Source organism: Hylobates moloch, unplaced genomic scaffold (genome assembly GCF_009828535.3).
Source record: "Hylobates moloch isolate HMO894 unplaced genomic scaffold, HMol_V3 SCAFFOLD_24, whole genome shotgun sequence".
Lineage (NCBI taxonomy): Eukaryota > Metazoa > Chordata > Mammalia > Primates > Hylobatidae > Hylobates > Hylobates moloch.
In genome coordinates this window covers 27,965,447-28,109,625 of record NW_026652299.1, presented here as the reverse complement: position 1 = coordinate 28,109,625, position 144,179 = coordinate 27,965,447, and the positions used below count along the sequence as shown (strand labels likewise).

Below are 144,179 nucleotides of genomic sequence, written 5' to 3'. Positions count from 1 at the left end.
CTGCTTCTCAAATTATTTTGGCCACACCCTCAATAACAAAAACTTACTCTGTGACCTACTACACACATTTTACAAAACAAATTAATTACTCTTACTACTTGCAATGTATTTTAAGATTTCCTTTTTATTATAATTGATGCTATTTCATTAAGAAAATATACTGGTCTGGATATCTAATTCCATGGCCCTAATGGATTTAAAACCCCTGTGTGTAACTCCCAGCTCTAAAGCAGAAACCTCCATAGGATTTCCCTACTTAGCCTTCATTAGGTCCCTATTGCCTTCATGATAAAATTCAAATTCCTTAGCAGGGCTTATAAGGCCTCGATCTGGCCCTCGTCCTCCTCTTATAGATCAACCTCTTTATTTCTAGCCTCATCAGTTCTATTCCCATCATCTTGAATGGCTTGCAGTTTCTCAATCCTGCCTCTTGGTGACTCCGAATGTGCTGTCCTTTCTCTCCTTTAGGTAACCCCAACCCACCATCACTACCACTTCACCAATCCCTGTTCCTGGGCCTCCTGGCCTATCTATACTCATATTTCAAGCTTATTTGAAGTCACATGGAATTCCTGGAGAAAAAACAAAACATCTTCCTCCATGTCTGCTATCTGGGTTTGGTTTCCAGCCCTTATCCTTCCATATTCCTGAGCGTACTTCCAAGGATACCTTCATTCTATCGCATTATAAATTCATTTCTTTTCCTGTAAATCCCTATAGCAGAGGCAAGGTCTGAGTTTTTAACCTCTGTCTCTTTAAATCCTGGATCCCCATAGGCATTCAAAAAATGTTTGCTTATTAAATAAATAAATGCTTCAATTAATGGGCAAACATTATAAACTCCTCCCAAGGAACCTATGAACTCTATATGTCCAGAAAATTTTTCCTAGTTAATTGTGAGTCATCTAGAGATTTTGTTTCTCTTCATCTTTTCTCTGCTTCCTGAAAGCTGACATTGTCACTCATGTGCATAAAGGATTTGTCAATCAATGTGTCTTAGCTGAGCACATTCTTTGATTCTATGATTGAGTGATAAGGTTCTGGAAGCTCTTATCTCCTAACAATCTCAGAGATTGGAGAATCCATGTTGCCTTCTGAAGTGTTAAATAATGAAGTAAGGTTAACTTGAATGTCCTCGTTTTAAAAGATTTTAGGGAGTTTAATGTCAATGACAATAGCCAGCAGAGTATGGTTTTCAAGACCTTCATGCACTTAACAGTTAGGCTTATTTCCTGCACATTTAATAAGGGAAGGGAGACAATCTGCAAGATTTTTTAATAGGCAGTTCTGAGGGAAGGAACGTTGGGTAATGACAGTAGGGCACAAGGGTTTGTCAGATTTTCAGTATTCTGGAAATATGTATGCCAAATTTTTCTAAGCACACATAAAATTCAGCATGTTTATATAAAAATGCAAGTCACTGCTCTCTCAGGAAACAAGACTATACAAAATATCACATTTATTTTCAAGAGTGTGCATTCATACTAGTATGCTAATTCATAGATGAAATTGTTGCTTTCTTTTATTATAAACCAAGTGGGAATTCTGCTAGTCACTTTTCGAGGTGATGAGAAGAATAAAGTGGTGATGAGACACATTCTAAATTGTTTGCCTACAAACTGTGGAAAGTAGAGGAATTTCAGTCTTTGTGCTTTGAGATTGGTTTACCCAGGAGCATTGAAAAAGAGACCTACATAATGCAGAAAGAAATCAATCCTCTTTTCAGGAATAAAATAACAATAAAAATAAAAATCTGGAAATGAGAATGATTCTAAGCTAAGATCCACTTTTTCTCATCAAAGCTGACAGATACAACAGTACATCTTTCCATCACTCATCTGTCAGCAGCAGCTTAGCTTGGCGAGTTGACTCACCAGGCCCTTTGACACAGGGACTATTGTCCCGCCAGCAAATAACCCTCAGCAACCATGAAAGCGAAAGGAAGAAGTGAGCATTCATGAGAAAAAAAATTGGGAAAAGTGATACATTTCCTTATGTTATCTCTCCTCTATTTCTATTATAACTTTAAAACACATACACACTCACAAACCAATATGTGCACCTTCACAAATCTAGGTTATCCCCACCACAAAAATCATTTGAGAATCTTTTTAGATTATCAAACAGTTATAGCATCAGTAGAATAGAAATCTTATTAGCTTTAAATTTATAGATCCACACCAAATGCATTTCTGTACACCAGAAGGGGAAATAGGGGAAATGTCAAGGTTTTTGCCTCTTTTTCCATGAAAGGAAGCTACTTCAGCATCAATAAAACCACACTTAGAGTCTGCTTGCATTTCCCTTGTAGAACCCAGGGCAACTCAAGTAATCAGAAAGCATTTTGATGCTATAGATTGTGGTGGATGCTGTAAGGTGTTGTGCCTCAATACTCCTTCAGAGGCCCACAACCAACGATAGATTGATGTAAAGGAATAAAGTCTTGCTGAGAGCCACCAGAGTGCCAAGCTTCTGGTGAGATCAGCTGAGGCCATCAGTGGGCCTCCATTACAGCTCATTCCTCTTCTACCTATTCCCCCTTCTCTTCCCTCGTTTTCACAGGGGTTGATCCCAAAGGCCTCTCCGAGAATCCAACTTGCGACATGAAAATATAACATGCTTGTTGGGTGGAGGTAACATGGCAAAACAATGACTAAATAGATTTCCTCAGTTGAATTCAAATGTACTTTCTGGTAGCTGAGAAAGTGTGAAGGCTTCTTACCAGTTATCTTAGTCCACATGGGCTAAGTCCGTACAGCATTTGGGCTGCTATAACAAAATACCATAAATTGGATGGCTCACAGACTACAGAAATTTCATACAGCCCTGGATGCTGGGAAGTCCCAGATCAAAGCACTGGCAGATTCCATGCCTCACCAGGGCTCACTTTCTTGTTCACTGATGGCACCTTCTTGCTGTGCCCTCACATGGTGGAAGAGGTGAGCAGGAGTCTTTTTTAGGCCTCTTTTAAAAGGGCACTAATCTCACTCATGAGGATTCTGCCCAATGACTTCATCACCTCCCCAAATTCCCCAGCTCCTAATACCATAACTTTGGGGGTTAGCAGTATAACATTAATTTGAGGGGAATGGAAATTTTCAGACCATAGCAAGAATTAAGTGTTTGCACAGCAGCAGAAGTTTGAATTGCACATCTACATCATTTCAGGTAATTTGACATTACAAAATCAAATAGAAGCCATTCATCTTGGACTCAGGATAATGCTATGATCAAACAGACAGGTGTCAGAAAGCCTAGATACAGTTCTCATCATTTACCATCTATGTGACCTTGGGTGAGTGAATCGACTTCTTTAGGACTATACATGCTTGTTAATAAAATATAGATATTGATATACTATTTTATACATAGGGTTCTTATGAAGACTAACCAAAAAAATCACAGAGAAATATCAATAAAGCGCTTACCTCAGTGCATCGTATAACGGGAACATTCAATGAGCATTCTTTCTTAAATACACTCAGTTATGCTGCATGAAGCCCAAAGTCCTCAACATCTTAAATGCCCTGGCCTCCCACCCAGTTCCTCTCATACCCTCCCCTCACTTGCTATGTCTGTTGCCCTGGATTCCTTGATGTCTTCAAACACACGAGTACAATTCTTCCTTATGACTTTTGTGTTGCTTGTTCCATCACCTATAATGGCTATCTCCCTCACCTTTTGCAAGTGTTTGCTCAAATGCCATCTGCTAAATGACATTCATGTTTACCATCCTGTTTAAAATCACAACCTGTTCCGCAAGTCCCACACCAATGTTCTTAATATCCTTTACTGGGACCTATGGTTTCTTTTCCTCACTGCATGAATCACCTTCTAACAAATTATATACATATATATATGCACACATATATGTGTGTACATATACATATGAGTATGTGTGTGTATATGCATATGGTTTATTTTTGTATTGTTTTTGCTCACCTATGAGGGCCAAGATTTTTGCCTATTTTGTACACTGTCTCATTTTACCTACCTACAAGAGGACAGGTACATCATAAAGGCTTGATAATTGTTGAATACAAGCCTAGTAACTAGGACCATAAAACAAATACTGCTATTGTATATCATACATGTTATTAATAAAGAAAAGGTGTTTTAACCAGGTGAGTTTATCAAAGCACGTACAGAATCCCTTCTTGTCTGCAGGAGATGTGTTCCAAGACCCCCAGTGGATGCCTGAAACAGCAGAAAGTATCAAATCCTATGTAAACTGTGTTTTCTCTATCTCATAACTGACAGAACTACTAAGTGATAGGCAGAGAGTGTACACAGTGTGGATATGCTGGACAAAGACATGATTCATGATGGCATGGGGACATTGTGAAATTTTACCATGCTGCTTAGAACGGCAAGCAATTTAAAACTTATGAATCATTTATTTCTGGAATTTTTCATTTTATGTTTTCAGACCACAGTTGACCAAAAACTAAAAACTAAAAATTTTATTCTGGTTTGAAATGCAAGAGGCTCCTTTCCTGGCTATTTATCATTGCCACATTGCTTGTGATTTATTGCTATTGTTATATTTCCTTCTGTCCTTTCAATGGGATTTTTGGATGAAGGAGAGGTAAACACATATGTTTAGTCGGGCTTCTTGAACAATAAACTGTATTTTTTACATAGTTAAGGTTACTCTCCTCTGTATGTATTACTTGAACATTTCAAAATTTAACACAGCATTTCCTATGTTATTTTTTTAAATCTCCTTAAATATGGTTTTGATGGTTGTACGCTGTTTCATAATACAGTTTCACTTCAATTTACATAACTTCTCATAGAATATTTGTTTCCTTTATCTAGCTATATATAAACTTCCTTATTTGCTTCTATATATAAAACTGTAACTCATGGGTAAGCATTGCAGAATGAAACAATCATAGAATCTCTTCCCAATATAAAATGCATTTTAGAAAAAGGTCACTGTAAAAAATTAACTAGGAAAATGTCTAAAATATTATTTTTAAAACTTTGTAATTTTATGCACAAATTAAGAGACACCAGGAGGGAGTGCGGCTTAGTACAGAGCTCAGTTCTGTCTCTACTTCTGAAAAATTGACTGTAGGAAGAAGAGACATCTGACAAAGCCTGAGGAATCTAACCAAAATCTCCAATTTGAAGAGAACTAAACTGAAGGATTAGAAAACAACTCAGAAAAAAAGTTGAATTTTTTTTCTTAATACTAAACTCCCCCTATAATGGGCCCATCTTATCAAAAATGGAGAAAATGACAGTAGGAATTTTTTAAATTTTTTCAGTGTCCCAGAATGGACTGGGAGAACCAAGCAAAGTCCAGGGTATACCTTTATAGCATACTCACTGACACAGACACACACATACACACACACACACACACACACACACACACACACACACACACACACAACACACACACACACACACACACACACACACACACACACACACACACATTCAACCCTGGGAAGAATAAACTCTGATGTAGGACAGTTAGCAAAACAGGTGGACAGAGCCCACGTCTCCAACCAGTGTTGGATAGAGCAGCAGCTATGTTCTCTCTACCCTTCCTACACTCCAACAACCCAAGGCATCTACAATAAAATGTGCATAGGATGAAATATGGATTATAGCTCAGAAGGAAAGATGAATGAGTTGCATTATCAGAGCTTCTAGAAGGTAAAACTGCTCATATGAAGCATCAGTGAAATAAAAAAAATAAAAAACAATGCAAGCCTAATACAGAAAAAAAAGGATTCAAAAAAGAGGAAAAAAAGGAATATCAGACATAAAATAAATAACACATCCAACCTAGACAAAAAAAAAAAAATGCAATGAACTAAGAAAAATTCCCAATTAGGGCTTTAAGCTATATATAAATATTTTTTAAAATAGTTAAGTAGAATAAGATCTAAAATATTAAATAACAAATAGTAATTTCTACTATGGCTTTGTATAATGCTATCCTAATTTCTTCATTACTAACAATAAACTGTTTATAACCTAACAAACTACAACAAAATAACTGTATAAACACAGTATATAACATAAGCAAAAGAGAAAAGAAATGCTTTTCTCGAAATGTCTCAAAAGAACAAAATTCCAAACATATATACTACTGATTAAATCACATCCTACAATTATTACCAAATGGAACACTTTCGTAGCTTAGAACATCTGCATTCTGGTTAATAGTGACTTTTGAGCTTTTCTTGAGTAAAATAGTATTTTCCTCTTCTTTCTAAAAGAAAGAAAAAATTCTTTCTGCAACTCTCATACAGCAAAGACACAATAGGAATTTTAAAGCTTCCTACCTCCAGGAAAATGAAACTGCTTGAAGTTACCAATAGTGACTTTTTTCATGTTGTTCACGGTATCATGATTCATGGGGCCAATTTTGGGAATGGCTCCCCTTTGCAGGTCTATTATGCGACTTAAGATGAACAGTATGAAACAGAGATTAAAACCCCATATTATCCTTGACAAAACTGAGATATGTAAAAGATAAGCAACTTGCACAAGATTAAGTAGTAAATAAGGACAAAGCTAAGACGTGAAACCAGGTCTGTCTGACTCTCAAATCTACATTCTTTCCAATCAAGGAAGTCAACTTCATTTACCTGTCTCTCTTGGTCTTCTGAAGACACACAGATGGGTTTGGGGTAGCATTTCTGGCATTGATGATTGCTCCCAGGCAGCTCACAGCTGTCCTAAGGCAGTTTATATATAACTGTCAGCCACGCTGAGGGTCCACACCTTAACCCAACTGCTAGCTCTAGGGAAAAGTTCCACGTGGTCAACATTTCCTTCCTTGGACTAGGATGTAGAAAACAACAGTCTGTTTTCATTCCTAAACTAGCAAAACACAGAAGGGAACGGGACCAGGATTCTTGCAAAACTTAGATAAATATCCATTTTTATTCCCCCCACTCCCGCCATGCATAGGGCTCTGAACCAAAGCAATTCAAATTGGTCTGGCACTCACAGAAACCCAAAGAGCCCTCCATTGTTTCTGACTGTGACCCTGATCACATTCCATCATCTATTCGTTTGTGTCCGAAATTGCTCTCTTTTGTTTGACTGTAATCTCCTCAGCACTTTGACTGTAAGCTTCTGTGCCTTACTTATCCCCCAAAGTCCCTGGCTCAAGAATAAATGGTGATTTATCACTAATCAGATTAGTGAATGGGCTTCAGCTTAGTTCTAATGTAGAAGTGAGAACACTCCTAGTTATAGACCGTACAAAAGAGGACTCACAGGTGAGCCAGCCGCTCCTCCTCAGTTCTAACCAACTGCATGTATTTAGAGCAGCCGGTTACTCCAGCCTCTTCCATTCTAACATGTACAAAACTTTGTGTTCAAAACTTTTTAATTATTGCTCCAAATCCTTTTCCACTTAGAATTCAATAAAGGAACTTGGAATAAGGAAGGCCCCTGCCAGCTTCTCTGAAATTTCCTTCAGCTTTCGGTGTTTACTACCTCAGAGAACACAGAGCTATTCCTGTTAACATGTCAACCACATCAAACAAAGAGCTTCCTAAGTAGACACTTAGGGGAGATTTCCAGTGAAGGGAAAATTGCCATAATGCTGGTAAGTGGATGAGCTGCCATTGTTGGGAGGGAATTATGGGTGGGAGGATATGCCTGACTAAATGTAAAATCCATTAAGGCACACTGCAATTAAAGACGATTCCTTAAAGAGCTCCCTTCAAAAATGAGCTTCTAGGGAGATGGAACCAAGAGCCCTATGTTGTCGCTGGATGGCTATGAAGGACCACTGCCAGATGAGGATGAAATTGGAGGAGAGGCTGCCTGACTTTGCAGATAGGAGATGAGTGAGGTTCTGGGCCCTGGCTTCTCTTTCTTTTCCTTTAGGGCCTCTTTGTCCCACTCTGCCTACTTCGGGCCACACAATCATTTCCAATACTCAACCACCTCATAATATATAATATATATATATATATATATATATACACACACACATAAAAATTATATATATATATAAATTTTATAGATATATATATTCTGATTCTGTTCACTTCACCTGAAATAGATTCATAACTTTAAAGCATCCTACTTGTGTATGGTTGGTTTACGTTCCCTTCCAGTTTCTGGGTCCAAATCTGTGCTCTTAAAGGGAAATCAGGGTGGGGTAAAATGGTGTTTGTTGATCAGTTTTGCTATGTGACCAATTTGAAGCTAAATGCCTAAATGCTTTACATGCTATTACATTTAATTCCAACAAAAAAGGAAAAAAAAAGAAAAAGAAAATAAATCTCCCTCCTTCAGAGGAAGTAAAGCTATTGATTTTAGGCTTTCTATTTTTCTACCATTTGTTCCCAAATACATTCCTTACTGGAATTTCCTATAAACTGGTTATTTTTTTTCTGCAGGATCTTTCCCGTAGTCTCCCCTACTATTCATCTACTATTCAGTACCCTGCAATATTTGCTGTACCTCCACCCACCTCCGTTTTTAACAGGGTTTTCCTTCTCCATTGTTCTGTGTCTTTGACCTCCAAGTTAGAGCATCTTCTGTATGCTCTCCCAAGCTTTCCTCTCTCTTTCTAGCTCCTTTTCTGTTCTTTGTTTGTTTGTTGTTTGTTTGTTTGTTTTTGAGACACAGTCTCGCTCTGTCACCCAGGCTGAAGTGCAGTGGCGTGGTCTTGGCTCACTGAAACCTCTGCCTCCCAGGTTTGAGCGATTCTCCGGCCTCAGTCTCCCGAGTAGCTGGAATTACAGGTACCTGCCACCACGCCCAGCTAATTTTTGTAGTTTTAGTAGAGATGAGGTTTCACAGTGTTGGCCAGGCTGATCTTAAACTCCTGACCTCAAGTAATCTCCCCTCTTCGGCCTCCCAAAGTGCTGGGATTACAGGTGTGAGCCACCGCGCCATGCTTCTTTTCTGTTTTTATATAATGTTTCACATTCTCTCTCCAATCCTGGCTTAATGCCTAATAATCTTTAATATTTGCTGGACCTGGTTATATATTTCAAGCCCTGAATAAAAAACTTTCATGGAATATGTTATTTTATTTTTGCTTATAACTCATTGATACCAGTATCATTTTCAACCAAAATTACATATGAGAAAACTGAGGCACCAAGGGTTCTGTAAGAGACAGAACCAAGGTTCGTCTCTATACCCCCTCAAGTACATCACTTTTCTAGAGAGTGTATCTAAAATATGTTAATTATAATAAAAAATACATACTTGCATATTCAGTCATCCTATTCTTATAACCAAAATCAACATCTTCTTGTCAATGGAAATCAACATCTAACTGGGAGCAAACCTATAATAGTGTATACTAGTATACAGCCACGTCTAAGGAAGAGGCATTTTGCCACAGAGCAATTTTAAGGTACTTAGATTCATTGTTCTGGAGACAAAAATGTCCCCTGGATTGGAAATTAGAGACATCTTGTATTAATCTTTTGTGTGTGTGGTTGTTCCTTCCCCCATTTCAAACTTGCTCCCATAAGAGTTACCATTTAACTACAACATTTTGCACAGAATACAAGATGCATATATATTAAAGGAAACAAGTATTAAGGGCATAGTCCTTGCCCTCCAGAGAAGGTGTTACCTTGGGACGGTCTTTCGTCATCTATCTCCACTAGATCCCCTGGTCGCAGGTTTAAAAATGGCTTAGCAGGGCAGATTTAGTTCTTAGGTAAGGTTGCCAAACTTAGGAAATACAGAATATCCAGTTAAATTTCAATTTTAGATAATTTTTTTAGTATGAATATGTCCCATGAAATATAAGGGACACATTTACAATTAAAAATTGTTAATTGTTTATCTGAAATTCAAATTTAACTGGGGTCCTACCTAAGTAGAAAGACGGGATCTTTCGCCTATCCCATAAGTCTCTTACTCTAAGAATATAGAAAGAACTTAATTAGTACATCACACATGCCATGTATGAGCATCAGGCTTATATAATTGTACCTGGTAAGTACAGATTTCTCTGCTTACTAGAGAGGGCAGCCAGGGAATGGCTTGCGAGAGCTGTTTCTGATATCCTTTCATATCTTCCTACCTGAGCGTGCTGCTCCTCTAAAAGTTGTCCTGGTTCAGGTATTCACAGTGTGAGTCTCCAGCTCTCCCACTCTGCCCCCAGTGATGCTGCTTGTTATCTCTATGAACACATAGTGCAAACCGCACTTAGGTGTTCTGGGAGGCATCAAATATGACCCAAACACAAACGCTGGGCCAGATTCCCAAGGCTTGAAAACAGCTGGCAACTAGGAGGGTCCACACCTTCTCCAACCCAGTCCTCTACCTACAGGGAAACTTCTTTCTTGGGCATCTCTTTCCAATGGAGGCGCACGGATGTCCAGGTTTGCAGAGGCTCTGTGGTGGCATTTTCCCCCTTCATGACTGCCAAATATGCTTCTATTCCTGATTTTCAATGCTGCAAAGTCGAAATGGGGTCTCAGAAGTGTCTGGGTCTTTCGGGAGGAAAAATACCACTTCAGGTCTTGATGTTGCCTTAGGGTTTCTATCTGAGGCATAGCATCACCAGTCTCCACTTTCTTTGCAATAGCCATCAATTAGACTTCAATGAACAACAATATATTGAACAACTGCTAGCTTTTACTACGTTAGGTGCTGGGGATATTAGATAGAAATAATTAGATTTTCATCCTTGACACCCGGGAGGCAACAGAGATGTGTAATCAAGTAAAAGATGACACAATATATCAAGTGCAATGAAAGAAGCAAAGGCAGATGCAGGATTTGTAGAGCCAGAAGCTTAACAATTTGGAGTGCACCCTTGAAGAAAAAAGAATACATAATCCCCAAATATAAAATTAGTTGGAATGTTAATGGTAAAATTCCAAACACAATACAAATTATTAAAACATAAAAAATTTCATAAACATTATAAAATCCAGAAAAAGAACATAGTGTTTTGATTAATTAACAAACTGACATATCTCTATAATACCTTTTTTGTACAATTTTGGCTGCAAATTCTTTGTCTATTTGTATGGCATCAATTTTGTAGCACAATTATCTATAAAGGGGACAGAAAAACAATCCAATATTGCTTCTAGCAAGTTGATCCAAGTTATTTTTTCTTAGTTTTTCATCATATAAAAAAGTTTATTTTAGCTGCACAAATTGTTATTGGTAATACCACAAACATTTTTGGGATTGCTTTCAAGTTTGGGGAATAATATATCAAGCTTATTTGTTGTATGAACCATGAGACTTAGAAGAATTTCCTTAGAGTAGCTTCCAACTACTCAATGTATCAAACCTTGTTTCCCCTTGGCTACATACACATTTCTTTTTTGGCACTCAATGACCCCTTCATTTTGTGACATACTTCGGTCTCTGTGTCTTTTTGTCATGCCAGTTGATCTGATGTGGTGAGTGGTGGGGCCATGTCTAGAAGCTTTTCCTACACTGTCTACTGAAGCGACAACTAAACAACTATAAATACACCAAACTAATTGTGCTTCTGACTTAACCGTCTTTTAGTTGGATTCTGAAAATATCAGTGCCCCTCTTGCACCACTCAATTAGTGGGTAAGAATGTCAGGAGAAGTTGGAATAGGAAGAGGTGCAAGATTGTGGTTAAAATGTCAATTTATGTTCATTTAAAAAAAAGCATTCTTGATCATAGTAATCACTTTCACTAAGTATGTGTATATCAAAAATCACCTTGTACACACGTTACATACAATTTTTTAAGTTTAAAACAATAAATAAATAAATAAATAAATAAATAAATAAATAAATAACCATTCTTTGTTGTATACAGTGCTGGGCTCCTGACTGGGTAGGGCCACTACTTCTCCGCTCCCAGCGGACTGTCCAAGGACAAGGGCGGCATCTAGCAGAGCAGAGGAGGGCGCCCTCCTCAGGCACGTGCGACAACTGCATTGGCAGCGGGCTGCTGCGAGAGGAGGAGGATGCTGCCAGATGCAGGCTGGGGAGGGATTAAAGCTCAGACCCAGTTCTAAGAGACTTTGCTGTTCATCTCAGCTCTCTCCTCGTCTTCCCAACCATTTGTTCTGCAGGCTGTAATTTCTTGTTTTGATCTCTTGGGAAGTTTTCAAAGAACACACTCCAGGCTTGTGTGTCCAACAAAAAAAAACGCACGGTCCCCCGGCTCCCTCCTGCTGTCCCGCTATGTTTCTTTCTTATTTTTGCAGCATTTTCTAATATTGCTCTTTGATTTGTGGCTCCGATCTGGCTTCCCCCTGAGGATTACTGCTGCTTTTGCTAGTTTTCTCAGTTTGAGTTTTAATTCTTACTGTATTGGGAGGAATTTCTCTGAGGATAGTTTCTGCTGCCAGTTTGGAGAATTGGCCTCTTTTTCAGATGCTGTTCTTTCTTAATGTTAACAAGGAGTCCAGGAATCTCATTATCTCCGTGTTCCTAGCCAGGCAGGCCCACTGGTTGTATTCTTAGACCACTCCCCTCCTACCCTAGGCACCAGTTCCACCGTGGGCAAATAGCTGTTTCCCATTGGAAATTCTAATTCAAATTCAGTACAATAATGAAAAGAAGACCAGGAAAGTGGGGAAAAAAAAAAGGAATAAAATGATCTTTTTGAAATCAATAAAAAGAAAAAGTCACAGACATAAAGATTCAGCTCATAGAATTCCTCTTTGTTGCTTTCCTGACCTCTTAACCTCAAACTGTTTTCCTCTCTTCTTGCCCCAGGCCTCTCTCCTGTGTAGCGTTCTCAAATTAGACAGGTGATGCTGTGAGGTATGTTAGAACATTGTCATTTTTCAGCTTATACCATCACTAAAATAAGGGCAAGAATTCTCACTTTCAGTTCTATCATATGTGGAAAAAGGAAGTCACTGTATCTGTTTAGATCTGTAGGACAGGAATAAGGCCAGCCAATAAACTAATAGAATATCCTCTGGGTTATCTCTTCTAGTGATAGGCTCCTGGTCACCAGAAGCCAACAAGCAGTGCCTGGATGCCACATTTCAAAAATAGTGTGGAGGAAATTTCTGTGGATAGAAGTCTGGATTAGATGATAGATTACAGTTCATTTTAATGAAGAAATATAATTATTTTTAAGTAACTTGCAATCAAATAGAACTATGAATTAAAACTTTAAATGAATTGTTCAGATTTGCTGAATTCCAACATATACATTTTATTCAACAATGAAAATCTCTCTTTTTTTTTTTTTTTTTTTTAAGACAGAGTCTCACTCTGTCGCCCAGGCTGGAGTGCAATGGTAGGATTTCGGCTCACTGCAACCTCCACCTCCCAGGCTCAAGCGATCCTCCTGCCTCAGCCTCCCAAGTAGCTGGGATTACAGGCACCCGCCATGCCTGGCTAATTTTTTGTATTTTTAGTAGAGACGGGGTTTCGCCATGTTGGCCAGACTGGTCTCGAACTCCTGACCTCAGGTGATCCACCCACCTCGGCCTCCCAAAATGCTGGGATTACAGGTGTGAGCCACCACGCCCAGCTCTAACTATGAAAATCTTTGATGTTAAAAGCACACCCATAGATAAACTAAAAAGTCATTTTGGATTGGAATAAAAACTTCATCATTTCTTAAATGATAAAATACAATAAAAATATTGATAGTCACTAAATTAAATCTGAATTAAACCAATATCCTCCTTATTTTGATTGTTTTCTTGGTTGTAAGAAAATAACATTAAAACCTATGTAACATTGTTGTACTTATTAAATGGGATAAAGTACTGACGATGCTGAGAATCTTTTCATGTGTTTGTTGGCCATTTGTGTATCTTCTTAGGAGAAATATCTAACCAAAAGTTTTGCTCTTTTTTAAATTAGGTTATTTGTCTTTTTATTATTGAGTTGTATGAGTTTTTATATATTCTGAATATCAAACTCATTAGATATATGATTTGAAAAATTTAGTTATGTTCAAATATCAATGGGGGGTGGTAAGAGAAGTAGTATTTGCCAATATCAAAATATTTCAAATAATATGACTTGAAAAATAATGAAGAAAGGCATGTAAAGAGTCTGACAAAGAAACAGGCCCAAGGAAAGGGCACAATAAAAATTATTTCCACCCCCCTTTCCCTTCCTTGATTGTTTTCTTGGGATATGAGGTCTTTTGGGTGACTTCAGTCAATGAGTAGAATATATCTGTAGCTCAATGTATTCATCTGGTTTACACTGAAATGGTATTTCTTCTATATACAGATAATGTTTCTTCAGAGATATGAACTATTTGATATAAAAATTATCCTGAAAATGCTAAGTATTCTTTGAAAGAGATGGCTTCTACACTCATCCTACATATATTCAGAATGTGGGAGCATATTTGGCTGGCTTTCATGTAGCTCACATATGTGGAAGTCTGCCGAGACCATGTTGAGGGAGAGAGTTGTTTGGGCAGAAATGAGTGAGTTATAAAACATAAATGGTTGGACAAAGGGGGGAAATAAATCTCTGTACAGACAAACCTAAAACAACCACAAACGAGTTTAGGCAACATTTTGCAGTCCTTACTGCCTTTTAAGTCACGCGGACTTCATGCGGTGCACTGACTTGGCTGCCTGGGTCTCCCCTACTGAGGGGGAAGTGGTGGTCTGTGCCCTCTTTCAGCCCAGGCTTTGGGGGAGCCCCAGGATGATCGGCATTACAGAAGACAGAGCATGCTGTAGTTGGCACCTCATTCACTCAGCCTAGTTGTCAAGGCTACTGCCGCAGCGTGGGGTGGTGGTATGAGGAGTAGTTAGTATGTGCCAGGCACAGTGCTCAGCTCCTCGCCCACGTCTTTCAGTCATGCTGGCCCCATTTTTGTCCCATTTACAGATGAGCTCCCTGAGTCTGACACTGCAGGAGATTTGCCTGAACACAGCCATAAATAGCAGCACCAGGAATCAAATTCGGGTCACTGTGACTCAAAACTTGTGCTCTATTCTGTTAGACCAAGTTCTCCATGGCAAAATTAAAAGGGTATAGAGGGTACAGTGATCCAGTCCCCAGCATTGAGGGTCCCTAACTGAAACTCTCTCACATTGATTTACTTCTGGTTATCTTTTCCCCACACTGGAACTCACGTTATTTGTGTATATCACAAACTATCCTAAAATTACATTTAAAAAGACTACTATGTCACCCAGTTAATTCTCCCTTAGGAAGGTATCTCTCTTCTACAGAGCAACAGGACTTGGGCAATTTGCTTAGATGCAGATAACTACTAAAAACCTTTTCATTTTTTCTCATTCTTCTCTCAAATGTTCTATGTAAAATTATTGTATAAGAAAATTATTGAAACAGCAGTAGAGGTAATTTTTAAATGTTTCTTGGAATTAAGTTTTAGTAAATAATTATAATAATACTATCAGCTAAGCCAACACAATGAATGCTTGCTAAATGGAAATTTGTTACGGGATAAACATTAATTGTATTGGAATATGACAATGTCATTTTACAAAATACATTGTTTTTACAGTTTTGTTTTAGTAAGTGAAAATTAATATAAAGTTCAAGACTTTGATGACTTCATCTCCAGCTTCTTTCTCCTGTCCCTGTTTTGCCAACCACAAATTTATCCCACCACAAATATCCACAAGTACATAAATAATCATATAACCCCAGATAGGGGGACAGGAAGCCTGGACTACATCTTGACTCTACTATTTACTTAGATTTTTGAACTATTGAAATTACTTAACTTTTCTGTGACATGGTTACTCTTTTGCACAATGAAGATACATTTCCTGTCCTAACTCGACCAGGGTTATTTATGAGGATCAACTGGAATGAAAGTGATCTTACAATTTAAAAGAATTATACTGATAGGAGGTATTGTTCTTTTTTTTTTTTTTTTTTTGAGACAAAGTCTTGCTCTGTCACCCAGGCTGGAGTGCAGTGGCACAATCTCGGCTCACAGCAAGCTCCGCCTCCCAGGTTCATGCCATTCTCCTGCCTCAGCCTCCCAAGTAGCTGGGACTACAGGCACCCACTACCACACCTGGCTAATTTTTTGTATTTTTAGTAGAGATGGGGTTTCACCGTGTTAGCCAGGATGGTCTCGATCTCCTGACCTTGTGATCCACCCGCCTCGGCCTCCCAAAGTGCTGGGATTACAGGCGTAAGCCACCACGCCCGGCCAATATGAGGTATTGCTCTTAAGCAAAGTGAATGAGCAAAGACAAAGGACATGGTCATATATTTCTAACCTCTACTCTCCAGCTATACTTAATGGTTATCAGTAATTCAACTGGGTCAGAATTGCTATATTCCTTACTTCAATTGTAATAGGGTGTTGAATACAACTAAGGTCATCTTTCATTTGTTCTTGTAAATACATGGAGTTCGTGGTTCCAGTGATTATTCTAGATGTGTGTTCCATTAAATGTCTACAGGCCCACAAATTCATTCAGACATTAAAGCAGTAAGACAGATTTATAGCTTTGAAAATAATCTCATTTACACAACTAGAAACCATATGGAAGGTTAACATCAAGGCTTAAAGATTTCTTTCCTAACAGTGAGACTGTCAGTTGTTTAAAAGCCCTTTCATCATTCAACATAGATGGGAATCTACTATATGTGATGCCTTGGACACATAGTAGGGGCAACAGTGTTGAGTAAAAATTGGCCATGACCTCAAGGGGCTTATGGTCTCCTGGACAACCTAGACATTAACGATGTAGTCTTACAAATTAAGGTAAATATTACAACAGAACATTTACTATAGAGGGAGGTACACAGTATGATGAGAAAGACCTTTTAATTAAAAGACTTAGGAAGATACTGGAATGGATCTCTGAAGAAATCACAACTGATTCAAGCTCTGAGGAGAGGGTCAGGGTTACCTGGGCATACAAGGAGGAGGGATACAGCATATGCAAAGCTCGGGTAACAGGTGAGATTCTGAAAATTTCCAGAAACTAAAAATCAATGTTCCTTTTGAAGGTTGTGAGGGAAAAATCTGGAATAAGGAGATTGAGAGAGACAAATGCATAAAATAAGTCTGGAGAAAAAGAGGGAGATCCAATGATGCAGGGCCTTGCTAGCATGGGCTAGCAATATCTATCAAGTTTGGACTTGATTCTAAACACAATAGAAAGTTATTGAGATCAGTAAAGCGTTATCATCTGAGGGACGGCATGATCAGATTTGAATTTTTAAGACAACATACCTGGCAGTAGGATTACTGCATCGGAAGAGAGTAAGTGTGTTTGAGGAAGACCAATTTAGAGACTATTGTAGATCTCTGATCCGAAGATGATGGCACCTTGGAGTGGGGTGGGGTACCAGTTAGGATAGGTTTACACTGAAGTAACAAACAACCCTAAAATTTCAGTGGAATAAAACAAACAAACAAACAAATGTGTATCTGCTATTTATTCTGTGTCTGCTGTGAGCCCAGCTGACCATCCAGCATAGCTGTCCTCCAAGCACAGTCTCTCAGGTTGCTTTGACCTCATGGGCACTCCATTTCAAGTGCTTACACAAATCCCAAGCAGGAGAGAGAGACTGAAAAACAGTACACTGATTTTAAGTAATTTCTTTTTTTTTTTTTTTTTTGAGATGGAGTCTCACTCTGTCACCCAGGCTGGAGTGCAGTGGCACAATCTTGGCTCACTGCAGGCTCTGCCCCCTTGGTTCACTCCATTCTCCTGCCTCAGCCTCCCAAGTAGCTGGGACTACAGGCGCCTGCCACCATGCCTGGCTAATTTTTTTTTTTTGGTATTGTTTTAGTAGAGACGGGGTTTCACCGTGTTAGCCAAGATGGTCTCGATCTCCTGACCTTGTGATCTGTCCGCTTCAGCCTCCCAAAGTGCTGGGATTACAGGTGTGAGCCACTGCGCCCGGCCTTAAGTACTTTTTTAAGGAAGTGACCACATAACCTTTGCTCATATTTCACTGGAAAAAATAAAAAGTCACTTGTGCCATGCTTTCTTACTTCAAGGGGTGGGGAATGCACCTATGTTGGCAGAAACAAAGCTAATGGCTCATATGTAGCCTTTATTCTAACCCAGTAGTTCTCAGTTGGGTACAATTTTGCCCAAGGTGACATTTTACAATGTCTGGAAACCGTTTTGGTTGTTACAACTGGAGTGGTTCCTCTTGGTGTCTAATGGGCAGAGGCCAAAGATGCTGTTAAACATCCTAAAATGCACAGGACACTCCCCCCACAGCAAAGAACCACAACAAAACATTATCTGGGCCAAATATCAATAGTGCTGAGGTTGAGAAACCCTGCTCTAGGCCCATGAACAACGGAAAACTTGATGGATGGTTGTATTTTCAATGCAGTTCAGACTCAAGTAATGTATAGCCGTATATGGTATCTTGCTGAGCTGGCTAAGCACTAAGCCAAGCAGCTGTATCCAAGAAGTTTACTGAGTAACCCATACTTGATCATCTGTAGCTGCACTGGGGCATGTGTACTAGTCACTTAGGCCTAACAGAGCTGTGTGCTTTGCAAGGAATAAAATGTAATAGTAAGTAATATGAAAGATGCCATAGTTGATGCTTCCCTGAACTGAAGGCACCCACACCCTCTCAGCATCATCTTTCATGCCAAGCGTACAGCAATGCTGGAAAGTTGGAAGCTATGCCTGGAGGTTATAATCCGCAATACTGTATTGTTACCTGTGTATATCCTTTCTTAATGCTGCACACATTTTGTGCAAATGAAGCCTATTATATCTTGTAGGTGTGGTGATCAGTACCACTGCAAGAGAACCCAAACTGTTAGTCAGTAGCAGTAATGTCTATCGCAAGTGTTTGAAATTGGGATAAAAAGAATGATCAGTTTTGGGAGATATTTAGAAAGTGATGCAAATACTATTGCTCTTTCTCAACTCTATTTTGCGTTATCTTCTTTGCCAATAATGAGTGGATTTTGTTCAGGTGCTTTCCCTCCTCTGCGCTTCAGGGTAAACTGGTTCCAGTTCCCTTGCCAGTAATTGATTTAGGCATGGGCATGTAATACAATTCAGGCAAATGATATGTAAGGGAGAGGCCACTGGGAGCCTTCTGGAAAAATGTTTCTGCATTCCTAAAAGGAGATACTTAAGAAGAGATGCCTTTTTATCCGCTGGGCGTTGTTGAAATTGTGTGTGAAACTGAAGTATGCTGCAGTCATCTTGCTACTGTAATAGAAATAGTCTCAGAACAAGGCAGACTTGTTAATGATAACAGAGAGAAAAGTAGAGAAGAATGCTGATTCTGACTCAATTAACCCTGGATATCTCTTATACTAGGACTTCTTATTACTTGACATTAAAAAAAAACTTAAATAAATTTAAATCGACAAATATTTATATTACACGTAGCTAAACCATCTTCAATGATACATAATTTAAAATATACTGGATTGTGATGGAATACATATAGGGGAAGAACAGGAGACTTAGATTTCTGGGTTGGTAACGGGTGGGATTTGGTGGCCTTAATGGACACATGAACACTAGAAGAATACAAGGTTTAATTAGGAACAGCAAAATTTGCTTCTTGGATATTTTTGAGTTTTAGGTGCCTTGAATAATATACAGAGAGATTTCAAGTGGGCAGTTGGATATACATGTCTGCAGTTCAGAGAAGGTGTCTGGAGTGGAGATATCTATTTGCAAGTTATGGGGGCAAAGGTGATGATTTGTGGCCATAGATTGGCTAGCCTAGTGGAAATGCACAGAGACGATAGCCTAAGGCCAAGCCTGGAAAACTTCAATGTTTAATATTAATGTTTACATAGAGGAAAACGAGCCTATGAATGTAGCCAAGAACAGTAGTCAAAGATGCAGAAGGAAACCAGGAGCATACTGTGCCACAGAAATCCAGAGGAGAGAGAGTTACAAGGAGAGAGAGATTGACAATGCAAGAGAGTTACAAAAACAAAAGAGGTTGACAATGTCAAATTTGGTAAGTCAAAAAGAGTAAGAATCAAACATTTCTTTTCAGTTTAAAAACATTGAAAATTATAATTATAGAAAAATTGTCATATTTATATTGCATACACTTTTTTGTGTGCATTATCTCTTTTGAGTCCTACCCAATGTTAGAAATGGATTCAACAGCTATTGTTGATCAATTTTGCACAGGGACCATGAGGCTTAGATATGCGAAGTGAGTCACCCATCCAGCAACGGAGTAGCCACACTAGAGCTCAGACTCACTGCTGACAACCTCCTGGTGCAGGGTTTTTTCCATGTTTCCCACAAACAATTTACAATTTACTCTCTTGCCAGCGACAGTGAATTAACTGTGAGTCTAGTAGAAAAAAAGGGAGTGAGAGCCAGATATACAGACAGACCAAGTAGACATAGATAATATAGTCCAGACCCTGTAGGACCTGCATTACATGAAGAACAGTGTAACAGTGTCCCTAAGGCTTCTTTCAACCAGACACCTGCCACATATTCAGCCAGGTATTGACAGGGTCAGCCTCCTGACAGGGTAAGACTTCCAGTCACGGAGCAGCGAGAACACAGGCAGATGTAATGAGATGTGCCCACCATTTGGTGGTGGGAGGACGGGCTTTAGTGGTTTAGTGAGTGGAGCACATTGCCCCCTTTGAAAACATGAGTTCCATATGCTCAAAACAATGGTGTCAAATAGGTATTGATAAATGGGACTGCTATAGAAAGTTCCACAAGCTAGGTGGCTTAAACAACAGAAATGTATTTTCTCAGAGTTCTCACATTTCCAGGGGCTAAGGTGGCTTCCTTTGGAAAGCTGTGAGGGAAGATCTGTTTCATGTGTCTCTACTGGGGATGGTTCTGGTGGTTTTCTAGCAATCTGTGGAATTACTTGACTTGCAGACACAGCACTCTGATGTCTGTCTTCATCTTCTCATGGTTTTCCTGCCTGTGTGTCTCTATGTCTAAATTTCCCCCTTTGTATAAGAACACCAGTCATGGTGGATTAGAGCACATCCTAATGACCTCATCTTAACTAATTACATTGGCAATAACTGTTTATAAACAGGGTCCCATTCTAAAATACTGCAGTTTAAAACTTTAGCCTATGATTTCAGGGAAGACACAATTTAACTCATAACAATTAGCTTCTCTTAACAATGAGTAAAGCTGAAATATATGATTGGCTGATGATATAAATATAAACACCTGTATACGTATATAAACATACACTGACACACACATGGGCACTTGTGTGAGACCTCAAGATTCCTGGGTCAGAGACGCACAGAAGCCCATGTTTGTTTTCACACAAGAAACAGCAGCCAGAGCGGCATCTTGCCCAGGTTCCCCAGTCCTCATCCCCACAGGATGACACAATGAGGGCAGGATGTTAGCTGCACACAAAGGGGTGCATATAACTCAGGAGAAGAACCACCAAGTTAGGAGACTGAGTGATGAGGGTTCTGCTTGAATATCTGCCCATTCTACCCTCTGGAGAGAAAGATTTCAAAATACCCCAAAATGCCAGTAATTCTCCTCTAAAAGGCATCCCTTGACTCCTAACACTGAACTGTAAGCAAATGCCTCTAGAGAGAGGGAGACGAGGGCTTTATCTTTACTACCCTGGGACTTCTCCAGGGAGAAAAAGTTGCCACATATCTCAGGAAGGATACGTTATCTGTAGCCTCCAATGCTATTGACTATGCAAACATGCCTTTGGGTCAGAAAGGCTGCACTATGCAGAAACACAAGAAATCCAATGAGAATTTGTCTCCCAACAGTTTATCAGAAGGTCAATTATAAAGTTGATCATATTGATAACTAGGATAATGTCGCTATTGAATTTTAGATACAATCTTTAAATATGTTTAAGAATTTTATTTATTGTACTTTAGTAGCTTATTTGTATATCTGTCTCTTCACTAGGTGATAAACTTCATGAGATTCTAGACTGGGAATTCTATTTTAACATTGTCAATGTTTAGCAGAGCACTTGGTAGCTCATAAGCATTCAGTAAATTATTGTTTCATTAATATATAAAACAAAACTCCTCATATATTTTGCTCTATAGCTTATGTGCATTTATTGTCATCTTTTGACTTTTTCTAACTTGGGATGTTAAAATGTAATAATTTATCCATCACTTGTCTTCCTTCAATGGCTTTATCTCTGCACTGATTCAAATATCCCTAAGACTTTTTAATCTTCAGGTTTCTTTATTTTTCTTCATACATTGGCTTTGTCTCTTTATCTTCTTTTTATTCCTCTTTAATCTCCTAAACCATTCATGTTATTATTACAAAGCTTCCATGTGTTTAAAATTAAGTGAATTATTTTTTATTGGAGAAATGCTATTTTTCAAAATCCAATTAACCTGCTCATTTAAATAGCTTCTGCATAGGAAGAGATTTTTTTTCCAAATTAGAAAAAAATTGAACCTTTATTTCAACTCTTTCACAAGTTTTAAATAACACCTTGAGATGAATTTTGAGATAATCTCATTTTTATTCATATTTTGGCCGTTAAAGTATCCCTGAATTATAATCTCAAATAATATTTCATGTACATGGAAGTCTATGTGGAAGTGACTGTCCCTTGTTGACAAAATAAATAGTTGTTGGACTCAGCTGCCTGGGCTGACCACCTACCCCTTTTCCAGATGACAGCCTGCCCTCGCTGACTTTCTTCATACTGCCAAGGTGTACTGCATGGAGCCACAAGGAATAGAGAGACCACACTCACCTCCTTCAGATACAACTCCAAAGTGCTAAGGCTCTAATATCTGTAATAATGTTCTCTCTTTATTTCAGGTTTTGGACTTGGAGCCTTTAAAAGACCTAAACATTTTTCATTTTAATATAATGCCCTGTGTTTCTAACAAACCTTAAAACAAAACTGAAGCCACTGATGGCACATAGAGTGATTTATAAGCTAACCAAAAGATAAATAAAAGTAAAAGTGAGAGGCTTACAAGAGATAATATAGTTGCGGATTTTTTGCCAATTGCCTCAAATTCAAGGCATATATATGAAGGAAGAAATAAATTAAAAGGATACATTTAATTGTTTTGGGTTCAATTTAATAAGCTTTTGATTTACAGTTATTCACTTAGTTTTCTTGAAAACGTTGTATTAGTTTAAGCATTGAACAGATTTTTATCTCCAGCCTGTAGTCAGAGAAGGACAAAGTAGACTCTCTCCTGTACATGGTTGAAAATCTTATGTTTTAATTTTTAATTGATATATAATAATTGTACGTATTTATGGAGCACATGTGATATTTAGATATATGTATATTCTGTGTAATGATTAAATCAGGGTAATTGGGATATCCATCGCCTGAAACATTTATCATTTCTTTGTGTTAGGGCATTAAAAATCCTCTCCTCTAGCTATTTTGAAATATATAATACATTATTGTTAAAAATGGTCATCCTATTGTGCTATAGAAGGAACCTATTCCTCCTATCTAACTGTAATTTTATACCCATTAACCAACCCCTCCCTATTGTTACAGTCTCGCCAATGCACCACAATGTAGCAGTCTCTCATTGCCTGGGTTAGTACCCAGAGTTCTTTGTCTCACGACCAAGAAAGTTAAGGAGCACAAACACCAAGGGTGAAGTTGGAGTAAAAGTTTAACAAGGAAAAAAAGAAAGTTTTCTGCTGCTAAGAGGGGACCCAGAAGAGGGTTACCATTTTTACAGTTCAATGCAAAGGCTTTTATAAGAAATTGATGAGGCCTGGACATCTCATTTGCATAAGGTGTGAACTTCTGATAGCTCCACCCTGTCCTCTTAATACTCATGGGGACCACTAGCTTGAGTTACTGCATATTGCTTTGTTCCTTATACTCTTATACTGCATATGTGTCAGGGGATGGAATTTTCCATTGCAGGCATGTCTGGGCAAGTTACCTGTGTAACCTTTCTTATCTGTGCAACTGTGGGCATGTCTTAGGCAAGACCCCCTCTGCAAGCTCCCTTATCTGTGCCTGCAGGTTTTTCTTTTATTTGAAAGAATTCAACCAAGGACCCACCTTACCTGCCTGCCTGACCTGTTTCTTCCTTTCTCCTCTCTCATATTCACCCCTCCTCACTATCTTTTCCAGCCTCTGGTTACCACTATTCTACTCTCTACTTCTATGGGAAAAGTTGACCATTTTAGCTCTGATTCTAAGACAAAGTTATAGAAAAAACCTGGCTTCAACTCTTAAGTATTCCTTGGAAAGGGCCCATGGAATATTGCACTTAACATTAAGAGTCAAATATGCTTCAGTCAAATGGGGAGTTATGATCCCTACCTTTGAGATTCGTTATGGACTTACAGGTAATGTATGTGGCTTAGTACCTACCTACTGCAGTTCCATATATTTGGTAGTTACTGCTAGTTGACCTGGAGGGGGAGTGCACTCCAAGGTTATACCAATCCCTTGCTCCCTTGTCTTCTAAATAAAATGAGCATGATCAACCTGGTCATTCTCATGCACAGGCAGATAAAGCAGAATAAACTTCACATGCTGTAGAAACGTATGCTGCATGCTACATGCAGGAATGCCCTTTTCCGTCCTAAATTTATCCCCCTGGTTAGTGAAGTCTCAGTTAAAGAAAAGACTGACTTTCATTTTGTAGAGACAAGACTTAGAATATGCCCTCCCTAAGAATACAATAAGTCAAAGGAGAGTTTGAAATTGGGAGATAGAAGAAAAAAATGGTTATTAGGCAGAGAAAGCCTCAAGCCACTAGTTTACTGAACTTGATAGTTAGTAGGTCATGTGGAGATCATGTAAAATGCTTCCACAATGAGCAATCAATAGAAAGGGAAACTGATTTTTTAAAGACCATTAAAGCTCTCCTAAAATGTTGTTTCTTCTAAGCCAGAAATTTGAAAAAACTGGAATTTTTAAACAAATTAGAGTAAAATAGATTCAAAGTTATTAGATTTTAGCGCCTAGAATATATTTTATGTTGGCCTATATATATAAACACAAATCCATATATATGTGTGTATACATATATGTATACACACACAATCACACACAAACACACACACACATATAGCTGTATCATGATCTAAAGGGCTTATCTTAACCAAGAGGAGAAGTTTTTGAATAATTTGAAATTAGTTTTGGTTGCTGTTGTTTGTTTTGCTTTAAAATACATGAAACTTCAGGAACTGGAGCTACTTTGAAATATGACCTTAAAATGCTGTATAAGTTTGTAAAGAGATGATTAACTCTTTCAAAAAAGCTTAAATCCCTCTATTGAGAACATTGGTCCCTTCAGCAAGAACTACTGGTTCCTTCTGAAGGCAGGTACCTTCTTTCCACATCACTAATGACATGCAGCTAAGTTCACCCATGAGAAAGCGGCATTGATTGGCTGTGGAGTAACTGACTGCTTGACCGAAACCACACAGATGGATCAACCTGCAGCTGCACTGATTTACCTGAAGGAACCCTGGGCTACAGGAAACACACTTGGAAATATTTTTATCTTCTTTCTTAACATTTCTTCAGAGGTGGATTTTTCATGCGGTTAATCAGCTTAATCTTCATTGCACCTCACTTGATGGGCTCTTCTCAAGGCTTTGAATTTAACGTTGAGTTTATCATTTTGGTATGATTTTTGTTAAAAGGAGCTCCCAAATTTGAACAAGCTTCAGATCTCACAAAAACTGGGTCTACCCCTGCATTAATCATAGACTAATCAGTATTTAGTTTAATAGTTCCAAGTATTAAATTTAAAAGACCTTCTCTTACACTTATTTGAAAGTCTATCTATTTACAGTACTCAGCGTTATGTGAGTGTACACAAAGGATGAGAGTTTTGGAAATTGATCACATTTGTTGATCTTGAGCAAGTCATTGATTTCTCTGAAAATCTATCTTCTCAAGAGCAAAACTGAAATATCATGGGATAATTTTGAGGATTAAATGTAACTTCCCACAAAGATGAAAGTGACTAAATGTTAAAAATTTCTACCCAACTTCCAGTTGAAAATAGGTTCATTGTAGAACTGAATTGACTTACTCCTTCTCAACCTGCTTCTGGTGAAGTTCCCAAGAGAAAACTGAGGGGCAGCAGTGGGGGAGGCGTGCAGAAAAACATGAGAGCAAAAGAATATAAATCACACTGACCCCCACCCCCTCACTTCCAGGTCATGAGGTTCCTAATCAAGCATTCTATTTCTCTGTTATTATGAAGGCATCAGTAAATTTTGATAACTCTGATTCACAGGTATGTAGGGCACTATTGTGCTTAAAATTAAAAATATATTCCACTGGCTTTGTCCACTCCACCAACACATCTGACATTTCAATCAGTCCAGAAGACAAAGCAGATGACGTACCATGCCATTATACAAAACGAATCCTTGAACCATAAGGCTCAAACCACCGGAGTGACTGAAGTTAACTCTTGTCACATGTTTGTTTTGCCATCAGGCTGATAATAACCTTAAAAGCCATCTTTATATTACCGAAATTAAAAAAGGTGTCTTCAGAAACGTTGGAGTATCTCTTCATGCAAAGTCGGATTCAGAATGCTAAGATAATAGAAAATGAAAAGAAAATGATTATTGTGGTAGATTCTGTGAGTCAGGCTTTGTTCTCTCCCATAACTCCAAACTCATTTCAAAAAGCATGAAATGCTATCAGTTAAGGGAGGAAAGTTAAAGATGGCCATATTATAACTGATGAAGGGCTGCTAAATGTTTAGATAGTAGTCATCAATTTGCCATCATTGGCAGACATCTTCCCTGACAGTCCTTTCATAAATTCTCCAGCTCAATGCACCCAGAAGAAATCTACTCCTAGACAGCATTACAGATTGCCAGCTGTGAAGAGCCTGCCCCACCCCTTGTCACAGCTCAGAGTTTGCATGACAAAAGAATAATTGAATTGGTAATGCAACAGTACATGACATAGATCACCATTTTGCAACAGGAATGTTCAAGTCATGAATAATGAAGTGATTTCCTCCAGAGTAATTTATGGAACAGGTACATTAGCAAAGCAAGCTCCTGTAGGTGTGAAAATGCACCCACCTCTGACCCAGGGGAGCTCAGTGAGGTCTCTCAGCTCATTTGAATCACTTTCATTGTGACTTCCACTTAGAGTAGGTAGCAGGGCAGCAGGTATGAGAAAGGGGGGATATTTTTGTTTCATTACATTTTTTTTTAATGCCCTGTGGTATCTTGTCACAAAAGTAAGCTTAACATTGAACATCGAGCGGCTGCCAAGGAATCATAACTTCTGATCATTTCTGGCCTCTATTGAATATGAGTCATTACTTCTGGTCACATTACTGAATGCAAACCACTCAACAGTTAGTGCTTCCAACAGGTTAGCTGCCAGGAAGCTGGTATGTGGGGAAAAAAAGACTCCATGTTTAGACATTGAAAAAATTATCTTTTCTCATTTACAAAATCTCTAAATTATTTATAACAAAGATTTGATTTGAAGAATAAAAGAGTTTGTACTTGTGACGAAAAAGGTCCTGAGGAATTGCCATTTACTCTTAGATCAATAGAGAAACCATCTTAGCAGAGAGTTACAACACTACGGAAGAAAAGGGGAGAGAATGAGGGAAATGGCATTGTTTTAGGAAGATTTGATTCAACTATTGGAATCAGCAGAGAAGGATACTTCAAAGTATGGAACTTTGGCATGATAAGTGCTTTAAATTAAAAGAAATTGGGAGGCCTTAGAAGCTGCCTCAGAACCAAAAATTTTCTAACCTTCTCTTGTTTCTCACCCACCTCCCAACCCCTAAGCACACAGAGGGACTTTCTCTGGAATTCCCTAATCTGATTAAGGAAACTTTTGTCCCCAAAGAAATGCAATTGCCTTTGCCCCACTGCCTAGGAATCTCATCAAATAACAACGAAAGATTTATCACCAGAGAAGAGAAGAGGCTAAAAATCGTCACCATACCCAGACAGATTTTTTGTCTGTTTTTCTGAGGGCAGCTCTGAGAGATTACCTGAAATACTTCATTTGCATAATAAGACAAGCTTTGTTCACAGTGAAGTTCTTACATTCCCACGAGATCTCCCAGAGCTCAGAGAAACTTTGTTCCAAGCCATCATTCTTTGAGCTCATTCATTTACCCCCCATATTATTTAAACCCCTCTAAATATTGCCTACAGACCTCACATTTAAGCCTCAACCATCTAGCCCCTCTTTGAGTCTCCTTTCTGTGGGACTCCCAAGTGTATATACACATTAATAAATTTGTTGTGACGTTTTCCCCTATTAATCTGTCTATTGTTAGTCATTTCAGTGAAACTTCAGTGGGCAGAGAGGAAGCATTCCCTCTACACTTACATAAGCAAGAAGGTCTAAGAGAAAGCCCATTGGATTCTCTTGCCAACTAGACTGTATTGTTATCAATAATTAGAGAAGACAAAAGTGGATTAAATACAAGAATCATGATCATTACCACAATAATAATAACAACAGCTACTATTTATTCAGTTTTTACTGTTTATCAGATACTATGCCGAGCATTTTCTATACATTTTCTTATTTCATTTTACCAGTAGCGCCATAGCATTGGTAATATGTGTGTTCTCATTTTGTAGATAAGAAATCAGAATATCAGAAATGTTGAGTAACTTGATGAAAATCAACAAATGACTGAACTAGAAAGCAAGCCTAGCTTTATTTTTTCCCAAAGGATCAAATTATTATTTTTACCCAGCCACATGAAAATCAAATTAAACAAACCAAGGAGAACATAAATTATTCTTATAAAAAGCCTGAATACAGCCCTTTTTTGCACCAAGCACTATGTGAAGCACTAGCAGTACAAAAATGAAGAAAAAGTCTCTGCCTTCAGGTTGCCCACAGTCTAGTAGGGAAGCAAAGTCATAAACAAATATTTGTATGTGTTTTAATTTTGGTACATAATGGATAGTATCTCAATCTAGGTGCTTTATGTACAAGGCAAATAAATGAACTCTGGGCAACTAAAGCAGGAAATGATCTGAACAGAAAAATAGAGAATAGTCGTATAAGGACAACACACTTAAGTCACAGTGGATGAACTCAGCAGAGGCTTGATTATTGTTGATGTCATAATCTGATACAGTGGGGTATCTGCCAAACAGTGACCCAGGGAATTAGGCTGCTTCCACATTGCAGTTCGGCCTCCAAGTGGTTTTGAAGGAAGAGAATGATAGAGGAGGCATATTGGTTTTTATCTACTTGGGTCCAGAAGCTAACATGTCATACCTTCTCACAGTCTACTGGCCAGAACCAGTCACATGCCCCAAATTAACTTCAAAGAAGGATGAGATGACTGGTGGGCAGGAGCACTCTGGTTTGCAGAACTAACAGTAAGATGACAGCAGCGGATATGAGGCAAGAATGCAACCAGGACACCCTAGGGAACTTGACCATCTCATCAAGACCCCTCCTGCTGGAGTGAACGAACACCATTTTTCTTTCTTTACGTCTCTTCACTTGAGAGATGTCACATGTTGCCCAGATGAAGACAGAGCATCTTGATTTATAGCCCACCAATACCACATGCAAGAGAAAGAGAAACTAATCTCCAAAAGGGAAATAAGGAGAAACAGGCATTAAAAGGTGAATGAGAATTTTTAGGTAAAAAGAGGGAAGGAGAAAAACATTAAGGAAAACCCACAGAAAACAGTAATGGCATGCCGACCCAGGAAGCTTCTCGCTGTTTTTGATGACTGGTACTGAGTCCACAGGACAGAAGAGATGACACTGGAGATGCTGAGCAGTGGCAGTCATACAGAGTGTTGTTTGATCATTTAATTCTATCAGCTGCAACCCACCCCAGGTCAGTGGACTGCCCTCTGCACCCTGAAAGTCATTCTGTTGTTCCCAAAATCTGAACATTGAGAAGAAATCACAAGTAAAGTAACACCTCTGCCTCTTCTTCGCAAATAGACTTGCCCACACATTCACATACATGTGCCCCCACATACACACATACATATGTCTATACACGCATGCACACGTATAAACTCATATATGCCTACACACATCCACATACTCACGCACTTATGTGTCTCCACATACAAAAAGGCTTTCACGGAAAGGTGAAAGCAAAATAGACACAAAAATCTCTAAGCTATCCCTAGTTTCAAAATTTGACATTGTCAGTTGTGGAGAGTCCTTGCAAAGATTTAAACGGAGATGCACATGATCAAGTAAGCTCAAAATAAAATTACTGGGGATTTAATGACACACTAGAGATGATGGAAAGTCCTAGACTAGAAACTATATTGATTCTTCTATCACTGCCTAGTGATATGACCTCTGATGACTTGCTGGAATTTTCCTAGACTCAGTTTCTTCATTATTATCACTATGGGACAATTTTGTTTTCTTACTGGGGGTTCCAAATAAGAGCACGTGAAAGTGATTTAAAATTAACGTGCATTCTATAGAAGTTCACATTTCAAGGGGAAGCCCTCATCCATTTGTTCTGAAACCTAAAATACTTTTGGGCATAGACTCTAATAGACATAGTTCTGAAAGACAAGACATGGGAGGGAAGGGAGAATCCAGGGTTTGAGAAGACATAAAGTTCTTGCCTCTCCTTCAGGCTGCACTGGGTTACTACCTAACACTGCTGATCACATAAGGTGCCAGTAATTGGCATTATGTACTCAGACTGATCAGTAATAATCCACTGAAACTAGAGAAAATCCATTTGTAAGCATTTAATTTTTGAAATGAAATTTCAAAGTGCAATTTTGGTCCTCACTAATGGCAAACGCATAGTTAATTCAAGCTAGTTTCCACCAGATATAGAGAAATAGAAAAATAGATCAGTCTGTTCAGTCCAAGAAAAATAATACAAAGTGTCAATTAAATAATTATCCCTAGGTAAAAGACCTATCTCTGTTCTGAGGGAAGAACAAAAATAAATAAAAACAGTGATTTGCTTTACCTACAAAAAATTCAAGTTATACATAAGGAGGAAGCTTAAACAATAGCTAATCCAGACAAATCATTAAGCAGAAAGAAGGCATAAAGTGAAACATACTGTGAACTAGGAGAAAGAAAGTTATATTCTTGTCTCGCTGGTAAAAAATGTGCCTTGGGATGTCATTTAATTATTTTGGTCTCAAAGCCCTAAGTAATAAAGCATAAGTAATATACAAAAAAAGTCTCTTTTCTCAAAAACTACCCTTTATCCAGCACCTCTAGTTTTAATTAGTTGCACATTATCCTCCTGGTCAGCCAGAATCAGACTCCAGAGCTATCCTTAATTCCTATCTCCCCCTCACGCTGGCCACCTATGGATTATCTATCTCTTGGTTATTCTACTTTCCTGATTTTCACCTCCACTCGAAGTCCTCACAACTCCTTGCCTGGGCTGTAGTCAAGGTCCTAGGTGATCTCTCGGCCTTGTGTGGCTCCACAGTTCAGGCCACTGGCTCACTGCCAGCTGGCAGGTTAATCTTGTACTGAGCTGTGGCTGTGTTCGCTAACTTGAGAGAAGCTTTCCCTGACTCCATTAAGTGAAATGTTGTTGTTTCTTATGATAACTTTAGGGCTATTTGAAAGTTTGCTCCAAAATATCTTTGTGAAAGTATACCTCAATTCAACTTTTTTTCTTGAAATTCCCTATGATCCAACCAAATTATCTGTAGATTTATTCTAAATACTTCTTTTAGATGTCCACTTCTAGAAAGATGGAGCAACAGGGATTAGAGTCATTCTCCTGCCAGAACAACTAAGACACTGGATGCAATGGTTTTAGAGGCAATGGACAGTAGGCAACAAAAAGCCATCATCTTTGAAAAACAAATAAGGTAGGCCAGCACATGTACCAATTTTCCCCTTGGAGACAATTTCTAGATCACAAAGACAAGATAGGGAACCCAGGTGATGCTTGGAAGTGCCCCTGAATTGAGGAGATGGAACTGGGAGGCTACAGAGGACCAGGCAGCTAGAATTTACATGTCCAAATTCCAGAAAGGAGAGAGCTGCCCCCAGAGAGTGTTCCAGAAGTATGCAAATGGTCTCACTCAAATCTTGAGCTGTCTACTGATCAGGACATGTGTGTAGAGAAACTACTGAGGCCAAGGAAATAGCCATGCCCCCCAAATTAGAGGAAATGATACCTGGAACTCACACAGGTATAGAAATAATTCCCCTTCTCACCACCCAGAGTAGAAAGACTTATAACTCAAAGAGCAGCGGGTAAAGTACTCAGAAAGATTCTGCTTCATTCGTGGGTAAAACTCGTGCTAAACTAAACATTGTTCTGATTTTGCCCAACAAAACATACAAGAAAAATGAGAAAGGGTAAAACTGTTTCCAAGTAGCATAACTGCATGCCAGAACAGAACTGAAGAATGCTGTATTTATAGATACACAAAATATTCAGCACCAAACAAAGTAAATTTTACAGTGACAAGCATTCAATTAAAAAATCATGGCTGGGTGCCGTGGCTCACGCCTGTAATCCCAGCACTTTGGGAGTTTGAGGCAGGCAGATCATGAGGTTAAGAGATCGAGACCATCCTGGCCAATATGGTGAAACCCCATCTCAACTAAAAATACAAAAATTAGCGGGGCATGGTGGCACGCACCTGTAGTCCCAGCTACTTGGGAAGCTGAGGCAGGAGAATCACTTGAACCTGGGATGCAGAGGTTGCAGTGAGCCGAGATTGTGCCCCTGCATTCCAGCCCGGGTGACAGAGTGAGACTCTGTCTCAAAAAAAAAAAAAAAAAAAAAAAATTCACTAGGCATGCACAGAATCAGGAACCAATGATCCAAAATTATGAGAAAAATAAATCAATCCAAACTAATCTAGAAATGACATAGATGACAGAATTAACAGACAAAGACAATAAAAATCATTATAACTATACTGCATATAATCAGGAAGCTAGAGAAAAGCCTAAGTATGTTAAGAAAACACAGAAAGATAAAAAGTAGATGAAAGTTTGACTTCTAGAGGTGCAAACTACAACATCTGTGGTTAAAAATACACTTAATAAGATCACCAGCAGATTAGACCTTGCAAAAGGAAAGATTAGTAAACTTGAAGACATGGCAATAGAAACTGTCCAAAATGAAACAGAAAGAAAAAAAGAGCAGGAGAACAAAACGGGATAGAGCATCAGTGAACTGTGGGGTAATTTCAAGCAGCCTAATATAATTGGAGTACTCAGAAGAGAAGAGAGGGAAAGGGCAAAAAAACAGTATTTGGAGAAACAATGACTGAAACGTCTCCAAATTTAATGAAAACTTTAAGCTCATAGATCTTAGACTCTCAATGAATTCTAAGCAAAAATCAAACAAAACTACACTAAGGTATGTTATAAGCAATTTGCTGAAAACTGATAGTAGAGAAAAAAATCTTAAAAGCAGCCAGAAAAAAGTTATATATTATATATAAAGAACAAATATAAGAATGATTCTAAATCATTCTTATATTGGGGTCCTATTCCCCTTCAGACCCTAAAAGATGAAGAATAGAAACTACCATCTCATTGTGGAGTTTGAATGAAGTCCAGACTGGTTTTCAAATAGAGGTTCGTGACTAAAGGGATACAACTGATTCCAAGAATGGGATCTTGCTTTGTAATGTCCTTCCTGCCAATCTGGGCATTTCTTTTTACTAGTGGTCTGTTTTCTCATGGTGACATTTGAATCAATAGATGTTTTATGAGTGCCTACTATGTTCAAAAGATTCACTTATCTAGAGCCTACTGCAATTTGCAGCTTAACCTGAAGCAAAATCAAGACAAGAGGACAACAGCCTGGGTGCTAGGTCTCAGCTTGACACTTGGTTCTGCCAGTCACTTAGAACACACTTTCCACCTACATGGTCAATGAGAAAAGCGGAGCTGGGTGGTATTTAAGGTGCCCCTGGTTATTATATAAATATTTTAAATATACTGACACTCCTAGTTGCTCTCCTGTTTGCTTTCCATGTATCAGAAGTTTATGAGTATAAGCTCAATGTACATAAAAGAACAGTGGCAATAACTTTTAAAATTTTGACCAAAAATTACTGAGTACTACATACATCAAATAGGATTCTGAACACTGGAATTAGGTCTTTCTCCTTAAGGAGCTCAGAGTTTGGAGAAAGTGATTTGTCAACGTAAAGAAAGAAAGAAAGAAAGCTACTAGAACTTTGAGGAAATTTGGAAAGACCGAAATGAAAGGTAATTTTGGATTTAATCAAAAGAGACATGTGCTCATATTTGCAAAAAAATAGGTTTACACTTAAATAGCATATCTTTGCTGCGGTGACCCTGAAGCAAAATAAAAGATTATCCATACATGAGCCCCTGACTTAAAGTAGCAGATTTAAGAGACAGTAAAAGCAAAAGTTCAAAATATGATGTTTGTCAATCCAGATGGTGTGATCATCTAGAAATACAGTAAATTACATAAGTCTATGAGAATTTTACATCCTTCAACACTGCTGCTAAGTAACATTACAAATCTCAAATTTGGCTGGAGTTCAACCTTCAAAGAAAAAAAAATGTGTCCAAGCTAGTGATGAGCATACCCTGAAATGTTACCACAGGATGATCTCTGGGGATCCACAGGCTAAGAAATGGGGTCCCATGATTCATCTGCTTGTACCTGCTATTGACATTCCAGTGCCTAATTCTTCTGTCACGTACAGCAGGCCACAGCAATCATTAATTGAACATCTGTTATGTACAAGGTACTGGGGAGACAAAGGTGTCTGCTTTCAAAAAGCTCAGAGTCTGGCAAAGGTGGCATACAAGCATTGCAATGTTCTTTGCCTAAGACAGTACTCAATAAGCAAATACATTAATGTTTCTTCAGGGAGTTGATTAATAACCTCACATCTGTTCAGCTCATATTTGTTCCCAAATAAGTTAAGGTTAGCTCTGGTCTCACCATTAAATCAGTTAGAAAATTCTGGAAATTGTAGAATACAGGATAAAATATGTAAATATGCAGACCTGAATAAGAAAGTAGAGTAGAAGGAACTGATTAACTTCACTTAGGAATATTAAAGATTTTGGCTTCTGGAAACTTCTGTTTCATTTGTAACTTTATCTGTTCATTTGCTTTGCAAATTCAGAACTCCATAATTCTTGACTTCTGTTCTTCTTGTACCTTTCTCAGAATATAGATTGGTTTGGAATACACTGGACGCTTAATACTCTCTTTTTTGAGACCAAGTTTCACTCTCTTTGCCCAGGCTGGAGTGCAGTGGTGCGATCTCAGTTCACTGCAACCTCCACCTCCAAGGCTCAAGCAATCCCCCTGTCTCAGCCCCTCAAGTAGCTGGTACTACAGGCATGTGCCACCATGCTCAGCTAACTTTTCAATTCCTTCTTGGTAGAGATGGGGTTTCACCAGGTTGCCCAGTCTGGTCTCAAACTCCTGAGCTCAAGCAATCCACATGCCTAAGCCCCCCACAGTGCTGGAATTATAGGCATGAACCCCCGTACCCAGCCTTAATATCCTCTTAATTAAAACAAACTAACTGTATATATATATATAAAACAGCTCACAGTTCCATGAATAAATCCTTGTGACAAATGCTTATTATATTAAGTAAAAAAAGCTGGAAACAATTACATATTTTACAGTACATTTAATACAACTTGAAAGTGCATTAAAATATTCTGGAAACAAGTTCACAAAAACGCAACTGTGATTGCATTTGAATGACGGAACTATAAAAGTTTCTTCCAATTTCTACACTTTTGTAGCTTTCCTTCCAATTTCTTTAACAAACATACATTTAAAAATAAACCTAAAAAAATTCTGGAATCCTGAACTGAACTTTGAAAAGACTTTACTTTTGTATATTTCCACCACGATTTTCTTAAGACTTACTTGGTACTAGGAATTTGTTTTCAAACCTTTCATATTTTTAATAAAATGATTCACAGTTTCTAAATTCCCATGCAAAATTCCTAGCTTCAGCATTAACTAGGTTTCTCATGTGGTATTTTTGGCAATGGGAAGCATGTTTCCCACGTATCATATGGGAGAATAACTCATGCTGCTTCTGATAAGGCTGAAATGTGTGTCAACATCCAAATTTCCTCATCCTATGTATTTCTTTAAGTGAAAGAGATAAAGGAATACCTGTTGATTGCTTATTATGCTTGCTACTCTAGCCTTCAATTTGGTACAAAATAAATGTACATCTTAACATGGTCAAAGGATTTAGTTCAGCCACGTGTTTTAAACTCTTGTCTTATCACCTAAAGGTTTTCTGTGATTATTTTTTGTATTATTTTTTATTGTGGTAAAAGACACATAATATAAAACCTACCATCCTAACCATGCTTAAGTGCGCAGTGGTATTAAGCATATTCACATTGTTGTACAACCATCACTATCATTCATCTCCAGAACAGTTTTCATATTGCAAAACTGAGACGCTGTACTCATTAAATAATAACTTCCCATATTTGTATTCTTTATTACGGCAAAATACACACGACATGAAATTTATCATCTTAACCATTTTTAAGCGTACAGCTTAGTGGCGTTATGTACATTCATGTTGCTGTGCAGCCATGAAAACCACCCATCTCCAGAACTCTTCATCTTATAAAACTGAAACTCTGTACCCATTAACACAAACTCCCCATTCCTTCCTGTCTTCAGTCCCTGGCAACCACCACTATACTTTCATTCTCTCTGAATTTGAATTTGACTACTCTAGCTGTCTCACGTAAGTGCAATCATTGCAGTATCTGTCTTTATTATAATTGGCTTATTTCATTTTGCATAATGTTCTCAAGGTTCATTCAGGTTATAGCACAAATCAGAATATACTTACTTTAAAAGGCTAAATAGTATTTCATTGTATGTATATAACACATTTTCTTCTTTTTAACTTTTATTTTAGGTTCAGGGATACATGTGCAGGTTTGCTATATAGGCAAACTCATGTCACTGGGTTTTGTACAGATTATTTAATCACCCAGGTACTAAACCTAATACACAATAGTTATTTTTACTGCTCCTCCCCCTCTTCCCAACCTCCACCCTCAAGTAGGCCCCAGTGTCAGTTGTTTCCTTCTTTGTGTCCATTAAGTTATCATCATTAAGCTCCCACTTATAAGTGAGAACATGTCATATTTGGTTTCCTGTTCCTGCATTAGTTTGCTAAGGATAATGTTCCCCAGCCCCATTCATGTTTCTCCAAAGGACGTGATCTCATTTTTTTGTATGGCTGCATAGTATTCCATGTATATGTACCACATTTCTTTATCCAATCTGTCATTGATGAGCATAGGTTGATTCCATGTCTTTGCTATTGTGAATAGTGCTGCAATGAATATTTATGTGCATGTGTCTTTATAATGGAATGATTTATACTCTTCTGGGTATATACTCTGTAATGGGATTGCCAGAAGAAATGGTAGTTCTGTTTAGCTTTTCAAGAAATTGCCACCCTGCTCTCCAAAATGGTTGAACTAATTTACACTCCCACCAACAGTGTATAAGTGTTCCCTTTTCTCCATGGCCTTGCCAGTATATGCAAATTTTTGACTTTTAAATAATACTTATTCTGACTGGTGTGAGATGGTATCTTTTTGTGGTTTTGATTTGCGTTTTGGTAATGATCAGTGATATTGAGCTTTCTTTTTCATATGCTTGTTGGCTCTTTGTATGTCTTCTTTTGCAAGGTGTCTGTTCATGTTCTTTGGCCCTTTTCAATGGGATTGTTTTTTCCTTTATTTTTAAATGGGTTTTTTTTTCTTATAAATTTAAGTTCCTAATGGATGCTAGGTATTAAACCTTTGTCAGATGCATAGTTTGCAAAATTTCCCTTGCATTTACTGTCTTTACTCTCTTGATGGTTTCTTTTGCTGTGCAGAGGCTCTTTAGTTTAATTAGATCCTGTTGGTCAATCTTTTATTTTGTTGCAATTGTTTTTGGTGTCTTTATCATGAAATTTTTGCCTGTTCCTATATACAGAAAAGTATTGCCTAAGTCTTCTTCCAGAGTTCTTATAGTTTAGGGTTTTATATTTGATCTTTAATCCATTTTGAGTTAATTTTTGTATATGGTGTAAGGAAGGGGTCCAGTTTCAATCTTCTGCATATGGCTAGCTGGTTACCTCAGCACCATTTATTGAATAGAGAGACTTTCTCCCATTGCTTGTTTTTGTCACCTTTGTAGAAGATCAGATGGTCATAGGTGTGCAGTATTATTTCTGGGCTCTCTATTCTATTCCATTGGTCTATGTGTCTGTTTTTGTACCAGCACCATGCTCTTTTGGTTACTGTAGCCCTGTAGTATAATTTGAAGTCAGGTAACGTGATACATCCAGCTTTGTTCTTTTTGCTTAGGATTGCCTTGGGGCTATCTGGGCTCTTTTTTGGTTCCATATAAATTTTTAAATCATTTTTTCTAGTCTCTGAAGAATGTCATTTATAGTTTAATAGGAATTGCACTAAATCTATCAATTGCTTTGGGCAGTATGGCCATTTTAATGATACTGATTCTTTCTATCCATGAGCATGGAATTTTTTTCCATTTGTTTGTTTCATCTCTGATTTCTTTGAGCAGTGTTTTGAAATTCTTCCTATAGAGGTCTCTCACCACCCTGGTTAGCTGTATTCCTGGGTACTTTATTGTTTTTGTGTCAGTTGTGAATGAGATTGCATTCCCGATTTGGCTCTCAGTTTGAGTACTGTTTGTGTATAGGAATGCCACTTATTTGTGTAAATTGATTTTGTATCCTAAAAGTTTGCTAAAGCTGCTTTTTAGGTCGAGGAGCTTTTGGGAAGAGACTATGGGGCATTTTAGATGTAGATTCATGTCACCTGCTAACAGGGATAGTTTGACTTACTCTCTTCCTATTCAAATGCCCTTTATTTCTTTCTCTTGCCTTACTACCCTGGCCAGGACTTCCCATATTATGTTAAATAGGAGTGGTGAGCAAAGTCATCCTTGTCTTGTGCTGGTTTTCAAGGGATATGTTTTCAGCTTTCCCCCATTCAGTATGATGTTGGCTGTGGGTTTGTCATAGATGACTCTAATTATTTTGAGATGTTTCTTCAATACCTAGTTTATTGAGAGTTTGTAACATGAAGGGATATTGAATTTTATCAAAAACCTTTTCTGCATCTATTGAGATAATTATGTGCTTTTGGTCTTTAGTTCTGTTTATGTGATGAATCATTTATTTGCATATTATTTGCATATGTTGAATCAATGATTTGCATATGTTGAACCAACCTTGCAACCTTGCATCCCAGGGACAAAGCCTACTTGATCATGGTGTATTAGCTTTTTCATGTACTGCTGGATTCAATTTGCAAGCATTTTGTTGAGGATTTTTGAATCAATGTTCATCATGGTTATTGGTCTGAAGTTTTCTTTTTTGTTGTGTCTCTTCCAGGTTTTGGTATCAGGATGATACTGGCCTCATAGATTGAGCTGAGGAGGAGTCCCTCCTAGCCAATTTTTTGGAATAGTTTCAGTATGACTAGTACTAGCTCTTCTTTGTACATCTGGTAGGATTTAGCTGTGAGTCCATCTGGTCTTGGGCTCTTTTTGTTGGTAGGCTCTTTAGTACTGATTCAACTTTGGAGCTAGTTATTGTTCTCTTCAGGGAATCAATTTCCTCCTCCCTTGTCTTGGGAGAGTGTATATGTCCAGAAATTCATTCATCTCTTCTAGATTTTCTAGTTTGTGTGCATAGAGGTGTTCATACTAGCCCCCCATTCCTCCCTGTCTTTAGTTTCTGACAATCACTTTCATTCTGTATGAATTTGACTATTCTGGCTAACTATAAATAGCATCATGTAGTATTTGTCCTTGTTGTAATTGGCTTATTTCATTTTCCATAATGTTCTCAAGGTTGATTCAGATTATACTATGTATCAGAATATACTTCCTTTTAAAGGCTAAATAGTATTTTATTGTGTGTATATGTATATATTTTATTTTCCATTCATTGTCAATTTCACATTTTCTTATCCATTCATTAAATAATTGTGTGTTTTGTAGCTTTGGGCTATGTGAATAAAGCTACTAGGAACATTTGTACAAATGTCTCTTTGAGATTCTGCTTTCAATGTTTTTGGGTATATACCTAGAGATAAAATAGCTAGATTATAGGGTAATTCTATTTCTAATTTTCTGAGGAACACCACACTGGCTGCACCATACTAGCTGCACAATTTTACATTTGTACTAGCAGTGTGCAACATTCCAATGCTTTCACCAACTGGACATCACCAATGTTTTGTTTTTTGATAGTAGCCATCCAAATAGAGTGGTATCTCCTTGTGGTTTTTATATGCATTTCCTTAGTAATTAGTGATGTTGAGAATGTTTTCATGTGCTTAATGACCATTTGTATATCTTACTTGAAGAAATGTCTATTTAAGTCCATTGTCCATTGTTTTCATCTGCTTAATGGTCTTTTATATATCTTACTTGGAGAAATGTCTATTTAAGTCCATTATCCATTTTTTAATTGTATTTTTTTTGTTTCAAGTTTCAGGGGTTTTCTATATATTCTTGATATTAATACCTTAGCAGATGTATTATTTACAGGTATATTCTCCCATTTTGTGGGTTGTTGCTTTACCCTAGTGACAGTGTATTTTGATGTATAAAGTGTTTAATTTTCATGAAGCACATTTTTGGTCTATATTTTTCTTTTGTTTCCTGTGCCTTTGTTGTCATGTCTAAGAAATCATTACTAAATATAATGTTGTGAATATTTTGCCTGTGTTTTCTTCTAGGGGTTGTGTAGTTTTAACTCTGATATTTAGGTTTTTGATCCATTTGGAGTTAATTTTTGTATATGATATTAGGCAAGAGTTCATTCTTTTATATGTAATATCCAGTTTTTCCAGTAGCATTTGTTGAAAAGACTATACTTTCCACTATTGAATGTTTTTGACTCTCTTCTTAAAAATTATTTGACCATATACACAAGGGTTTACTTCTGGGCTCTTTATTCTATTCCACAGTTCTACATGTCTATCTTAATGCCAACACTACACATTTTACATATTGCTGTAGCTTTATAGTTAGTTTTGAAACTATGAAGTGTGAGACCTTGACCTATTTTCTTCTTTTATAAGATTATTTTGGCAATTATGGATCAATTGAAATTCCATTCAAATTTTAAGATGTATTTTTCTTTCTGCAAGGAAAATTGTTGGATTTTGAAAGAGATTGAATTAAAACTGTAGATCACTTTAAATAAACCCACTGTGCTCAGCCTCTTCTTTAATTCTTTTGAAAAGGTTTGAGAAGGATTGGTGTTAATTTTTATTTAAATATTTTATAAAATCCAACAATGAAGCTATCAGGTATAGAGCTTTTCTATGTCAGGAGATATGTATTTATTAGTGATTCAATCTCCTTACCAGTTATAGATCTATTCAGATTTTCTGTTCTTTGTAATTCAATTCTGGCAGGTGTTTTGTATCTAGGAATCTGTCTATTTTATCTAGGTTATCCAATGTGTTGGTGTATAATTGTTTATAGTATTTTCCTATATATTTTTTAATATCTATAACATCTGTAGCAATGTTTTCACTTCGATTTCTGATTTTAGTTATTTGAGTCTTTTCTCTTTTACCCTTGTTCAATCTAACTAAAAATTTGTCAATTTTGTTATCTTTTTAAAGATATCTTTTATTTCATCGATTTTTTTAAAAAATTTCTATTCTCTATTTTGTTTACCTCTGCTTTAGTCTTTAGTTTTTTCTTCTGCTAATTTTCATTTAGTTTGTTCTTTCTTTTCTAGTTCCTTAAGTTTTAAAGGTAGGTGTTGATTTGAGATCTTTTTTTTAAATGTGTTTATGGATATAAATTTCTTTTTTTACACTTCTTTGCTGTGTCTCATGAATTTCAATTTACTGTGTATCTTCTCATTCGTATCTATTTTATATTTTCTTTTATTTTTTTAACCATTGGTTACTTAGGAGTGTGTTGTTTAATATCCACCAATTTGTGAATTTTTTACTGTCCCGTCTATTACTTATATCTAACTTCATCCTGTTGTGGTCAGGAAAGATACTTTGCATAATACACATATTTTTAAATCTAGTGAGCATTGGCCTAATATATTATCCTGGAGAATAGTCCTTGTGCACTTGAGAATAATGTATATTCTGTTGGTCTATAGAATTCTCCAAGTTCTCTATTTTCTTACTTATCTTTTGTTTGGTTTTTGATCCATTATTTACAGTGGGACATAAAAGTTTCTGACTATTATTATAGAATTATCTGTTTCTTTCTATAATTCTATCAATTTTTACTTCGTATTTTGTGATGGTCTGTTATTAGGTAGATTAATGTTTATAAGTGTTAGTTTTTTTGCTGTCTTAAAACTTGTATTAATATATAAGGTGTTTTTTGGTCTATTATAATTTTTTTATATAAATTTGATTTTGTCCCATATTAGTATTGCCACCCTGATCTATTTTGGTTCCTACTTGCATGTAATATATTTTTCCACTCTTTCACTTTCAACCTGATATGTCTTTGGATTAAAAGTGGCCTCTTATAGATAGCATAGAGTTCCATCAAGTTTTTCTTATCCATTATGTCAATCTCTGTTTTTTATTGGATAATTTAATTCATTGACATTTAGAGCCATTTTATTATTTATTTTGTATATTGAAGCATTTTGTCCCTCATTTTCTGCATTACTGTCTCCTTTTGTATTTGGTTTTGGTGGTGGTGGTGGTGGTGGTGGTGTGTTTGTGTGTGTGTGTGTGTGTGTGTGTGTATGTGTGAAATATCTTAATCTCTCTCTCATTTGTTTTTGTGTATATTCTGCAGCCATTTTCTTTGTGATTTCTGTGGGGATTATATTTATCATCCTAAAATTATAACACCCTAATTTGAATGTACAAGAGCTTGAATTTAATAACATGCAAAACTGTTTCTATACAGTTCATTACCCACCACATTTCAGTTTTTGGTGTTACAAAATTACTTTTTTATGCTTTGTGTGTTCAAAACTGTAGACTAATAATTGAGTTTCTACAAATTAGTCTCTAAAATCATATAAAAAAAGTAGAATTTCAAACCAAAGTTACAATAATTCTGGCTTTTAGACTAACAGATTTTCATTCTATTGTCTTTTAAGTCACATATAAAATAACATGAAATTACAAATCAAAGTCACAATAATACTAGATTTTATAATTGCCCATGTATTTACTTTATCAAGATTTTTATGTCTTCATATGGCCTCAAGTTACTGTCTAGTGTCCTTTCCTTTCAACCTAAAGTACTCCCTCTAGCAATTTTTGCAGGACAGGTTAGTGGTAACAAACTTCCTCTGATTATATTTATCTACATCTGTCTTAATTTTCCTGTTACTACCAATGGAGAGTTTCGCTGGATATAGGATTCTTGACTATTTTTTCAAAAAATATTGGCACTTTGAATATATCAGCTCACTGCCCTCTGGCCTCTAAATGAAAAATTGACTGATGAGCTTATTTAGGTCTCTGGTATATGACCAGCCACTTCTCATTTGCTGCCTTCAAGATTCTGTCTTTGTCTCTGTCCATTGACAGTTTAATTACAATGTGTCTTACTGTAGATCTTTTGAGTTTATTCTACTTGAAGTTCATTGAAATTCCTAGATCTTTATATTCATGTCTTTCATCACATTAAGGAAATTTTCAACCATTATTTGTTCCAAATAACTTATAGATCCCTTTCTCATTCTTTTCTATTTCTGGAAGTCTTAAAATACATATGTGATCTGCTTGATGTAGTCAAACAGGTCTCTTAGGCTCGATTTACTTTTCTTCAATCTTTTTTTCTTTGCCTTCTTCAGACTTAATAATTTCAGTTGTCTGATATTCAAGTTCTCCAATTCTTTTTTTCTGCTCAAATTTGTTTTTGTGTCCCTCTAGTGAATCTTTTATTTGTAACTGTAATTTTCAACTACAGAATTCCTTGGTTCCTTTTTATGGTTTTGGTATCTTTATTGATATTCCTATTTTGTGCACACATTATCATCGACTTTCTCCATTTCTTTCTTTAGTTATTCGAATATCTTTAAGACAGTGGTTTTAAATTCTTGTCTGGTAGGCATACTATCTGGTCTTTCTCAGGAATAGTTTCCGTTTATTTTTTTTTCCTTTTAATGGATCACATGTTCCTGGTTCTTTGTACGCCTTATGATTTTGTTGTTGTTGTAAAAAAACTGAACATTTAAATTTAATGATATATTAACTCTAGAAATCAGATTCTCCCTCATCTACAGGGTTTGTTGTTTTAAATTATTATAGGCTATCTTCGTGCTAAGGATCAGCCTAAAGTATAAAGTTAAGGTCTTCTTAGGCCTTTTCTGAATCTCCATCCTTCCGTTGGTATGCACAGTGACTTTCTAAATCCTTCAGTAGATGCAGTTACTTTTGAATGTCTTAGTTCTTAGCTGTCTGGCTCTTAAATAGTGTATAAGAGAAAAATAAAGGAGGAAAAAAAATATTTCTGTTTAAATACTCTAGAAAATGCTTCAACATAATGAGGTGGGGTTTGTAGGTATGCAACAACAAGAAGGGGTTGCAATGATGGCTACCTGCATTTGTATCTGAAGTTGTGCTATCAGAAGTACAAATCAGCCAAGTGAAAACTCCTGATATTTGGGGGCAGCGTTCTTATTGCTCACCATGATTACTGCAGACTTAGTGCAGGCTGCTCCTGGAACATGTGCACAGCTGCCTATCATGAAGGTAAAGTGTGGGAGATGAATAGCCACTGCTGAACTAAAAACAGAAATTAACCACAATTTACAGTCTAAGCTTTGGCCTGGATCTTGCAAGCATTATAATAGACTCTGGAGTACCAAAATAGTTACATCAGACAAATTCTGTCCCTGCAATTATTGTCTAGGTGGAAAGATGGATTATTGCTGCTTCTTACTTTGCCATCCGCTCAGAATATTCTTTATGTTTTGATTTTGGCAAAGCAGATTTTATCTTCCAATAACTTTATAGGATTATTTAAATACAATGATTCTGCAGATTATGCTAATAAAGTGAGATACATATTTCCAAATTTATTTTGTAAGATGCACATTGTGTTAACTATTTGTGATAAAGATTTTTGAAACGTAAGTCAAGGGCTTTTCCCTAAGAGCTTAGAATCTACTCATTACAGCAGTTCTCACTACAGACAAACTATAAAATCATATGTTCTTACAACAAAGCATTAGTAGGACTGAAGTAATATCATTAAAAAATGAAATACATACATATTAAAGGGCACCAATTGTATCCCAGTTCAAGATGCCTGACTAAAGACATTAGACACTTGCCCTCTCTAGAAAGAAGAACCAAAATTATGAACAAACAATCATACCTCAAACAGAATATCTAGGACAGAACACTAGAGTCCAACAGAGAAGTCATGGGAAACATCTGAGGAATAGAAAAGAAGGAAGCAAATGACCAGCTTGGCCAAGGTTTGCTGGGAGCGTGGAGGGGCTTGGTAGTGTGGAGAAAGGGTAAGTGAGAGAACTTTAGTGGTCCACGTCTGTATTATTGCAATCTGAACCACAGGAGAGCTCTTCTACCCACAGAAACCCTGACACTAGTGTGGGCAGTGGTTTGGACACCCTACAAGGGTATGGAAACTCATGTAGGGCCACATATTCCCCTGGGATGTAAGTGGCTGAAGTGTCACTGTGAGAGCACAGCAGTACTGGGAATGCACCCTGCACTAGAACCATAAGCTCCATCCCTGAATGAACAAAAATTTTGATATATGGACCAACGCAAAGTGGCCAAATATACAAATTATCACTATCCCTGAAAGTGAGGATAAAACCAAAGGATTCAAAACCTAATTAACAAAATAATACATGCAAACTTTCAAAGTTTACCTAGAGATTTAGAAATTCAGATATGGGAGGCCCAGTGATCTTCAATCATATACCAAGGAAAAATGACTTCTTCACCATACATTATAATCAAACTATCTAAAGTCAATAACAAAGAGAAAATTCTAAAAACAGCAAGAAAAAACGGTATAGACATTTATAAGAGAGTTTTCATCAGACTAGCAGTGGACTTCTCAACAGAAACCTTACAGGCCAGGAGAGAATGGGAGCACTTTAAATAAGTGCTGAAATTGTTTTTTAAAAAAGTCTGCCACCCAAGGATATTACACTCAGCAAAATTATCTTTCATAAATGAAGGAAAAATAAAGTCTTTCCCAGATAAGCAAATATTGAGGGAATTCACTACCACTAGACCTGCCTTACAAGAAATGCTTAGGGGAGTCCTAAACCTGGAAGTGAAACGGCAACAGTTACCATTGTGAAAACATATCCAAATATAAAACTGACTGGTAAAGCAAACACACAAATGAGGAAGAAGGTGACTCAAGTGCTACCACCACAGAAAATTCACAAACCACAAAGGCAATCAAGAGAAAAAGAAAAGAACAAAGAATATACAAAAGAACCAGAAAACAATTAAATATATACCAGGAACAAAGCCTCTTATATTAAAAATACCTTAAGGGTAAATGAATTAAACTCTCCACTTAAAGGATAGAGACTGCCTGCATGGTTTAAAAAAATGGTCCAACTATATGTTGCTACATGAAATGAGCTTTACCTGTAAAGACACATATAGAGTAAAAGTAAGGGGATGGAAAATAATATTCCACACAAATGAAAACTAAATGTAAGCAGGAGTAGTTATATCAGATAAAACAGATTTTAAGTAAAAAAAAAATACAAAAAAGAAAAAGAAGGTCATTGCATAATGAGAAATAATCAATTCAACAAGTGAGTATAACAATTTTTAAATATATATGCACCCAATGCTGGAGTACCCAGATACATAAAACAAATATTACTAGATCTAAAGCAAGAGATAGACTATAATACAATAATAGTGGGGGATTTCAACACCCCACTCTCCACATTAGACAGATCACCTGGACATAAAATAAACAAATAAACATGCACTTAAATTGGACTTTTGACCAAATAGACTTAATAGACATTTACAGAACATTTTATCTAACAACTGCAGAATACACATTCCTCTCATCAGTGCCCGAAACATTCTCCAGGGAAGACCATATGTTAGGATAAAAAACAAGTCTCAACAAAATTTTAAAAATTGAAATTGTATCAAGTATCTTCTGAAATGATAATGGATAAAAACTAGAAATCAATACCAAGAGGAACTTTTAAAACTACACAAACACGCAGAGAAACGGTGAGTGAATGTGCAACCACAGTTATCTCATGGATCTTTGCAACCCTCTGGCCAGGAGATCCCCTTGTGAACCCAATCCACCAGGACCTTTGGTCTGACACATAGAGCTGCATGAAGTCTCAGCAGAGCAGCTGCTTAGGCACACACAAAGTCCCAGGAGCTTTACAAACTCTGACTCTGGGATCCCCAGCAAAGCTGACTACAACTCAGGCAAGGAGGGAAGTTGGAACTGCATATATACCCACAGGAAGTTGAATCCAGAAGGCTGAGCAGTGTCAGTCTGCAGGCCCTCCTTCCATGGTGCCTCAAAGGATAAGACTCAGTGGCTTGGAATTCCAGCCAGCCCCTGGCAACAGTGTTGAACTTTCCTGGGATGGGACAAAGTTCCCCAGGGGAGGGGCAGGCTGCCATCTTAACTAGATGACTCAACCATTCCAGCCTGGAGGCTCTTTCCTGTCATTTATAGGAGCCAAGGCTTTTGGTTGTAAGGATGCCATTAAGATAATAAAGGCCATATATGACAAACACACAACATTATACTGAATGGAGAAATATTAAAAGCCTTTCCTGTAAGAACCAAGAGGAGACAAGGATGCTCACTTTCACCACTCTTTTTCAACATAGTACTGGAAGTCCTAGCCAGAAAAATCAGGCAAGAAAAAAAATAAAAGGCGTTCAAATTGGAAAAGAGGAAGTCAATTTATCTTCTTTACAGATGACATGATCATATATCTAGAAAAATCAAAAGTCTCCACAGTAAACTCTTTGAACTGGTAAACAGATTCAGTAAAGTTACAGGTTATAAAATCAACATACAAAAAAATCACTAATGGTTCTATACATCAAAAATGTAACAGCAATACAAGGAAACAACGAAGGCAATCCCATTTAGCAAAAATCAAAAATTAAAATACTTAGAAATAAATTTAATGAAGGAAGTAAAAGATCTGTACAGGGGAAACTACAAATGCTGGACCGTGCCCAGCCCCAAACAATTCTTTACTAAAAGATAAAGAATAAAGTATGTGGAATCCAGTTTTCAAGATTTGGGGAAATTGGGGCTCTCCTCTACTATTGGTGATAATATAACTGATAAAATATTTTTGAGAATATCAAGCAAAATGCAAAATACCCATAATGTTTCATCCTTGAAACTTCACTCATAAGTTTCTCTGAATCCTTGTCAGCATTTGGTGTTAGTAATTTTGATTTTTTTAGCCTTTTAGCCAAGTGTGTAGTGATACCTTATTGTGGTTTTAATTTGCATTTCTCTAATGGCTAATAGTGTTGAACAGCTTTTCATGTGCTTACTTGGCATCTGTGTATCTCTTTTGGTGAAATAGCAGCTCATGTCTTTTGTCCATTTCTAACAGGGTTATTTGTGTTTTTACTAGATTTGAAAGTTCTTTATACATTATGAGTATAGTGTCTGCAGCTTTTCCAGGCACACGGTGCAAGCTGCTGGTGGATCTACTATTCTGGTTTCTGGAGGATGGTGGCCCTCTTCTCACAGCTCCACTAGGCAGTGCCCCAGTAGGGACTCTGTGTGGGGGCTCCAATCCCACATTTCCCTTCTACACTGCACTAGCAGAGGTTTTCCATGAGGACCCTGCCCATGCAGCAAACTTTTGCCTGAACATCCATGCATTTCCATACATCTTTTGAAATCTAGGTGGAGGTTCCCAAACCTCAATTCTTGACATCTGTGAACCCATAGGCTCAACACCATGTGGAAGCTGCCAAGGCTTGGGCCTTCCACCCTCTGAAGCCACAGCCTGAGCTCTACATTGGCCCCAATTAGCCACAGCTAGAGTGGCTGGGACACATGGCACCAAGTCCTAGACAGCATGGGGATGCTGGGCCTCTCTCATGATAACATTTTTTCCTCCTGGGCCTCTGGGCCTGTGATGGGAGGGACTGCTATGAAGGTCACTGACATGGCCTGGAGACATTTTCCCTATGGTCTTGGGGATTAACATTATATTCCTTGCTACTTATGCAAATTTCTGCAGCTGGCTGAATTTCTCCACAGATAATGGGTTTTTCTTTTCTATCTCATAGTCAGGCTGTAAATTTTCCAAACTTTTATGCTCTGCTTCCCTTATAAAACTGAATGCCTTTAATAGCACCCAAGTCTCCTCTTGAATGCTTTGCTGCTTAGAAATTTCTTCCACCAGGTACCCTAAATCATCTTTCTTAAGCTCAAAGTTCCACAAATCTCTAGGGTAGGCGCAAAATGCCATAAGTCTCTTTGCTAAAACATAACAAGAGTTACCTTTACTTCAGTTCCCAACAAGTTCCTCATCTCCATCTGAGACCACCTCAGCCTGGACCTTATTGCCCATATCACTATTGGCATTTTGGGCAAAGCCATTCAACAACTCTCTAGGAAGTTCCAAATTTTCCCACATTTTCCTGTCTTCTTCTGAGCCTTCCAAACTGTTCCAACTTCTGCCTGTTACCCAGTTCCAAAGTCGCTTTCAGATTTTTGGGTATCTTTTCAGCAACACCCCACTCTACTAGTAACAATTTACTGTATTAGTTCATTTTCATGCTGCTGATAAAGACATACCCGAAACTGGGAATAAAAAGTTGTTTAATTGGACTTACAGTTCCACAAGACTGGGGAGGCCTCAGAATCATGGCAGGAGGTGAAAGGCACTTCTTACATGGCAGCAGCAAGAGAAAAATAGAAAAGAAGCAAAAGCAGAAACCCTTGATAATAAACCCATCAGATCTTGTGAGACTTAATGAGACCACCACAAGAATAGCACAAGAAAGACCGGCCACCATGATTCAATTACCTCCATCTGGGTCCCTCCCAGCACAGCATTTGGAATTTCTGGGAGATACAATTCAAGTTAAGATTTGGGTGGGGACACAGCCAAACTATATGTATAGATTATAGATAGATAGATGATAGATAGATGATAGATAGATAGATAGATAGATAGATAGATAGATAGATAGATGATAGATTTTTTTTTTTTTTTTGAGATGGAGTCTCGCTCTGTCACCCAGGCTGGAGTGCAGTGGCGTGATCTCGGCTCACTGCAACCTCTGCCTCCCGGGTTCATGCCTTTCTCCTGCTTCAGCCTCCTGAGTAGCTGGGACTACAGGCACCCACCACCACGCCTGGCTAATTTTTTGTATTTTTAGTAGAGATGGGGTTTCACAGTGTTAGCCAGGATGGTCTCGATCTCCTGACCTCGTGATCCACCCGCCTCGGCCTCCCAAAGTGCTGGGATTACAGGTGTGAGCCATTGCACCCAGCCAGCCAAACTATATTAACTGGTATGCAGCAATAAATAAGTGACAGAATTTATGTCTTTATTTCTTTAGACAGTGTTTATTAACACCATAGTTAGAGGGAAAAAGAAATTAGTATAAATCTTTTCCTATCCCTCTCCTTTCTCCTCACCAACAAAAGCTAATCATTTTCATTTTCTTAGTTTTTCCTGTTAACATCAAATATACATAAACCTCTGTTACTGTTATTGTGTACCTGAGTCTTTACTTAGGCCTTTTTTTCTGATTTATTTGAACCAAATAAGTACAGGAGAGCTCTGGCCAGATGACCCTATAGGTTTTTTGAGATCAATTTGCATTGGTGAATACAATATATAATGAAGACAGAATAGTGTTGGTCCTTCCACCTCCACTTATGTGCAGTTCTGCCTGATCAGCAGTGCTTTTATTTCATAATTCTTCCATCTGCGTTATAGTTTGATATCTTCAGCTTTCTTACAGTTTAAGAAAATCATTTGAATTTTTTTAGTTTTTATTTTTAATTATAAGTGGACAGATTATAGCTGTATATATAAATTTATGGGCTACAAAGTGGTTTATGATTTATGAATATAGTGTGGAATAATTGAAGCCAATTAACATATCCATGGCCTCAAATAATTATTTTTTGTCATGAAACATTTGAAATTCACTCTCTTTGTGATTTTGAAATGCATAATACGTTTTTATATACTAGAGTTTAAATTTGTGTTTGTCGTTTCTATTTTGCTTTTGGATGTGTTACTAATCATGTTTTTGAGAGTTTTAAATGGTTTTGAAAAAGTAGGAGTGAATAACTTCTGAAGAATTTGAGGAAAAAACAAAATTTTTACATCAATCTGAAATATAAAATATTAACTATTGTAGGCCAGGCATGGTGGCTCACGCCTGTAATCCCAGCACTTTGGGAGGCCGAGGAAGGCAGATCATGAGGTCAGGGGATCGAGACCATCCTGGTTAACACGGTAAAACCCTGTCTCTACTAAAAATACAAAAAAATTAGCCAGGCGTGGTGGCAGATGCCTGTAGTCCCAGCTACTCGGGAGGCTGAGGCAGGGGAATGGCGTGAACCTGGGAGGCGGAGCTTGCAGTGAGCCTAGATCACACCACTGCACTCCAGCCTGGGCAACAGAGAGAGACCCTGTCTCAAAAAAAAAAAAAATTAACTATTGTATATAAAGAAAAAAATACTCTTGCTTTATATGGTAGCCTTCTTTGTTTTTTTTACTTTGTACTTTGATGGTGTGTGGCTCCTTTTAGTTGTGAAAGTGAATTTAGTTCTTCATACTTAGCTACATGCCTTTGTTTTTCTTCCACATTTTACCTTTTTTCCCTGACAAAGTTTTTTGAGGTTTCCTCTGCCTCTAAGCAGGTCTCACCAGTGTAGCTGGCCTAACTCTATTTTTCTTTTGTTGTGTGATGAAAAATAAATTTCTTGAAAATATATAGCAATATGTAAAAGACTCCAATCTATTTTCATAAAAATGATATTCACTCCCCAAATAATAAAGCGATTTATACACATGTAAAAACATGCTCAAGTATACTGACAACTAAATAAACAGAAATGAATGAATAAATCATTTTTCACAGATGAAACTGTGAAAGATCAAAATTTTTATATATCTTTGAAAAGGTACATAAAAATCTATGTGCCAATGCCCTGTTATTAAGTAATGTGACCTGAAATACATAAAACTTTTCCCAAGGAAATGTTATGACATCTACCATTTCAATTACATATTCCCAGTAAACTAGTTATTCAATTTATAGAAATTTATGCTAAAGATACACGGGCACAAAAGTCTAAATGCAAAGATTTTTTCACATTCTCTGTAATTAAAACAATCAAGATAAATCTAGATATCTAGCAATATGCATTAAAGAAATTATAAACATAAGTAAAATGGTATTTATAATAAAATCAAGCTACAGGTACATAACGTGTGTGTGTATGTGTACATATGATTTTTGTAATGATGAATGAGAAATTCTGAAAGATACCTCAGTATTGGGTCATTTCTAGGGCACTGCAGTGGGACCATATTGTCACTGTGTAACTATTTGCATTGTTTGAAAATTTTAATTCAAAAATGCTTAGCCAAAAACATTTTAGTTTTCACAACTGAGATTATTCTCTATCAACCATTTTAGTTTTTGTACCACAATTATTGTCAACATTTAATGGTAAAATTTTAGGGTTTCTATTATTTGTTATTCATAATTATTATCATCAATGTAGCTGGTATAACTCTATTTCTTTAAAGGGTGATACAAAACATCTTGCACTATTACTATTTATGTTTCAGAGTTCCCACTAGCTTGACCTTGCTTTTCATCTTCACATACCAGACATAGCCACGCTTTTTTTTTTCTCACATTCCAAACACACAGTCATGACAGTGATGAGAGTAATATTCCCCTAGAGGGGTTGAGGTGCTGGCATCCTTACAACCAAAAGCCTTGGCTCCCGTAAATGACAGGAAAGAGCAATTTTCAAGTCATTAGTTAGAGTCTTGTTTGTGATTCTGTTGGATGGTAAGTTTTTATACCTAGTCACAATCTTAAAGTTTTTTGAAAATTGAAATAAAATTGAAAATAAAGTTTTTTGAAATTAAAACAAGCAGGAAATGTAAACACATAAGGGCACTGTAGGCATAAATGGGATTGTGTTTATACAAACAAACAGAAGATTTGTGTTGGCAACACAAATTAGAGGGCATTTAGTCCGTGGATGTGCTGATTCCTATTTACTAAGTGGCTTTGGATTTAGTCTGAAGTTGGTTTTTCCATGTGGTTTCGATGCATAAGGCAATCATTTGACCTCTATGATGAGCTGAATTCCTCCTCATCACAGTGAAGCAATGTTTATTAAGCACCCATCAAGTGAGGTACTAGGTATACTAGTTTCTTCTCACAATAAGATCATAATATTTGAAGTAAGATAGTTTTGTTTTACTTTTAACTAAACACGATTTTTCTGGTTCTGATGCTTTTTAAATGGGTGCAGCCCCACACAGGCACTCTTCTAGGCACTGAATCACAGTCCTGAATCAACAGACATTATCTCTGCCCTCATGATGTTTATAGTCTCTGAGAAAGCAACCTCTGAACATACAATTACATGTGTAAGTAACAAATGTTATACAATAAAATGTATGTGATGTTAGATCACAATTTCTAAAGTAATCTGAGTTACCCTATCTTTCCCTACTCACACCACTATTCTATCTTTTCTACTTTATTTTTGTCATCTCCGATTTTGTCTCAATATCTTATGCCTCAGTCTTCTCCATTTGATTGACTACTGATTTGACTTTGCATTTTTTAATCAAAGGGTACTCCTTCAAGCTTTTCTTGTCTGATCTTCCTCTTACCACAACACTTGCCCCCCGCCCAGCATAATCACTCAGATCACAGGCTCCCCACCATAAGTTATGAGAGCATATGATGCCAGTGATCAGCTTTAGAATGGCCATAAGAAATTTTGGGAACTGAAATAAGAACGATGTCACAATGAATTAGAGTTAGAATGCTGTGGAAAAGTTTCTGAGAAGGGAGGGAAATGGAGGGAAGTGAGACATGGCTAAGATGCAAGTAAAAAGGAATAAAGGTGTTCCCTGCTCAAAACTCTCATGAAGAAATTAATGGAGAAGGAAAGCACAAAGCATGCTGGAAAGAAAGCAAGTAAGTAAAGTAATTTGACTGAGTAATCTTCATGGAAAGGATTAGAGGGGGTTAAACTGCAAATGAGAAATGAAAAAGAATAAAGTAATTTATATGGTTTATTTTTACACTTCCTGATATAATATTCTAAATGTGTACACATATGTGGATCAGAACAAAGAAGGAAAAAACACACAAAACCTTTGACAAAATTGCTGTCACCAAAATATCCTGCAAATCTTCATACTACTCCATTAACTAATTCAACTTGCATCTTCAACCTAATGTAAAACTTGAAAATCAAATAGACTTTCATTTGCTGAAACAAAAAGTCATAGAATTCATTTCTACATCGCATTTATTTTAATAGTTTACTGAAGGAACTGACTTTAAATATCAGCAACAAGGAGAATAAATTTTTAAAAGTAAATCAACAATGAGAATAGGAAATAGCAACACATTTTATGTTTGGTATAATATTCTCTAATATTATATTACAAGCATATTAACTTTTTCTGGCTGCAAATTTCAGTTCACTCTTATGATCAAAGCTCTTTATCATTGCCCTTGTTGGATGTTATTCAGGGGTCATAAGAAGATTCTCCAAATTTTATTTGTTTACTTTTAAAATGTCCAGTATCGAGAAAAAGAAAAACAATTCTTTTCATTAGATGTCATTATATGTTATGGCTGGACAGTCTTACCAGCAAATGCTGTAGGTATTCTCCTACCTAAATGTGAGATTCAGAAGTCACAGTTATCCCATAATAATAGGTATGTCTCACATTTGTGCCTAAAATTTCACACCATTATGTTTTTCCCTTTCTCTGAATAAAGGAGTCTTTTTATAAGTATCACCTCCCATGGAGTGATAAGAAGTCAAACTCATCCATCATGTCAGTGGGAAGAGAAGGTATAAATGATAGAAGAGATCCAAGTTTATCAGGAAAGGATAAAGGGCAGCTTACAATTTGGATCAAAATGGCAAATTTTGCTACATCTGCCTGCGCTGTCCCTCACAGCAAGCCTGGAGACATTAGAAAATAAAAATATAAGGTGTCAGAATGGATGTAAACTAGAAGAAAACAGAAATACTTGGAAAACTGAAGATACGTGGGTCTCACTGTACAGAAAAATGGTGGCTTGGAGAAGAACAGAGCTAGGGCCTTACAGACGTGAATAGGGCCTGAGCTCAGCTGGAGTAGGAAACCTGTAGCAGTTTGGAGCTACACCCTTTGCCTTCTGACAGAGCACCCTGGGCATGAGCTGATGGATGCCCCACACGCTCATATCCCCATGGATATTCTCACATGATATGTGGGCATACTGGTTGTTGTTGCTGGCCAGGTAAACACTCAGAATAGTGAGCTATACAAATAAGTACAGGAGTATGATATTACCTGAAGGTCCACCTTGTACATGTTCCTGGTGTGAGAGCAGTAGTGTCACCCAGATGCAGGAAGACAATGACAGAACAAGGCTATGAAAAGAATAGATACACATAGAACAGCTGTTGTATAGCTATACCATTTATCTGGCAATTGAGACTAAAGAAAGGTGTTATCAGACAAAAGTAGTGCTTTGGGACATAAGAAGAAGACATCTTGGGTGCAAAAAAATTCCATGAAAAATTGAAATGGTTGAAGCTCATATTAGAGTACTTGGTTCAGACATCTGTCTTGCTCTTCAGCCCCCACTTTTACCAAGACAGAAGAGGAAAAGTCTAGAGAGCAAACAGACTCAAGAGAACAAACCTGAGCTTGGGACAAAAACAATCTTACAGTATTGATAAAACTCAAGCATTGAGAAAGACAAGCAAAAAGAGGCCTATCTATAACACAAGAGGTGAGTATTGGAGGAGGGATTTTAAACACACATTATTAGTATTTAGGAAGGATATAGAGGCACCTACAAACATCAAATAGAACAAGTTGTTATGGATAAGAAACAGTTGGGAGATATTGGACACGAAAAATAATGTTTTTGAAAGAATTCATGAACACCAATTAGCTGCCTCTCTAGCACACAATGTCTCCCATGCCCAGTGGCCCATGATTCCTACTGGCCTATGTGTGGTTTTCAAAGAACATGGCCTTGGATAACTAACAAATATGTGTTGTCTCCCTTGCTACAGTGACTGATTTGTGCATTGGCATGTAATCTAAAGTGGTCAAATCAATGTGACTGTCAGATTCCTCCAGGGACTTGTGGGACATAGATGCTTCTCACTTTCTCTGGGTGATGTGGTATGAAGCTTAAAACCATTTCTCTACCATTATTGAAGTCAGCCTGAGCATAAGGTCTACACATGAAGATCAGATCTGAGCCCTGCTGATACTACAGCTGAAGACTTGTTACATTTTGGTTGCACAAGCCATTAAGTTCTCATCTTTAAGATAAAATTTGTTTATTTTATGCTTGAAAAAAAGTGCTCAAACTGATAATAATAGGTTGAATTATAGAACAGGTGGGTTCAAAATGAAAATTAGTGAGCTTAAAAGTAGGATTAAGAATATCTTTCCAAAAGCAGCATGAAGAAACAGAGAATGAAAAGTATTAAAAAAAAAAAGCTAAGAAAAATGTAAAAGCAAAAGTGTCAAACTGTCTAAAGAGAAGAACTAGTGACAAATGAATAATAATATATTTTTAAGTCAATATTTGTGTTTTTAAAATATATTAGATTTCAATTCTCTTAAAATAAGCTTGGCACTCTCTAATTGTTTTTAGTGAGAGTTCAAAGAGTGCCAAGCTTTTTAGTAGACTTGAGACATTCCCTGCAAAGTCATGCAAGGTCCCAGAAAATGCATAATACAGAGACTTTCTCTGATAGAACTTTTGGGAGAAGAGTTACAGTAATGTAATAAATGATTCCATGAGAAGACAAGAAGAAGGAGAATCAAAAATTGGGAAAGAAATTACCATTTTAACTGAACAACAGATGATATTGAGTGATGCACCATTTTGTGCCACCAAGAAAAAAAAAAGATCAAACTATGACAACATGCTCTCTTCTCACATTTATATTCTGAGGGATACTTATTTAAAAGTTACAAGTGTTATTTTTAAACGTGTCTTAGAACCCACAAAGTACAAATGTAAGGTATATGTTTGACTACAGGAAAAATATAACCTCATCATGAATATCTGCAACAATCTGAGATTAAAACTTCAGGCAAAACTCTCATTTAAATTGATGGTTTGGGGAGGTAACGATAAGAGAGTGGCAAAGCATTATAAAACTATTTCTTTTCCCCTAGGAGAGTATATAGTATTAATAACCTTCAATAACTGAGCAAAATGTATATACATACATGCCTTAATAAATGAGGCACAATTTATAGGTAGAAATAGAAATAGGTAGAAAAAGAAAAAGAAAGAAAATAAATCTTCCTAACAATAGTCAGAAAAAGAAATAAAACAAAGCAAAGAGAAAGCATACTAATTATAAAATATGAGAAAAAGTGGTAGAAATAAGTTCACTTTTATCTGGTTTTATGATATCCATATATAGATAGATTAACCAAGTACAAGACACATTTATTAGTTTTAATAAAATAGAACTAATAATATATATTTAAAAGATGATGAAAATATGGCAAGATTGAAAACAAAGAGATGGGAAAATATAATTAACAAATATTGAAATAATACAAGCTAATCATTTTATTATGACAAAATAGTATTCAAATAAAAATTAAAATATGACAAAAAATAGTGCATAGTGACTTAAGGAAAAAAATGATACCAAGCAGATACAATATTCATAACCTTACATTACATAATTATGTAGCCTTAAACTATGTAATATATCAAACAACAAAATAAGGAAAATACATAAGCTACAAAAGTAGTTGGAATTTTTACACACACATGTAAACATATTCACATACACACATCCCAAAACACACTATTCTCAAAATTATGCTAGTTTATAGATTTGAGCAGCATGCTTATCAAGTATAATCTAGTGGATACATTTTACAATTCTTGTACTATTCATTAAGACTCTGTATTTCTCTCAAAAGCATGTAGAATGGTGAAATAATTCATACAGGAAATCTCAATACATTTTAATGCACAAACTTTTTTTTCTGACAACAATCCAATTAACCTGAAAATCACTGTCAAATAGATAACAAAAACCATTTTCAAGTTTGGAAAATTTAAAATCATACTTTCATCTAGCCAATGGGTTAAAGGTGGAATCTTGAGAGTATTAAGTTCTTCATGCAAGACAGTTAAATTTCAAAATATCAGAATGTTTATTTAGTGGGAAAAACAGTGATTCTAAATGTGTTTATTTAAAAAAAAAAATGCCGGGTGCAGTGGCTAACACTTGAAATCCCAACACTTTGGTAGGCAGAGGCAGAAGGATTGCTTGAGCCCAGGAGTTTGGTAACAGCCTGTGCAATATAGAGAGACACTATCTCTACAAAAAGTAAAAAATTAGCCAGTGTTGTGGCACATGCCTATAGTCTAAGCCATGTGGATTGCTTGAGCCCAGGAGGTCGAGGCTACAGTGAGCCATGATCTCACCACTTCACTCCAGTCTGGGCAACAAAGTGAGATCCTATCTTATGAAAAGGAAGGAAGGAAGGGAGGGAGGGAGGGAGACAAAGTAAATAAACCATAAACATAAATTTAAAGAAATTAGAAAAGAGATCAAGAAATATATCACAAATCCATGAATTAGAAAACAGTAAAACAATACAAATGATCACTACATTTAATAAGATAAACCTCTGAAAGCACAGATCATTTAAAAACAAGTAAGCATAAAAAGCAATAACAACAGAGAGAAGAGTTACTAAAAAGCAAAAAAGCAAAAGCCAGAAAGAGAGAGAGACAGAGAAAACCAAACACAAATATAGAAACAATCTTAAAATAATAGAACATTTTGGAAAAAAAAAATAAGCCGCAACCCAAAAATGCATTTAACAGGAATAAATATGGAATAAATTAGGAATAAGAGACTGCCAGAATTGCCACAAAAAGGAATAGAGAATGGATTTAAAAACTAAGTTAATAAAAGCCATAAAAACATGAAGTGATCATCAACAATCCTCCACCACCACCCTACCTCTAAAATTTCCAGGTCTAAATGGCTTACAAGTAGATTTTCCCATACTTCAAAAAGCTAAGTCACACTCACAAATGAGTTGTTCCCAAACTAGAAAAAAAATGAAAATTCTCAGCTTTTTAAATGATATTAATAATGCTTAACACTTAGATGAGATAATAAAATGCAAAGATAAAAAATACAGACTCATTTTTCTTTTGAGCATAGATGTAAAAATTTTAAATAATATATTAGTTGATGCAAACCATGAGTATATGAAGCAAAATGTAATTTCATGTAGATTTTTCTCAGGGATGCAGAATCAAATAAATTATTACATTCTTATCAATCATTTTATGTCATGAAATTAACAGGTTAAAGCAGAAAAACACAAAATCACATCACAGAGGTCAAAATGACATTTAATAACTTCAATACATACTCCCAAATTTAAAATATCTGAAGATAAGTAGAAATAGAAGGGAATCTCCTTAACCTGATAAATGCTATTTACAAAAACCTTACAGCAAACATCACATGTAATGCAGAAGCTGAAGAATCATTTCATTTAAAGTAAGTAGTAAAATAAGAATGTCTTTAATGAGAGAATAAAATTATAGAAATTGAAAGAAAAATAAAATTACTGTATATGCAGATTATATGGTCATGTTGACAAGATATTAGAGCTAATTTAAAAATTCAGCAAGATTGCTAGGTAACAAAATAACCTATAAAATTCTGAAGTGTTTCTCAATAACCGTAATGAAAAAGGAAAATTATAATAGAATACTATATTCAATATCAACAATAAAATAATCACTATAGTATTAAGGAATTAACCTACCAACAAGAGAAAGACGATAAGGGCTCTATGGAGAAAAGTTTGTTTCTTTGTTTTTTATTTTTTGTTGGTATTTTTTTTTTGAGACAGAGTCTTGCTCTGTTACCCAGGCTGGACTGCAGTGGCCAATCTCGGCCGACTGCAGCCTCTGCCTCCTGGGTTCAAGTGATTCTCCTGCCTCAGCTACCCAAGTAGCTGGGATTACTGGGATGTGCCACCATGCCTGGATAATTTTTGTATTTTTAGTAGAGACAAGGTTTTATCATGTTGGCCAGGCTGGTCTCGAACTCCTGGCCTCAAGTGATCCACCTGCCTTGGCCTCCGAAAGCACTGGGATTACAGGTGTAAATCACCATGCTTAGCCTAAAGAAACTTTTAAAATCTATTCACATATATAAAAACCTATAACCAGAGAGATTATACTGTGTTTGTGTATAAGAGGGTTTAATGTTATAAAGATGTCAGTTCTATATCAACTTAATCTATAATTTAATGTCCTTCCAATAAAATCCCCAATGAATATATTGTGGATTTGAGAAATTATTTTATGAAATATATATGGAATAATTAGGCATAAATAGTGAGTGTAATCTCACTAAAGTTACCTTACCAACTACTCAGACATACTTCTAGGCCATGGTAATTTAAACAATACTTTTTTGGCACCAAAATGGAAAAAATAAAGATGAAAGTAACCAACCTAAAACAGACACGCACATGCATGCAAACCTTTATTATAATAAATATTGTATCAAAAATTAGTGCAGAAGACAGCTGCTTTGATGTGCCATGCTCTAGGTAGTAGAACATTATTTTATTTTTACTACGATGAAAACAAAATGTAAAATGGCAGATGTAAATCCATCTATATCAATAATAACATTAAAAGTAAATGGTTTAAAAATCTAACCAAAAGGTAGAATGGATATTTTTAAAAATTATGATTCAGCTGTATACTATCAATAATACATTGAAAATAAAATCTGAAATGTTATAAATATACACATATATATCATAGAAAGCACAAATACAAGAAAGCTGAAATTGTTATGTTAATTTCAGGCAAAATAGACATTTAAATAAAAATATGTCATCAGAGATAAAAAGGACCATTTAATAGTAATAAAATGATCAATCAGGACAATATAACAATTATCAACATATATGCACCTTACAACAGAGTCCCAAAATTATGAATCAAAAACTGACATAAACAAAGTGAAAAATAGACATTCCAGCAATAGGTACTTCAATATCACCCTGTAAATAAGGAATAGATCAACAAGGCAGAATATCAAAAATAAAACTGAGAAATGGGAAAACACTTTAAGCCAACTAGACTTAATAAATATCTAGGTAATTTTTTAACCAATCACAAAAGCACATGAAACACTCTCCAGAATAAGCCATGTGCTAGCTCATAAAATAAACCTCAATAAATATTTAAAATAATAAAATTATGCAAAATATATTTTCATACTACAGTGGAATGCAATAAGAAAATAACAGAAGGAAATTTGAAAAATTATTAATTATATAAAAATTAAACACACTTTAGAATTTCAAAGAAGAAATTAAGTGAGAAATTAGAAAGCACTAATGATATTAATAATAATTATTATACAGCATACCAAAATTTTTGTGATACAAGCAAAGCAGTGTGTAGAGGATAACTTATAGCTCTAAAATGTCTACATTAAAAAAAAAACTCAAATCACTAATCTATGAGAAAAATAAAAGAAAAAATTAAAGCAAAAATAAGGATAGAATAAAAATTATGGCAGAAATTAATAAAATAGAGAATAGAAAAACAAGAGAAAATTAATGAAACCAAAAGCTAGTTCTTTGAAAAGATTAACAAAATCAGCAAACTATTAGCCAGTTTAACCAAGGAACACAGTGCAAAAGCTCAAATTACTAGAAACAGAAATGAAAGAGAAAACAATACCAACAACCTTGCACAAATAAGAGGAATTATAAATAAATACTATGAAAAATTCATAGCTATAAATTAGGTAACTTAGATAAAATAAACAAATTATTAAAAAGAGATAAACTACCAAAACTGATTCAAGGTTCACTGGTTATTTCTATCAAACACTTAAATAATTAACATTAATTCTTCAAAAGCTCTTCCAAACAGTAGAAGAGAACGGAACACTTCCCAATGCATGATATGAAGCCAGTGTTATCCTGATACCAAAACTACACAAAGATACCATGATCAAAAAACTCTACAAAGCATTATCTCCTTTCTTTTTTTTTTTTTTTTTTTTTTTTTTTGAGGTGGAGTCTCTCTCTGTCACCCAGGCTGGAGTGCAGTGGCACGATCTCAGCTCACTGCAAGCTCTGCCTCCCAGGTTCATGCCATTCTCCTGCCTCAGCCTCCTGAGTAGCTGGGACTACAGGCGCCTGCCACCACGCTAGGCTAATTTTTTGCATTTTTAGTAGAGACAGGGTTTCACCGTGTTAGCCAGGATGGTCTCGATCTCCTGACCTCGTGATCCACCCGCCTCGGCCTCCCAAAGTGCTGGAATTACAGGCGTGAGCCACCATGCCCAGCCACCATTATCTCTTATGTTTATAGAGGACAGAAATCTTCAACACAATACTAGCTAATCATATCTAGCAACATAGAAACAGAATAATACATTATAACCAAGTGAGATCTATCCCAAAGATGCAAGGGAAATTTAACATCTGAAAAATCATGTAAACAAAATAAGAAACCAAAAGCATGATATCGTCTAAACAGCTACAGAAAGCGTATTGATGAAACATAACACACCTTCATGATAAAACACTAAGCAAACTAGAAATAGAAGGAAACTTTCTTACCTTGTGAAAGTCACCTGTGAAAAACCCATAAGAGACCTCACACTTAATAGTGAAAATCTGGATGCTTTCCTCATAAAGTCACAAACAAATCAAGAATGTCTGCTCTTGGCTTTTCTATTCAACATTGTATGTGAGGTACTAGTCAGCAGTTGGGAAAGAAAGAGAATTAAAAAGCATCTAGATTGCGAAAAACGATGCAAAACTATCTCTACAGCACATGTTAATGTATATAGAAAATCCTAAGTGATCCACTAAAAAACGATTAGAACTAATAAGTGAGTTCGTCAAGGCTGCAGGACACATCAGTGCACACAAATCAGCAGGATTTCTATACACTTGCAATGAACAATCCAAAAATTAAGAAAGTAACTTCATTTCCAACAGCATCAAAAAATAATTAGGAATAAATTTAAGAAAAATATGCAAGACATGTACACTGAAAACTACAAATAATGTTAAAAATTTTTTTAAATGTCTAAATAAGTGAAAAAACAGCTCATGTTCATGTATGAGAAGGCTTATTATTGTTAGGATAACAATAGTCTCCAAATTTATCTACAAACTTGATGCAATCCCTATCAGAATCCTAGCTGTCTTCTTTGTAGAAATTGATAATTTGATTCTAAAATTTATATGGAATTGCAAGGGGCCCACAATAACTAAAACAACCTTATTACAATGCAACAATAATCAAGATGGTGTGGTACTTGTAACAGGGTGGGCATGTAGATCAATAGAATAAAATTAAGAGTCAAGAAAAGTTGTGTCTATTTGATTCTTCTCTCTTTTCTTCTTTATTAATCTGGCTAGCGGTCTATCTATTTTGTTAATCTTTTCAAAAACCGAGCTCCTGGATTCATTGATTTTTTGAAGGGTTTTTTTGTGTCTCTATCTCTTTCAGTTCTGCTCTAACAGAAATAACAAGAAATTAGTTATTTCTTGTCTTCTGCTACCTTTTGAATTTGCTTACTCTTGCTTCTCCAGTTATTTTAATTGTGATGTTAGGGTGTCGATTTTAGATCTTTCCTGCTTTCTCCTGTGGGCATTTAGTGCTATAAATTTCCCTCTAAACACTGCTTTAGCTGTGTCCTAGAGATTCTGGTACTTTGTGTCTTTGTTCTCACTGGTTTCAAAGAACTTGCTTATTTCTGTCTTACTTTCATTATTTACCCAGTAGTCATTCAGGAGCAAAGTTTCTCTAAATGTGGAAAAAAGTATCTTTATTCCAGGTTTACAGTGACATTTCTGTATCCAGCTTCTAGATCACCCATGCTCCATGGATGCATAATTGTTAGTCAGTTCTTTTGATAATTACAAAAAGAGTTTCCAGTCCAAATCCATATTAGTGTATCCTGATATGTTCTTCACAAGACAAATCTTCTATCTACCACATTTGAATCAGATTACAAAACCTTAGGAAATGAGTCAGTTCTTATTTAAGTTAACAACAAATTTTCTACAGATTAAAGTCCTAAGAGAAAATTTATTTTCAAGGAAACAAAGTGTACATCTAGACCACAGGACCAGAGGAATAAGGAGAGTGATGGCTGAGTATTTATGCCTTAAAGAAAATGCTCTCCTCTTCTCCAGCATCTTAAATATTGCCTCCCTCAATCATTTCTTCATGTGATTAAACACTCTTGACTTTCCTAAACTTTTTCTCATGCATCAAATTATTTGCTGCACAACCCTTGACCAGAGAATGGGACAACACTGTTACAAATAGTGTAGTACATCTGACAGGCTACATGAAATCAGAAAGATAGAGCCATCGATATGTGCCCAGAAGCCTAAATGACAACATCGTTTTCACTCTAAAACACCATGCTGGCCCTGGTTCTTTTGTCCTCAAACACAAATGACACAGACTCACATTTTAGGAGCTTCATACTTGTAAATTGTTTTCATCTTGTGCTGTTCAAGTGAGGTTGAGTTTAAAAGAGTTTGAAACTACCATCAGAGTGAACAGGCAACCTACAGAATGGGAGAAAATTTTTGCAACCTACTCATCTGACAAAGGGCTAATATCCAGAATCTACAATGAACTCAAACAAATTTACAAGAAAAAAACAAACAACCCCATCAAAAAGTGGGCAAAGGACATGAACAGACACTTCTCAAAAGAAGACATTTATGCAGCCAAAAAACACATGAAAAAATGCTCATCATCACTGGCCATCAGAGAAATGCAAATCAAAACCACAGTGAGATACCATCTCACACCAGTTAGAATGGCCATCATTAAAAAATCAGGAAACAACAGGTGCTGGAGAGGATGTGGAGAAATAGGAACACTTTTACACTGTTGGTGGGACTGTAAACTAGTTCAACCATTGTGGAAGTCAGTGTGGCGATTCCTCAGGGATCTAGAACTAGAAATTCCATTTGACCCAGCCATCCCATTACTGGGTATATACCCAAAGGAGTATAAATCATGCTGCTATAAAGACACATACACACGTATGTTCATTGCGGCACTATTCACAATAGCAAAGACTTGGAACCAACCCAAATGTCCAACAACAATAGACTGGATTAAGAAAATGTGGCACATATACACCATGGAATACTATGCAGCCATAAAAAATGATGAGTTCGTGTCCTTTGTAGGGACATGGATGAAACTGGAAAACATCATTCTCAGTAAACTATCGCAAGGACAAAAAACCAAACACCACATGTTCTCACTCATAGGTGGGAATTGAACAATGAGAACTCATGGACACAGGAAGGGGAACATCACATTCCGGGTACTGTTGTGGGGTGGGGGGTGGGGGGGGCGGGGACAGCATTAGGAGATATACCTAATGCTAAATGACGAGCTAATGGGTGCAGGAAATCAACATGGCACATGGATACATATGTAACAAACCTGCACATTGTGCACATGTACCCTAAAACCTAAAGTATAATAATAATAAAAAAAAAACACTAATCAGGATACTGTAATAAAATCTAAAGAATAATGAAAGGTAAAAAGGACATTTATTAGTTGATGAATACTATGTTGTAAATACGTATCTGTGGATTTTGAAATAAAAGGATTTTTATTTAAAAAAAAAAAAAAAAGAGCTTGAAGACATAGAAGAGATGTCAAGGAGGCAGTCAATGGAAAAAAGGTTTGGTGTATGAGGTCTGTGTTTTATGTATATGGCCAAATTTATAAGTGTTACTGACAGGGAAGAGGGGAGGATGGGAGGAGTCTTTAGGATGTACAATATTTAATGGCCAGTAAGAGAGGGAGAAGAGATGTCAGTGAAAAACAAGGCAGGGCAGAGTTGGTCCAAGCGCAGAGGATTCATATGAAGGAATGGTCAACAAGACCAACTGCTTGTAAGATGTCAAGATTGATGAAGACTAAGCACTGTCCATAAGATTTAGTGATTTGGGAGTCAATGTTGACCTACCAATTAGGACTTCACAAGATAGATAAAAATGAAGAGAAAATAGACAGTAAAAAAATAGAGATTACAAATATAGAAGATTGGCAGTAAAGAGGAAGAAAAAGTAATTTATTCTTATGTTTAGATAGAGAAGAGAGCTTTTTAAATTTTTTTAAATTTTCTTTTGATGCTTTTTGTTTTTTGAAATAATTTTTAAGTCAATGTGATGTGTTAACTTCAGAAGGAGATGTTTATTATATAAGAGGTATGGACTTTTCAATAATTTATAATTCCTGGAGAAAAGGACAGCTGTTGGAATCCATAGAAAAGGAAAATAATTAAATTTAGGTAAGAAGGTGATAAGTGGTTTGTGTCTAATGGTAACTTTTAACAATTACTGCCAAGTTAATGCATACATTTTTACTGTTTTCAGTCATCACCATAGATTCACCAAAATATACTACTTATCTATTGTCCAGTTTACAGATGATAAAACCAAAACCAAGGGAGTCTAGCTAATCCAGGTGATAGAGGAAAAGTAAAAGAATCAAAATATATATCTGGCCGAAAGCTTAACATAATGTTTCCAGACAAGGAGTTGGAAATTTTTTCCTATAATAAATATTTTAGGTTTCACACGTCCTATGGCCCCATTATAACTACTCAACACTGCACTTACAGCAGTTATAGGTTATGCACACACAAACAGGACTGTGTTCCAGGTTAAACTTTACTTATGGGCTCTGAAATTTGAAATGTATATTATTTTACATGTCATGGAATATTTTTCTTTTGATATTTCTTAGCCATTCTAAAAATGTAAAAAATATTTCTAGCTCCTGGACCATTCAAAAATAGGCAGTCAGGCAGAACGACCCATGACCGTGTAGTTTGCTGACCCCTGCACTGAGTGACACTGTCACCCCAGGGCTATTCTGTATCTCATGGTGACTCTGTTCTACCACTCTATTTCAAATAGCTTACCTCCTGCTTTAGCAAAATCTGTATGGTCTTCTAATGTCTAAACCTCTTCATATTTTTCAGTCACATTTGCATTCCTCCCCTAGACAGATTTGTACTAATATTTTTTGTCATTCTAAATCAACCACCCTCTTTCTCTCTCCCTCTGTCTCTCTCTTTGTAAATCTCTTCTTCACTTCTCAGGCCTTTTCTTGCATCTTTGCTTCTCTGAGCACATTGCAAAATCCTCAGCAGTCCCATTTTGCATCATGCCACAAAGACTTCCAGCTGGGCAAAGGTATTGTCCACTCATATGCTATTCACTTGTCTCTGTCCTGCTTGGCAAGCTACTTTTTTCACTTAAGATAACTTTCCTTTATGCACTTCTAGTTCCAAAGTTCAAAGAAAGAAAAAATATGTAATTATACCATGCCTGTCCTATCTCAGCAAGTCTTCTGATATCAAGAGTTTATTTGTCATGTTGCTGACCAGAGGGGAAGGTGTACCCATTAGTGCCAAGGCTTTGATGGATCTCAGCACACGGAAATATTCCTGGGGGCTATGTTTCATCTCAAGCGTATGACTGAATTAATCCCCAGGTTATGCCACAACTTTCCTTTGACACTTAGGTAATAAATAAGACATACTTTTAAAATAACTTTCCCTTTAGGCTAGAATATTTCTGACAACTGACTTGACTCTGATTTGCTTTCATCCAGAAGGAACTTGTTGCCAAGGAGCCCCCTGTTCATGACTTAGGGGCTGAATATGTGCCCCCATCTCCTAGACTGCAGCCCTGAATTAGGTCTTTCTCTGAATAAGTTCTTAATTATCTTTCTACTTAGCTGTAAGCTCATTAATAATCTACTAGATTGTGCAGCCACTTAAGTCCCTAAGGCTTTGATTCCTCAAAAATGCAAACTGAATACCTTAAGTATAATATTTGCAAAAGTAGATCACATCAGGATATGAAAAAGAGCCTTGGAATCAACTTTATTCCTTTGTGTAAAGAACATATAAATGTATCATATTTCACATGAAAAAGTCCACTGTTATATTCCAAGTACTCAAATCTTTTCTAAACATAATATTATTTCTATCTCATGTACAAGCTTTGAGGAACCGCTGCTAGGACTGAAAGAGGAAATCTAAAAAGAGAGAACATGGACAAGTGGGGACTGGAGACCGAACAGCGAGAACTGTTTGGTTCATTTACCCCACGGAAAAATTGTGAAACCAGTGGGGTCTTTATGAGTTTTTAGGTTGACATCTGAAATTTTTATCATAATTCTAATAACTGCAAAAGATATGGTTTCCCGTGTATTACGTTTTATAATACTTTAAATATATTTTGATTGAAATCAGCAGAGTTTGTTCATTCAATTAGTGGAAAACTCCGTCTTCAATCAAACCTATCAGCCAAAGAGATTAAATTTCTGAGAGAAAACGTCTGACTTCATTTTTAGAGTCAATCAACTTGGTGCTACATATGCCTTCTATGAGCTCCTCGCTGCTGAGTGAGAATTCTGAGATGTTAACCACCTTGCTCTGGCATGGTGCCTTGCCTGGACATGCTTCCTCACAGAAACAAAGCCTTTGTCCTCAGGAAGGAAACATTCTTGAGCTGTCCTTTTGTTGAGTGCCCAAGAGGTTTTACACACTGGGTCGGAGTAATGTCCAGATAGCTGACAGCAGTGCCTGTCTTTTCCCCCTGTTTCCTGCAGAGTAGAAAAAGAGCAATTAACAAAGGGGAATGGAGAAGAAGAACTGACAGAGGGATTCTTGAGCAGAATAATCTTAGGGACAAATACAGATGGAAGTTAAGAATCTAGAAATGTATTTTCTTATAGCTATCCAGGCTCTCTGGAAAATCCCATGTCCATAGGGATATATATGCCCAGTGATGATAAATCTCTAAAGAAGACACAAAGAAATAAGAGAAAGGCAGGATGAGAGACAAGACACTAACTCCCAAAGAAAATTGCCGAGTTTCTCAACCCTTCAAGGGCCATTTGAGAGCAATTTAGTGTTGCGCAAGTCACTGTATGCAGTATGCAGAGCAGACAGAATTTGCTGCGGGATGTGAAGCTCACCAAGCGACCAAGGGATCTAACTGGAACCAGCAGAGAAGAGCCCTTTAGAAGTAGAAGTGAGAGAATGTTCCTAACTGATTCACAGACACAGTACTTCCCAGCACTCCCAGTGAGCGCCAGAAAACCCGGGGGTCCAAACCTAAAAGACAGGGGACATCAACAAGGCTGAGATGATCCATTTTGCCCAAAGGTTTGTAATCTTTTTATGTGGGCTACCCATACAATGTCTGAAACGTGTTTTATGGCATTCTGTCAAATTCTTTGTTGTAGGATTGCTGGTTTTTCAGATACCCTCAAGAGTCCTGAGAAAGTTAACAGGCCACCTGGCAATGCTCTGCAAAACTAATTAGTGAGGGGAAGTATTGAAAAATCACTCAGATGGCAGTGTGGCAATTACAAACCATTGAAAGTGTGAGGCAGATGGTGAAGTTCCTATGTCGTCTTACTTATCAGTTCAACAAAACCATACCAATTGCCCACCACGTGCAAAGCACAACTAATAATGAAAAGGCAGGTATGCAAATTCATAAAATGCAATACAGGAAGTCTGATTTTACTGTACAAATGCTATCAGCATGAGCAATTCACGAGTGTGACCCTGCCATCTTAGCCATCTAATCTTCCACGACTGCTCAGCATTTTCTCACTTCTGGACATTCCTCAAACCCTTCCTCCACCTGAATATTCTACCAGATCCTTGGCTTCCTCTCCCCATGGGGGTGAAATCATGTGCATGCTGCTTGACACATAAACACATCTGGCCACATTACTTCCATGCACATTGCTGTGGGTTCATGCACCACACTGCATCATCTTTGTCTTCCTATATCACCCAGCAGTTCATGGAGAATAACATGGCAAGGACCATGTCTTACTCTTCTTTATACATTGAATGTTTGACAATGTCTGACACATTGCAGGCATAATAGGATCAAATCCCACTGTCAAAGCCAAATGAAGTGTGCCTGATTGCCCCTTAATCTTGAGGATTCCTTCCCTCTTCTCCTACACCACTCTTGATATATCTAAGGACTGCTCTCAAACACTGTATATATGGTAGTTACTTGTGTAGTCTACTAATCCAACTACCCTCTTGGGAAAAAGAAATATATTTTGCTTTTCTTTGTAACCTCCACAGAATCCATCAGAAAAGAACTTCTGCTTACATAGCCCAAGCTAACAAAGCCAAGCAGCCCTTCCCACTGCTCCAATCTTTGTCTGCACCTGTCTCTCCTATGGTCACTTAATTACAGCCACTTGGACTTCCGTTCTGACCCTTAAGCCCTGCTCAAACGTATTCGCATCCCAGGGCCTTCACAACTGTTGCGCTGTCTGCTTGGAACATCGGCCCCTTGCTCCTCAGAGCTCTGCTCTTTTGATTCCTTCAACACTGAGCTTAAATAGTATTTCCTAAAGAATCATCCTCAACCATTCTCACATCAGTAGCCCTACCACAGGCTCATCATGTCTTTTATGTCACCTGGCTTTTTTCTTTTGTTTATGTATTACTTGCATGCTCCTCCCCTCAACACACACACACACACACACACACACACACACACACTAGAATGTATGGTCAGCCAGGAGAGTCCTGGTCCGTCCATTGTCACTGCTTTACCCCCAGTAAAGTGCCTAGAACAAAGTAGGTGTATAATAAATATTATCAATTGAATAAATAAATTATAAAATATTAGGTAATTCAAGTATTATTGCTGGAATAAAAAATAAAGAAATAAAGTCATTGTATCCCATCTTCATTCACTGTTTCAACATACATAAAAACATTTTCTGAATAATAAATCCATGTATTGATATCTACACTGACACCTTAGCAAAACTGAAAATCACTAGGTGTTGGGACCTTGGGAGAAATGGACGCTTCTCAAAAAATGAGTGGACAAAATTCAATCTAAAACTGCATTAAAAACAAGTCACATTGCATTAAATTGGAAAGCAATATAACACATTATTCAATTAAGCCCCAGAACCCACTAACTAAAACCTCAATGAATTGAAAATATAGTGGGGCTCCACTTTTGTGCAAAGCATACGTACATCTTAGCAGCTGGGCCAGGATTTGCCATCCCTTAAGAAGGTTATGCCCCACAGTCAAATCTGTGAACAGACATTTGTGAAGATGCAATTGTGTGCTAGGCCCCGGGCTCAGCATAAATGGCGCATACACAGAGAAGAGACAGTGGACAGTCAGGAAAGAATAGAATAGTAAGGAATGGGGAAGAGGTTTGTTGTTGGGGAGACTTCCCAGAGGAGATAATGTACATATACGTGACGATCTACTTTGGGAAGGAAAACCACTAGGACAAATTTAAGAACCGGTACTAGCCCAAGGGAACAGCTGCTGCAAGGGAAAACTGAATGAGGTCAGGCTATGCTCCTGCCCAACTAGGTTGGCAGCAATAAGCAAAGAGAACTGAAAAAAAAAGTAAAAGATAAGATATTTAATCATCACTTATAAAATTCACGAGGTCAGGAGATTGAGACCATCCTGGCTAACATGGGGAAACCTCGTCTCTACTAAAAATAGAAAAAATTAGCCAGGCTTGGTGGCACGCACTTGTTGTCCCAGCTACTAGGGAGGCTGAGGCAGAGAATCGCTTGAACCCAGGAGGCGGAGGTTGCAGTGAGCCGAGATCACGCCACTGCACTCCAGCCTGGGTGATAGAGCAAGACTCCATCTCAAAAAAAAAAAAAACAAAAAACAAAAAATCAAGTATAGTTACAAGGTAAGAATGAAATCCCAGAAGTTTTAAGACCTTTAAAAACAAACACTGACATAAAGAAAGTTTTTGAGTACAAAGTAATTGATTAGACATTTAACCTAAGCCCTCGTCCTCATAATAGAATTATTTAATAAACTTTTAATTTTGGAATAATTTTGGGTTTATGGAAAATATACAAAGATATACCGAGAGTTCCCCTATGCCCTTCACCCAGTTCTCACTAGTGCTGTGGCTCTCACTGCCATGGACTGTGGGGGCTCAGAACATGATATCTCAAAGCATCATCCTCTGGCATGCAGAGTACTTTGAGCTAAAGGAGACTGGAAGAGCCTCAGAAGCAAACCCTTTCTGACCTTTTCCTTTTCTCCTGACTCCCACCCCTGTTCCTTCTCCTGAAGAGTTTCACAGAAATCAGAATTCTTCTCTCCTAAGCCAGGTCATAGAAACTTGAACTCTTCCCCAAATTCAGCCATAAAACTTAGAAAGTTCACTCCCTGACCCTCTCCCTCTCTCTCGAAGACCCTCATGTGACAGGTGTCCTGTCTTATGCCCATAGGAAAGGAAGGTCACACAGAGACCAGGAAGAATCCAAACAGACAGGCCTTGCCAGACTCCCCCTCAGGCTGTCACCTTTAGATCACACTCTTTGGCCCAGTCACATTTCTACATGACTGCCTGTTTTTCATCAAACCTCAGAATAAAAATGCACATTTCCCCTGAGTCTTTGGGTCTTCATTTCTGAAGGCTCCCGTGTCACATAAAACTTTGATTAAATAAATTTGCATGCTTTTCTTGTTAACCCATCTTTTGTTATAGGAGTGTCTGCTGTGACCTTATGATGGGTGAGGAAAGGGACCACACCTTTCCATCCCTACAGTACAGTCATCAAAACTAAGAAACTGACATTGGCATATTACTACAGACTTTATTCAGATTTCATCGAGTTTTTCACTAAGGCCCTTTATGTGTTTCAGGATCAAATCCAGAATACCCCATCGCATTTAGCCAACATAGTATTTTAAATCACAACCTTATTGTTAATGGGGATAAGATTAACTATGCTTACAAATTCTAAAAAGAAGGATGTCATAGCACAATGAATCATAGTCACCCGCTGACTTTTGTTTTTAATAAAAGGGTGCTGTACTATGCAAAACCTATTTCCTAGTAAAGCATGGTTGGAAAATTGTCCTTTGATTATAAAATTAACTTTTCTTGTTGAGTTTCATTATAATTTCAGAATATTTTATCCTCGTTGCTGAATGAGCTTCAATAGAGAGTGGTTCCTAACACTTAGCTTTAATTTCCCTCTTTTCACACCCTTGAGCAGTTAATGATCTATAAACATATTCTTACTTGCATTAAGATGTTGATGTGGCTTTCTTCTTTTGTAATTTTTTTTTAATCTGTCCTTTTTGGAAATTAATTGTGTATGAGGTTTTCTAAGAATGCATTCACAGAGGGGTATTTTGATCTTATTTTCACATAGAGCTAATTACGCTGAATGGAATCATCTCATCACTGTAAGGTGAGCTCATGCTCTGTGACTTGTCCAAGTCCCTCAGCCTCCCCACAGCTTACCCCAGTGAAGGGGAGAAAGGGGAACTCCACAAAAGTGGGATCCCAACCAAGTTCTGACAGACAGTGGGGAAAAGGAGACTCAGCAGAAACGAAATAAACATGTGACATGAATATAATATTCTATTTAAATATATTTTATTTCACTAAGCATAATAACATCCTTTTAGTCACTCACTCTCTTTCCTTCTCTTCCTTTCCTTGTATTAATAGAAGATGTAGCAAATTAATTTAAGTGCCTGCCATTGTCCTCCCATCTTCTCTCTCTCCCAAAGTCTTCCCCCAACATAAAACCTTTTTGACTTTTGTTTTTGGTATTATAGTCCTTATGTTGATATTTTAATGAAATATACTGTTAAGGCATAGTTACACACACACACACACACACACCCACAAACACACACACACACACACACACAGTTTTTCTGTTGGCTCAAATGGCAGAGTCAACCCAAACGAAAATGTGTAAGTCTGTAGGCTGCAAGCAAGGTTTGTGTCTTTGCTGAACAACCTTGTTTGAAATCCATCCCATGACCTCCCACCCCCAGCCTTCTTTTCCCTGGAGATGACAAGGATAATAATGCATACCTGGCAAAGAGTTGATGCTAAGTAAATGGTGGCTTCAATTATTCAATTTTCCTCCTCAAGTTTCCTGCAAGGGCACCCTATGCACCAGTAATGACCGCAGTTTTACTTTGGTTTGCTTGCCAGAGGAGAGCCTGGTTTGTTCTCAGTCCTTGTTCTGTATCCCTTCCTTGGGTGTTAGTAGAGGCTGATGAGTGGGAGTGGATTTTCTAAACACAGAAAAAAGAATAAACAAAACTGTCAAGAGAAAAGAGTACAATCTATTAGAGGTTTTGATCACCCTATTTGTCACAGAGAAATAACAGATGCATTAATGCACTCAGCACTTATAATTCAGAGATCATCGTTACACCAAATGACAAATGATGTTACTATAATGTACCATTTGTCTTTTCTCACGTAGTTAAAAAACCATAATTACTAAAAATCATGACAACTTGCCAATTAAACAGACTCATTCACCCACAGATGAAACATGCATCTTTGCATTTTGCAAATTAAATAGATGTGTGTGGGGAGGATAAGAACCAAAGTGTGTAGTACAGTGATTTATTAGGAAGCTTGAAGAGGTACACATTAAAAGTAAAATAATTTCTACCTGTTTTCTAGAGCATCTGAGCCACCTGAAAAAATTTCCAGTTGTAAAAAACAGTAATCTGTTTTCTTCCAAAGACTTTGAGACTTTGTAACAATCTGACTAATAAAGTTAATCTAATCTCATCTGTCTTTTACATTTATTGTGCCAGTGAACAAATAATCTAATACAAGTAAAAAGAATGGACTAATCATATTATTTGAAAAAATAATTTTAAACGTACATAAAACCACTGGGCACACCATTTTGGAAATAAACAATAAAATGCATGACCCCCAGAAAAACGGTACAGAAAGGGAGGAAAGGGTCAAGGATATGGCAACAGACAGCTGATTGAGTGCCTGAAAGGACTTGCGAGAAGGGCTGGTCAGGGCCAGCTAACATCCAGCCCTCATGAGGAGAGAAAAAGTGACAGTATACTTAATACATGCTGTTTCTGGTCTGGGTGACTTTGGGACCCAGGAGGATGAGGGCAGCCCTCTTAGCAAGTGGAGCTCAACTTTGTTCACATGTCACAACAGTTTATGGATTCTGTAATACATGTCAATTCCTAGAAGGAGAAGCTTCCATTTGCCTTTGCCTGCTGACAGACCACCCCTTTATTTGGAAGAAACTACCTCTTTTGTTATGCAATGTAAAATAAAGAGCCATTCCCTTGAGAGACAGAGAGAGAGAGAGAGAGAGAGAGAGAGAGAGAGAGTGTGTGTGTGTGTGTGTGTGTGTGTGTGTGTTTGTGTGTCTTAAGGAAAAACAGTGTAAGACTGGGTGCAGTGGCTCACACCTGTAATCTTAGCACTCTGGGAGGCTGAGGCGGGCAGATCACCTGAAGCCAGGAGTTCAAGACTAGCCTGGCCAACATGGTGAAACCCTGTCTCTACTAAAATACAAAAACAGCCAGTCATCGTGGTGCATGCCTGCAATCCCAGCTACTCGGGAAGCTGAGGCAGGAGAGTCACTTGAACCCAGGAGGTAGAGGTTGCAGTGAGCCGAGATCGTGCCACTGCACTCCAGCCTGGGCGACAGAGCGAGACTCTGTCTCAACAAAACAAAACAAAACAGAAACAGTGTAGTAATCCAAATGCAGATATTTCAGGTTTGTTTAATAAGATAAATTCTGTTGTGCATCAACTAGAGGCCACCGTGGAGAATGTGGTTAGGTGCACAGGTTGTGGGGACAGTGGGTAAAGATCTCATCCCAGGGTCCCCACATCCTATAGTGACTGCCACAGGGAAATTCACTTAAGCTCTCTCTGCTTCTGTTTTCTCCTCTTAAAATGAGCCTAATCACAGTACTCAATTCATAGGGCTATTGTGAGCATTCGTGAAATGAATCTCCTGCCCATGGTAGATGCTCAGTAAGTGCTGGGTGTTTGTTGATGGGTGGGAAGGGATATTTCTTTCCTCTGTTTGTGTTTAGACAGCAAAATTCTAAAATTGGTGTCTGGTTTGTTAGAGATGGATCTGATTTGCAGAAACCATTGCAATGAGGGAGTTAGCAGAAATGTGGCCTTGCCGTCTGTTGGAGTGTGAGATTTGCCAGCTACAATTATAAAAAGGCCTAATTAATTTTAGAATGGATAAAACCCAAAAAGCAGTCTTCGTTTGCAAACAAAATTGTGTTACAGCCAGAGCTTTCATAAAGAAAAGTCCAAATACCCCAAACCCATCTTTGTATTTTGTGAGGATAGGATCATCATCAACGGCAAAAATATCTACTTCTTTGACAATAATGAAACTGGAAATGATAATTTAAGCAGGGAGCACCAGCATATGAGACTATAGAATTTCCATTTGCACTAGCTATCCTTCTCTTTACAGAGCTGTTTGAATTTCCCTTGGGAAAAGATGCAATGCAGACTGGCTTTGAAACTTGGACTCCTTGGCCAAAACATGCATATTTGTTTCCTTTTAATTTGTTCAGATGTATCATCAACACAACCAGAATCCCTGTGCAGTTGGTACTGGACTAGTTAATTAGCAAGTGTAAATAAACAGGTGAGAGAAAATAAATTTGCTATTTAGATTTTGCAATTTTTTGGCAAATAGTCAAAGGGACGGCTTTTACATTTCTAAAGAAGGAGAAGGTGACATATGACTTAGATGAATGTATGATCCTAATCTACTGTATTTCACCAACTCTTACTTAATGCAAGAAATGGAAATATTATCTCAACAGAACCATAGTAGTATCCTATAAGGAGGAGATCGGGAGAATAGAGAATTTTGGGGTCTGAGCTCAAGTGACTTAAGGCAGATCTTTCAGTGCAGGAAATCAATTGTCATTGGGCTTGGTTCATAAGGTCATGGTTTAGGACTGGTAGCACAATCCAGTGGGGTCTTGAAGTGAGTCTGAGGAATAGACTAGGTTGGATAGGCAAGCCAGTAAGCAAGCCATTTGTATGGAAAAATCAATTTGCAGAAATTCCCTGAAGCAGGTGGGAAGTTATTTATTGATTTATGCCTTTATCTTACTAAAAAAAAAAAGAATGTCCTGCAACAAATTGTGAAGTTATGTGTTTATAGTCAGCCTCAGTCCTCCATCCTGATAGTGAAGCTCTGCAGACACAGGTTGTCCCTTCTCTCCTGATACCATGTCAAGTGCCCTTTCCCTTGTACCACACTCTTCTGCTCTCTGCCCAGGGCCAGAACTCTGCTTTAACTACAGAATGCAAATTCCATTCCCATGCCCTGTCTCTCTTGCAAGTGCACAGCACTGAAGTTGAACACTTTAAAGCTCTCAGTCTCCAAGTCCTGTCTGTGAGCTTGCTCTGAGCTGCTTGTGCTTTAATTCCCTGGGGAGTTTTTCTTTTCTCCTGGAACCCTTCATTTTTAATGTATCACATATTTTTCCAGAGGATGTGTACAGCTAGGTTTGTGAATCCTTGAACCAGGAGACAGAAATGAGTAATAATTCAATGTTTCTTGAGCTGATTAAAGGCATAGAATACCTAAACACCATCTTGTTCTTTCTATGATACTGTGAAGAATGTCAGATTCAAATACTTGTAACTGAAATGATTATATATGGTATTTAGGACTACACTTTACTAGCAATAAGCAGTACCAGGTAACAGGTTTAAATACAATGCACAAAAGATCTTTTTTAATTAAGAAAATCACTCTCATAAACTTCTTCCCATTAAAAATTGAGGGAGGGAAAAAGGTGAATCACATTGTGTCTGGATGAAGCATTAGACAACAGGGCCATGCAAACACAGAGAATGAGAACCACTGAGCTAGAAAGAAACACAGCTGGAAACTTAGTCTGTGAGGCTGCCTAAATAGCAGCTGTAGAGGATCACATTTGCATTCTGACAGGAAGTATGTTGCCATAATTTGGAGAAGATACAGGAAGTGAGAATTACAGGTTCTTTGTGACTGCAGGTATGTGAGATAATTTTTTTTTATGTTGGAGGAATTCTAAGACTCCCTTGTCCTCAGAGGTAGGCAGCCATCTGTTTTGCTCATGACTACACTGGTCCTCTATTATAACTGGTATTTGTCTTATGCTTTCAGTTCAGGCAGGTTGGGCCAGGTTATGCCTCGGTAACAAACAGCCCCCAAATCTCTGTGATTTAACACATCAAGCATGCCCTTTTCCTTCACAATAAACATCAGTACGGTTCCACCAGGAGCTCCAATATTAATGGGGTTCCATCCCTGCATGCGCTTGTATGACATGTTAGAAGAAAGGGCTGTTGGGAGTCACACACTGGCTCTCAAGCTTCCATCTGTAAGCAACACAGTTCACTTCCATTTCAATTTCATTTGCCAAAGTTAGTCACATGACCACACATAATTTCAAAAGGGGAAGAAAGTTTATGTCTACCATATGCCCAGAAATAGAACCAGAGCACATTATTTACCCAACAGCCTCCAAACGTTAACTTAGGTTTGAGAAATAGACATTCTCACACTCAAATTGCAGCTCCAACAACAGTTAGTAGGTAGCCTGAAAAGTACTGAGAGAGAAAATGGGTCCCTAAAGAAGCTGTTTGCATTATCTCTCCGATGGTTTGTATTGACGGGCTGGGTTAAATTAAAAGGGCCAAAGCAGGAAAGACATTAGCTATCCCAATCTGTCCCATCCTTTAATCAATGCCAAATCCCTCCCTGCTGTGAAATGTTCTATGACTGTCTCAGGCTGCATTGTTCTCTCTCATTTCTTCAGTTATCACCAATACCTAACACATGGTCACTCTTTGATAACAATGAGGGAAGTGAATGAATGCTTGTAAATCAATATTCCGGGGGAAACAGTTCGAGAAGAACTGTGCCACTCCACAAAGTGCCTAGGCCAAGGATGGGCACACAGTACAAAAACCATAACCCTTTAACAGTTGATTGACTAAAAACAATAATAAACACCAAATTGATGGATGTGAGCTGAGCTCCTCATGGTTCCCTCAAAGAATAGATGCCATTTCTATTAAAAGCACATTGCTTACTCCTCCCACTCAGCCTGGCCACACAGAGTGAGTTGGAAGACTGCTGAATATAAATGACATTTGGCTGGGTCCTTGTGAGGACAGTCATTAATATTGCTAACAGGTCCATGTGTTAAACTTGGCCCAACACGGGCACCAGATGCATCCTCCCAGGCAACCTGGGGGCCCTTCTGATGACTCCTCCAGGCCAGGCACACTGCATCTGCTTGCATTCAGGCAGCCTGGCCACTTGGCTCGAGACAGAGCATCCATGGCAAGAACGAACACTCTCCCAGCGAGGCTCTACTTCATGAAAAATGAATGTAGCTGGGGAGGTTGAGTCCTGCTGGCAGATCTGGTCTACAGATGGTGTACTTCTTCTAATGACCGGGGACAGCCGATTGAAAGATCATCTAGGCCTACTTCTGCAGTCCCAGAGGAGTTAGATAAATTCAACAAGGATTTATAATAATTGTATGCCTACTTTTTATCTAACCCTGTGATCAGGAAAATGGGCAATCAGAGATTCAGAAGAAAGATGAACCAAGGCGTCCTTTGACAAAGGTGTGATCTTAAAGTTGGACAGTGTGTAATGAGAGAAGGAAATAAATTCCTCACTGTGGTCAAGGGTTAAACATTTTTTAATAAACTAATAAAGTATTCATAGGCATTATTTCTTTTAATATTTGCAATCACCCTGTGAATAGATACTAATATCTCCATTTTCCAGATGAGGAAAAGAAGGCTCAGAGGTTACATGGCTTCCCCCAAAGTCTGACACTTGATAGAGTCAAGATTTAAACCTCTGATTCTGAAGGCCATGTTATGAGATTGTACATTATATGTTGAGGGCTATTGAGTTCAAATAAGTCAGGCTCAGAATATGATGAATAATAAGAAACATTTCCAGAGTGCTCACTAGGCACCTGACAACTTCCTATGCCCTTTCCATGGAATAACTTATTTAACTTATAGCAACCCAATCAGTTCGGTACTAATACACCCTCACTTTATAAATAAGGAAACATGCACAGAGTTGAGATAATCAACCCAAAGTCACACAATGAAGTGGAGGAGTAGGAATTTGAACCCAGATGAACAGTTTGTCTTCCTGCCCACTACACTCTATTAGTAATACAGGTAACGGTCACTTCCTTCCCCTAAGCGCCCCCAAATATGACCAGGCTGTTAACTGAGAGGATTATTTATTGTTTTTCTCTGTCTTATCTCAAAATAGAAGTTTACCAACTTTTAGAGAACAACCTTCCCTGGCCTTAGTTTTCAAAACCTAGAGAAGGAGGGCTTTAAAGATTAGGTGTGGTCAAAGTTGATAGATAGATAGATAGATAGATAGATAGATAGATAGATAGATAGAGATAGATAGATAGATAGATAGATAGATAGATAGATAGATAGATGATAGATAGATAGACAGATGATAGATAGATGCATATAGATTTTTTTAAAACTTCTGTCTAAACTAGGAAGCAAGTGGAGGAGGGAAGAGATCCCACAGGTGAAAGTGTTAGTTGCTGCCCTCCTGAGAAAGGTGATAGGACTTCTGTTAGTGATATTGCATAGTAGAAAGGCTGCACATGAGGAGGTAAGGCTCCTAGCCTCATGAATAATCTCATTGTACAAGTTTAATATAGAAACAGTAATGCAGTGAACTTCAAAAAACCACACAGATTTAGACAACTACATTCCTGCTGACCATTGTAGACAGGCCATAGGGCCTGAGCCAAATGCTTTGGAATTTGGTGGTGCTTAAGGGTTCCAAAATGAATTTCAAGAGGGTAAGTAAGAGTTCTCCACAACAAAAGATATTAAATTTCTTATCTACTGTGACAAATAGGGGCTTGGACTCAGATTTCATTTAATTTGAAACAAAGAAATGGAAGGTTCTTAGATGTGAGTAAGGCAAGACCCTTTCTGTGTGTAGATATTATCTTGAAATTCTGAAGTTTTAATATTTGGTACAGTATTAGCTTGAATATCTGGGAAATGCTTCCTTTCTCTTTTCCCTAATTCACACACACACGCAATGGAAGAAAAATAACAAAGCTAGAAAGATTTTTAGTGGCAGATGCAGAAATGAATATTAACTGTTTTTCCAAGTAATAGAATCAGATGTTTAGTTTAGCAGGAGACTGTTGTGTATCTAATTTTTCCATTAAGATTTTCATAGAGAGAGACCTGATAACCACTTTTGCAGTGAATATTGCCGAGGTGCACTTGCATGGTTGAAAGGGAGGAAAATGAATATGTGCATTTAAAATTTTTATGATTACATTTTTAGCAAAAGGAGGAGGATGACTGGAGTTTCACAACTGCTTTAATACAATTGGTTCCACTTAGAGGGGATGACATGTTGAAACGTGATGAGTAAAGATGTGCAGAATGCTTCCCCAGTAATTGGAATTCAAGCAACAATAACACTGGGCATTGTTGGATCCTTTATAGCTTTAAGAAAAAGATCTCCTTCCTTCGTTTTGGAAAAAAGTGCACATATTGTAGAACATAATGATTTTAAATATTAAAAAGAGAAATTAAAAATTATTTCACCTGAGTGCATCTGCATTTGAATCAAGCATATGCTTAAGTTTATGCAACTTCTAATGCACAATTTCTTCTTCCAACTTTCTATTGCTATAAAATGGCAGGATTTTAGAGCTGAATGAGTAATTTTGTGTCAAATTCTCACTTTAGAAATGAGGAAATAAAGGCCTAGATAAGTAAGGTAATTTACCTATAGATACACAGTAAATTGATGGCAGAGATGGAACCAAGCTAAGAACTCCTGATTGTGCTTCTGGAATAGCCCAAAATGGGAGGGTCTGAGCAGTGGGAAAGAGACTGTTAGGGGCCAAGGACCAGTTATCCTGGGGAAATATTAAGAAGAACTGAATGAGAATAACAGCTGGTAAAGGCCATTGGCTGTAGCAAACAGATTACAGATGTTGTCTATAGTCAGGACTTTTTTGATCATGAGGGGTAGAAAACCATCTAAAACTAGCTTGAGCTAAAGGAAAAAAATTACATCCTCATGTTACCAAGAAGTCTGGATTTAGAAGTTATTTCAAGTACACCTGGAGAGAGGTGCCCAAATAACTATCAATGCTTTTTCTCAAGCTCTGTTTCTTAGCTTTCTGTGTTGGTCTTATTCTTTCTTACAGGTAGCATCTTCCATGCAGTGAGAAAGAGGGCCACTTTGTAATCTGTATTTATGTTCTCCCACTTTGGCAACTTCAGCTGAAAAAGAAGGCCTGCCTTTCAATGTTCAAACATTAATTGTGAGGCAGAACATTAATTTCTGCCCCAAAGGTATATGTTGGTAATTAACATATACCAACTCTATACTCAAGAAGTCGCTATTCTTGGCCAGAGGTGAATAACATTTCAACTCTATAGCTGGTGCAATACAGAGAGATTTTATGATTCACTGACCGACTGAGGACATATGATAAGGCTTATCTTAAAGATAAGAGGATATGTAATTGGAAAAAACAGGCTAAACATTAAAACAATAGCTTGAGTCTTCCTTTAGTGACCAACAAGTATATATACCCTTCTTCTCGAACATTTGCTCTATCTAACAAATTACAAGTATCTATGTACAATTAAAATCATGTCCGACACTGCCCAAGGGATTATAGCCTAAAGTCAGTTCCAGATACTGCATACTAATTTCATGTCATGACATATCATGAATCATAATTCATAATACAAAATGAATCATAAAAGGATTCATGCCATGAAATGAGCTGTGAATCAAAGGAATATTCATTCTGCCTGTATTTCTACTAAAATCCTATTTCAATATTCTGAGGTCTATGAATAAAGTAAGTACTCAACATCATCATCTGAAGCATACCAACTGAAAACTGGCTGGAAAAACATAATAATCTCAAACACTCCCACTTACAAAGCAAAGAAAAGGAAATATTATGGGGAGATCCTTGATCCATAGCACATGCCGAATACTCCTGGACAAGAAGAATCTTATCTCTCTGCATTAGTTGGGGAGTAAGAACCTTGGTCAGTCAATCTTGCTGTCCCACTTTCTATGCTCTGATATCGTTTCCTCCATGGTCGTGCCAGGCAGAGATATAGAAACGAATTACATTCTAGAAGTTCTATCACTTTAGAAGCCCATTTCCTGTAGGGACAATGATAGGAATCTTTGGGTTGCTTTGGAAGTTGAGAAAACTTTTATCTCTAAAGCGTGTTTCTCTGACAATAGAACTACTTTAAAACCCCAATCAACCTCAAGGCTATTATATTTCTAAGGACTCCCAGTTACAAATACTGGGACATTTTTAAAGATATGATCCATGTATGTGGATCCCAACCTGGTAGATTGTTTTTTGTAGCAAAAGGCCTTGATGCTAGACTGTAATGGATGCCATGGAGTACCTCCTAGAACCCCTGTGCAGGTATAAAACCCTCATTTCCCTACTTCTGGGAGTTTTAGCAGCCAGCAGTTTTCAGCTGAATTCTTTTTTGGAACTTGCCTTCAACTAAACCGAGCTGACTCTCACAATTTTTGCCTCTTCCCTGGATTTAGAGGCACATATGATGACCAGTCAACATAGGGGTATAAATGCCTGGTCCCCCTGTTCAACTTTAGACAACTCTGAAGGGCCAACCCAGCTTCATAACTTTATATAGAATTGACCAATGTCAATATTACTATAGCATCACTCTGCGCAATCTTGCTACCTTTATTCCTCCACAGGTGTGGATTCTGAAAGCAATCCTACAATAAACATTCTGCTTGTAAATTCCCATCTCAGTGTCTGCTTCCCAGGGAACCCAAACTATGACAGGCAGCACCAGGAGTCTAAGAGACAAAATTCTCAAATGAGATTATTGGAACTCAGTTAGATAACTTGCAGACTGGCAGGCAATAAGGACCCCAAAAATGGTGATTGGTGGAGCATGGACATTCCTTGGCATATAACAGCAGAGTAATTATTAAAATTTTCCCCAGTATTAACCAAGATTGCATACCAAGAAAGGAGAAAGCATTGATATGTGCAATGTAAAAGTTGACCAAGAAATATTTAAGAATTAATAATTATGAGGACTATGGAACTGGATGAATGTTGCTGTGCACAATGAATACTGTGAAGATGGACAATGAAGGGCTGAAGGTGATTCATGTCCAACCAAAGACTAAGGCCAGAGGGTCTTCTTAGAAGCATAGAGACAGACTCACCCCCTGCAATGGGAGAGAAGAAAAAGCTGAGGCTGGAGCCCAAGATTGAATTATAACAGTAACAGAGCTCAAAAGAAGATTGAATGCTCCACCTTAAGAGGTCTGCTATGACAAAGTCAGGCTTCTACTGGAAAGGGGTGGACTTTGGAACAACCAAAAGCTGCCAAATTTTAGTAAGGCCTTCTCTCAGTCAGTCAGTCTTCTCTCACCAGAGAAGCAGACCTGTAGGATATACATACATACATCATTGTGTGTGTGTGTGTGTGTGTGTGTGTGTGTGTGTGTGTGTGTGTGTTCACACAGAGACACATGCATATGCATGTATGTATATGTGTATGTGTTAATATACATATGATTTGTTATAAGGAATTGGCTTACACAATTGTGGGGGCTGGCTAAGCAAGTCTTAAATCTATAGTGCAGACAATCAAGAAGTGCAGGCTGGAAATTCTTTGACAGGAACCAAAGCTGCTTTCCCCAGGTAAAATTTCTTCTTCCTTAGGGAAATCTCAGCTCTGCTGTTAAGGTCTTTTATGTGATTGCAATCAGGCCCACCCACCCAGATTATTTTGTGTAATTTTCTGTACTTAAAGTCAACAAATTGCAGCTATTAATCATATCTACAAAATACATTCATAACAACATCTAGATTAGGATTTGGTTGCATAATTGAGGACTTGAGCTTGGCAAAGTGGACACATAAGGCTGATCCTCCTAGGCCTAGAGCAGGAAAGGGCTCTGCATCAGCTCCAGGCTGTGGTTCCTCACATTCATGAACTCATAGTTTCAGTGGAGGAAAAAGAGCACTGCTTACCTGGGTCTCTGCCTAGGGTCTCATAAAGCTATAATCAGGGAATTGTCCACTGGAGGGAAAGATGCCATGTGATATTATGGTGAGATCCAATATGAGAATCACATCATGGATGAAACCAAGGAGTGGAAGTAAGAGAGGCTACATTTACCATCATTCCAAATTTCCCACTTGGTGAACCTGGACCTCCCATTTCCAAAGCTGGTTTAGACGTTTTGATTCCTAGATGGAAAACAATTCTACCAAGTGAAACAGCTGAGTCCTACTAACCCAAGTGACAGCTGCTCCTTGGTCACTTCTGACTCTACTCTTTTTGCCAAGAGACCAGCAGCTGAAGGAATCAACATCCTGGCAGGACAAATGATTCTGATCATCAGAAGGTTGTTCATATATCACAAAGATGGGAAGAACATGTGTATTCCCCAGATGAACCAATGGGTGTCTTTTGGTGCCCCTCTTGCTTCAATATCTTTCAGAATTGTCCTAAATTGTACTAAGAAGCAAATTGTTTATACTTTGCATCAAGCAATCATTAGAAATGAGATTTAATATTTCAGGGAAGGAATCTGCAGCTCCAAATAATCCTATAACTTGCCTTGTTGCTTAACTGTAAATGACAGAGCAAGGATTTGAACTCAAGTCCGTTTAATTTTCTTTCTTTCTTTTTTTTTTTTTTTTTTTTTTGAGACGTAGTCTTGCTCCGTCACCCAGGCTGGAGTGCAGTGGTGTGATTTCGGCTCACTGCAGTCTCTGCCTCCGGGTTCCAGCGATTCTCCTGCCTCAGCCTCCTAGGTAGCTGGGATTACAGGCTCATGCCACCCCACCTGGCTAATTTTTGTATTTTTAGTAGTGACAGCATTTCACCATGTTGGCCAGGCTGGTCTTGAACTCCAGACCTCAGGAGATCTACCAGCCTCGGCCTCCCAAAGTGTTGGAATTACAGGCATGAGCCACTGTGCCCAGCCCCATCTAACTTTCAAGTTCATATTTTCCCCCAGTGATATGATATGCTTCTAGTTCCATGGCAAGTACTCTGCAAAAGCAAAGAGAAATATTATACATAGTTCCTTCCCTTATGGGTCTTAAAACTCCAGGAGTCAGTTAGGGCTGCCAGCAAAGCACTCAGTTTGCTGGATCACTGGAGAGGAGGAGAGAGGAGCAGCCATGAAGAACTTGGCTCCATTCTAAGTTCTAAATTTTGAATGTCAAGGAAAGCAGCTGCCCTGGATTTCCCTGAAGAGCAGTGAGCTGTCAGATGCTGAGATTCCATCAGATAAAGAGCCCAGGTTATCTCCCTGCAGGGATCTGATATTTGACCTCACTTTGCTTTTATTCTGAAGTCATAATGAAAGGTTGAGATGAGGATAGCCAAAAAAATGTCTGGCATGGAAGGTTGGTTCCCCTGAATAAATTGCAATGATTAGGAAATGAACATATTTGGAGACCTTTGAAATAACGTTTCCATTTTAATAGTACTTTATTGCAAACTTGCTGTCTTCAATCTTGACCTTCTTTATGACATTCAATTCCACATTTTCAACTGTTTCCTGGATGGCCTTATAGATAAGAACAATAAAATCCTCTGAATTAAAATAATCCAAGTAAAACTAAAGTTATCATCCAAGTTTACCTTCCCACCTATACTTTGTGGTCATTGATATTGTCATTAATCTTATTGTGCATGCTTCACACTTTGAAATTATCCTTGACCCTCTGACCCTCTCCTTCAAGATAAACACTAGGTTCTATTGAATTTTCCTCATTTCTCTCTCTCTGTTTCTCTCTTTCTGCCTTAAGTACAACTATCTCTATAGTTTACACCTACATAGGCACATAGTCCAATCACTATTTTCTAATAAAAGCCCCCCTTTCATTTCAAATCCCTTCTACCCAGTGCATCAAAATAAATCATTCAAAAAATCCCCTTGAGTAGGGAAAGAGAAAATTAGTAACTTTATAGTAGAGAAATTTGGCGTACTCTATCTTAACCATGTGATAAAGTTCACATCACCAGATATGTCATGTGAATATCATGACCCCATCGTGTAAGGTGACTGGAAGGGCTCTGGAGTTTAATCCCAGTGTAATCATGAGGAAACAACATCAGACTTACCCAGGTTGGGAGAAATTCCAATGGACATTTGGCCAGCACACATTAAGACTGTTAAGGTCATTAAGAAAAAAAGGGAAATACCGGGAGACTGTCACAAACCAGAGGAAACTGGGAAGTATGATAATTAAATGCAATGTGGTACTTTGGGTTTGATCCTGGAGTAGAGAGAAGGCATTCATGGAAAAGCAAGATATATGCAGATGGCTAGAGTTTAGTTTTGTTCATTTCTTAGTTTTGACAAGGTACCAATGAGGAAAACCAGGAGAGGGGTATATAGAAAGTCTCTTTATGACTTTTTTTGTAAATCTAAAATTATTCTGAAATAAAAAGTTTACTTAAAAAATGCTCTGTGTGCAAAAACTTTCATTAGAGCCCCACTGTTCATCAAGTCCACGTGTAGAATCCTGCTGTCCTTGGCTCACTACTGCCTTCTTCAGTCATCTCTGTAGGCAGAATGATGCCATTCCCAAAGATGTTCACACCCTAATCTCCAGAAACTATTAATACATTACCTTTCATGGTTCTATTAAGGTTATTGGCCTTGAGATTGGGAAATTATTTTAAATCATTTGGGTAGGCCCAATCTAATCATATGAGCCCCTTAAAAGCAGAAAACATTTTTTGTAGAGAGGAAGAAGAGATGTGGCAGAAGGGGAAGTAAGAGAGATTCCAAGCATGAGAAGGATTTGGTGTGCTGTTGCTGCCTCTGAAATGCAGGACTCCCCATGCGTGGACCAGAAAGAGGCCCCAAAGCTGAGAGCAGTCCCCAGCTGACCGCCAGCAAGGAGAATAGGAGCTCAATCCTACAGCTGCAAGGAAATGTTTTCTGCCTATAACCTGGCTGAGCTTGGAAAGCCTTTTTTTTCCCAGAACCACTCCATAACAACCCCCGCCAACCAATATCTTAACTTTGGCTTTGTGACACCTACAGAAGAGGAATCAGCCAAGCTAACCTGGACTTCTGACGTGAAGAAGCATGAGATAATAAATGGGTGTTGTTTTAAGTTGCTAAAGTGGTAGTAATTTGTTATAGCAGCAATAGAAAGTTAATTCATCCTGTATATTTTTTTCTTTTTAGTCCAGTGCAGTCTTTCTCATCTTGTTTTTTACTGTCTCTGTCATTCATTTGGTATGTGGAGGAGGTTGCCTTTTATTATTTTTCTCAACATGAATGCATCATTGTCCCAATTAGGTTATAATTTATTTGAGGACTATGGTCTTGCCTTGTTCATGACTATACGCGTGTGTGCGTGTGTGTGTGTGTGTGTGTGTGTGTGTGTGTGTGTGTGTATTTCCAGCTGCTTGCTGTTGCATTTGAGGCTTCCTGATCCTGCCTGCCTGCATCTATCTTTCAGGCTTTTCACCCATCGGTCTCTGACATCTACCCTAGATTTCAATCTATACTTGGTAAATATTTGTTGTATATAAAACACCAGTGTCCAATGTCCTAATCATAGTTGTTCAATAACATGGTGATGATGATAGCAGTGAAGAAGTAGAACGAAGAGAGAGAAAATAGTGTCAGATTCTGAGATAAGAGGGTAAGCAAAAATATTATGAGTCACAACAGATATTCCTCAAAAATAGTGATTTTCAAGTTGGTCAATTGCCCCAGGAGATATTTGGCAATGTCTTGAGACATTTTTTATAGTCATGGTGGGGGAGAGAGATTTCAACTGACAACTAGTGAGCAGAAGCCAGAGACGCTGCTTAACATCATACGATTCACAGAACGGCCCCTACAACACAAAAGTATCCAACCCAAAACATCAACAGTGTCCACGTGGGAAACCCTATTCTAAAACCACACTGCTCAGCCATGCATAAGGGATAAGGTAAGAGTCCTGCTGTACTTTGGAATATAAGCAAGAACTGGAACAATTGAATAATCCACAGGCCCAGTCCTTAGGGAGTCTGTAATTACATATGAGCAATAGCATTTATTCCACACTTCTGTGAATGTCTCTGCCATGTCTAGATATGTTTATCTGTCAATGCCTAAAATTAAAATATTTTCTTGAGCTATAAATTAGCATTAGTATCTCTCTGTAAGCCAGCTAACCCCAAAGATGAGGTTATGTCCAGAGATGCTAAAGGAAAAACAAGTTCTCAGCACATTATCTAATTAACAGCCAAGCCTGCTGTCCGCTTAGAACTCCTATGTGGTATCGCCACTCTTTCGAGGACAGCCCTCATTTTCACAAATGCTCACATTCAGCCCTTATAATATTTATCTTGTCAAGTTATGAAAAATTGTTGAAAAGTCATTTTGTACATTTTTGGGCATTTGAGCCTGAGAGAAAACGCTGAAGCTCAGTGAAGGGTCCATTTGCCACACGCCACTTCACCAGAGGGAAGGAAGAGTCTGCCAAAGACTGTTTTTCTCTCAAAATTTTCAAATAATTAATTTCTCCTAAACCTTCCCAGACTCCGATGTATCACTTTTCAAGCTGCTTGAAAGCTAAGACATCTAAACAAGAGAAATTTAGTTAAGGAAAAAAATGTAGCTTTCAAGATCAGAAGCTGGGAAACTACTTTCACATGAGAAGTTCAATTTAATCTGAAAGGAAGACAAATCTATCAATGTCCATTCAACTTGTTCCAAAACCTGAGGGACATTCAGTTTCCTCCTAGTGGAATCTATATATTAGATGTTATTTGGGTTTTTCTGTTCCTGAAACACTTACTTTAAGGTGTACCATGTAACTGAATTTGGCTTTTATTTTCTCTTAGTCTGCGCATGTCTACATTTTTCAAATGCTCCTTAGATTTTTAGCTACAGGTAAAATTTCTCTAAAATGAATAGGTGATTTATGTCCACATGCAACAACATTCAGTAAGACCAGGGAACCAGGCCAGTGTTCTCAAGTGGACTATAAGGAGTTTATCTGCTTCTGATTCACTGGCTCTTTCCTTTTATTATGGGCTGCTGGAACCTGCTCTAGTGATGCCCAGCCATGTTTGGGGGATAATAGTCTGACAGAAACACATTTCAGGGAGAAGTAATTTTGTTGGCGTCTTACACAAAGACCAACTTTAATAGCCAAGCCTGAGTCTAACAATTTCTATTAAAGATATCAGGCCATGTAAGATCATAACTTGGACCCTTCCAGTTGATGAAGGAATCTAGCAAACCTCAGACAAGCACCAAACACTTGACTGTCTCTTACTCCACTGGAAGAAAGCAACTTCCTTTTATCGAACACTTGCACTTACTAAGTACCACACACTGATGGGCACTTTTAACTCCATTTTGCAAGTAAAGGAACTGAGGTTCAAAGAGTTTTAGTAACTTCACCAAGGTGGTAGAGAGAGGAATTAGGATTTGAACTGGAATGTGCCATGCTCCAAAGCCCTTGGTTTATTTCCCCCATACATGGACTGATGAACCCTGGAGTGCCAACCCCAGCACTCACACCAGCAACAGCACTGGGTGTCAAGAAAGGTGGAGAAACATAGGCCTTGATCTATAAGTGCAAGCATCCAAGAGTATAAAGGGCTTTTTTTTGTTTGTCTGTTTATAGCTTTGGGGACTGTTTCCTCAGTGGAGAAGAGAGATGCACCATGAGTTAGCAACCCCTCAGTCAGCCAGGCCTGCATCAAGCAGTGGCCCTTTCCCTACCTGTGTCCAGAGTGACCTTGAGCAGGTGATCGAAACTCCACAAACCTCACTGTCTTCATTTCCCAAATAATGACAATAATAACAACTCTGGCCATGCGTATTGTTTGAAAGCATCAAATAAAATACTGCCCCGAGTGATCTTTGAACAAGTCAAAAAGTATGGAGGTGTTCTTAACGTTGCCCCCTCTCTCTATATATAGTAAGCTAAGACTGAAAGCTTAGCTAGAATCTTATAAGGCCAGAAACCCAGAGGAATCAGCTACTGTGGCTGTCAAAGTCTTCTTAATAAGCCCCAGAAAACCCAAATCTCAATAGAGAATCACATTTTAACTCTATGCCTCCTTTATCCTTTCAGGAATTAGCATGAGTTTAAAACAGAAATGCAAAATCAAGACAAACAAAATGCACTGTGACTTGAGCATATGCAGAATATCAGCAAGGGAGCCAGCATGGAGGAGACATCCTTCCATTTTATGAGACAGCTGTGGCTCACCTTTCCCTCTACTAAAAGCCAGACTGGCTTTTCTGCAGGATTACTAGAACCTCAATGAGCCCTTGATCGATCTGACTTTCAGAATACTTTAGCAGGCTCCGTGCCTCAGACATACCGTGCTCATCTTCCGTCCCCGCTGACATGTTTATGTCAGATGGCAGCCAAGTTCATGGAGGGTCTGGCTAAGAATATCCGGGACTCTGCCTCCTTCACACTCCTTTTCATGAGTTTTTTTCAGAGATTCAGAAAGTTTGTTAGAACAGTTCCTTGTTTTCTGGCCAGCAAATTATGCCAAATCCTCTGAATAAAATAAGAGTTCACACTGTGGTCAGCAGCCTGCAAGGTGGCCCCAGAGAGCCTCACCTCCCAGAACTCACATCCTTGTGCACTCCCTTTCCTTTAGGTTTGAACTGGACTTAATGACTTGCCTCTAATTCATAACACATGACAGAAATAATAAGGTGTCATTGCTGAGATTAGGTTTAGGTTACAAAGAATGTGGCTTTGTCTAGGGGCACGCCCCCAATCTTTCCCTCTTACCTGCCTTGATAGAGGCTAATCCCCATGTGTGAGCTGCCCTTGGAGAAGTCTACATGGTAAGGAACTAAGCGAGGCCTTTGGTCAACAGCCATTGAGGGACTGAGGCCCTCCATCCAGCAGCACGTGAGGACCCGAATGCTTCCACCAACCTCTGAGTCCAGCAGCACACGAAGACCTGAATGCGTCTCACAATACCTTGAGTGAGTTTGGAAGCAGATCTGCCCCAAGTCCAGCTCTCGCGTGAGACCACAGTGCCCACCAGTGCTGTGATTGTCACCTTGTGAGAGATCCTGGGTCAGACGCCCTGAGATCAGCTGTGCCTAGATTTCTGACCCACAGAAACTGCAAGATGACAAATGTTTGTTATTTTAAGCCCCTGAGTTTTGGGGCAATTTGTTACACAGCAATAGAAAATGAATACACTATACTTAGCAAATATTCCCAAGTGTCTAACTTGACAAAGCAAAAGAACCTCCTTCAAATAAGTGCTTTCCCAAACCCAGAAAACAACTCTGAATACAAACAAGCATATCTTCATCATCAGTTCTAGTGTGCCTGTTTTCTGAGGCAGTTATAATACAGTAAAGAGGCCAGACTTCTGAGTTTCAAGACTGACGCCACTAACTTCTTCACTTTAAGTGAGTTATTTGGCATTTCTGTGCTTCATATATATTCATATATGTATATATATATATATATACATATATGTATATATATATACATATATATTTTTCTATGTAATGGGAATGATTATCATATATATATATATATATATAATGGGAATGATAATCATTCCCATTACATAGAATTACCTTAGTATTATATTAGTTTATGTTAGTATTCTCAGCATGTAGCACAGTTTCCATTATATAGTAAAGGTAAAATACATTTTCTCATGAGTGAATAGGTATGACTTAATCTTTTTATCCATCTAACTATACTGCAATCTATTTGAGGCCGTGGATCACTCCTCATGTTGTTATTTATTTCATCATATCCCAACATGCTATGCACAGAAAGGTAGCTCAAGAAATATTTTTGACTACTTTGATACAGAATAATATTGATCCATTAAAAGTTCATTGGTTGCATATTCTTATTTGAATTCTTTTTGCTGTGGAGACATAAATAATTTATCCTTCCCGATTCTATTATCCATTTGAATTTTTGGTAATTTGTAGATTTTATAAAGTGTCTAATTTTCTACTTCAATTTCCTTCGACCAACATGAATTAAATGTGTTTCTTATTTTTTCTTGCAATGAAATCAATCAAGATCCAGACGTACTTAGTTTATAGCTAAGACTTTGAGTATTGACAGTGAACATGAAAACTCTTCAGATGAGATAATTTATAAGAGCTGCAGTTCTGATACTTCCCTGTAAGAAACATCATTAGGGAAGCCAGTAATTCATCAGCAGAGAATCCCCAGGGAAGCAGAGCAAGGATGGCTTTGTGCACCATGATTTTCACTTCCAAATTTCAAACAGGGCTGTCCCAAACCTTGGCTGCTGCTTCACCTACTCACCACACTGATTGGTAATCACTGACCTACTTAGCTGTATGTTTCCTCATACAGCTGGCACCCAGACTAGTAGCATCTCATTACCTGAGAATTTGCTAAAAATGAAAATAACTGCGTTCTACCACAGACATAGTGAATCAACAACTCAGGAGCTTGGGCCAGAACTTTGTGTTTCAACAAAATCTCCAGTTGATTCTGATGTAGCCTAAAGTTTAAGAACCACATTGCTATAGAGCATAAATTATTTGAGGGCAGTGCTCATGGATTATTTAAACTGATATTTCTAGTGTCCAGTGTTTGACCTAAAGTAAGAATTCCAAACATGTTTATGAAAGAGTGAAGAGGGTCAAAGATTTTGCTTTTGAACCTTTTGAGCTTCTGTATGACTCCTTTGGGTCATCTAGGAAGATGGGATTATGAGCTGTCAGGGTCCATATAACAACAAAAATAAAGTCCAGGAAAGACCTGTGACTGAAAAAGTCATGCTACTCACCCTTCAAGTCCCACTCCAAGTCGTACCTGCTTTGCAGATCTTTCTAACCTAAGCCCCTCGTGTCCTATGATCCTCCTGTCTGCATCCATTCTTTATTATTTAAGTGACCGTATCCTAACTGAATATTGACCATCATTACTCATTTTTATACCTTCAATAGCTAGCACACTTTTTAGAATAGTGTTAATGCAGAACAAATCTTTCCTCATTAATAAGGATTTGTGGCATGCCTATGTTAATGTTTAATTAAATCAGTGTTGAAATTATTAGCAAAGCTATTCCTATCAGACTTAGTCCTGAAGACAAGCCAGGTCTTGGTAATTTTGCACCTTACATTATTTTCAAATAGATCAGGGTACAGTCCAGGAGCCACGTTTCCTTGGGCACCTTCCTTCTCTTTTAACATTATTGTTTGTTGTCTCCCTGCTGTCTCTTGACCAAGGAAATGTCTTCAATGTCATTTATTTTGAGATCTTGCTCAAAACTGTCATTGGAGATGTTAGCTGTTAATGAACGCAAAAAGTTGATACGTTTTAGCTTTCTTTTTTTGATATGTTGGCTTTAGAAAGTCAAAATTCTAAGACTAAAAGATCTTCAAGAGAGAAATTAATAAAAATCACCATTTCTTTCCTTCATTAATAAGTACTTATTTAGCATCAACTGCTACACATTATCTTAGGTGCCTGGGATATCTTACTGAATAAACAATGATGCCTGCCCTTAAGGAGCTAAAATTCAGTGCACCACGTGATGGGGAAATACTGGAGGGGGCAGACAATGAACACGAATACAGAAACAAGTGTGTAAAATGTCATATTAGAAGGTGGGGTGTGCTATGGGGAAAATAGAGCAAAGGGAGTGGGGCAATGATGCTGAAATGATGGATAGTAAGTGGATTTACAGGTCAAAGCTGGGGATTGTTCCCAGAAGACTCTCAACATCTATTATTTTACCTTTTCCATGTTCACCTCTTTTATTATTCTATCAAGCCTCAAAGCTTCAGATGTAATTTACATGCAAATGTCTCTACAATTTTATACTTCCAGTCTAGAGCTCCTCCACATACTACACATCCAACTGCCTTCTTGGCGTCTTTATTTGGGTATCTAACAGGCATCTCCAATTCTATTTTCAAGAGCATCTTTTATTCCAACACCACCCCCTCACCCCCATAGACAAACTATGTTGTCCCACAGTTTTTCCATCTCCATTAATGGAAACTCCAACCTTTAAGTTGCTCAAGCCAAAACCCTTGGAGTCTTCCTTAACTCCCCCTTCTTCTAATAATCTCTTATCTGATCAGACAGAAAATCCTGTCACCTCTACCTTCAGAAATCCACCCAGCATCTAATCCTCATCACTGCCCTGTGGTCTAGCTCCCATCCATTCTTGGATTATCTTGGATAATGTTTGCATGATCACAATTGTCTCCTGAGATTAATTTACTTTTATTCACAACACAGTCTGTTCATAACACAGCAACAAAAAGGAGCCAGTTACTTCCACATCAGGCCATGTCCTGCTCCTGATGCAGCCTCTCCATTGTGGGTTCCCCATCTCCCTACTCGCAAAAGCCAAATGTTTCACTCCAGCCCGTTGATTCCCTCCAGAATCTGGTTCCCATGGTCTCCAAGACTCCATCCCTTTCCACTTTCCACCTCACTCATCTTGTTAGTGGTGGAAGGTATCCAAACTTACCAGTGGTGAATCCATATAGGTCTGCAGCAACCTCAATTCTTGCCTTCTCAGAAGAAAGAATTCAACTGAGGGGCATAAGGCAGAAAAAGAGACTGAGGCAAGTTTCAGAGCAGGAGTGGAAGTTTATTTAAAAAGGCTTTAGAACAGGAAAGAAAGGAAAGTTCACTTGGAAGGGACCCAAGCAGGCATCTGAAGGTCAAGTGTAATGTTGAACCTTTGATACTAGGACTTTATAGGCTGGCCCCTTTCTCATGATTCTCCTCTTAAGGTGGGCTGCCTGCATGTGCAGTGCCCTCCTTACCCTTGGGAGATGAGCATGCACAGTGTGTTTGGGAAGTTGTGTGTGTGTGTGCCCATCTGAGGCTTTCTTCCCTTTTCCAGTAGAGTGCCCCTGGAAGGTCATACTCTGGCATTTTGTCTTTTAATGAACAAGTCCAGGAAGTTGTCTCTCCCTGGCATCTGCACTCAATTAACACTTTAGTGCAGCAGATGTGGACCATCAAGATATGGCCTCTCCGTGGCGCCAGCTGCCAATTTAACACTTTTAAAGAGGCAATGTGATAATTGCCAAACCACCACCAGACATTCCTAGTGGGTGGGGGAAGATCCCTATCCTGCCCCACTCATGCCTAACTACCTGTAACAGTCTTTCTCTCAACACTAGTTTCTTCTTTGTAGTCTTTCAACATTCCAGGCACAACCCGTCTCCTACCTCAAGGTTTTTACACATGCTGTCCCCTCTACCAGGTATATTTTCCCCCCGATACCCAAATGTCTCATTTCCTTATCTATTCCTGGCCTTCCCTTTCATGTTGCCCTTATTAAACATTATGAGACCTCCTCTGAACACCCTAAAGAACTGTAACTTTCACCTCCCAATACCGTCTGCCTTAATTTTCTCCATATCACTTATTGTTGTCTGACATATGGCACATTTACTTACTAATTTATTGGTTATCATATCATTTCCAGAATGTAAGCTACATGAGGGCAGCTCTTTTGTCTAAATTATTTACTGCTGAGCCTCAGTGGCTACAAGAGCACCTGGGTACTCCCTTCACCTCTGTTGCTCCAATCATTTGTCCTGGAACCCATACTGCATTAGGAAGTGAAAAGCACGTAGTTTCTATGATTTAATCTCCATTACTATCCTGTGAAGAAAGTCCGTGTTACCCCAGGAAAACTGAGGCTTAGAGAAGTAAAGTGACTTGTCCAAGGTCACGTATCTTCTACCAGTTAGACCTAAAATTTGGATTAATACTCCAAATCTTATATTATTTTCACTGTAGGATGTGGCTTTGTAATCACCACGTTTTCTAGTTTCTGTATTTGGTGCCTTGATGACCTTAGAGAAAGTGGCCTACCCAGGGCTAACCAATTCCTAGAGATAATGAACAGCTCACTTGGAAGCATGCCTTCCATATGCAAACCAACTACCTCATGTATTGGGGTCTTACACTCTAGGTCATTATCCCCCTGAAATTATTCAAACTAGTCAATTCTAAACCAGCTGACCTTGCCTCACTTTTTCCTTCTAAAGGAAACCAGAATAAATGCTCTTGCCTGAATTTTCCCCTTGACGCATCTGCTTCCACACAGTGTGCTCCCCCAAGGGCCCTGACTGGCATGCTCTACTTCCTCCTCTTGGGAACAAACTGTATTTTCAGTGGCAGTAGTCTTCTGATCTGTTGGCCTCACCACACTTGAAGAATAATAAACCTACATTTTAGACCATGCTTGGGTGGCAAAGGATCTGGAAATCTTGTCCTAACAGGAAGCTTAAAATAACTGAGAGGAAAGAGGCTGTATCTCAAGTACATACTTAATCCTTTCCTGGAAATAGAGTATGCATGGGAAGATCTTGGAAGCCCATTGATAGAGATATTAGAAATCCAGATAGTAAAAGGGGCTGAGAAAGAACTGATATAGGCATGGAAAACAAGGGCATCCTTTACAAGGTCACAGGCATATGGGAGAAGGTGAAGGGAAAATACATTTATCAAGCACCCAGTGTACATTGCCATGAATTGTACTAAAAAATTACCCATTATGTTAGTAAATCCCCATAAAAACCCTGAGAAGCAAGTATTATCATTGTCATTTTACAGAAGCTGAAACTAGGACTTAAATAATTTAGGAAACTTGCTCAAGTTTATAAAGATAGGCAGAGGCCACTAGGCACATATTTGGTTTCAACATCAATGCTTTCCCTTTCACCGCACTGAGGTCCAAGGCCTACAGCTGAACAAGAGGTCAGATGGTATTATTAACAACATTAATCTAAGTTTTGCTTTCTTCTGATTTTCTTTGTTTTGTTTTGTTTTGTTTTTTTTTAATGAAAAATATGCTCCTATCCATTCTTTTATCCCTGATTTTCCTGGGGTTCTCTTATCCTCGAGAAATCCAAAACTTATCTCAGTGCCTCAGTCATTTGTATATAAACACCTTATCGTTGCCTTTCTCTTTGTTAATAGACCTAAGCTTCTACACTACACTGTGGAATTGGTGGACATAGTTAGCTAGGAACTGTCTTAAAAGAAAGTTTATTTGGACAAATTAGATTGCAGTGATTCATTGGGTCCTCCTGTGAAGCTGCTGCGACCACCCTCCTTCCTGACGTAGATAAAACTGAGTAGTTTAATGTAAAACTACTTCCTGTGTTCAGCCTCCTTATCGGCAGCCTGCAAAATTAATTTCACTTGAAGACTTCTACCTGCTCTGTTTAATAATGTAAATGTATTTAGCAGGGGGATGGGTTTTCTAAAGTCAGGTAAATTGATACAGACATAAACACAATAAGGCTTCAAGTGCAAGAAAACAGGAAGGATTTGTATATTCAGGGCAGGAGAACAATCTAATATTCTCTATGTATGAGTCTTTTGATTACTCTAGTTTCATTGTCTTCTTGGAGATATGACTCTAGGCAATGTTACCAATATTTAGCCTCACTTTCCTCATCTATTAAGAGAGAATTATAACAATTACCTCATATAGTTCTTGTTAGGGACGAATAGAATACCATAATGTACCCAGCACTGTGCCTTCCTAGAGTGGTCATCCATAACTGAGTGGACCATGAAACTGGTCTGTCAATCTTCAAGTCCTGACTCCAGCATTCATCATTGTGTGACTTTTGGCAAGTTCCTAACCTCTTTGTGCTTTTCATGCTTCAGTTTCCCTATATGTAAAATGAGGGGAGATATAGTGAAAACCTTATAGGATCGTTATTATGATTAAAAGAGTGAATACATGTAAAGCATTTGGACCTGCACTGGCGATCCACATGACCCACTATATAATTTTTTTTACATTTTAAATTGAGACATAATGGATATAGCATAAAATTCATGATTTTAAAATTTAAAATTCAGTGATCTTTAATGTCTTCACAATTATTATACAACTGCCACTACTATCTAATTCCAGAATATCTTCATTTTCTTAAAAGAACCCCTGTACCTGTCACTCCAAATTTTTCTCTCTCTCCAGTCTGTGGAAACCAATTATCTACTTTCTGTTCCTTTAGATTTGCCTATTCCGGACATTTCACATTAATGAAAATATGTGGCCTTTTGTGTCTGTCTTCTATCACTTAGCATAAAGTTTTTAGGGTTCATCTATGTCGCAGCATGAATCAGTACCCATTCATTTTAATGGCTGAAAAATATTCCATTGTATACATATGCCACATTGATTATCTGTTTATATCAGTTGATGAAAATACAGGCTGTTTCTACCTTTGAGCTATTCTTTCTTTCTCCATTAAATGGTGTTTGTATTACTGCTGAAAATCAGCTGACCATAGATATAGGGGTTTATTTCTGAACTCTCAATTCTATTACATTGATCTATGTATCTATTCTGCCACAAGTCCTACAACTTTGTTCTTATTTTTCAAATTTGTTTTGAATAATCAAAGTTTCTTAAATTTCCATAAGAGCTTAAGGTTCAGCTTGTCAATTTCTGCAAACAAGGCCGTTAGAATTCTCATAAAGATTGCAATGACTCTATATGAGTCAATTTGGGGAGTATTATCATATTAACAACATAAAGTATTTCAGTCCATGAACACAGGATGTCTTTCTATTTATTTAGGCTTTAATTTTTTTTACAATATTTTGTATTTATTAATATATAACTCTGACCTTTTGGTTAAATGTGTTTCTTAATATTATATTCCTTTTGAGGTTATTGTAAGTAGAATCATTTTCTTATTTTCATTTGTGAATTATTTACTGCTAGTGTAGAGAATTACAATTGATATTTGTATATTGCTGTTGTGTCCTGAAACTTCTGTAAACTTCCTTATTAGCTCTAGTAGTTGTGTGTGTGTGTGTGTGTGTGTCTGCTTATCATTTAGGGTTTTCTTTTTAAATTTTAGATTTGGGTGTACATGCGCAGATTTGTTACATGGGGTTTATTACGTGGGACTGAGATTTGAACTTCTAATGATTCTATAAGCCAAGTAATGAACATAGTACCCAACAGGTAGTTTTTCATCCTGTGGCTCCCTCCCTACCACCCCATGTGGAATCCCTAGTGTTCATTTTTCCCATCTTTGTGTCCATGTGTACCCAATGTTTAGCTCCCATTTATAAGTGAGACCATGTGGCATCTGCTTTTCTGTTCCTGCATTAGTTCACTTGGGGTAATTGCTTCCAGCTGCATTCGTGTTGCTGCAAAGGACATGGTTTCTTTCTTTTTTATAGCTATGTAGTATTCCATGCTGTATATGTATCACATTTTCTTTATCTAATTCACCGCTGAGGGGCACTGAGGTTGTTTCCATATCTCTGCTATTTTCAACAGTGTTGTGATAAACATACAAGTGCAGGCGTCTTTTTTAAAGAATGATTTATTTTCCTTTAGGCATATACCTAGTAATGTGATTGCTGGGTCAAATGGTAATTCTATTTTAGTTCTTTAGGAAATCTCCAAACTGCTTTCCACAGACCTAATTTTTCACAAAATTAGAAAAATCTATTCTAAAATTCATTTGGAACAAAAAAGAGCGCAAATAGCCAAAGCAATCCTAAACAAAAAGCACAAAGCTGGAGGCATCACATTGGCTGACTTCTAAGTTTATCATAAGGCTACGGTAATCAAAATAACGTGATACCACTACCAAAAATAGACAATAGACCAGTGGAACTGAACAGAGAACCCAGAAATAAACCCACATACCTAAAACCACCTGATCCTCAACAAAATTAATAAAAATAAGCAATGGAGAAAGGAGTCCCTGTTCAATAAATGGTGCTGGGGTAACTGAGAAATCCCCAAACTGCTTTCCATAGAACTAATTTGCATTCCCTCCAGCAGTGGTTAAGTGTTCCCTTTCCTCCACAGTCTTGCCAACATCTGGGTTTTTTTTTTTTTTTTTGACTTTTTAATAATGGTCATTCTGACTGGTATAAGTTGATATCTCATGGCAGTTTTAGTTTGCATTTCTCTGCTAATTGATCATCTTTAGCATTTTTTATATGTTTGTTGTCTGCTTGTATGTGTTCTTTTGAGGAGTGTCTGTTTATGACCTTTACCTACCTTTTAATGGGATTATTTGTTTTTGTCTTGATTCATTTAAGTTCCTTACAGATTCTGGATATTAGTCCTTTTTCAGATGCATAGTTTGCAAATATTTTCTTCCATTCTTCAGGCTATCTGTTGATTCTGCTAATAGTTTGTTTTGTTGCGTAGAAGCTCTTCAGTTTAATTAGGTCTCAATTATCAACTTTTATTTTGGTCGAATTTGCTTTTGAGGACTTAGTCATAAATTATTTGCCTAAGCCAATGTCTAGAAGAGGATTTCCTAGATCTACTTGTAGAATTTTTATAGTTTCAGGTCTTACATTAAAATCTTTAATTCATCTTGAGTTAATTTTTGTATGTGGTGAGAGGTAGGGGTCCAGTTTCATTCTTCTGCCTGTGGCTCACCGGTTATCCCAGTACCATTTATTAAATAGGGAGTCCTTTCCCTATTGCTTATTTTTGTAGATTTTGTTGAGGATCAGATCAGGTGTGTGGGTTTATTTCTAGGTTCTCTATTGTGTTCCACTGGTCTATGAATCTATTTTTTGTACTCGTACCATGTTATTTTGATTATTGTAGCCTTATAATAAACTTAGAAATCAGCCAATGTGATGCCTCCAGCTTCATTTTTTTTTTTTGTTTAGGATTGCCTTGGGTATTTGGGCTTTTCTTTGGTTCCAAATGAAATTTAGAATAGGTTTTTCTAATGCTGTGAAAAATGGCATTAGTCATTTGATAAGAATAGATTGAATCTGTAGATTGCTTTGGGCAATATGGACATTTTAACTATATTGATTCTTCCATTTCACGAGCATGGAACGCTTTTCCATTTGTTTGTGTTGTCTATGATTTCTTTCAGCAGTTTTGTAGTTCTCCAGGTAGAGATCTTTCACCTCTCTGATTAGATGAATTCCTAGGTATTTTATTTTTTGTGGCTATTGTAAATGGAATTGCATTCTTGGTTTGGTTCTCAGCTTCCATGTTATTGCTACATAGAAATGTTACTAATTTTTGTATGGTAATTTTGTATCCTGAGACTTTGCTGAAGTTGTTTATCAGGTCTAGTAGCCTTTTCGTGGAATCTTTAGGGTTTTTGAGGAATACAACTGTATTACTACTGAAGAAAGATAATTGGACTTCCTCTTTTCCTATTTGGATGCCTTTCATTTCTGATTTCTCTGGCTAGGACTTCCAGTATTATGTTGAACGGGAGTGGTGAGAGTAGACATCCTCATTTTGTTCCAGTTCTTAGGGGGTATGGTTCCAACTTTTACCTATTGAGTGTGATGTTGGCTGTGGGTTTGTCATACATGGCACCTATTATTTTAAGCATGTTCATTCAATACCTAGTTTGTTGAGGGTTTTTTGTCATGAAGGGATGTTGGATTTTATCAAATTGTTTTTCTTCATCTGTGGAGATGATCATACGGTTTCTGTTTTTAATTCTGTCTGTGCTAGGTCACATTTATTAATTTGCATATGTTGAACCATCCTTGCATCCCAGGAATAAAGCATACTTGATTGTGGTCTATTAACTTTTTGATGTACTGCAAGATTCATTTTGCCAGTATTTTGTATTCGCCTGTAGTGTTTTCTTTCCTCATTGTGTCTCTGCCAAATTTTGGTATTAGGATGATACCAGTTTCATACAATGAGTTAAGGAGTATTCCCTGCTCCTCTATTTTTTGGAATACTTTCAGGAAGACTGCTACCAGCTGTACTTTGGTAGCTCTTCTTTGTATTTCTGGTAGAATTTGGCTGTGAATCCATCTGGTCTGGAGCTTTTCTTGGTTGGAAGGTTTTTTATTACTGATTTCATTTTATTACTCATTATTGGTCTGTTTGGAATTTGTTTCTTCCTGATTCAATCTTGGGAGATTGTTTCCAGGAATTTATCCATTTTCTATGGACTTTCTAGTTTGTGTGCATAAATATTTTCATAATAGTCTCTAAGGATCATTTGTATTTCTGTGGGATTAATTGTGATGTCACCTTTGTCATTTCTGATTGTGTTTATTTGGATCTTCTCTCTACTTTTTTGGTTAATCTAGCTAGTGATCTTTCAATCTTCTTTACTCTTTCAAACAACCAACTTTCAGTTTCATTGATTCTTTGTATGATTGAAGGGAGTTAATTTTATTTAGTTCTGCTCTAATTTAGGTTGTTTCTTTTCTTCTGCTAGCTTTGGATTCAGTTTGTTCTTTTATTTTTAGGTTTTTTTAGGTGCAAAATCAGGTTGTTAATTTGAGATCTCTCTATCTTCTTTTGTAGTCTTGATTGTGTAGTCGCTTTATAGGATCAATGGGCTGTGTGCTTGCATGTGCTTTTGGGGTAGCAAGTATTGCTCTGTAGTTTCCATGTTTAGAACTCCCTTAAGCATATCTCATAGGGCTGGTCTTTGGATGACAAATTCCCTTAGCAATTGTTTGTCTAGGAAACAGTTCATTTCTCCTTTGTTTATGTAGCTTAGTTCAGCAAGATAGGAAATTACTGGCTGACACGTCTTTTCTTTAAGAATGCTAAAAATATGCCATAATCTCTACTGGCTTATAAAATATCTGCTGAGAAATATGGTAATAGTTAATTTGGCTTTTCTCTGTTACCTTTAAGATTTTTTCTTTTTAAAAAAATAATTTCAACTTTTATTATGGATTAAAGGGTTCACGTGCAGGTTTGATACATGGGTATATTGCATGACGTACAGGTTTGGGGATCCCAATGATCCCATCACTCTGGCAGTAAGCATAGTACCCAACAGATGGTACTTCAGCCTGTTCTCTGCTCCATCCCTGCCTCCCCTGTTTAGTGGTCCCCAGTGTCTATTGTTCTCATCTTCACATTCATGTGTATTCAATTGTTAGCTCCCACTTATAAGTAAGAACGTGCAGTATGTGCTTTTCTGTTCTTAGGTTAGTTCACTTGGATAATGGCCTCTGGCTCCATTCATATTGCTGCAAATAACATAATTTTGTTCTTTTTTATGGCTGCATAGTATTCAAGGGTGTACATATACCACATTTTTTTAATCCAAACCACTATTGATGGGCACCTGGGTTGATTCTATGCCTTTTCTATAGTGAATAGGACTGCAGTAAACATATGGGCACATGTGACTTTTTGATAGAATGAATTCTTTTATTTTGGATATACATTCAGTAGTGAAATTGCTAGATTAAATTGGAGTTCTATTTTAAGTTATTTGAGAAATCTCCAAACTGTATTCCCACCATCAGTGTATAGGTGTTTTCTTTTCTCCACAGCCTTGCCAACATCTATTCTTTATTGATTTTTTAATAATGGCCATTTTGAGTGGTGTGAGACAGTGTTTCACTGTGGTTTTAATTTGCATTTCTCTGATGATTAGTGATGTTGAGCATTTTTGCATGTTTATTGGCCACTTGTGTGACTTCTTTTAAGAAGGGTCTGTTCATGTACTTTGCCCATTTTTAATTGGATTTTTAGTTTTTGCTTGTTGATTTGTTTAATTTGCTAACAGATTCTAGATATTAGTTGATATGGTTTGTCTGTGTCCCCACCCAAATCTCACCTTGAATTGTAATAATTGCCAGATGTCAACGCTGTTCTCATGGTAGTGAATAAGTCTCATGAGATCTGATAATTTTATAAATGGGAATTCCCCTGCACGTGCTCTCTTGCCTCCCACCGTGTAAAATGTGACTTTGCTCTTCATTCACCTTCAGCCATGATTGTGAGGCCTCCCCAGCCATGTGGAACTATGAGTCAATTAAACCTCTTTCCTTTATAAATTACCCAGTCTCCAGTTTGCCTTTATTAGCAGCATAAGAACAGACTAATACATCAGTCTTTTGTCAGATGCATAGTTTGTGATATTTTCTGCCATTCTGCAGCCTGTCTGTTTAGCCTGTTGGTAATTTCTTTCACTGTGCAGAAGCTCTATAATTTAATTTGGTCCCACTTGTCAATTTTAGCTTTTGTTGTCATTGCTTTTGAGGACTTAGCCATAACCTATTTGCAAAAGTCTATGTCTAGAAGGGTATTTCCCAGATTTTCTTCTATCATTTTTAGTTTGAGATCTTAGATTTAAATCTTTAATCTATCTTGAATTAATTTTTGTATATGGTGAGATGTAGTTTTCCAGTTTTTTTTCTTCTGCCTGTGGTTCACCCGTTATCCCAGTACCATTTGTTAAATAGGGAGTCCTTTCTCCAGTGCTTATTTTTGTTGATTTTGTCGAAGATCAGATGGTTGTAGGTATGTGGGCTTATTTCTAGGTTCTCTATTCTGTTCCATTGGTCTATGTGTATATTTTTTGTAATGCTATCATGCTATTTTGATTACTTTAGAAGCTTACTTTACTTTTAGAAGCTTGTCTTAGTAGCTTTAGAATAAACTTAGAAGTCAGCCAATGTGATGCCTCCAGCTTTCTTTGCTGTCATTGTTGTTTAGGATTTCTTTGACTATTTGGGCCCTTCTTTGGTTCCAAATAAATTTTAAAATAGATTTTTTCTAATTCTGTGAAAAATGGCGTTGGTATTTTGATAGCGATAGTATTAAGTCTATAGATTGCTTTGGAAGGTATGGTTATTTTATAATAACTATATTGATTCTTCTAATCCATGAGCATGGAATATTTTTTCATTTGTTTGTGTTGTATATGATTTCTTTCAGCAGTTTTGTAGTTCTTCATGTAGAAATCTTTCATCTCTTTGTTATATGAATTCCTAGATATTTTATTTTCTTGAGACTGTATTATTGATTTTGTTCTCAGCTGGAACACTACTGGTGTATAGAAATGTTGCCAATTGTTGTACATCAATTTTATATTCTGAAACTTTACTGAATTTGTTTTTCAGTTCCAGGAGTCTTTGGGTGGAGTTATTAGGGCTTTCTATGGATAGAATTATACCACCAGCAAAGAGCGATAGTTTGACTTCAATTTTTTTTTTTTTTTGCATTGACCCTGGATAGTATAATGACTATGTGCCATGGGGATGGTCTTCTTATATAGTATATCACAGGAGTTCTCTGAATTTCTTTTATCTGCATGTTGACCTGTCTACAAAATTGGGCAAATTTTTCTAAATTAGATCCTCAAAATTTTTTTCAAGTTGCTTGTTTTCTTTTCTCTTCTTCCAGGAATGCCATTAAGTCATACATGTGGTTACCTTACATAATCCCATATTTCTTGAAGTCATTGTTCATTTTTTAAAATTATTTTTCCTTTATTTTTGCTGACTGAGTTGATTCAGAGGACGGCTTTTAAGCTCTGAAATTCTTCTGCTTAATCTAGTTTGTTTGTAAGGCTTCTCACTGTATTTTGAAATTCTGTAGTGAATTTTTCAATTCCAAAAGTTCTGTTTGTTTCTTTCTTAATATGGCTATGTCATCTTTCCAATCTTGGATCATTTTTCTGGCTTCTTTGTGTTCAATTTTAACTTTCTCTTGGATCACATTGAGTTTCTTTCCCATTCATATTTGAATACTGTGTCTGTCATTTCAGACATTTCATTCTGGTTAGGAGCCATTGCTTGGGAGCTAGTGAGATCCTTTGGAGTTGATGAAATGCTCTGGCTTTTTGTATTGCCAGAGTTCTTATGCTGCTGGTTTCTTCTCATCTGAGAAAGCTAACACTATTTTTTTTGAATTTGCTATCTTTTGGATGGTACTTCTTGAAATTTTATTGGTTTTTCCCCTCAGGAATAATAACTGTGGTGTATGTTGTGTATGGTCAGTTGGCGTTGTCTCTGGCTGCTTTCAGGGTATCAAGGGTCTGTACAAGTTTTCTGGTTGCAGGTAGGTTTGTGCAGTGGCTTTCTCAGACGTCACTTTTTGTAGCAATATAATTTTGTTTGGTGGTGTAATTCAGGCTGAAGTCCAGTAGGTGGCACTTAAGAATAGGAACCAGCGCGTAGGGGCAGGAGTGGAAGCAACAGAGAAGCATGAAACGTGCGTTTTCCCAGTGCATGCACATTCATCTTCAGTGAGGTGGAGGCACTACAGAAGCCCGAGAAATGATCACTTTTAGTCCATCTTCCCTGGTCCAAGATGGGAAGAGCCACAGCTGAGTCCACAAAGGTGCCCCAAAGAGGGAGGCAGGATGGAGAGATGACTGCCCCCCACTTCCATTACTGGGCTTTGGTGGTGACACCTTCAGAAGCTGGCACCATGTTCACATTTTCTTTGTCACAAGGGAACTTTGGCAGGCTGCACTCCCCATTCGGGGTGCATTGTGCCAAGGGTTAGATCTCCAGGGAAGTGAGCTCCACCTCCTTTCCACTCTTTGGAGCTGGCAGAGCACTCTCCCCAAGCTGAGCAAGAGAGCAGGCTGGGGCACCCAGCAATGACATATGGAGACTGGTTCTAGGTCACAAAGCTGTGACTAGCTGCAAGTCTTGCTGCCTTCAGCTTCCACGATTATCTCCCCCCCCCCCCCCCCCCCAGTTCAGTGATGGGAGAGAGCCTAATTGCAGCACCTACTGCTTGGGTGCTCTCCACACTCAGTGCTCAATTCTGGCTGTGGGACTATTTCCCTCATTCAAGAGCAAGCACTCCAGTTTCTGTCTCGAGACTAAAATATCTGCTGTGGCTGCTGCTGCCAGGTCACCAAATACTGTCTATATACTCTCAAAATGGTGTCAGTTGTGGGCTTGTGACTGGGGAGGGTGGGACTCTATTCTAATAAGTAGGCAAGAAGCTTTGAGAAGTGTGGTCCACTGAAATCTTGGCCTCACAGTAGCCTGTAGCAGGGCATTGAGTATTGTCCTAGGTATGCATAGGAGAACCTGGCTTCCCTGTCCCTCTCTGGCTGGGTGGCAGGTAGAGTGCATCAGGCCAAAATCAAGACAATGGCGGAATTTTGGACTGGGAACAAAAAGGATGGAGCATGACCTAGACAAGCAGTGTGAGCAAAAAGCTGTGGAGAGTGTGGTCTGATCATGTTTCAGTCTCATAGCAGCCTGTTTCAGAGCACTGGGTATGACTATATATATATATATATATTTGCATGGGATAGCCTGGATTTCCTGTCAGTCCTTGGTCAAGGGGTGGCTGTAACCTTGTCAGCCTGAGCTCAGGTCGAAGGCAGGCCTCAGCCCAATACTAAGCTCTCAAAATGGTGCCTTGGTCTGGAACCAGAGAGGATGGGACACCATCCAGGCAACCAGCATGAGTAAGACTCTGGGGAAGTGTGATCCACTTATATTTCAGTCTCAACAGTAGCTTGTAGCAGGGCAGCAAGTACCCACCCAGGGGTGTATGGGTGCACCTATTCATCCCTCTCCCTCCTTGGAGCAGCATGGTGGTTGCAGCCATGGTCTATAGGTCCACAGCATCTTGGGTCTGAAAACGGCTCCTGACTGAGTCTGCTCCAGACTCAGATAACTGTGGGATTCTGTGTAGGAACCCTTTCTGGAGCAACATCTCTGCAAATGCTAGGCAGCTCCATATGTCACGCATGAGGACCTAGTGGGTTGATGGTTTCTCCCATGCCTGGTTTGTTAAAGTTCATTTCAGAGGTCTGGGTATTTCTCTGTTACTGTTTCCCCACATCAAGGAGTTTCTCCCAACTCTCAGTTCCCAGCTGGACAATCTGCCTCAAACTCTCTTCTTACTTATTTCTAGTGCTTTCCATCTCTTCTCTGATGAATCCAAACACTCTCTCCTAGAAGATATGTTTGAAATTTGAGTATCTACTTCTTATTCTGGCTTTTCCCCATGGTGGAAGCACACAGTACCTGCATTTAGTTGGCCATCTTGATCCTTCTTCTCTTTAGCTTTTTCTATGTATAAGATCATGACATCTCAAATACTTTAATTTCTTCCTTTCCAGTGTGTATGTATTTTGCTTCTTTTCCTTGTCTAGTTGCCATGTGATATGGCTTGGATCTATGTCTTCACCAAATGTCATGTTGAATTGTAATCCCCAATGTTGGAAATGGGGCTTGATGGGAGGGAGGTGGTTGGATAATGGAAATGGATTTCTCATGAATGGTTTAGCACCATCTGCTTGGTGCTGTTCTTGTGATAGTGAGTGAGTTCTCAAGAGATATGATTGTTTAAAAGTATGCAGTACCTCCCCCATCACTCTCTCTTGCTCCTGCTTCCACCATGTAAGAACTCTTACTCCCCATTTGCCTTCCTCCATGATTGGAAGCTTCCTGAGACCTTCCCAGAAGCAGAAGCTGCTATTTTTCTTGTACAGCCTGCAGAACTATGAGCCAGTCAAGCCTTTTTTAAAAAATATGTTAGCCAGTCTCAAGTATAGCACTGTAAGAACAGACTAATACACTAGGGTTAGAACTTGCAGCACAACAATAAATAGAATGATATCGTTGTATTATTCCTGATCTTACGGGGAAAATGTTCAGACTTTCACCATTATGTATGACGTTAACTGGATTTTCCATAGATACCCTTGTCAGGTTGAGAAAGTTTCCTTCTGTTTCCATTGCAATCAGAAAACATACTTTGTATAATTCTAATGATTTTGAATGTATTAGGATGTGTGTTGTGGCCTAAAACATGATCTGTTTTGCAGAATATTCCATGTGTGCTTGTGAAATGTGTATTAGGCTGTTGTTGGATGAAGTATTCCATAGCTATCTGTTAGGTCTACTTGGTTTGTAGTGTTGTTCAAATTTTCTATTTTCTTACTGATCTTTCTAATTGTTCTATGCAGTAGTGAAATTGCAGGATTTCAATTATTTAATTTTAAGTATTATTTAAGTATTATTTAATCATCTATTTTCCCCTTAATTCTGTCAGCTTTTCTACTTCTATTGTGAAGCTCTCTTATTAGATGTATATTTATAATGTTTCTATCTTGATGGATTGACCTTTTTATCGATACATAATGTCCTTCTTTGTCACTAGTAAAAACAATTTTTTTGTTTTTACAAAATTTAAAAAAAAAAAAAAAACAATTTTTGCTTTAAACTCTTGTTTGCTTCATATTATTGTAGCCACTCTAGATTTCCCTGGTTACTGTTTGCATAGTATATATTTTTTTCATCCTTCAAATTCAACTTACTTGTGTCTTTGAAACTAAAGTGAGTTTCTTCACAACAGCATATAGTTGATTATGCCTTTTTTATTCTTAATTTTTGTATTTTAATTGGTTAAAAGTTAACCCTAAAGTTAACTGCTAATATCCTACTGTTGACCAGAAGCCTTACCAATAACATACACAATCAACTAACACATATTTTGTATGTAATATGTATTATATATGGTATCATTACAATAAAGTAAGCTAGAGAAAACATCTTCATCCTCTTCTTCATATTGCATAACCTGAGAAGGAAAAGGAAGAGTTGGTCTTGCTGTCTCAGGGGCAGCAGAAGCAGAAGAAAACCCACATATAAGTGGACATGCACAATTTAAAGCCGTGTTTTTCAAGGGTCAACTGTACCTATTTCTACCATTTTGTTATTTTTTTCTACATGTCCTATCTTTTTTGCTCCTCATTTCCTGTATTACTGTCTTCTTGTGTGTTAAACAGATATTTTCTAGTGTATCACTTTAATTCCTTTGTCATTTCGTTTACTATATATTTTTAAATGTTCTTGGTGGTTGCCCTGGTATTAAATTTAACTTAATTTATAATTAAGTTAAATAATTAAATAAGATTCAGATACAGGAAACTCAGAGGTCACCAATCAATTTCAACTCAAGGAGGAGCTTACCAGGACATATCGTAATCAAATTATCAAAAGAAACCCCAAGTGGTTTTCAGCAGATTTTTCAACAGAAGTACTGCAGGCCAGAAGAAAATGGAATGATATGGTCAAAGTAATGAAGGAAAAAAACTGCCTATCAGAAATACTTTACCTGGCAAAGCTGACCTTCAGAACTGGGAAAGAAATAAAAACTTTTCTAGACAAGCAAATGCTAAGGTAGTTCATCACTACTAGGCCTTCTTTACAGAAGCTTCTAAAGGGAGTTCTTGAAGCTGAAATTAAAGGCTGTTAATTAATAAAGTAAAAACAAATTGAAAGTTAAAAACTCAGTGGAATAAGTAATGTATAGTCATACTCAGAATTCTGTATTACTATAAGAATGGTATGTAAAACAATTTTATTTCTACTATGAAAGTTAGAAGGCAAAACTATCAAAAATAACTCTAGCTACAATAGATTGTTAAGGAATACAAAATACCCAAAAAAAAGCAAGTTTTGGCACCAAAATAAAGAAAACGTAAAGGAGAGGAAGTGAAAATGTAGTTTTCGTATGCAGTTAAAGTGGTTATCACCTTAAAGTAACCTGTCATAAGAAGCAGATGTTTTATGTAAGTCTCATGGTAGCCACACACACAAAGAAAAACCTATAGTAGTAGCACAAAGCATAAAAAGAAAGATCAAAACATATCACAACAGAAAACCATCAAACCTCAGAGGAAGACAGAGAAGAAGAAATTAACAAATGGCTTACAAAACAATCAGAAAAAAAATTACAAAGCAGCAGAAGCAAGTCATTACCTATTAATAATTACCTTGAATGTGAATGGATTAATCTTTCTAATCAAAAAACCTAGAGTGGATGAATATATTTTTAAAATAGGAGACAACCATGTGCTCCCTAGAGAAGACTCACTTTACTAGTAAGGACACACATAGACTGAAAGTGAGGGTGTAGAAAAAGGTATTCCATGCAAATGAAAACTGAAGGAGAGCAGCAGTAGCTGTATTTATATTAGACAAAATAGTCTCCCATTTAAGAAAAGCCCAAGACCTGAAGTCTTCACTGCTGAGTTGTAACAAACATCTTAATATTAATACTAATTCTTCTCAAACTCTTCCAGAATATGAAGTAGAAGGAATACTTTCAAAGTCTTTTTAGAAGGCTAGCATTATCCTGATGCCAAACACTGGACAAAGACACTGTCCTTGAAGTAGAAAGCAGAAAATTACAGACCAATATTCCTGATGAACATAAATGCAAAAACTTCTCAAAAAAAATTCGCAAACTGAATTCAACAACCCATTAAAAGAAATGTTCACCATGATCAAGTGGTGTTTATCCCTGGGATACAAGGATGGTTCAACATATGCAAATCAATAAATGTAATACACCACATCAACAAAATGAAGGATAAAAATCATATGATCATCTCAATAAATGCAGCAAAAAGGATTTTGCAAATTTCAACATTTGTTCATAATAAAAACCTTAACAGATTAGGTATAAAGAAAATGTAACTCAGTACAATAAAGATCATCTATTACAAGGTCATAGCCGATATCATTCTAAACAGTGAAAAATTGAAATCTTTTTCTCTAAGATCAAGAACAAGACCAAAATGCCCATTATTCACCACTTCTTTTCAACATAGTACTGGAAGTCTTATCAACAGCAATTAGGCAAAAGAAAAAAAATAGAAGGCATCCTAATAGGAAAGGAGGAAATAAAATTGTTTCCGTATGCTGACAGCGATCATATATATACACATAGATGTGTATGTGTGTATATATACATGTAGACATATACATATACATATATGTATACATACACACATACATATGTATACACATATATGTATGTGTATGTATGTATCTGTATGTATATGTGTGTATATATGTATACATATGTATATATGTACATGTGTATACATATATGTATACACATGTACATATGTATACATATATGCATATATACATACATACACAAATATGTATGCATACATGCATATGTATACATACATGTATACATACATACATATGTATACATACATACATGTGTATACATACATACATATGTATACATACATACATGTGTATACATGCATACGTGTGTATACACATACGTGTGTATGTGTATGTGTATGTATACACATGCACATATATATACACACACATATGTGTGTGTGTATATATATATATCTTAAAGCCTTCACCAAAAAACTGTTAGAACTGGTAAACCGAATTCAATAAAGTTGCAGGATACATCAGCACACAAAAATCAATAACATTTCTACATACTAAAATTAAGAAGACAATTCCATTTACAATAGCAACAAAAATGCTAAATACTTAGGTGTAAATTTAACCAAGGTGGTAAAAGACGTGTATGCTGAAAAATATGAAACACTGATGAAAGTGAAGGAAATATTTTTTAGTGGAAAGATATCCCATGTTCAAAAGTTGGAAGAACTGATATTGTTAAAATGTCCATACAACCCAAACTAATGAACCGATTCAATGCAATATCTATCAAAATTCCAATGTCATTTTTCACAGATCTAGAAAAAACACTCCTTCAATTCATATACCATGAATAGCAAAACAATCTTGAACAAAAAGAACAAAGCAGGAGGCATCACACTCCCTGATACCATAAAGTGATTGTAATTATAACAGGGTGGTACTGGCATAAAAACAGACACATTGACAATGGAATGTGGTTTTATGGTTAGTTGATTTTTGACAAAGGTACCAAGAACACACACTGGGAAAGGGGCAGTCTCTTTCAATAAATGGTTTTTGGGAAAATTAGGTACCCACATGCAAAAGAAGGACATCAGACCTTGGTTTCACAACATACACAAAAATCAACTCAAAATGAATTAAAGATTTAAATATAAGATCTCAATATGGAAAACTATTCAAAGAAAACACAGAAGAAAAGCTTCATGAAATTTGTCTGGGCAACAATTTTTTTTTAATATGACCCAGAAAGCACAGGCAACAAATACAAAAATAGCCAAATAGGATGGCATCAAACTGAAAACCTTTGCACAGCAAAGGAAACAATTAACAAACTGAAGAGACAACCCACAGAATGGGAGAAAATATTTGTAAGTAATACATCTGATAAGGGGTTAATATTAGAAATATATAAGGAACTCAGTTAATTAACTCAATAACAATAAGACAACTCAATTAGAAAAAGGTAAGGAGCCTAAACAGACATTTCTCAAAAGTTATACATACAAGTAGCCAATGGGTACATGAAAAACTGTTCAGCATCACTAGTCATTACAGAAATAGAAATTAAAACCACAATGAGTTATCACATTATACCTGCTAGAATGACTTTTGTCAAAAAGATGAAAGATAGCAAGTCTTGGTAAGGACGCGGAGAAAAGAGAACTCTTGTACCTTGTTGGTGGGAATGTAAATTGGTACTATGGAAAATGATATGGAGGTTTCTCAAAAAACTGAAAATAGACCTACCGTATGATCCAGTAATTCTACTTCTGGGTAGATATCCAAAGAAAATGAAATCAATATGTGGAATGTATGTCTGCACTCCCATGTTCATAGCAGCATTTTTCACAATAGCCAAGATATGGAATAATCCTAACAGTCCACTAACAGATAAATGGATCTTTAAAATGTGGCATATACACACAGTTTGATACTATTCAGCATTGTAAAAGTGGAAAATTCTGTCATCTGTGACAACAAACTGTCTCTTCAGTTTGTTAGTTGTTTCCTTTTTTTAGTTTGATGCCATCCTATTTGGCTATTTTTGCGTTTGTTGCCTGTGCTTTCTGGGTTATATTAAAAAAATCTGGAGGACATTATGCTAAATGAAAAAAAGCCAAGCACAGAAAGACAAATATTGCATAATCTTACCTATATGTGGAATGTAAAAAAGTGGAACTCATAAAAAATAGAAAGTAGAAAGTGGCTGGGTGAGTGGAGGGAGGGAGAAGATGAGGAGGTGTTGATCAAAGGGTAAAACGTTTCGGCCGGGCGCGGTGGCTCACGCTTGTAATCCCAGCACTTTGGGAGGCCGAGGCGGGTGAATCACGAGGTCAGGAGATCAAGACCACGGTGAAACCCCGTCTCTACTAAAAATACAAAAAATTAGCCGGGCGTGGTGGCGGGCGCCTGTAGTCCCAGCTACTTGGAGAGGCTGAGTCAGGAGAATGGCGTGAACCCGGGAGGCAGAGCTTGCAATGAGCCGAGATCGCGCCACTGCACTCCAGCCTGGGCAACAGAGCGAGACTCCGTCTCAAAAAAAAAAAAAAAAAAAAAAAGTTTCATATAGACAAGAGAGATGGGTTTTGAGATCTATTGCACAGCAGGGTAACTTTACTCAGTGATAATGTATATTTAAAAATAAGAGAGTAAATGTCAAATGACTCAAAAAAAAGATAGGTAAGTGAAGTGACAGATATGTTGAATAACTTGCTGTAGTAATTCTACATTGTACACCTGTATTCAAGTGTACCCCAAAATATATACAATTGTGATATGCCCATCAAAAAAATAATATTAATAATAAAAAACTGAATCTCTTTAGTACTATAATATGACAATTCTGGTAATCAGATCACCTTTCCTCCTCAGAGTGTATTGTTACTACTTATAGTGCTTGTTATTCATTTAGTCATATGGTTTGGCTCTGTGTCCTCACCCGAATCTCATCTTGTAGCTCCCATAATTCCCATGTGTTGTAGGAGGAACCTGGTGGGAGATAATTGAATCATGGGGGCAGGTCTTTCCTGTGCTGTTTTCGTCATAGTGAATAAGTCTCACGACATCTGATAGAAACAAGAGTTTGCCTGCACAAGCTCTCTCTTTGCCTGCCTCCATCCATGTAAGATCTGACTTGCTCCTCCTTGCCTTCCACCATGATTGTGAGGCCTCCCCAGCCACGTGGAACTGTGAGTCCAACTAAACCTCTTTCATTTGTAGCTTGCCTAGTGTTGGGTATGTCTTTATCAGCAGCGTGAAAATGGACTAATATATTTAGTTACTTTTTATAATTATCTATATTAAGAGAGAATTGTTTGTCATGTATTGCCACTGAAGTCAGAGTTCCATTAGTTTAGAGGTCAGAGATTTTTTTTTTTTTTTTTTTTTTGGAGACGGAGTCTCGCACTGTCGCCCAGGCTGGAGTGCAGTGGCGCAATCTCAGCTCACTGCAAGCTCCGCCTCCCAGGTTCACACCATTCTCCTGCCTCAGCCTCCCGAGTAGCTGGGACTACAGGCGCCCGCCACCACGCCTGGCTAATTTTTTGTATTTTTAGTAGAGATGGGGTTTTACCGTGTTAGCCAGGGTGGTCTCAATCTCCTGACCTCGTGATCCACCCGCCTCGGCCTCCCAAAGCCCTGTGATTACAGGCTTGAGCCGCCGTGCCCGGCCCAGAGATTTTTTTTAATGCCTAGAACACACACACAAAGTCTCCCAGTCTTTACTGGGAGACTTTATGTACATGTTGGGGCACATGCCTTCAACACTCGACAAGGCCATTACAACTACGCCTCAGCCTTCACTTCCTGCTCATGCAGAGACTGAAGGTTAACAAAAAGTGAGAACTCAGGGCCTTCTCAGGACTATCCTAAGCGTGTTTACAGTTCTAGGTAGGCACATGGCCTTTTACCTTCCAAGAAATATGTCAGAGCTTTCCAAAGCCCTTACACACATTTCCCTTCCTAGTCATTCTTCTCAAGCTTTCAGTTAGTCAATTGTTTGACCCAACTTTTATCTATACCTCAGGCAGCAGTGACTAAAACATTTGGATATAAATTTTTACAGAAAACACCTCCACCTAGGTAGTGATTTTGGCACTGGGGATTTCCAAATCAGATGAACTAAAAACAAGCCTTTCAATTTAGTCTTCCAGGGACTAAAGTTCAGGTTTCTGTAAGCCTTTGGTTGATTTCCAGACTTCCATAAAAGTTGATTCTGATAATTTTCACCAGTTTTTTCTATTGCTGTTATGAAGGGGCAAAATTTCAGAGTCCCTTATTTTTCAGCCACTGTCACTATGACTCCACTCTATGAATTTTACATAATTATCATTCTTACCATTATTTTCCTTTTCCCCTATAATATATAAATCTCAGGAGAGATTTAAGATGAGATGCATTATCTAATTCATAACCACCCTATTGTAAATTCGTGGTAGTCTTCAAACTGACCCACACTCATCCCTTCACTTCTCAGATCCTGTGACATAAATCTCATGTCATCCAATTTGCCAACAAAATGTTAAAAACAGTTTCAATTGGGACTCTGTTTTTTCCCACGAGTTAGTAGATAAAATTTCTTCCAAACCTCAAGAAAATCTAGTGACTCTTTGGCCATTGGCTTATTCTTCAGATGCTTTGTTCAGGGCAGTTTGATGGTGTACTTCATCCAGATGAAAGTAAATAACATAGTCACTCACTTAGGACACTGACATTGTTTTTAACAAATATTTTTATTGAAGTGACATATATATACAGAAAAATACATTAACCCATGGGTGTTTATGCAAAGTAAGCATACCTCTGTATAGCTAGCACTCAGATCAAGAAAGAAAAAGATTATAAATATCTCAGAAGAGCATTTGATGACCCAGTAACCACTCCTAATCTTCATGCAAAGGTTGCCCCTTGCCTGACTTCTAAAAATACGTATTAGTTTTTTCTATTTTGGGACTTATATCAGTGGTTTTATACAGTACTTGCTCTTTTCTGTCTGGCTTATTTTGCGCAAAACAACATTAGGGAGATTCATCCATGCTTTGAAGTTCTAATTTGTTCTAATTGTTGTACAGTATTCCTTTTTTGGAAATGCCATAATTTATTTCTCCGCTCTGCTGATAATAGGCATTTGGTTTTTTCAGTTTGGTTCTGTTATGAATTAAATTTCTGTATTCATTCCTTTTTTTTTTTTTTTTGAGACGGAGTCTCACTTTGTCCCCCAGGCTGTAGTGCAGTGGCGCAATCTTGGCTCACCGCAAGCTCTGCCCCCTGGTTTCACACCATTCTCCTGCCTCAGCCTCCCAAGTAGCTGGGACTACAGGCACCCGCCACCACGCCTGGCTAATTTTTTTGTATTTTTAGTAGAGATGGGGTTTCACCATGTTAGCCAGGATGGTCTCGATCTCCTGACCTCGTGATCCGCCTGCCTCGGCCTCCCAAAGTGCTGGGATTACAGGCATGAGCCACCGTGCCGGGCCTCTGAACTCATTCTTTTGCATGTCTTTTGATAAACATATGCACCACTTCATCTTAGACATATATTCAGAAGTGGTGTTGCTTCGTCATAGGGAATATACATGAGCAGCCAGTTTTACAAAATGATTTCACTAGGTTATTCTGCCATCAGCAATAGGTAAAAATTTTTGTTGTACCATCAGTCTTTTTCTTTTAGGTATTCTGGTAGGTATATAGTTACACGCTTTTGTTGAGTTAATTTCCGCTTTCCTAATGACCAATGAAGTTGAGAATTGTTTTGTATATATATGAGCCATTTGGATGTCTTCTTTTGTGAAGTGCCTTTTCAAGACTTTTGTCCAGTTTTAAAATGAGATTTTCTATTCTTTTCTTATTGATTTATAGGTTTTTATATATTCTGAAAGGACTTCTTTGTTGGTTATATGTGTTGAAAATTACTTTTTTCCACTGTACTGCTTGCTTCTTTACTCTTTAAATAGTATCTTTTGAAGGAAACAAGTTTTTTACCTTAACATACTGGATTTTTTTAAATGTTTTCCTATTGTCAGAAAATTAGCATCCTATTTAAGAAATATTTTCCTAGCTTACTGTCATAATGTATTTTAGAAGTTTTTATCTTTTAAATGTAGAGCTACAATAAAACTTTTGCTTTTCTGTAAAGTGTGAAGTAGAAGTGAATGTTCATTTTTTAAGTATATAATTAATCAACTTATCCTGCATTATTTATTGAAGTCTATCATTCTCCACTACTCTATAGCACCACTTTTATCATCAAAATTTGTTTGCTTATGTGCATGGCTCTGTTTCTGGATTCTCTATACTGTTTAATTAATGTGTTTGTCCATCTTTCATTAATATTATACTGTATTTTAGATTTAGAATAAAACTTGATAACTGATGGTAACTTTTTCTTCTTTAAGATTGTCTTATATATTTTTGGTCAGGTATAATCCTGTATGAATTTTAGAATTAGCTTATTAATTTCCACCAAAACACCTGCTAGGATATTAATTAGGGTTCTGAATTTATAGATTAATTTAGGAAAAATTGACATATTTAACTATTTAATCCTTCAGTTCATGAACATGGTATATCCCTACACTTAGCAGATATTTTTTTCTCACTGTAATGTCTTGTAGTTTGCTAGCACATGGATCTTAAATATCTTTGGTTTGATTTATTCCTAGAAAATAAATATTGCTCAATGAATTGTAAATATCATTTTTTAAATAAAAATTCATTCTCTTAATACTAGTAATATGTAAAATATATTATTGTTTGTTCTACGTGGTCCTTATCCAATAAATGTTCTAATTGTGCTCACAGTTTTTTATCATTCAACTCTAGATTCCTTTGGGTTTCTATACCTAAAATGATACAATATGTGAATATTTGATGTTTTATATATTATATTCCAAATGCCATACTGCTTATTTATTTTTGTTTCTTTATTGCCCTGGCTAGGAACTCCAGTACAAAGTTGAAAATAGGTGGTGATAGTGAGCTTCCTACCTTTTTCCAGTGTCACTATTAAATAAAATTTTTTTTGTTTTTTTTGGTGCCATCTAACAGATTGAAGGTCTTTTTGCCTTTCTGGTTAGCTAAAAATTTTTTTAACATTTAGAGTGTAAATTTTATCAAATAATTTTCAACTTTTAAAATATTTGTGCAGTTTTGCCCTTAAATTTATTAATTTTGTAAATTTTATTAATTTGTCAAGGCTACATATACAGTTTGTATCCTTGTAATAAATCAACTTGGATATAATGTATTAGCATATTATATAACTAAATTCAGTTTGCTATTATATTGCCTAGGGTTTTTGCATTTGTACTTAAGGGAAAGATTGGCCCTTAAGTTTTCTTTCTTGTAAAGTCCCTGTCTAATTTTGATAAGAAACTTATAAAGATTCATAAAAGGTATTAGAAAGTATTTTTATTTTTTAGTTCTCTGGAAGACTTTATGTTTAATTATTATTTTTATTTAAAAATTAAAAATTTTTATATTTTGTTTTCACTGGTGAAGTCACCTGGTCTGGAAATTATGGATTACATTACTTAGATAAATTTTTGATTATTGAAGCTTTTTATATTTTTTAGTGCAAATTTTATAAATTGTGATTTCAAGGAATTTGTCAATTTCAATTAACATTTTTAAATCTATTAGTATTCATTCCTTTTATTATATTTTCTAATTATGTATGCAGGATATTGGTAATTTATGCTTTCTCAATTTTCTTTTTGATTAGTCCTTATAGTATTGTTCCAATTGTACCAATTGTATCTGTTCACTATGTCATTGTCTATTTTTGTGCATCTTCTCTATATGTTTTCAATTTTTTTTTACATTTCATATTTTCTTCCTTTGGCTTTCTTTTATTTTAATTTTCTGTTATTTTTTCCTAATATTTTGAACTCTATATTAAATTATTACTTTTCAGACTGTGTTTCTCTAATAGTGCTATAAATTTCCCTTTAAGTACAGTTTTTGTTGCATCACACATTTTAGAATTCAATTTAATTTCCATTGTGATTTCTTCTTTTATTTATGACTTATTCAAATGTGGTTTTGCTTAATTTGCATAACTTTGAAAAAAATTTTGATTTTGACTTAGTATTTATTTCTACTTTAGCTCCACTATTGCAAATAACATAATCTGTGAGATTTCAACCCTTTAGAGCTTGTTTAAATTGCTTTATGGCTTGACATGTTCAATTATGGTTAATATTCTACAGGAATAAGAAAACGTTGTGTATTCTGTAGTTGTTCAAACTATCTACAAATCCAAATTTGTCCATTTGTTCTACCGGGTAATGAGAAAGGTTATGTTAAGATTCCCCACGATGATTGTAGATATATCCATTTCTCCTTTTTACTCTGTGACTGCTTAATACTTTGAGACTTTCTTCCTAGAAGCATACAAATTTTGAATTTTTATATATTCCTGATAGACTGACAGTTTCATCATCATGGAATGTCATCTTTATCTCTAGTAATAATTCATTTTATAAAGTCAATTTTGTCTGACTAACATAGCTACACTAACTTTCTTTTGGTTAGTGTTTGCAGCCTATATCTCTTTTCATGCTTTTATTTTCAACCTTTCTGTATTCTCATATTTAAGCTGAGTTTCTTTAAAGTAGAATAGAATAAAATTCATTTTCTTAAAATTAATTCTCATAATCTTTGTCTTTTAATTAGAATACTTAGTCTGTTTACATTTGATGGAATTTCTAGTATTTTCATGTTTATTTCTACAATTATACTAATTTTTTCTATTTATCTCACTGTTCTGTATTTGAATTTTTTGTTTTTTCCCTTCTTTTGAACTAATTATTTTTGTTATTATATTTTTGCCTTATTTGTTTTTCTGTTCTAAATTCCTTAACATATTTTTTCAGTTGTTAAACTAGAGTTCATATGTATAACTGAAAATAAAATATAGTTAAAATTAGTATTTCTACTCCTTCTAGGAAAGTGCAAGACTTTAAACATTTAAAGTATTGTAATTTTATTTATTCTCTTCATGTACCTCCTTTAGTGCTATTAGTTGCATAATTTTAATTATTTGTATAGACAAAACTCTGTAAAAATCTGATTTTTATTTTATGCAGTCAATATTCATTTAGATTAACCCATATATTTTTCCCTCACCATTGCTCTTCATCTTTTCTTTTGTTGCTTGTTTTTATATGCCATCATTTCTTCTTTTTCTGGTCTGAAGAATTTTACTTAGTGTGTTTCAGTAGATTTACTGATGCCAAGTTATCTCTAATGATGTTTGTTTTGAAATGTTTTGGTTTCACTTTCATTAGAAATGACTATTTTTGATGTGCATTAAATTCTATTTTATCAATTATTATTGTTAGTTATTAAGAAGCTATCATTGCGGCCGGGCGTGGTGGCTCACGCCTGTAATCCCAGCACTTTGAGAGGCTGAGGTGGGCAGATCAGGAGGTCAGGAGATCGAGACCATCCTGGCTAACACGGTGAAACCCCGTCTCTACTAAAATTACAAAAACTTAGCTGGGCGTGGTGGCGGGCGCCTGTAGTCCCAGCTACTCGGGAGGCTGAGGCAGGAGAATGGCATGAACCCGGGAGGTGGAGCTTGCAGTGAGCCGAGATTGTGCCACTGCACTCCAGCCTGCCTGGGCAACAAGAGCAAAACTCTGTTTCAAAAAAAAAAAAAAAAAAGATTTGACTGCCCCCTTGGATTTAGGACTTGCATGGGGCCTTCGTTCTGGCCAATTTCTCCCATTTGGGACAAGTATATTTACCCAGTGGCTGTACCCCCGGAGTATCTAGGAAGTAACTAGCTTGCTTTTGATTTTACAGCTCATAGGCAGAAGAGACCTGCTTTATCTAAAAAAAAAAAAAAAAGAAAGAAAAAAGAAGAAGAAGCTATCATTACATTGGTTTTTTATTTTATTTTATTTCTAAGAAGTGCCTCTCATTATTATTGTTGTTTCCTTAAAGCTAATGTGCCTTTTTTCTCCAGCTTATTTTAAGATTTTCTTTTTTCTTTCTTCTTGAATTTCACTCAATATTTTTCTCACTTGAGGTTTGCAGAAATTCTTGAATCTACAGGTTGGTATTTTTCTTTAGTTTTAGAAAGTGCTCGGCCATTTATACCTTCTTTTCTCCTCTGTCTTTTCTCCTTCTGAGATACAAGTTACACATGTTTCTTATCTATCTTACACACCTCTCTCTCTTTTTTACCCTCCTATCTTTCTGGGATTTATATTTTATACTGTATATGTTCTACTGAAATATTGCCTTCCTCTACAGATATGCCCACTCTTCTGTTTAAGCCATCTGTTTAGTTATTAACTGTAGTTAGCATATTTCTTAATTGAAGGTTTTCCATTTGATCTTTTGATAGATTTCAACTCTGTAGAAATTTTCAGTCCTGTCTTATATTATTTTGCATATGTTAAGTTACTCTGTTTTCTAGCATCTCTTGGTATTTAGTCACTTTATCTTCCCTTGTGTATGCCGAACAATTTTTTTGAGTCTCTTTTCCTAAAGATAAGTACTCATTTCTAATCGTTCCACAATACTATTCTCAATGTAAAACATAACAATGCTTCCCTTAAAGTAAGGAAACATTGTTTAGTAAGTGCTTATAGACTGGCTGTTCTTTTGTATAAATAAATTATAAATGGAATATGAGTCTCCAGAGGAAGTTATCATTCCTTCAGAGAGGATATATTTGATCTCTGCGAGGCAGTCAGTTAGGGAATACTCTCCTTATTCAATTATAGATTGAAGTGATTTAGAAGTGGGTCTCAGTATTTGTGAAAGTTTGGCTATTTTTGTTGTTTTTGTTATTTACTTTTACTCTTAGCAGTATGTACTCCTGGCAAGATCGCAACCTAAAGCTTGTAATGTTTACCTGTGCTTCTCCATGTTAGCAACTCCTGAACTCCAGTTCTTGACTTCTCAGACCTGTGGTATGCTGCAGCTTCTGCACATACTCTTATGTTATTGGCTTTTGATGGCTGGGTGATGCCATTCAAGGCAAAGAGAACAATATGAGAAAAAGCAAGGAAGCAATAAAAGCATGGAATATTGTGTATGGTCAGCATACCAGGGAAGTAGCAAAAGATAAGGAAATTAATTTAGGTAGATTAAATTTCCAAAGTGTCTTGAATGCCACAATAAAAATTGGGGATTTATTTTATTGGAGAAAAGCCAAAGCTCTTAGTGAAGTGGATTGCTCTGGCCATTGTTTATAACTCTTCCTATGAGCTAGTCCCCTAGTACTTTTGGCCAACTTCTTTTCCCTTCCTTATAAAGGACTCAGTTCAGTTTGGGGGTGAGGGCCATAGTGCTGTCAAGAAAATTTTCTTTGGGATTTTGCCAAGATGGTAGGCAGATCCCCATGTCAGAAGGAGACTTTTTCCACATATATTCCCAAAGAGTTTGTGACTGATTCTTAAGGAAAAAAAAAAAACCTCAGCATTTCATTTCTAAAGATTAAAATGTGAAATCCGTAATCCCTTTCATAATTCCACTCTTGCCTATGATAGATAGGTTTTCCAATACATCTACTTATAAAATGCAATCATTATTCAGTCATATGAAAATGAACAAAAGCTACACGTTCTGAAATGCAGCAATTGCTATCTCCATGACTTAATTATTTTGCATTTATTGTTTCTTCAAGGTTAGAGATTTTCTTTTTATCCTACAGACATTAGCAAGTTGTTTTTTATTACATTGATTTGATTAGAATCCTCAAAAAGTCATTTTAGCCTACTGGCAAATCTTTAAATGTAGACAGATACAAATGAATTTTAATTGTTTCTGAGAATATTTATTTGGGTAAAAGAGATATTTTTAAATTCTTCAAATACATATGTGAATCAAGGTGTTTCATTCATTGACAGCAAAATAATTTGTTCCTCATCACATTAAGAACATACATCCTATTCATACTCTCCTTTAAAATGTTTTGTTTTAATGATTGGGTGGATTTTTCTACATCTTGGATGCTATAGAAGGCATTGAGACTCAAAACTGACCAGCTATTTTGCTTGGGGCAAAGTTAGGAGAATTGTGCCCTTTTATACTTCAATCCTGTAGTTTCTGGTGACAAGGATTATGAATTCTACCAAGATTTCTCTACCCCCAGACCTCCATGCGATTAACACAAAAAGTTTCTCTAAATACTAATATTTTCCATCCCTACCTTTTTGACCATGACAGTCATTAAATTACTGTCTTGGAAGGATTAATCCAGGAGCCACAAACAGAGGGAGATGGGCAGGTCTATTGTAATGAAATGTAGCCAGAAATGTAGCCAAATGGGAAAATCTACTGTAAGCATTTTGACATAGGCCTTTCAGAGACTGAAGGTTATGGATTAGAGCAAATGGGATGAATCAAAGACTTTCTAAAACGGCAGGCAGAACTCAGTAGATTTTGTCTCCCAAAAGTTGATACAGCATAATCAGACATAAACTGCAGAGGTCTCGGTATTACGCACACACAGCATGAGCCTGATGGCCCATCTCCTCATTTCCAGTCACTAGTGCAAGCCTAGCACAGAGTAGGATGCACAATAATTGTTTGATTAATTAATTTATAAATAATTTAAAGTGAATAAAGTTAATGACCACATTGTCACAATTCTTTTAACTGGTAATTTCTAATTTGAGGTTTAAGTGAAAATATTTACACAAAATCTTAAAACTCAGTCCTTTAGAAAAACTATCAAAATGTTTTGCAATTTCTTTCAGAAATTAATGTAGACAGTATTGAATGAAACATTTTTTAGCAATCATTGCCAAAGCATGTCAGGACTTTTCTAGCTCCCCAAGACACTTGCTCAGAATACAGAAGTGCTCAGTTCAACAAACCCTCCCTGCCTTTTGATAATGCCAATACCAGCTTTGCTAAGCCCTGTTCCATGAAGAATGAATTCAGAATGCAATAGTTGCTTGAGTCTAAAAATTCTTTCAGCAACTTTATCAGTAGAACAAATTTCTTAGGTCAGAATTTCCCAACAAACATTTGATTATCTGAGGCAATGAGGAAAACAAATGTGTTGTGGGAATCTTTGTGATTTTTGAAATCCTTACTTAAAGAATCATAAAGTCTCTTTTCCCCTCGACCTACCTCCAGCGAGAATTTAATAGTCTATTGTGCAACGGAAATGATAGCACTGTACCCCTAACTCTCCCATTGTTTACATTGATAAAGGTATCGGGCTGGACAGTGCTCCATAGAACACTCGGGGAAACTCTGATCTAAGGATGTCATGCGCAATTATCTCTCAGAGTTTAACAAATGTTTATTGAATAAACACTTCGTATTCCTCAAAAGCTTGTGAGCTATGGGCTAAGCAAAGACAGGCTAGAGTCATTGAATTATGTAATAGCAGTTAATAAATGACTAAAGGACATATTTACTGACTGACTGTGCTGATGAAAGGCCAGGCCACTGTACCTCGGGGAGAGCATCCACAAGCTGTGTAGGTAGCTGAAATGTTCAAGGCACCTGAGGCAATTTTCTCTGCCCTAGTGAAACAGTCACTTCTGTAAGTCAGCCTTGCTTCCTTCTGTAAGCATTGAACTATGGTGTCAAGATCACTTTTATATTGTGTAAATTATTCCCTGAGGCAGGTGGGAAATTGCACTTAAAGAAAAATTGCAAGAGAAAGATTTGTCTCCTGTTTCCTCCAGCTTGCTGCCTGACTGCCAAACACACACACACAGACTCATACACACAGACACACGCACACACGAGACTGTCCACTCTAACCTACTCAGGGAAAGTGCCTGTCTCTGGAGAAATCATTGCAGCACAAGGAATCCAAAGGTGGGACTGAGGATGGATGAAGGACTTAGCAAAGCTCAGGACTGAAGATCCCTTCCCTCTCCCTGGCCCCTTCCATGGCTGTTCAAAAAAGTCCCAAAGCAGGAAGCCCATTAAAAACATCTGGCCGGGTGCGGTGGCTCACACTTGTAATCCCAGCACTTTGGGAGGCCGAGGCGGGCGGATCACGAGGTCAGGAGATCGAGACCACGGTGAAACCCGTCTCTACTAAAAATACAAAAAAAATTAGCCGGGCGTGGTGGCGGGCGCCTGTAGTCCCAGCTACTTGGAGAGGCTGAGGCAGGAGAATGGCCAGAACCTGGGAGGTGGAGCTTGCAGTGAGCCGAGATTGCGTCACTGCACTCCGGCCTGGGTGACAGAGCGAGACTCCATCTCAAAAAAAAAAAAAAAAAACATCTACGTACAAACACAGACTGTGGAAGAGAAGGACGAAGAGTAAACCTCACAAAGAAGAATCAAATTTCCACCTATTTTGTCCTTCCCTCTGAGATCCTCACTATAGGTCCTTACAGACCCTGTTTTTTCTTTGTTCTACATGGGAAATCCTGCTTTCTAAAGTAGAATGTTTGAGAAAGTGACCACTAGATGAGAACATGATGAAGAGCTGAGAGACTGAAGTTGTTGAAGACAAGCTTATCTACTTAATTTGCCAAGATCCTAGAAGGCTAATATCATTTTTTCTTGTTGAAATGCTGAAAATTCTTAGTGAGTCTCCTAGTTGCCTCCTTATATTTTGCTTTAGGTAAAAAAAAAAAAAAAAAAAAGGAATATTCTTTAATGAAACAATTCTTGAGATCTTTATACTTTTCCAAAACAATATAATGTACACAAAAATAAATATGGGGACAAAATTTTAATGATAGAGCCATAGAACTGCATTGTTGACACTAACCTTTCAGTGTCACTCTGAGACGGAGTCACCTGAAGACTCAGGATAGGAAAGGTCAGGGCAACCTCTAATAACATGCTTCGTTTGGAGTAGCTAAGAGGATATGCTCCATACGCCCTTGATAGTATTTCTCCCCAAGACCTTCCCCTCAAACCAGAGGACCACATGGCTTAGGTCCACCCAGGACAGCTTGTGTCAGCACACTGTAGGATATGATGCCTTATTCCTCCTCCTTAACTCGCATAATAGTAGTAACCAATGACCACGCTTGTTGTGTGAGGTGCTCAATGCTTTTCATGTACAATCTTGTTTAGTATCCATAATCACAAACACTCCAAGAAATAGATATTATTATGCCAAATCCATAAGTAAGAAGATTAAGGATTTACAGATCCTCATTATGTTAGTGTTAAAGGATGTAGCTGCAACTGCAATGTTCTTTCTCTTTCCCACAGCTAGGTTATAAAGCAACTGTATCTGCTCTTTTTCATTCACTTCTACTCAATTTTTTTCTTCCTAACCTCGAATTGACTCTTTTTCTAATGATAACAGAATCTTAGAATTACACATATAAAGACTAGAAAATATTTAAATTGACATGCCCTTAAGTAACCATTATTTAAGCAGAAATTTCTTGTGAGAAATTCGAGGCCCAGAAATATTACGCTTCTTATCCAGAATCACCACCAGTCATCACATCTTCCGACTGTCATCTGCAGGTCTTTTTTCTACAGTACTTGGCCATAATTCCTTTTCACTGGGTAACCACTAAAACAATTCTTTTAAATACTATCCCCTTGCTATTCGCATCCTCCAATGGTGGCAAGAAGAAGTAATGCCTTAGAGTTACAAGAGTAAATAAACACAGAGAGCCCTGTTCTCCTTGCCTATGCCTTGCCTTCAGGAACATGGCATAATTCAGTCTGCATGCAGCTCTGAATTGAATCAATATTTCATTCCATTACCTTCAGTGGGATTCTCATTGCCCTTCCTAGAATAATTTAATTTCTCTCACTTCTCAAATTAAATGATACCTGAAACTTTCAGCTGATGAACAGCTCCTGTTTTACTGTAGGAGGCTTTCCTTCAGGTACACGGGGCATTCATCTTTTACTATTAGTGAAGGCCATTAGCTTCAATATAATGCCCTCTCTCTCTGATATCCACTACAGTAGTAATACTCTCAGCTCCAAAATGAAACTCATTTCCATGGCTCTGGATAAATAAAAGCAGATTATCTGTAATTTTTTTGACCATGCATTTAAAGAAATTACATTGATGAAAGGGAGGAAGGCATTTATTAGGGATTCATATAATTGCCTAATGTATAGAATTTTTTTTATTATTATTGCTTACATTTGTAGTGCAATATTATATTGAGTGGCATTGAGGTAATTCAAATATTACACATGAAAAAATTAGAAAAATATACCTCGTTAGAAATTTAGATGAAAATAACATCAATGTTCATGATAATACTGGCTAATATTTATTGAATGCTGGGCATTATTCTAAGTATGTTGTCAGCATTACCGAAGCCAATTTTAATGAAATGAATAACTGGTACAGCATCACGTGACTATTAAGGGGAAGAGCTGGATTTAAGCCTAGAGAGCACTGTGCTTGTGCTCTAAACCTCCACACCATATTCCCTGTGAAACCCAACTCAAGAGAACCCTGAGCCACACATTCTAACACAGTTCCCCAGCTAGGAAGATAAGCAAGGCCCAGCTGTGCTTGGAAAATTAATAGAGACAATTTTTAAAAGTGCATGACGCATTCATGGTTTCCCTCAGACAATGGAAACACACACACCCACAAACAAATTGAAACCACAGGAAAGTGTAAGCAGCAATCTCCTCTTATTTCAGATTGTCAATCAGTGAATGAGTCAAAAAAATTTATTGAGTATCTACATACTGTACATCACTGGGCATCTCAAGGGATCATGCTTTTGCCTTATAACTTGAATTATAAGTGTATCATATCACCTGTGGAATATGAGTCAAGATTCAAGTGTGCAAAATGTTACTGTTGCTATGGTGATGCACATAGAGGTTATTGATGTTGGAGGTTGCAGGTGCTAGTCACTCATCTGAAGCTGCTTATGAATTGAAAACAGTCAAAAGAGGCCAATAGCCTCTGTTTCAGTATAAGTTGTATTAAAGGGTTGACGGAGGACCTGTAATAACCAATGTGTAGAGTTATCTGATAGAGTTGAGTTGGAAAATGAGGTTTGGAACTGAAACCAAAGTGAGGTTTTCAGCTACCTTGCCCCTAAGTCTAATTTCCTTTGGGTACTACTTACAGAAAAAGTTCTGTCCACAAAGTTCAGTCAGTGCCCTCATTCATGGAGGGTCTCGGTCACCTCCCACACACCAGGAACCTGTGAAATGAAGAGCCAGGGGAGCAGTTAGGTCACTGGTGTTCTCTAGGAGACAGGACCTGCCACTGGACTCCTGCGTGCTGTTTTGCACAGTGAGCTGGACTTTCTGACCAAGCTGTGGCACAGGCAGCAAAAGACAGGGGCTAGAGTATGTTTCCTAATTTGAGGTACTTTCTTCTATGGAATATGGGTCGTCAGATCACTCTCCCTCCACCTTCTTGTGTCTGAAAAGGACATTACTACTTATCTCATGGATGGGAAGAGAGACTGGAAAAAGACCTCCAATCTAGAGAAGCAGAAGGTTTGGAAGGGGAGGTAGCAGCTCAGCCTGTATGGGCAAGGCAAGGATGTAGGGCTGCATCAGGATGAGGAAAAGCACAACAGACGTGGGCTAACTTTCAAGACGGGGTGGAAACAAGTGAGTTCAAAGGAGAATGGATGGTTTGAGTGGAATCTTGGAAGATATGGTAAGATAAGAAGACAATAATTGGCCAGGCAGAAGAGGCAGAAAAGGTCATTCTAGACACAGAGTGGGATGAGAAGAGGCTCATGGGTCCAGGGACAGAAGCACCTGCAAAGGCACCGGTACCCTGTCGTATAAGATGGCAGTGGCCCTCTGAGCCCAGAAACCTCAAGATTTTCTGGGGAAGTCTCTTAGGGCCACAAGGTTGTGAAGGTCTGAAACCTAGCAAGTAAATGGCCATCAGCACCCCTGCCTGAATTCAGCCAGGGTGGCTCCTTTTTGTTGGAATTAAAAATAAATTTGTATCTGAACCAAGTGTTCTGAAAGTTAAAAAATAAAATTAAAAAAAAAAAGGCAACAAGACACCACACTCATGAGCTGAAGAGCCAGAGCTCTGTAAATAGCTACTGATGTAATAGGCATGCTCTGTGGTCGTCAATAGAGCATCTGCTCCTTGCAGGCAGGGGCTGTGTTCACATTTTTTGGACATGGCCTTGGCACTGTTTCCTACAGATAGTGCTTGCTAAGCGGTTCCTCTCCAGCATCACAATCCAATTCCTGGGATCACTCCGGGACAATTCTCTCCCTTCTCAACCTCTTTCAGACCTTCCTCCTTTTTACTACTTACATAGACTCCTGTTACCCCATATTTTGTTAATTACATTTTCTTTTTTTTTTTTTGAGATGGAGTCTCGCTCTGTCACCCAGGCTGGAGTGCAATGGTGCAATCTCGGCTTACTGCTAGCTCCGCCTCCCGGGTTCACGCCATTCTCCTGCCTCAGCCTCTCCGAGTAGCTGGGACTACAGGCGCCTGCCACCACGCCCGGCTAATTTTTTTGTATTTTTAGTAGAGACGGGGTTTCACCGTGGTCTCTATCTCCTGACCTCGTGATCCGCCCGCCTCGGCCTCCCAAAGTGCTGGGATTACAAGCGTGAGCCACCGCGCCCAGCCAATTACATTTTCTTTACTTGTCTCAGTTGATTCACTCTTACAGAAATACGCAAGCATGATGACACCTATGTGCCAGTCCGGCTGACGCCCCACCCAGGTCTCTAAACAAATGTTTGTGCAGCTCAAAACAGCATGAGTATCCAGGAGCAACAGTGAGACTACAGGCAGGCGGGTATCATCCTCAAGAAACCAACAGGAAGAAAAAACCAGCTGGGAATGGAGCTAGAAAGCATATGAAATAAAACCATAATACTGTTGCAAGTAAGATAAAGGTCAATGAATTTCAAAATGTCAAATGACAAAAGGATAATTTCCCTTCCAGTTTTCAGTTAGTGTAGTTTAGTCGCTGCCAAGTCTGAAATCTTTCTGAATTCATGTGCATTTTTAGTTTCGTAATAGCAGTTTATGAGCAATTTATTCAAGTGTATATTAATATCCTCATAAATGTCAATCAGCACCTTAAGTGATGTGAAAATTTTTGGTAGATAGATTATATCTTGGGTATAATAATTGTGCATTGATTCACATATATAGACATTTAAAGCCCTATTGAGGGGCAGTGTGGACGGTGGAGTTGCTGGGGGTTGAGGGTGGCCGGTGGCTACTACATTTTTCAATGTTTCATGCTCACTGATTGTTTAGGGATAATAAAAATGTCCAAATCACAAATGATGGTGGTTCTCTGATATTTAGCAAACTTTTACTGAGTTTCCATATATGGCAGGCATTGGGATATCTATATCTATCTATAGATAAATAGATAGATATAGATATAGATATAGATATAGATATAGATATAGATAGATATAGATATAATAGAGTGAGAAAGAAAGAAAGCTGACTCTTTAGAGACTCTTTAGGAAAAACACACTGCAAAAGCTAAAGACATTTTGGGCACTCAATAAAATTTGTATTAATATCATATTGTTGTAACTGCTAATAATAAAACAAATGGCAGTGTTCATGTGCCAGGCACTTGGCATGCATGATTTTTATTTGGGGGTAGTTATCACTATCCTTATTTTAAAGATAAAGAAATTGTGGTGCAGACAAGTTAGAGGACATTCTGAAGCCACACAGTAATAGAAAGGTGAAGCCAAAATTTTAACCCAATACTGTCTGACTCTAGAACTCAAGCTCTTCCCACTACATATTGATGCCTGCTGAATATCAATAAATGCTCAATCATTACATTTTCAAGATGAACCAAACCCATACAGCAGTCTAATAAGCATGCAAACCAGTAAGACCACATACATATTCTTTCAAGCTTTTCCTAATTTTCACTTAAATGTCCAAGCAAAGAATCATTCTCAAGTTCCCTAAGGAATACAATCCATGCAATATACTTGATTGGTTTATTAAGTATCTCCTCTTCCCTTGTTGTCTCTCTCTTTTTCTTTCTCACTCTCTTTTATTCAGTTCCTAGCATAGTACCAGATGCACCAGAAGGTCCAAAGAGCTGAGGATTCTTAAAGCATTTAAACCATTGAATGTAATCACTCCTTCTCTCTTTGAGCCCTGTGCAAGTTTCTGTCTGGACTCAGCAGGGTATAGAGCTATGGAATGAGAAATGCACAGCCCCTTCCCAGGCAACTGACATGCAAATAGCCTGCTTCAGCATGTCAGTTCCATGGTAGTGGTGCCAGCAATGTCTAGGGGAGAACAGGAAACAGAGAGATTGGTATCTATAGGAGAGCTGGAGAAACTTCAGAAAAAGTAGACATTAAACAACCCTAAAAGGAAAGTAGGAAGAAGGATCACGTTACTTGTGAGTTGAAAGAACACTACCCACAGACACTAAGTGTGAAAGTGTGTGAGGCTTTTGGAGCAAGTGGGCTGTTCCATTTCACTAGAATAAAAGGAATATGAACAGTATTGTGCATGTCTTTTCTGCTCCTGCTGCTATAGCAAAATACCATAGAATGGGTAATTTATTAAAAAATAGACATTTACAGAAAGGTGAGGTAGCTCACATCTGTAATCTGAGGTTTTTGGGAGGCCAAGGTGGAAGGATCACTTGAAGCCAGGAGTTTGAGACCAGACTGGACAACAAAGCAAGACATTGTCTCAACAACAACAACAACAACAACAACAAAATTTTTTAAATAGCCAGCATGGTAGCACAAACCTGTAGTCCCAGCTATTTAGGAGGCTGAAGCAGCAGGATCATTTGATTCCAGGAGTTCAAAATGCAGTTAGCTTTGATTGCACCACTGCACTCCAGCCTGGGCAACAGAGTGAGACCCAATCTCAAAACAAAGCAAAACAATCAGAAATGTATTGCTCACAATTCTGGAGGCTGTGAAGTCTAAGATGTCCAAGATCAAGGCACCAGAAAATTTGGTCTCTAGTGAAAGTTTATTCTCTGCCTCTAAGATGGCTCCTCTTGCTGTGTCCTCACAGGGAAGAAGGGATAAAAAAGTCCTCAGGCCCCATGTCCTCAAGCCCTTTTATAATAGCACCTAATCCTATGCATGAGGGTAGAGCTCTCAGGGCCTAACTACCTCACAAAGCCCCCACATAAATACCAACACCTTGGGAATTACATTCCAACATAGGAATTTCGGGAGTCACCAACATTCAGACCCATAACAGTGGCAATTGGGGTTGGAGAGCTCTGTGGAATCAGATAATGAAGGAAATGAATTTCACGCTGCAGAATTTAAATGTATATTACGTAAGAAATGTAGCCAGGGAAGGTGGTTTACACCTGTAATCCCAGTCCTTTGGGAGGCCAAGGCTGGCAAATCACTTGAGGTCAGGAGTTTGATACCAGCCTGGCCAACATGGTGAAACCCCGTCTCTACTAAAAATGCAAAAATTAGCTGGGCATGGTGACAGGTGCCTGTAGTCCCAACCACTTGGGAGGCTGAGGCAGGAGAATCATTTGAACCTGGGAGGTGGAGTTTGCAGAGAGCCAAGATCGCATGAATACACTCCAGCCTGGAAGACAGAGAGAGACCCTAACTCAGAAAAAAAAAAACAGAAATGGAATGAAGGGAAGTGGTATGGTTTGGCTGGGTCTCCACCCAAATCTCATCTTGAATTGTAACTCCCACAATTCCCACATGTCATGGGAGGAACCCAGTGGGAGGTAATTGAATTATGGGGGTGGGTCTTTCCTATGCTGTTCTCATGATAGTGAATGAGTCTCACGAGACCTGATGGCTTTAAAAACGGCAGTTACCTTGCACAGACTCTCTCTTTGCCTGCCGCCATCCATGTAAGACGTGACCTGCTGCTCCTTTCCTTTCACCTTCCACCATGATCATGAGGCCTTGCCAGTCATGTGAAACTGTAAGTCCAATCAACCTCTTTCTTTTGTTAATTGCCTAGTCTCAGGTGTGTCTTTATTAGTCTGTGAAAACAGACTAATACAGGAAGGGTTTTGATGAGGAATGCAACCAGGTTAGACCTTCGTTTTAGAAAAATAATTAGTGAAAGAATAAATAGGGGAGGTAGCATGTGATTAGACAGTTTTGTTTGGAAAGGGAGTTAGGTGCTTTAGAATTCTGTTCCCTCTCTCTATTTGCAAAGAATGTATATAGTAACATGCTTCCCTAAGATGGTGGAAGATGAAGTGGTTGGTCTGTGTCATGTTCTTCTCCAGCACTGGAAAATCTCACTTTATCCCTTTCCCCTTTACTCACTGAGCACGATGAAGTGTTTTCTGGGAAGACAGTCAATGGGCTTCAGTGAACAGAGGCCTTGGTTGTTCCCTAAAATGTTGAATGAGTGCCTCTCAGAGACAAGATGAAAGTCTTCAGAATGATTTGAGTATCTTCAACTATGGCCCCCTAAACAATAAAAAGATTCTCAGAAACTGAAGACAAACAAAGCAACTTCTAATACAGAACTCACATTATATCATCCCATACCATTAGAGCATATTTATATAGTGCTTTCACATGTATAGTATACTTATGCACTTTATAATATTATTAAAATTTGAATTTATGGTATGAATAATTCCATATGAGCTCACATAGCCTCATGTACAAATGTTTGCAAACGTGAATGAATAGATTTAATATATTAAAACAATTTCAGAGAAAAATCTTCAAATAATAATATTTTAAATAATCAAGATTTAGGAAATTCAGCCCTTTCTTTCCCTGGAAAGGCAGTTTAGCAATTCAGCTACTCATATAAATCTTCTAACAATTTGAATGTGGAAAACTCTATGGCAAATTTAGAATTATAATGAGCTTCAACCTTAGCTTCAGAGGAGAAGGAAAATTTTCTCACTTAGACTGAACTTCCCTTAGGAAAAAAACAGAAAGAAAACACAATAATGTTTCAACTTAGATTAATGAGATTAACAACAACAGAAGCATCATCAAAACAATTATAATTAGCCAATTAGCCAATTTGGGATAGAGGAGTGTAAAATGTGTAAAACGTGCAGTTTTTATGTGTCACTGGCCCTATAGGATATAGAATAGGTATGAAGTATGAACACTGACAGAAATACCAAAATTAGGCACCTACTGTGGATCAGAACAGAATTAAACAGAATTAAATTATTTCATATATTGTCCTATTCAATGCTCACAGAAGCTCTATGAGACAGCATGGAGTGTATCTGCAAAGTTTCCTGGGAGCTGTCTCTGAATTGTCCAACGATGCACTAGATGAAAAGGGAAGTGCTGCCCTCACCCGAAGACAGGTTGTATTTTCCTTCAAGTCCTCCCTAGATCTCCAAGTACTGAGCAGGTGGCATTTCTTATCATGGCCCTAAACAGCTGGGATGTGATCTGTTATTACATTATAGTTACATACAACACCAGATGAAGTCACAGAGCATCATGAATCACTGCCAGCTTTGTGTCTCCACTGTTAAGGTCATTCTTATGCTCACCCAGTTAAAGAGAGAGCAATAGAGGGCAGGGTCCCTTCCCTGGAATAAGTCATAGTGGCCCCAGCAAGCCTCAACTGCATGCATCTCTGCAGAAAGCCAATAGATCTCGGTAAGCAAGTGCCATTTGTTGTTGACCCTTTACTTGTAAGTTTCCCCGGGAATTTGTTTTTTGTACCCATACTATGTGTTACTATGAGCTTTGAGAAATTTAAGTAACTTATTAGAAATCAGTAGGAGGCTTATGAGCTAGGATACAAACCTTGGTCTATCTAATAAGAAAGTGATTCTTGTTAGTAAGATTAACCTGTCAAAAGTCACAGTCTTACTAAGTTGTGAGGCTCGAATTTCAACCAGGTTTGCCAATTCACAAGCCACTATTTGTTATCACAGCCCACTCTTCCTTAAAGGGTGAACTTAAGACCATCTGTACCGTAATGACCAGGGGCGCTTATTACTATCACAATTTTAGGAGTCCTACTTCAGATTTATGGAATCACAGTCTCTGATAATGATGACCTCAAATCTGCAGTTTCTAATAGGGACATCAGGTGATCCTGATGAAGTTGAAAGTTTAAGATGCATTGCTTTATAGAAATTGTCCTGAAATTGCCACAAGGACCTATGTGCACATAAGGTACCCAGGGTGGTGTAAGGCAAGGGCCAGACCACACATCTTCTCTATGCATTGAGGAAGTCAGTCTCTCAGGAATGAGACATTCATGAAGCCTAACCTCTTGGAATAAGTAGTAGAAAACAAGAAAAGAGGAAGGTTTTGTGATATCACAGGGGCTTTGAGGATCATATTGAAAGATCCACCTGAATCTCTTATATAAATGATTTCTGATACATGAACTCAGAGAAAATGATTGCCTGGTCAAGAGAGGTCCAAGGAAGCATGCACACCCTCTTACAAAGTTGACAAAAATACCTGTACTTGCTTCAACCATGGTCTATTCTTAGCAACACCAAGGCAGGTAAGGAGGAGTACAAGTACAGGCTTTAAGGGCAAGAGCTATAGTTTTCTTCCTTCCCTGGAAAGTAAACAAAATGTAACTTGCTTCTAACATTCAGGGAGAACCAGTGATGAACTCACAAAAATGTGGACCAGATGTGTGCCAAAGCAAGACAGGGTGGAGCTGCCACAGTCACTACGTGAGTAGAAGTTTTATGCAGTCCGAGAACCATGCTCTGCGTTCACCTCATCTTTTATTCACCTCTTCCTTCCTCTCTTGTCTCACCAGAGAAAACTTGGGCTCCAATTCAAAAGGAAGCTTGGGCAGAAGCTTATGATTGAAAAATATTTTACCTAATTCATCAGTGTTAAGTGTGTCAAAAAAGCAAACCTTCCAAGCACTGCTATAAATCACTCTGCCTAAAACAATAGGAAATACGTTGCTCGAATGCAGCAGCAATTGCTATGAATTCCAAACAGTCAAGCAAAAGACAAATGCAAACCTTGGAGGGAGATATAATTTCATGGTAGTTTTTGGAGACCTATAAATTTTCAAAAAAGTAAATGGGACATATCTAACATGGTGGAAATCAAATAAAAGATGATTAAAACTAGAAAGGATACAAATAAAAATGCATTTTATTCATTCTGTACAGTGCTTGGTACATAGAAGATGTTCGAAAGTTTTTGTGATGAATTTATGAATAAATTCCAAGATTCTCACAGTTATTACTGTGGTTTCTCAAAACAGCCTTCACCCTCAACATTATAAGAAATTACAGAATCATTGAAGTCCCTAGAATTGTCCATTTTATCATTGGACTAGCCAAAGACCCTCACATATACTAGCTGTACCCATTCAAGCTTTGGTGATCAGGCAATTTACTTCCATTTTACTTGGTTGAGTTTTGTGTTGATTTCATTTTTGTGTTTGTGAATACATGCTTAGAAAGAAGATAATGATACTTCCTCCCTGATGAATCACCAATTCAGACTGGCAAAGAGAATGGGAGTGGCTGTGTCTATGCCTGTGATTGGGGTAATAAAATTTTAGTAAACACATTAGTGTGTCTTTCCCTAAGATGGCTATCAATACTCAAGCAATATTTAGGCCAAGTACAAAGTGGGCTCTAAATAGGAAGCTTGTAGAAGCTTAAATGAGGGTTCAGCAGCAATAACAAATTTCATCTTCTGCTATAATTATATTATCAAAGTGAAAGAGGGTTTAATAAAAAATTGTCATAAAAATGAATTGCTAGAACTGTGTATTTATGAAAAAGATATATACACATATATACATTACATATATACACATATATATAAAGATTTCTTTGTTTATTTGACAGTAAGAAAAGCATTGAATTTCTGTTTCGCAACCTTTAAAGTCTTTCAATAGCAAAGGGTCATTTCCTTAATACCATCTTTCCCAGTTTATCAGAAGATTTCATAAGTGTTTCCTTGACCAGGTCATTTTATGCCTCTATTTTTATTTCATCTTGCAGTTTATTAGCTCCTCAAAGGCAATATTTCTGGACTACGTTCTTTGTGTTTGCTTTTCTTTTATTTAATCCCTTTTTCAAATGGTCATTGGTGTTTATATACCAGAAAGCAATGGATATTTGTTAATATCTACATGCATACACACACAGTTTCTAAACAATGCTAATATCATCACCTCTGGTGATAAAATTAAGAAACAAATTAATAACTAGGCCCCTTTTTTCAGATAATTTGTTTACATATGTGAGATGAAAATTCTGTCTCAATTTTCTATATAACTTTGGTCCAGAAATTCTATCCTCTTTCACCCTTGCTTACTAACATGCAGAATGCTTTTCTTTCTATTGTTTTTAACAATAAGTACTGAAGCTTTCCTAACTGTCCCCTCAAAACTGTGAACTGTTAGTTGGTTAATATTTCAAAACTTTTACATGAAATGCATATGTTTATATGTCCATATATAAAACATTCATGTTTATATGTATGTGTGTATATATACATAGATGTATACACACACACATATACATATGTATACAGAAATAGAGAGAGAGAGAGAAAGAATGTCTTAAAATCCGTTTTCCACACAGCAGTGAGAACATTCATCTAAATAAGAAAACCAGCCCTAGCACTGCTGCAAAGTGGTCTCCTGCTGGATCCAGATATTTTACCACAGCTCTCACGGTTGCCATTGTCCCTCCTGATCAGTATTATGTGGCCATCAGGAGTTCCTTTCTGGTCCTCATGCATAAAAAAAGCAACCTTATCTATTCCAGGTCCCTCACTTTTCCCCCAGATTGCTACTTGGCTGGCTTATTCTCAAACTTGAGATAGCAATATAAATGCCATTTCCTCAGAACTCCTCTCTGAAACTACAGTTCTCTCTTCCACCCCATCTAAAGTGGCCTCCCCAAGTTTCTATCATATTACCTTAAATATTTCCTTAACATCACTATAATTACCTTGTGTACTGTTTTTATTGTTTACTCTCTTATTTCCCAGCAACATGTAGAGATATTGTTAGTGTTGCCTGTAATATATCACCACCAATCCTGACATACAGTAGATGCTCAATAAATATTTCATGAGTGAATAAATCGATGAAACACTGAGTTCATAATTCACATATCATTGAATAACTTGCTTTTTTTCCATGAACAATGAATTATGAAAAGAGTCCTATGTCAGCACATACAGAGCTTTTCTTTCTAGTTGCTGAATTGTAGTCCAAAATGTGGATAAACAGTAAATTAAGTATATTTCTACTGATGGATGTTCAGAGTTTTTTTAATCTCTTGTTATCAGGCACAGCCCTGAACTATACAGATTCGCATTTGTATTTGGATATTTTTGCACATCTTGTTCTGCAGGATAGATTTCTACATGTGAAACTGCTATAAAAAAGGTTTTTAAATATATAGAGATAAATTCAAATAGCCCTCAACAAATGCTGTCAAAAACTACAAACAGTCTGAGATTTTTACCTAGTTGATAAGTCAGCCTGACACAATTTCATGGATGCTGGCAGAAGAAGACATGAGACTCCTGTGTTAGAGGCAAAGGACTTTGCTGCTCATGTCACTGGAGGCAGTCTGATTTTTATGTTTGCTGTGGTCTAAATCACCCCCCAAAGGCTCCACCTCCCAATACCATCACACTGGGAATTAGGGCTTCAACATATTAATTTGGGGTAGGAAACAAAACATACATTAACACTTATACATAACAGACTTGCGATGTGATTATGGCATATGATTTGGTTTGAAAACGATTAATCATGTCTCAAATTGCTTTCTATAAGCTGTCGCAGCTGATCCCTTCAGGCCTTTTGATGTGTTGTGGACACTGTGGTTAGCAGACTGAGTAGCAGACGAGGTGTAGGAAGACTTCAAGTAGCAACAATTATCTGTAAAAACCAAGTCTGGAACTCTGGGAGAATTCTCTTGCATCGCACCTTTGACCTTCTCCATGCGGTCAAGGGAACATTACACAGAGTTCTATTATGAGTACATCCTTGAGTCAAAGAATACAGGACAGCTGATCTGAACTCATTTCCACAGGACCTCTGGGTAACCCATGTGTGACTTTGGATAACTTTCTTAACCTCTCTTGGTGCCTTTTTTTCTCTTCTATCAGAAAAAAAAATGGTTTGAATAACCTTAAAGATACCTTCAAATAAAGATCAGTGATGCAATAAATATGATCTGTATTTTTACAGCTGAATTTTTTGTAGAAGCAGGATTACCCATCAGGTCAGTAGAAAGAGCCATCAGGGCAATAGAAAGAGGAAAAATACATTTTAAATTATCAATTAATCCAAGATAGTCTTTCTTCAGCTTATAGTTGCTTTAGATACCCCCTTCAAAAGGATTTGATTTTCACTAGTCTTATATCCTCAGCCATCACCCACATCTCCCAGCCAAATATGACCCTGTAAGAAAGAAAGGAGTAGAGAAACCCACCCAAAGCATCCCACAGCGATGGAGTAAGGCAGAACTGGGCTCAAATACTTCTTCAGCCACCATAAATCAAGTTTTTAATCTCTCTATAATACTTTTTCCTCATCTACGTTATGGGGTTCATAGACCCTAATGGGGGCATCAGCATCAGTGAAATAATCATGCTAATAATTGTAGAATTATAGCTGTAATGAATGCTAGAAACCCTTTTAACATTGAGTCTTAACTTAGATTGGGAAGGTCAAGAAAGCTGGAAAGCAATTTCTGAAGGTGCTGAGATAGGAAGGTTGAAGAAGGCAGCGTGCCAACCTGCAGAAACGTTCAAGGGCCCAGGAAAGCATGGAATGCTCAAGGGAACAAAAGAAAGTGCAGTGAGCCTGAGGAAACAAGGAAGATGATAAGGCTAGAGAGTTGAGTGTGGTTCAAATCAGGAGGAAACAAGGAAGGTGATAAGGCTAGAGAGTGGGGTGTGATTCTAATCACATACAAGTATCATCCAAACCTAGACACACCTGAGCATAAATGGGGACAATTTTAATAATTATGCCAGGATAACAGGTATGAATCAGCACTGTCCATGGAAAAAGAGAGAATTGAAGAGAGGGAAGCCTATTAGGAAATTATTGCAGAAACTAGATGAGATATAACATATTATGAGATAGATATATTACAACTAAGAAATCTTGGGTATAGAAGGTGTAGTGGGTCTTGGAGAATGCAACAAGGTTTTGGTGGTGAAGGAGTAGTAGATAAAAGTAGACTTCTCTTTCCTCTCTGGAGGGAGAGCTGCCTCGCCTTCTAGCAGGGAATAGAGGAATCATGTCTATGGTCCAGCCTAACTAGCACATGAGCACTTTTGTTAAAGAAGTATAACAGATGCTAAGCATCAATATTGGCACACCAGTGAACACTTCAGATCAATGTTCCTGTACGTGTCGATTGTACTTCATGAAATATTTGTCCAAGAAATGTAATTAACAGGACCCCCTGCAGGTTTCAGATGTTCATAATATCCCTCTAATTTTCAAGAAATCACAGCTTCCTTTGGTGTAGGAATCAACAGTCATTCACAACCAGAGTTTATGCTAATTTCAGAGGCAAAGACAGCTTCAAGGTTAATGTATCCAATCTGTTTTGCTCATCTGTTTCTATCTAAATCTTTACTATGACTTAAGAGTTGAAAAGGGAAAAGAGCAGAAGGCAGCAAGAAAAAGAAGGAGGAAAGAAGGAAGGGAGAGACAGAGGAAGGGAGGGAGGAACTATTATGTTAGGAGGGAACTAGGATTCATCCATGTATATTTATTTGCTTGTCCTCATGTTTCTATAAGAAAAGGTAGGAACCAAACCAAAGTGAACTCAAAGTGAAACCATTGTGCTTCACTTCTAGGAGGAAATCCGAAATCTCCCATCATGGTCCACAAGTCCAGATTTGCAAAGTTACTCAGCTTAGGATCTCGGGAAATCCCCGTTTCCATATACAAACAAAGGAACGAAAGGTTCAGCAATCACCCAGAGAAAGTCATTCAGTAGAGTCCAAAAATCTTTTTATCCTAATTATCTGAATAATTAATGCAAAGTCAAGCTAGGATATAATTTTATTGTTCTAAGTGGAAAACATGTTTTCAAAGTTCATCAGACTCTGATGTAAAAGAACACAACCAAACCGACATAGCTCCAAAAATCATAATCACAGATGCTAAAATGATTTTTATGTTCTGTCTGTAGAACAAAAAATGTCCTTTAAATCAGTAGCTTATTAAAAGAATCAGTAGCTAGCATGTAATGTATTTTCTTTCATAAAGCAATAGGATATTTGTGATTGCATGCCCCATTCTACAAAGTTCACAAAAACATTATCTGTGATCAGTGCTGAGTATGGACAGAGAATTTTACATTGCCCTATGGGAGGGAGTCTTGGTTGCCTTCTTAACAAGCCAAGGAACCATTTTTAAATCCTGCTGAAAAAGCACATCAAATGTTGGAGGGACACTACTTAAGTCAGCAAGTATATAAATGGAAAATCAACATTTGAGCCCAAAACAAAAAGGAGGCTAGTATTAACAACTAATATATAAGATGTTTAAAAACTATTTTGTTTCTAGCTTTTCAGTTAACACCAGTTACTAAATTCAACATATTGAGCTGTGTTACTTGCTCACTTTATTATGAACAATGTGTTACTTGCTCAAAGGAGAACCTCCTGTGTGTAGCTGGTAATACAAAGCCTCCTCCCTCAGTCTTTAGCTACAAGTGACTTCTAGTGGTCAGGCATTCAGAACAAAGTTAAAGGCACATCTTAGCCCTCCCCAACTGACCCCACCTTTCACTGGCATCCTTATTTCCACCCCCGTCCCCACACAAAACTCTTGGATCTCCCATGAGAAACAATCTGAATTTTATTTAGAAATCTGCATATGTTCCTTTCCTTCCTTTTCAAATTTTTCTACAAAAAGTGTTGAAACAAGCCAGGGTATATACTAAATCCATGGGGCCATCCATAGCCACTGCTATAAGCTGTCCTGCAGTGAAACTGCCAACACTTACCATATGTCTCCTGATGTACTTACCCTGCATCATACACTACAGAGCATCATTAAAGAGAGGGATGTTCAAGAACCTAAGTCCTAAATCCCCATATTAATTATAAATTCCTTAGGCTTTGGATTGCACCTGCATAGTGCTTCTTCATCAAATTCTGTGTACATGGTAGGTGTTAATGTATGAAGAATAAAACAGTAATTTAATAATAATGAAGTAATAGCAACTATCATTGTATTGTGCATCTATGAAGTGCCAGACACTTTTCTAAGCACTTTGTATATGTCATTTCACTTAGTAACCACAATGTTATTTATCATTTTTCCCCATTCTTCAGGTGAGAAGCATGTGTATGAATAAGAGAAAGATGTTAGTACACACCCTCAGCTTGGTGAGGTGCTATGCTGTGAGAAGTTTCTGAAACCAAACAGACTGATGAAGTACAGAGGCATGTAGCCCCTTTTCTCTCCACTGACCCAAAGTGTTTTTGAGCCCCCCAAAGGGGGAAAATATGACAGTAGCCAAGTCCACACGTGGGGCTAGGCGGTAGGGCAAGAGGGGAAGAAAAGAAACAAGAAAGAAGTTAGATTCTTAAGTTGAGAGCTAATATCTGGGATCATCTATAAATCCTTCTAGCTTTGTCATGTTCCTTGTTTGTGTGCTGGGAAAAAATACAAGTCTTCACCAAATATTGGATCCAACCAAGTTTTCTTTCCTCCTTCTAGTAGAATTCTACTTCATCCATTCTTTTACTTATTTTTTTTTAATATCAACTGAGCGCCTACTATGCAAAAGGTTTAATGTTAAGCTATAAG

The 144,179-nt window shown here is 37.4% G+C and overlaps 1 long non-coding RNA gene across 1 annotated transcript; it reads right to left on the bottom strand.

Annotated features, from left to right (window-relative positions):
* Nucleotides 1–68,450: 68,450 nt before the first annotated feature.
* Nucleotides 68,451–140,224, bottom strand: LOC131382442 (uncharacterized). Its single transcript, XR_009211941.1, has 5 exons — nucleotides 140,076–140,224; nucleotides 134,708–134,854; nucleotides 129,562–129,639; nucleotides 74,082–74,287; nucleotides 68,451–68,799 (listed from the first exon to the last, which is right to left on the bottom strand). It is a non-coding gene; the product is annotated as an uncharacterized LOC131382442 (long non-coding RNA).
* Between the last annotated feature and the right edge of the window lie 3,955 nt (nucleotides 140,225–144,179).